The 116,157-nt window shown below is 44.5% G+C and overlaps 1 protein-coding gene across 1 annotated transcript; it reads left to right on the top strand.

Moving 5' to 3' along the window:
* Positions 1 to 21,707: 21,707 nt before the first annotated feature.
* Sppl3 (signal peptide peptidase like 3) lies at positions 21,708 to 104,843 on the top strand. The gene is made up of 11 exons (XM_021631803.2): positions 21,708 to 22,151; positions 61,301 to 61,378; positions 76,477 to 76,565; positions 86,686 to 86,805; positions 87,450 to 87,528; positions 88,517 to 88,629; positions 94,728 to 94,834; positions 95,194 to 95,357; positions 101,145 to 101,344; positions 102,025 to 102,134; positions 103,128 to 104,843. Exons 1-11 carry the CDS (start codon positions 22,129 to 22,131, stop codon positions 103,197 to 103,199), a joined length of 1,155 nt encoding a protein of 384 aa, XP_021487478.1. The 5' UTR covers positions 21,708 to 22,128; the 3' UTR covers positions 103,200 to 104,843.
* The last annotated feature ends 11,314 nt before the right edge of the window (positions 104,844 to 116,157 follow it).

Genomic DNA, 116,157 nt, shown 5'->3' with positions numbered 1-116,157 from the left:
TGGTTTGGTTTGGTTTGGAGTTCTTGTGAGACGGGTCTGTCCATGGAGGCAAGGCTGGCCTTAAGTTAGAAATCTTCCCGTGCCTGACTGGTGAGAGCTAGAACCACAGATACATGCCATCGCACACTAGCACTAGTGATTTGTGTGTGCCTGAGCATGTACAGGTGCGTGTGTGTGAGCGTGTGTGTGGAGCCTCAGGTGTCGTTCCTCAGGAGCCATGTCTGTGTGTGTGTGTGTGTGTGTGTGTGTGTGTATACACTCCTCCAAGTAGCGCCCTTGGAGGCCAGAAGTTGATTTCTGGATGTCTTCCTCTGTTTGCTCTCTGCTTTGTCTGTTGAGACGGGGTCTCTCAGTGAGCCCGGTACTCATCCTTTCAGCTAGGCTGACTGGCCAGGCAGCCCCGTGGGTCCTTCTATCTCTGCTGCCCAGGCACACTGTTCCACAACAGATTTTACGTGGGTCGTGGGGATCTGAGGCAAGGCTACATACAAAACACATGATCTGCTGAGCTGGAGCTGCCTCCTCAGGCCCCCGACTGGTTTTGTTTTTGAGACAGGGTGTCTCCCTGGGACCTGGAAATCACCGACTCTCCAGGCTGGCCAGCCGGCAAGCCCTCAGGGTCCGGCTCCCCAGCGCACCCCCCCCCCCTTCCCCAGCCCTGGCTTTCTCATGTGACTTGTGAATACTGAATCAAATCCTCAAGCTTTGGAGGTGAGGGCTTTACAAACCCAGCCCATCGGTGATGTTTTGGAATAAGGAGAGAGAGAGAGAGAGAGTCCAGGAGCCTCTGAAGAACATTCTAGAAACCAAAGAGCTAGAGAGACAGACACACACTTTCCTACCCCCGTCATCGCAAGTTGATGATTTTGTAAATCCTTCCACAATGTCTCTGTGTAAATGTATCGTGATTGTAATACAGGTAAAATTTTATCTTTCTTTCCTTTTATTCCATAGAATTAATTTGTTTTTGAGGCAATTCCCTACATAGACAGGGCTGGCCATAAACTAACAAAGCTCTTTCTTCCTCTACCTCCTGAGTGCAGGGATTCTAGGTCAGCTACATTTTTTGTTTGTTTGTTTGTTTGTTTGCTTGAAACAGGGTTTGACTATGTAGACCAGGCTGGCCTCGAACTCCCCGAGACCCACCTTCCTCTGCCTCCAGAGAGCTAGGATTAAAGCTGAGTTCCACCACTATCCCGGCACCCAGCTAAAATTTTTTTAAGGGAGCTACTGTGTATGAAATTTAACTTGCAGGATGAATTTCTTCAGTCATTCCACAAACAAATCTCGTCTGTGAGAATCCTAATAAATAGTGAGCCGGGCTCACTGTGTGTGTGCCAGGCGTGTGCCCAAGTATTTGACAGGCATGTGAACAATTCCTTGTTAGAAAACAAGTATGTGAGGCAGCTTCTCTAACGTCGCAGTCTGTGTGGGCTGCCAGAGCACAGTGCCATGGATAGAGAATTTATTTCTCATCATTGTGGAGGTTGAGATGGTCAAGGTCGGGGTGTCAGTGAAGCAAAGCTTGGCTCTGAAGCCTCTTGGCTTGTGAGTCGCACACGCACTCGCATGGCCTCTCCAAGACTCTCCTTAGAACGGTGCTAGGCCAAGGGGCTGGAGAGGTGCCTCAGCTCCTGCACCGGATGCCCTTGCCAAGACCTGGATTCAGGTCTCAGCACCCATGTGGTGGCTCATATCCATTGATAACTCCAGTCCCAGAGAGTGCAGTACCCTCTTCTGATCTCCTTGGGCACCGGGTATGCACATGGTACGCAGTCATACATTCAGGCAGAACATTCATACACTTAAAATCAAATAAAAATACCTTAGGGAATGAAAGAGAACCTGGGCTGTGGTGTCACATGCCTTTAATCCTGGCACGCAGGAGGCAAAGGTAGGTAGATCTCTGGGTGCAAGGCCAGAACAACCAGGGCTACACAGAGAAACACTGTCTTCAAAGACCAAACCAAACCAAAAATCAAAAAAACAAAATAAACAAGAAGAAAAATAATAATTACCCTTGAGTATTTTCTTGAAAACCACAGGCTGGAGCTGGAGAGATGGCTCAGAGGTTAAGAGCACTGGCTGCTCTTCCAGAGGTCCTGAGTTCAATTCCCGGCAACCACGTGGTGGCTCACAACCATCTATAATGGAATCTGGTGCCCTCTTCTGGGGTGCAGATGTACATGCAGGCAGAATGCTGTATACATAATAAATAAATCTTTAAAAAAAAAAGCCGCATCTCTATCAAACATTGGGAGGGGTTAGAACTTCAATATATAAATGGGGGAGCACCTACAGAGGTCATGGTCAGTCCCCAACAGTTCATGTATCCCAGTGATGCTAAATCTGAATAGAGAAAGAGACGAGTAAATTAGTCAGGCGCACCTCCGGGTGTATCTGAGGGGCCTTTTCAAGGACAATTAGATTTATAGAGAGAGGCTTCTGGTCTAAGGAATAATTTAATCCATAAATCCACAGTTTGCATAGATCATTAGGAGACAGTGAAATGTGGAAAATGGGACCTGGTTGGATGGTATTGGTTACTGGGGGCACACCCCTGGACGGCCACCATTTGTGGCTTGGTTTGTCGTCTCTGGGGATTGAGCGTGAGGTATGCTAGGCAGACAAGCATCCCACCGCTGGGCCGCTCGCACTCTAGCCCTTCCTGTCCTCCCCGTGCCTGCAGGCCGCTGTGACTCCAGCTGCTTGGTTCCACCGTACCCTCCCTACAAACCCTCTAAATCCGGGAACCAAAATAAAATATTTTCTTCCAGTTGTTCTGCTTGGATAGCTGGTCTGGGCTGGTCAGGATGGTCAGGGCCTGCCCCCATCTCCCTGGTGGATATAAAGCACTGGGCAACAGATTGCTCAACAAACCCATCACTGCCACTGCAAAGGCTTACCACTGGGGAAGCGAGAAGGATTAAAATGCAGAGGTCAAAGGTCAGCATGGAGGAACAGTAGAGAAACCAGAATGTGGACAGAAGAGTCTGATGTAATCTAAACTCTGTGTGGAGGGGGGTCAGGCAAGGGAACACCATGCCAGCATCATGGCACTTGCTGGTCATCCCACCAGTTCTGAGCAGAGGCAGGAGGATCCCAAGTTCAAAGCCAGCTTAGACATCCACTTGCATGACCTCTCCAGGACTACAAGAGAGGCCATCTCAAACTAGAAGAGTGTAGAGCTGGGAAACTAGGTCAAAGGTAGAGCGCATGCCAGAATATCTGAGGCCACAGACTCCTTCTCCGGTACTGCGAGAATAAATTAAAAACTACATAAAGAAGGTAAACAGAGCAGGTGAGATGCCTCGGCGGCAAAGGTGCTTGCCACCAGACCTGATGACCTGAGCTGGATTTCTGGACCACCATGGTGGAAGGGGAGAGCCGGCTCCTGGAAAAATGTCCTCTGACCTCCAAACATCTGCTGTGGCATACATGTATGTGCACACACACCCAAATAAATAAATAAATAAATAAATAGTAGCCAGGTGTGGTGGCACACGCCTGTAATCCCAGCACTCAGGGAGGCAGAGGCAGGTGGCTCTCTGTGAGTTTGAGGAGAGCCTGGTCTACAAAGCCAGTCCAGGACAGCCAGGACTACACAGAGAGACCCTGTCTTGAAAACCCAAAATAAATAAAGATAGCAAACAAATAGACAAATATCGTTTTGTGTGTATACAGTGTATACCGTGTTAGTATACAGTTGCATACAGTGGCCCGTGTTGACTGACTGCTGCATGTAGTCATCTGTTAATCAGGCTTTCCCATCTTTCTCCCCCTGCTGTAGGCGATCCTTCAGCGAATGTCCTTCCAAGCATGATCCGTCGTTGTTTCTTTAGGATAAGTTCCTAGAGCCATAGAATTTCTGGGTCAGAGTGTTTGCGTGCTTTTTTTAGAGTCCATAAATACACACTCAAACAAGTCCCACGCTCTTCCTAGTGCCCTCTCCTGGTTCCCAAGCAGTTGCTGATGGCTAGATGGGGTTTCTCTGGTCTCTCCGACCTCGGGGGAGCAGGTGACAGCACAGCTGGCTGCATGCCAGCTGACAGAATCAAGCAGGAAGAAGACTTCTGGATAAGTCGGGCTTGGGACTGGAGATTCTTGTTCAGTCACACTCATTTTGTTAATAAAACTTGTGGCAGTGGTTTGAGGATATGGTTCAGCGGGTAGACTGCTTTCCTAGTGTGCCCAAGACTCTGGGTTGGACCCCCGTCCCCTCCCAGCATGACAGAAACCAGGCATGCTGGCATGTGTCTGTAACCCCAGTTCTGGGGACATGGAGTCAGGAGGGCCAGACTGTCCTCAGCTACACAGTGAATTTGAGGCCAAAGACAAGGGCATAGGATTTGAATCTGGGACCTGCACTGGGCCCAACAGACCCAGCCAAGAGAGTGGAATCGTGGGAAGCGAGCGCTGAATCATGTCAAATCATTTTCAGGATATCTGGCCTGGCTCAGATAAACCCTCCTAAGTTTAATCGATCAAAGGAATTTTGCTCTGAGAAGTGCCCTTACTTACTCATTTATTAATTCATGCGAGACTCTGTTCCCAGGCTGGTGAGATGGCTCCGTGAGTAAAGGTCCTGCTGCCGAGCCTGATGACCTAAATCCTAGCCCTTGGACCAACCCGGTGGACGGAGAGAACTTCCTCCTGAAAGTTGTCCCCTGACCTCCACATACAGGCGTGCTGTGGCACATTGCCTTCCTGTCCACTAAATAGGTAATAGGTAATAGGTAATAGGTAATAGGTCAGATAATATGTGAATACAGTATGATGTTCAAAATACATAAAGCCATAGAGGTTTTCTCTCACACAGCCACATGGTTTTGGGACCCCACTCTGCTGAAGGTAAGCAAGCCAAGACGTGTGACATTTTTGTTAGAAAATGTGATCGAAACTGTAAGTTTGACCTTGTTGTTTGTTAGCTGCTAATGTTTTTTTATCCTTATATTTACTTGGTTGTTCTTTTGTTTTGTTTTTTTGAGACAGGGTTTCTCCGTGTAGCCTTGGCTGTCCTGGACTCACTTTCTAGACCAGGCTGGCCTCGAACTCACAGAGATCCGCCTGCCTCTGCCTCCCAGAGTGCTGGGGATTACAGGCGTGCACCTTCCCACCCAGCTTGCATTTGTATGATTTTACATGTATTTCCTTAGTGTGTGCATGTGCCTGCAGGTGCGAGTGTGTGTGTGCCTGTTCTGTGGTCTTGCTTCTAGGATGAACCCATCTGTTCTAGTCAGAGCATTCAGCACCGAAAAGCCTTCTGTTTTCCTGAGTCTGTGTTTCTGTGGCATTTCCACTAGAAGTCTCTTGAGCTGCACAAGAAGCCCAGTTTAGATCGGCCATTTCCCAGTGTAACTCTTAAATATTTGCCAATTTCTACTCCTCCATCTCTTTTAAGGATTAACTGTACTTGACCATTTAATATTTACTTTCTTCCACTTGGAATAATGCACTTGTACCCTTATAATCCAACAGAAAATTGAAGATCTCTAGAGTCAAAAGTATGCCCCAGGCATACGGAATGGCATAGCTTAGTCTACCCTGCTTCGAACATGGCCTGAATGTCTGCATTAGCCTACAGTTGGGCAAAGCCATCAGTCCAGTCAAGGCCTCTCACGTGCTGTCTTAGTTACCTTTCTGTTGCGGAACACCGTGACCAAGGCAACTTACAAAAGCGCCTCATTGTAACTATGGTTGCAGAGGGTTGCAGTACATGATGGCAGAGTGAGGACGAGGCGGCAGGAGCAGCTGAGTGCTCGTACGTAGAACCACACACAGAAACAAGGAGTACCCTGAGAAACCTCCAATAAGGCCACACCTCCCAATCCTTCCCAGACAGTTCCACCAGCAGGGGGCCGAGTACTCAGTGAGCCAGTGAGGCCCGCTCGCATTTGAACCACCGACATGATACTGTGTTGATACTCTAGGCCATTTCCTGAGTGCCAAATGGAAAGGGAAAAGGAGCTCTTCTGAGCAGGCCTGATGGAGAAGGATCAAAGTTCAGATTTCGGAGGACCCAGGGTTGATCCCCAGAACTCATGTGGTAGCTCACAAACATCAATCACTCCAGCTCCAGGAACTAAGAACATATGTGGTGGTGCATGTATATGCACACAGGTCAAACATACATAAAATGAAGCCGATAAATCTAATTTCAAAATTAAAGTGGATGTGACAGTGAATGCCTGTAATCCCAGAAATTAGGGGTTGGAGGCAGGGGATTGCTGTAAGTTCAAGGTCAGTCTGGTCTACAAAGTGAATTCCTGGTCATCTGGACAAAGATTACAAGACTCTCTTTCAAAACAACAACCAAAAATGGCTGTTTTACTATGTAATAACTGACCCAATTGTCGTATAATGATATGTCTATTCCAAAACATGGTTGCTGGGCACAAAGTGGGAACTAAGATAAATCACGTCTGTGTTCTCACAGAGCACTTTATACTGGGAGAAATGGCCATATATACATTAAAACCCTGATTTTTTTTTTCATCTGTCAGATGATAACAAGTGCTCTGGGGAAAAAAAAAAGCGTATAGAAAGTCATATAAGGGAAAGCAGTGACAGGGACAATTCAAACAGTGTGCTCATTGGCAGGGTGGGGGCCAGCTCTGCCAGTAAGAGCTTGCCGTGCAAGCTGAGGATCTGGGCTTGGATCCCCAAAGCCCCAGTCCATAGCTAGGCACGGTGGTGTGCGTGTGTAAGCCTAGCACTGAAGAGCCGTGAACAGGCAGATCTCAGGGGCTAGCTGAGGTGTGGGGAGCTTCAGGCTCAGTGAGCGACCGTAAGGAGTGGGGACTTAGCCTTGTCATTCCAGCACTTGGAGACAGAGGCAGGAGGATCAATGGGAGTTCCAGCACAGCCTGGGCTATATACTAAGACCCTGTTTAAAATACCCCACCTCCCTGCATTTTGACAAGATCCCAGATATCAAGCACAGCCAGGTTTGAGAACTTATGTATTAACCAAAGGGGGAGAAACTATGAAGCAAAGCAAAACCCCGAATCTGCAGTTTCAGGAATGGTCATTTTTAGCTCCTGGCAGGAGACGGTCTTGTGGATCATATTTACTTAGTAATTTGTCATTTTTGTTTTTTTGTTTTGTTTTGTTTTTTTGTTTTGTTTTGTTTTGTTTTGTTTTTTGAGACGTGATTTCTCCGTGTAGCCCTGGCTGTCCTGGCTTTCTGGAGACCAGGCTGTCCTCGAACTCACAGAGATCCACCTGCCTCTGCCTTCCCAGAGTGCTGGGGCTACAGGCATGCGCCACCTTGCCTGGCTTACTCCCAGCTTTTTACAGTTCTGCCCTAATTCCACAAGGCCTCCAAGGTCTCAGGGAGGGGCTGGAGTATACAGATGCAGGAAGGTAAACAGAAGGGTCCTTTGCTTATGCAGCTATGGAGAAGCCAAGCTTCTGCCCTCGCTGTGCTCTGCAAGCCTCGCCAGCTCACTGGGTCCCCAGGGTGAACTTGGGTGAACTTCAGCTTGTGGTGGGGACCTCAGGGATGGATGTTGTTTATTTCCTCCTAGGGAAGGGATTGTTGAAAGAGGATCCATGTTTTGAATCAGAATCCCAGATTTTGCTCCATCTTGTGGAACAGAGCTCTCAGACAGGTCTTCCCTGAGTCTGGCTGCCACTATAGAACTCCAGCCCCAGCAGTGGTGACAAAGACTTAGCTCTGGTTCCAGCCACCCGGCTCTGCTCGGCTTCTGTAATTTTTCTGATCCTAAATGGCCCATTCCCTAAGATCCCAAGTATTCTCCTAACCAATCCCTTTCTGTCAGATTCTGTTACCGGCAGTGGAGCCTGTAGCGGGCTGGGACCCTCACATGGGGATATGGAGCCCTGATAATTTTCTTAAGGATGACACATCTTTCCGTCATGTGTGTCTACATCCCCCTGCCCCTGATCATCCTGCCCCAGAAGGAGGGTATGTTCAGAAGCTACACACAGTACAAGGATTAAAAACAAACAAACACCAGGTCGGGGCTGGGTGGTGGCTCAGTGGTTAGGAGCACGCACTGCTCTCCTGTAGGACGGTTGCCCCTATGTCAGCCAGCTCACACTGCCTGTTTCTCCAGTTCCAGGGGATCTAATGGATGCCCTATTCTGGCCTTAACAGGTTATCTATGCACATGTAAACACACGCACACACAAATAATAAATCTTCAACAGGCCAACCCATTTTCTGTACCCCTCCCTCCTTCAGGAATCTGTTACTTTTTTAAAACCTCACGTGCCCCAGGAAAACAAACAAAAAAACCCCAAAACCCAAAACAAACAACAAAACCCCCAAGCCACGCCCTGCGAGATTTGTACGCAGGATTCTGTCAGCTTCATGGGCATCTTTTGTCCAGGATGTTGTTCTCCTGCCTGAGGACTGTCTCCCTCCAGCCCAGGAAGTCAGGTCAGTGCCTGGAAAGGCCAGCAAGCCCTGTACAGGGATCACACACCCGGGAACCACTGCAGGGAGCCAGCTCAACTTCAGTTCCAGAGAACAAGGGTTATATAGCCCTTGGGGAGTGGATGGGGGCTCCAAGGGCCGGTGTCCATAATTGGTTGGAACTAGGCATTTTGAGGATGCCTGATTTGCACTAAGCAAATCCTATCACATGAACGGGAACACGGTACCTAATCATCATCTAGGCACAGGGAGGGGAGAGCTAGCAGGGAGCTGTGTCAAAGGCCATATATCGACTGTGGTTAGGGGCATCTGTGTCTAAAGACACCCTTCAGACGATGTCAGGCAGAGAGCAGGAGGCCCTGCTGGAAAGAGGGAGTCCTGCACTATAATGCAGAGCTCAGACTGGCTATCTGGATTGGGAGGACTGTAACCTCAAACGGCAGGGTTCCTCCAACACGGGACCAGAGTGTTTGCCTGTATCCAACAACAGCTTTGTCTGGGAATCTCACAGAGTTTCAGGTTTCCAGATTTTCATGAACACAAAAAAATCAGGTCCGACCACACTGAGCACAGCCCCATGTGACTATTGGTCTGGAGCCCAGTGTCAGAGACCCTTTTAGATGGGCCGCAAGTTGTCCAGCTGGCCAGGCCTCCTCTTGCTCCCACGCTGCACCTGGCTCACCCCCTCATCATCTTCATCTCTGTGGGTCTGGCAGGCACTTGATTTTGCATCCCTTTGTTCAGGTGAGTGGAAGGTTCTGGTGCCTTCCTTGGTTCCTTGAGTCTTTTTCATGTGTGCGTGTTTTGCCTATACATGTCTGTGCACCACTCTCATGCCTGGTGCCCATCGGGAGAGAGTTTTGAAGCCCCTGAAAATGAAATTGTTGTCTGTTGTGAGCCATCAGGTGAATTTTATGGTGCTGGTAATCAAACCTTACGAGCAGCTAGTGCTCCTAACTGCTGAGCCATCTCTCCAGCGCCTGTCTCGAGTTTATCTGTCTGTCTGTCTGTCTGTCTGTCTATCTATTTATTTATTTAGACAGGGTTTCTTTGTGTAGCGTTGGCTGTCCTGGACTCTCTTTGTAGACCAGGCTGGCCTCTAATTCACAGTGATCCCCCTGCCTCCTCCTCCCCGAGTGCTGAGATTTCAGGCATGTGCCACCACTTGGTCTGGTTTTTAATGCTTCAGTTGAGAACAGAAAGTGGTGAGATGACCTGTGTGGTCATCTCCTATCTGTGTGAGCTGCGGTGTTCTCTTTAACCTCTATGCACTTTGGTTTCCTTAACTGTGAATGGGCGCGGCTTCAGATTTGGCTCATTTGTGGAGGAGGAGGACTTGAATCCCACATTAAAAAGGTGGGTCCCCATGTGTTTGAGACCAGCCTGGTCTTCACAGTAAGTTCCAGGGCCACTCGTGAGGGGCAGAAACGGTCATGGGATTCTCACCTGAGTGCTCACCGCTCCTCCCGACCAGGTGCCTGCAGTTCTGCCCTAATTACACCCCAGGAGTGGCTTTGGGCGTTAGTGGGGGCTTAGGAGACAGGGGGCGCCATCCACTCCGCTGCTTAAGTTCGCCCGCATTTCCGCCGACCGCCTCGTGGCTCTGTAAGTAAGCCTCCTGAGCTCATTGGCTCCCCAGCGTGAACTTTGCGGACTAGTACCTCGGTTTATTGTTGGAATCACGCGTAGATTTGTTTGTATCTTCTCCAGGGAAGGAATCTTAGCAGCGCCCTGTCTTTAAAACAAACAAACCAACCAACCAGCCAGACATGGTGCTGTGTTTTTAACCTCAGCACCGGGAGGGGAAGAGACTGGAAGCCCTGTAGCTTTCAGGCCACCCAGGCTAGCAAAAACAGCGAACTCCAGGTTCAGGGAGAGATGGAGAGACCCCGTCTCCAAACATAAGGTAGTGGGTGGCAGTAGGTGACGGTGCTCGCCTTACAAGCTTGCTAACCTGAGCCTGACCTTCCCAGAGCCCCGGGAGAGGTGGAAGGACTGCAAAAATTCATTAAGACAAAGGTCTGTACAGCAAGACGCATGGTAGATAGTCATGAAGTTTGCTGAAGACTTAGGGAATTCCGAGAGCTTAAATCTAGAGATTGTCAAGATCCTTGGCTCATAGCAGGGGCTTGGAAAATGGCCTTTTTGTTACACATATCTATTGTGCAAGTGTGGGCGTATGTGCCACAGGGCACGTGTGGACGCTGGAGAACAAGCCGCAGAAGTTGGTTCTCTGTTTCTACCACGTGGGGCTCGGGGGTAGAGGTCAGGCTTACCTGCTTACCCCTCCCCCCAGCTCCGTGACCTAAATTCTTAGGTGTGTTAGGCTTTTATTTGTGTCTGGGTCAGAGCTGAGCACTCCAGCCACAGTGTTCTAAAGAAGGGCCCCACAGCTCATGAACAGCCCAGTCCCCAAATAGCCATGAAGTATGGACTAGATGGATGGGTATGACTCCTTGTGAAACATCCAGCCACACCCTCTGATTTGCATGGGGCCAAAGGGGCTTTGGGGGACAGGAAAGACATGCTGTACAGGTACGTGAACTAGGGATTCAGACAGGTTCAAACCAGCCCCACAGGCTTGGCAGAAGCAAGCAAAAGCCGGGTGGAACAAAGCAAGGAGTCTACAGAGAAGAATCTCAAGAGGACACCTGCCTGAGCCTGAAGGAGGGCTGGGGATGGAGCCTGCAGAATGAAGCTTCAAGAAGCAATCTAGACATTGATGTGGGAGTACACACCTGAAATCTCAGCACTCTTGAGGCTGAGGCAGGAGCATCACTTCCAACTTAAGGTCAACCTGTATCACACAATGAACTCCAAGTCAGCCTGGGCTACCAGTGTGAGACCTTGTCACAAAACAAAACAAAAATGAACAAGCAAACAAAGATGATCTGAGCCCTGTGTGGTGGCTCATGAGTTAGAAGCCATCTTGGTCTACGTAGAGAGTTCCAGGCCAGCCGGGGCTCAACCCTATTCCCCACCGAAACACACCCTCTTACCCAAAAAAAACCAGTAAGGAGCAAGAGCTTCAGGGACTGCAAGGATGTGAGGACAAGCAAGAAACCACTTGGTCAAGATTGACTTCACCTTGGTAGTCAAGTGGCTGGGGTGGTGAGCCAGGCAGCCAGCCGTGCTTACTGGTGGCACAGTGAGATGAACTGGGATGGAGGAGAGAAGGGTCATATCAGTAGCTTTGACTTGGGGACCACTACCCTCAGGCCTTGTCTTGCTGCGGGCATTTCGTGTCACCTGAGAAATCAGATCTGTAGAATGGCTTATTTGTGAGGTTCCTCCTGATACAACTCTGAGAGAGTCTCACCACAAAATGAGGCTGAGTGGGAGGCTGATCTCTAATGCACTTGACAGGGCCCAAAAGCATTGGGGATGTGCTCCTACCTGCCCAGGGAGGCTCATGCTCCTGGGAGTGGGCATCACCTGTGACTCATCATGATCGTGAGGTGAGCCAGCCTCCTGCCCTAGCCCTGGCTCAAAGCCTCCAAGAACAGGCTGTAACTCCAGATGCTCATGGAAGCAGAGGTTTGTAGTCTCTGGGGCAGCCGCCGGCCCTCTCCACCGTGCATGGTGGAGATGGAGGTTTGATTCTGACTCTTTATGTGGGAAAGAGGTATGGTCCTGAGAACATGGCTGATGTTGGTGCTTCCTGGAGGCCTGAGGCAGCATCTAAGACACTTGTCCTGGCAGGTGCCTCCTGGTCAGCAATCCCAGGATAACCTTCACACTGACTTTACCCTTTCCTACCTGAAAACACCTCCAGCTTCTCCATTTGCCTCCACTGGACCCTTCTGATCCTTCCTGGACGGCTGTGTGTTGCAGGATTCAAAACCTGGGCCAGCTGGACGCAGCTGTAATTCCAGCTGTAATCTGGGAGGCAGAGGCAGGCGGATCTCTGAGTTTGAGGCCAGCGTGGTCTACCAAGTGAGTTCCAGGATAGCTAGGGCTACACAGAGAAACCCTGTCTCGAAAAACCAAAACCCAACAACAAACAAACAAACAAACAAACAAAAATACTTGGATAGGTTGCCCACCTCTTATTTGTCTGTCCTTTAGCCACTCTTCTCTCTGTATTTTCGTGTCCTATGATAGAAAAATAGGGAGAAAAATCTAGTGTTACAGGATTGTTAACATTTTCTCTTTTAGTTATTCATGTGTTTATTCTTTATTTAATTAAAATATAACTATAGCTGGGCAAAGTGGGACATGCCTCTAATCCTAGCACTCAGGGAAACAGGCTGGTGGATGGCTGTGAATTTGAGGCCAGCCGGGTCTACATATTAAGTCCAGGACAACCAGGGCTACACAGAGAAACCCTGTCTTGAAAAAACAAGAACAATAACAAAAAAGGATACTGTAAAATATAATTATATATTTCCCCTTTCTTTTCTCCTACCCTGCCCTGTAATCCACTGCCTCCTCTTATTTAACCATTGTTGTTAGATAGACATGTAAATACAACCTGCTGGGTCTCTTTCGGGTTGCCAGCAAGTGTAAGTCCAGAGCTGACCATGTGATATGGAAAACCAATCAGAAGACTCATTCCCTGGGAAGCTCCGATCTCCCTGACTCAGTTATTGTTAACGGCCTGCAGCTCTTCATCTAGAGATGGGGTATCTTTTTTCTTTTTTCTTTTTTTTTTTGAACACATATGTGTGCGGTGTGTGGTGTGTGGTTTCCCAAACCCTGGGATCTATGTGGGTACGGAAGGCCTGTCTGCTGCAAGCATAAGCGCTTTACCGACTGAGCCACCTCCGCAGCCTTGTTATCAAATCCTCACCTTGCAAGTGTTCCACCTAAGCAACACGAGAGGCTTGAAGGAAGCCTCGGACATATGTAACTAATAATTGGGAGCGCTTGGACTAATACCATGATTAAACATTTAGGGAGCATCCCACCAAGTGTTGGGAATTCAGAGTGAATGAAAGTAGATACTGTGAGCCGGTCATGGTGGCACACGCCTGTGATCCCAGCACTCAGGAGGCAGAGGCAGGTGGATCTCTGTGAGTTCCAGGCCAGCCTGGTCTCCAGAGTGAGTCCAGGACAGCTAAGACTACACAGAGAAGAAGAAGAAGAAGAAGAAGAAGAAGAAGAAGAAGAAGAAGAAGAAGAAGAAGAAGAAGAAGAAGAAGAGACACTGGAAAATGGATGAGGCGGGGTAAAGAATACACAGCACCAGGCACAAACAGGATGCTCAGGAAACAGTGGGTCCTCCTCCTCCCTTCCCAGTCATGTCCTGGCTCTGAGCAAAGCTCCAATGTTCGCTGAAGCCTACAGACCTGACTTGCTGAAGTGGGAAGAGTTGCTGAGCCAATCGTCACCGTAGAATGTGCCAACCAAGAACTTTCTCTGGGAAACTTAGGAGACGGCGAGCTCCGGAGGGGGGGAGGGGCAGCCAAGCCCTCTCCCCTAGCCTCTGCGGACATGTCCAGCTGGCATCTAAAAGTGGGACAAGAACGAGTTTGCCTTCCTCAGCCGTGGGTCATTCCTAGATTTCCATAGCGTGTCCTGATCCAGGCTGAAATCTCAGAAACACGGGAGGGTCGTGTCAGCCGTTAAAGCCGGCTTTAAAGTGTTCATGCCCTGTTCAGAGTGGCCACCTCAGGCTTCACAGACTTCGAGGTCTCTAACAGGAAGGGCTGTCATCTGAGGCTGCGAGGCTCCGAACACTTCTAAGAAGTTCTGTCGGGCTCTGGGATAAGTGTAAGTGTTTCCTGTTTTGAGAGTGTGGCTTGAAGGGAAGAGTATTCCCCCAGCAAGTTTAAGGTCTGGGGTTCTGTCCCTGGTACTGCAAAAATAAACAGATACGTAATCAAAGAGCTTCCTGCGCTTGGAAAGAAGCCCAGAAATGGAATGGATGGTAGCAAGGGCAGAGGCTGGGGGAAGGAAGGACGTGGGGAGGGGCTCTGAAGTAACTCAGAGGACACAGCTATAACTTGACTTTAGAGACCTGAGACATGTCCAAGATCATGACAGGAGGAAACAGGAGGGAGACCTGGCTGGAGAGATGACGACACAGGGTTCTGGCTAAGAGCACTGGCTGTTCCCAGCACCCACAGGGTGGCTCACGACTATCCACAACTCCAGTTTCAGGAGATCCGACACCCTCTTTTGGCTCCCTGGGGTACCCAGCATGCACACGGTGCACAGACATACATATGCACACAAAACGCTCATGCACATAAAATGAAAATAATCTCAAAAAACAAAACCACCAAAAAATAAAAACCAAACCAAACCAACAAACAAAAACCTCCCACCTAGTCTGGACATGGTGATGCACACATGTAATCGCAGCACTCAGAAGGCAGATCTAAGCAGATCTCGTTGAGTGTTCAAGGCCAGCCTGGGCTACATAACAAGTTCTGGGATAGCCAGGGCTACTTAGTGAGAAATTGCTTTAAAAAAAAATATTAACAACCTAGAGGCTAGAAGACCAGAGTCGGGGTCCCCATGTTACGTGTCTCACAACTGCCTGTAACTACAATTCCAGGGATATCTGATATCCCCTTCTGGTCTCCACAGGCACCAGACTCACATGCACAGCTCCCGCCCAACCCCCACCCCCGCACGTATACACACAATCACAAGTAATCCTTTGGAAAAATAAATACATGCATCCTGCTGGATGCGAAGTGTCAGGCACTGCCTCATCCCTCAGTTCCTCACTAGCATTATCTCACCACAGACCTGTGAGGTTGGCACCAGCATCTAAGCTTCGTTGAAGAGGGGAGCAGGCACCTCAGAAAGACAGCCATACTTTCCCCATGCCTGACAACTAAGACACAGGACATGATGGTCCCTGGAGCAACTCTGCAGCCTCAACATTCATGTCACCACTAGGTGAAGCATGGTGGGAAAGTAAGAACTGAGGAGTGGGCAAGATTGTCTTTGCCAGAGGGGGTTTCTGCCTGGCTGAGCTGCAGGGAAGTGAAATAAACTGCTGAGTCCTCTGTCCCTACTCTAGAGTGATTACTTGGGTAAATGAAGCATGCCCTCTCTATCTTGCATACTTTCTCAAATGTCTCTGGTGATTGACAGCTTACCTAGCCCTACTCCAGGGCTTTGGAGAGCTCTCACCTCCTCTTGTCCTCAAGGATCTTCCCAAGGAGTCTAGGCTACCATCCAAACTTCTCTGAAGGTGTGGTGGGGATGTGGGGACAAGCATAGAAATGGCATCTGACTGGTTTCAAATACTGACTCTGCCCTGGGCCTCACTGTGTGGCTGTGGACATTGGTTTCATTTTCCAGTGCCTTAGTTTCTGCAGCTGAGAAATGGGAGGCAGCTGTCCAAAGGCTCAGTGAGCTGGGCACAGTGACTGTGATCCCAGCACTGGGAAACTAAAGTGAGGAAACAGTGAGTGTGAAGCCAGCCTGTATTCCACTGGCAGTTCTAGGCCTTTGAGGGCCAGGGCCACGCAGTAAGACCCTGGTACAGGAGTGGGGGCGGGGTGGGAGGAGCTTTTGAGTGAGGTTTCTTCATCCAGTGATGCTTCAAAGAGTAGAAACATTGGAGGATTGAAACTGGAGTCTGTCATTGCAGACCTATGTTCTAAGGAACACAAAAGCACCTGTCAGAAAAGAATGGAACCTGATGAAAAAGCAAATCTACAGAAAGGAATTTAAACATAAAACTTACGGTAAGCAGCCGTGGCACATGCCTTTAATCTTGGCAGCAGCAGGAGGATCTCTGAGGCCAGCCTGGTCTACAGAGTGAGTTCTAGGACAGCCAGGGCTACACAGAGAAACCCTGTCTTGAAAAACCCAAACTAGATAGATAGATGGATGGATGGATGGATAGATCTTTAAATGTTGCATCACTAGAATGTTGCTAAAGCAAAGACCTTTAAAGAAAAAAACAGATTCAACTATACTACTGCTTTATACACCCAAATCAGTAAAGACAGAATATATGAGCATTATTGATCTCCTTCAATTAATGTACTCAGGTAGGGCACCAAATCCCCCCAAAGAATGCAATTCTAACTGAACAAAGGGTGTTTGCAAAAATAAATCAGACACCAGGTCATAAGCACATTTTAAGAACCTTCAGAACATTGAAATCTTACGCAATTTGTTAAATTAGAAAGATTCAACAATAAGATATCTGGGAAAGCCATATGTGTTTGGGAAATTAAACAATATGTTTGCAAAAAGCCAAATAAATGGCACATATGCCCAAACAAACTCTACATGTGAATGTTTGTCGTCATTTTGTTCATCATTTTCAGAGCTCAGAAGCAGCCAAGCTCTCCTTCAGTGAGTGAGTGTGTATGGGATTTTCATGGCGGCCTATCACTCTGTGGCTAAAGTGGGTCTGTTGCCGGCTTGCTCATGCATGCTGTGACCCAGGCACTCAGGACCCTGACATGCATGTAGTACACGGGTCTGTTTTTGCTTTTTAAAACACTTTCATGTGCACATGTGGAAGTCAGAGGCTGTCTCTCTGCAAATGGCTCTCCTCCTCCATCCTGTGAGCTCCAGGGATTGAGCTCAGGACCTCAGGCTGGGTGGCAAGTGCCTTTTCTGCTGAGCCATGTTGCAGGTCTTGCTCTGTTTTTTGACAGGGCCTCGTGTAGCTCAGGCTGGCCACCAGCTTTCTATGTGTGTGAGGATGAGATTAAGCTCCTGATCCTCTTGGCTCCACCTCTCCGATGCTGGGATTATATTGCAGCATTTTATGGGATGATGAGGTCCGATCAAATCCTGGGCTGCCTTCACGCCAGGCAAACACTTACACTCCACCACCCAAGCCACACTCCCTGTCCTAGCCTGGACTGTCTAGAAGAAAATCCAGGTGGAGAGCTGGCGCAGCAGTGACGAACAATTGTTGCTGTTTCAGGTTGAGTTCTCAGCACTGACGTGTAATTTCACAACCATCCTCCTTGAGTGACAGTGGCTCGCAACCTTCCCAGTGCTGTGACCCTTTAACGTATTTCCTCATGTTGTGGTGACCCCCAACCATAAAATTATTTCACTGCTACTTGATAACTGTAACTTTTGAACTGTACTATAAATATCTGATATGCAGGCTATCTGACATGTGATTCCCGGGGAGTGGGGGAGGGCTTGACCCTTAGGTTGAGAACCTCTGTTCTGTGGGTACTGGTACATTCACATTCAAGCAAAACACTCATACACATGAAATGATAAACCTATGAAGACGCCATGATAGGACATGGCGAGGGCTGGACACATACTGTAGCTGGTAGCCATGTTGGCCAGCGTTCCTACAAGCCCTGGGTTAGGTCTCCAATACCATGTGCTCTGGGTGTGCTGGCAAGAAGATCCCAGCAGGAGGGTCGGAAATTCAATCCTGCCTACGACACATGAGACGGGGGAAAAAGCTAAAAGTGAGGGCCTGTCTGAGGGAGTCTCATTGGGTATTGCTCCAATCACAGGACATTCTGGAAAAATAAAACTATGGAAGCAGTAAAAAGATCGCTGGTCCTCAGGGGCTGAGCAGACAGATGAATAGGCACGACTTGGGAAATTTTAAGACAGCACCAGTCTCCATGACTCTGTAATGGCGGACACATACTGTGACGTGCTTGTTCAAGCCTGGAGAACTGACACTACAGAGGGGAATTGTATAGTGTTACTGGTGGATCCATTAGGGAAAGTTTTGTGTCAGAGAGAACTCTGTATGTTCCTATAATTTTTCCTGTAGCTTGAAGCTGTTCTATCTCTATCTTTCTGCGTGTGTGTGTGTGTGTGTGTGTGTGTGTATGTGTGTGTGTATGTGTGTATATATGCATGTATGTATGTATGTATGTTCGCTTGTTTCTCTTTTGGTACTGGGATTGGACTCAGGCCTTGCATGTGTGGAACACATGATCCACTGCAGAGCTGTGCCCTCCACTCTACGTTTAGGACCAGTGAGATGGTTCAGTGGGAAGAAACATGCTGCAAGCTTGAGGACCTGTGTTGGTGCCTGAGTCGGGTCCCCAGGACCCACGTGTGTGGGAGGAGAGAACCAACTTCAGAAAGTTGCAGGTGGGTACACTGAGGAAGATGTCTGGGCTTTGGCACAGATGATGTAAGCAAAAAGAACATAGGCCAATAGGGGCTGACAGGAGGGGCTCTGGGGAAGACCAAGTGTCTCTTGCCTGTCGGTGCAGTGGAAGGGGGAAGAGGGAAGTGGGAGATAGGCTATGAGACCAGGCAGGCCTCAGATCAGCCTGGAACCTTTGACCCTCGCAGAAGCATGTCTAAGCCAGGCCTGGCAATGCTTGCTCCCGGAGTCTTTGCCTGAGGCGGATGATGCGTCCTGGGAGGCTCTCCAAGTCTTCTTTGAACATACTTGGTGGATAAAGCCATCCTATAATTACCATGGGGATAATTAGAGGCACTTTCATGGTCTCTTTCAACAAATATTACACAAGCTATGGCCCACTCATCTTGGGGGTGGGGTTGGAGGAGACCAAAGTACCCCCCTCCTGGGGGCTAGTCAACACCTGAACCCTTGCCAAACACACCTGCCTCCCTGGCCGAGGCTGAGATGTGGAGATTCACCGGGGGCTGCTCCAGCTTGGAACGGAGTGCCGCTGGGACAGGCGCTGAATGTCTTTCCTTGAGTGCTGCGGGGTGGGCAGTGTTCAGCCAGCACGTGGGCCTCTAGTTTAGTCCAGCTTGGCCTTCTTAGAGGACTGCAAGCTTGCAGAGATCCTGATGGTGACCCACAGACGCTTTCTACATCCTGACAGTCTCAGCCTTAGATGCTCAAAGTCACCAGGCTCCGGGCTCTCTTGATCTTAGGGACTCTGCATACAGGGTTTCTGGGGCCTGGACGGCCTCCCAGCCCCACCGAGGGCTATTTGGTTCTTGGCATAGAGTTTGTGTGTCTTCCTGAAACACTTTGGGAGCCTCTGGTTTAGATCTCTAGATCTTCATGGACCCCTTTCCCTCCTTTCTTACACCGTTTCCCCCACTGGATAGCGTACAGTCTTCCCTTTTAGCAAGGCTTTGGCTTGTTTTGTCAGCCACTCCTGTTCCGTTCACCTCACACTAACTAACTTGGCTTAATCTTCTGTGACTCACTGGGAATCAAAGCCTCAGAGAGTTGCCCAGAGGCACCTGCTTGTCATTTCTGTTTCTTTAGCAACGTGTCTGACCTGTTTTGTTCCTAACTCCCTTGAGAAAGAGTTTGGGCACCTCCCACCGCCACTCCTGCTCCTGGCTTCGGGCCTTTCCCATGGGACCTGAAACCTCACTCACTCAGCTTGGAGACTCAGAAGTGACTGTGTCAGGCTTGAGGTCACAGCTGGCTTTCTGTATAAGCACCTTGGAGAATTGTAAGGGTTCCATGAATGTCAAGACTTTGTGTTTTTGTTGTTTCATCTCCCCAGGACACCTGTGGGGGTTGTGGCCGGGCAGGCACTTGAAAGCTGGTATCTTTAGGGTAGAGGAAGATGGTTTTATTGAGACCTTGGATTAAACCCTCCCTGACACCTTTACTTGGTCTCTCTGGTGATGCTCAGGGTGGGGGGACAGCTAGAATTTGGCTGGTCCTAGCACCTGGTGTTGGAGAAAGGAAGGTGGAAAACTTGTGTGTACTTGGCCGCCTTGTGACAGGCTCCCCCTTGGAGAATAGGCAAGGCAGCAGCTATATGGGTAGAGGCCAACTGATCTACTTGAAGATAGACTCGGGTTGTGTCCTTCCCCACAAGCCTGGGTAGCCCTGGGAAATTAGAGCTGCGTTAGAGCCTGGCCTAAGGCTGGGTGAACCACAGAGGATCCATTGCAGGTGGCACGTGTGTGAGCCTTCCTCCCTGTGGAAGGAAGAGATGGGAGTTCTGGGAGCAGCGCTGTGTTGATTGGCCAACCATGGTTCTGAATCATGATCATTTCATTCGCAAGTAACTGAGAGAGAGGCCAAGGCTTCAGAGCCTGGCCTCCAACCACCATCTTAGTGTCTTTGCCCAATAGCCTGTAGCACAAATCATCCATCCCCTGCCTGGTTCCAAGCTCAGCCCAGAAACTCCCATTTCTGGGTCTTGCTCTGTGCCACTCTCCTGCCAAAATGACTTTCCTGTTGTCAGACACTGGTTTTGGGCTGTCTCGATCCTGGGAAAATGTCCTCCAATGCCCCCGGTGTGGGTGGGGGAGCGTTCAGTTCATTGTACCAACCCATCTTTACCTAAGGCTTAGGTTCCTGAGGTTGGTCCCTGCTCTATTATGTTTACATCCTGGGCACCTTTTGTTCTTACCTCCTCTCTTTTCCTTTTGTTTTCTTGCTCAGGCTGACCTTAAACTCTGTACGTCAAATTCCCTGTATCGCTGAGGATGACCTTAATCTATATATCTCCTTTTACCTCACTTCTGTAGTTCTAGGATTAAAGTGTCATGTCATCTAGTTGTGTCGCTGGAAAAATCCTCTGTGTCCCTTCAGCCCCTGATGACCTTTTTACTGTTTTCATACTTATTTATCCAGAATGTCACATGGTCAGAAACACTATGTAGCTTCCTCAAACACGCTCTTTATCTTTAGATATATTCTTTTCACTCTTCTCCCAGTCTTTATTAATTCGATACAGGGCCTCTTCATGAAGTCTTGGCTGGCCTGGAGCTCACTATGTTGACTAGGCTGTCCTTGAACTCATAGATCTGTCTGCCTCTGCTGGGATTAGACCATGACACTAATCCTTTTTTTTTAAACCTTCTGACAGGGTCTCAGGTAGCACTCTACCAACTGAGCTATGCCCATCCACCATATCTAAAGTAGCCTGTTCCCTTCTTTCATTCTCTGTCCTATTATTCTATTAATAGCTTCGCTACTCTGAAATAATCTTCGTGCTTTGGTGGGCTTGAACAACCTATCCCTCTTCCCCGAGAATGTGTATGCAAGGACAAGGGCCCAGGTGAAGGAGCTGACGCCTAGCGGGCATCCAACAAGGACGTGCTGATAGATTCCACAAAGACGAGCATGTATAGTATTTGACTTTGGCACCAGGCGCCGCGAGGGCTATTTGCTGAACCCAAGGAAGGAACTCTGCAAGGCGGGGACCAGAATGCAGCGCTCGGCCCACCACAAGACAGTTGATTGGCAGTTGAGGACCCGGGCCCGCCGACGGTTGATGGAAGGTTGACAGCTGAGTGGCAGTCAACCGACGCGCACCGGGGCCGCTCGGCGGCGAAGGGGCCTAGCAGCCGGCGCCCGCCGCCAACCGTAGCCTCGAGCCTAGCCGAGCGCTCCGCGCATGGGCCGCGCGCGGGGGGCGGGGCGCGCTGGTCACGTGAGCGTGTTTTGGGCACGTGACGCGCGGCCCGGGCTCGCCCCCGCCCGCTCCCTCCTCCCTCGGCGGGTGTGCTCCGAGCGGCCTCGCCTCACCGCCTAGCGCCCCCCTCAGCCGTTGCCGCCGCCGCCGCCGCCGGCCATGTCCCCCGGCCGCCGCCGCCGCCGCCCGAGCGCGGCGCTCCCGCGGCCCGGCGCGCACTGAGCGCGGGCCCGAGCTGCCGTTCGCCCGCCCCGGGCCCTTGTTCTCCGCGCCGCCGCCGCCATGTTGGGTTTGGAGCCGCAGCGGAGCCGTCGCCGCCGCCGCGGCTGACGAGGCCGAGCGCGGAGCCCGGCCCGCGCCGGGGCCCAGGGAGCAGGGCCCGTCGGAGCCCGTCGGAGCCCGTGTGCCCGTCCGCCGCGCGAGCAAGTCGCCGGGCCCCCGGCCGCGCCCTCTGCCGCCGGCCGAGCGAGCCGCGGAGCCCCGAGAGGCAGCGCCATGGCGGAGCAGACCTATTCGTGGTGAGTGCGGGCTTGGGGGGGCCGGGCCGCAGGTGCCCGCGGGGCCGGGGTGCGGGCGGCGAGCGCCCTCCGAGCCCGGGGGAGGGGCGGCCATCCGAGCGGCGCCGCGGAGCCGACCGGCGCGGGTGCTGGCGGGCAGGAGGGACCGGAGAGGGCGGGCAGAGGCGGGCCGGGGCAAAGGTGTACCCCACTCTGGCGAGAACAGGTGGTAAGAGGCACAACTTGCAAGTAGTGAGGGAGGAGCGGCCGCCTCCACGATGGGCAGAGGCCCTGCGTGGAGAGCCCGAGCCTCGTACGGCCAAGGGGAGTCTGTTGGGATGACCACATTCTGGAAAGGAAGTCGTCGGTAGCAGTGGGGCATGGGCAGTCTTTGTAAGGGTTGGTACTCTGCCATAGGAATTCGACGAGTGCCCGTGTTCTGGGGTCGATTCGGCGGAGGGGGTGCAAGTTGAGCCCCTTGACTTTTCAGCAGGTTGAGGGGGCTTAGACACATGCTGGTAGTTTTCAGGGGGTGACAAATGGCGTCCTGTTGAGGGAGTGCCAAGTTTGGGGGAAAGGGAGCTGAGAAGTGCAGAGGTGTGGAGTGTTTGCAGTGGAAGGAGGTTGATTATATTCGGGATGAGTGGAGAGCAAGTAATGGCTTGAGGGTGAGAAAACAGGAGATGGATGGTTGGCTGCAGGTTTGGGTCGGGGAACCAGGTTGCAGTCTAGAGAGGTTGGAGGTTTGGAGGAAGCACTTGTGATTTGGTGCAGACCTGGGAACTTTTCCCTAGAGTAGGGTTGAAGGTCCACTTTTGTAATTGGAAAAGTGAGTTCTTCATTTCTTGACCCTAAACTGCAAAGTTCAAAAATTGCCTTCTGCACCGCCTGCACGAATGGAGTGGGTACCTTTGCAAAGCACGGAGCAAACTGTCATGTGTCCCAAATTATAATGGAACTTAACTATCGTAGACAATAAAATAAATGGGCTATATATGAAAACAAGGAATGGTACATGAGGAACTCATTGTGTTCCAACAGAGGGTTGATGATTGAAGATAATTAATATTGCAGATCTCAGCGATGTATACACAGTCTGAAAAAGAAGATAGCTGAGAAACTGAGGGGAGTAAGTAACTGAAAGAAAAGCTAGGTTTTGGAGGCTACAGTTGTGTTTTAAAAAGACAAACTAATTTGATAGTTTTGAGCAGCAGTGAGGGGCATCTCAGTGGCGGGCATCTCGGTGGCAGGTGGTGTGGAACACAGGAATACAGTTTTCTTTCAGCTGGATTAGGAAGTGAAGGCAACGGTGATGCAGCCGTGGGTGGTGGTAGAGCTAGGGCTAGCCCTGTACCATGAAGACTCCCAGGTGAATCCTCATGGCTGCCTTACTGTTTTGTTTTTAACTGTACTCTAAAAGGATATCGATTTGTTAAAAAAAATAAATAACATAGTGGTCAGGAAATGGGGAAGGAATTAACGTGGTTGTACCTGCTTGCAATCCCAGTTTGTGTTTGGCCAAGGCAACGGAGTGATACCCTGTCTATAAAAATGTGTTACTACTGGGTAGATAGGCCACATACCACTTCTCTGTGGTGCTCATGGGCCCTACTAGTTAGGAGAGACTGCTTTGTGAAGTCTGATCATTTACAAGATGTATTCTCTTGAAATACTTCCTTGGGTCTCAGCTTTATTTGATTGTCAGGGAAGCACCTTGCCATCAGGACAGTCAGCCTCTCCTTGCTGGCTTGTTCTCAAGTGCAGAAAGCCAGTGTCTGGAGAGAGGATGATGATGGTGTGTGTTGCGGGGAGCAACAGGACTGGGAAGCCACATTCCTGTCTCGTTTCCTGGTTCTTCCCAAGTCAGTCAGAGCACAAAAAACTAAGTGCACAGTGCTTAATGTGCAGTCTTCTCGCTTGTCTCTAAGGTGGGTAAATCTTATTTTCAGAGGAGGAAACAGGCTAAAGGAGACACTCTGAATATGTGTCCCATGAGTTCTCTTGCCAACTTTACCCATTCTCACCAAAATACCAATGTGGAGGAGTCATTCTGAAAGTATGTGTATGCTGAATTTTGTTCTTTTTGTCATTGTTCACTTGGCTTATACACAACTTGTGATTTAAGAAAATGTTTGGTTATTTGTATTCTGCATTTAAGATCAGTGTACTATGACCCTGAATATTTGTCTTGAGAATGGAGCCCAGGAGGAATATAGTATTTAAAAATCGGCTTATGTTACAGCCTCTGACATGTAAGTTATATATAAAACAAGATTTCTGTTATTGGTAAATACTGTGATGGGTTCACAAGTTTGTTATGTTATTCTTTTTTTTTTTTGTTGTTGTTCTTTAATATCTTTTTTAATTTAATTTTTTATTATTAGTTACATTTTATTAACTCTGTAACCCAGCTGTATCCCGCTCCCTTATTCCCTCCCAATCCCACCCTCCCTCCCTCATCGCCTCCCTGTATGTTATTCTCTTGACTTAATACGTTTAACTTTTTTGTAATATCATTAAAAAAACATTACACCTTACCAATAAGATCATATGGTTCTGATTTCTTGTACATGTTCATTTCCTAGAAAATTCTATCACCCAAAGATCTAACTCAAGCTCCATCTAGCTGTGAAGCATTTCCTGCCCACTGCTGTCTGCATTACCCCTTCCATTTCTTGTGTAGATACTGAGCCTGCGCACTAAACTTTCAGAGAAGACCATGTAACACTAACTTGCCCTCCTCTAGTGTCTAGTCCCCTGTCTGGCACACAGCTTCTGCCCAGTGCAGTTAATGTGACAGCAGCTTCTCAGTTTATCTTGTATTGCAGGAATGCTGAGTAGGAGGAGAGTTACTGCAGGATTCCTGTGTAGTAGCTTTCCTGATGTCTCATGGAGTTCATAATATGGGATGTCATACTTTGTTTACTTTTCTGAGACAAGATGTCATCCAAGCTGCCCTGGAACACAGGATGACTTCAGGTCGACCTTAAACTCATTGTTTTCCTGATGCTGGATGGCAAACCTGCAGCACTGCTCCCTCTTGGAAGTTTGAAATAAAAGTTGTTAACAGAAGAAATTAAAATAGTTGGTAGGAATGATGCCAGGATCTTCTTTTATTATTTGTTTGGTTGGCCTTTGGGGGGGAGAGGTCAGGGCCACAGGTTTCTCCAAGTTTAAGGCTGGCCTGAGGCTGGCTTTGAACTCCTGATCTTCCTACATCTTTCTCTTCAGTGCTGGGATTGTGGCATATGCTGCCACATTGGTTCACCTAGTGCTGGGGATTAGACTCAGTTTTACTCACTCATGCTATACAAGTAGTTACTGAACACTTCCCAGCCTCCCAAGGAGCCTCATCATGAATTAACTGCAAGGCTCGGTTTCTGTCCTTTTTACTCACACTGAGGAAGTAAAAGAATGTGGTGTAAAAACACAAATTGAAGGTTGAAGGCAAACACTTGCCCAGTGTATACTTATGAGTAGTTGTTTCAGTGTAAGTACTGTAAGAATCCTGAACTTGGCGCTTGAAATCAATGCAATCTTTGTGTAGGATTGCACTTGAACCTGCTAATAGTTGGTTGTGCTTGGCTTACTGTTTCTGTAGGGAGAAGGCCATCTTCCTGAAACATTCAAGTGGGTCTCATTACTAGAGAACTAGCATACTTGTTTATTTTTTATTTTCTATGTGCTCATGCTTTGAGGATTGCAAAGGAAGAGAACTGGGGCTCAAAAGGGTATAAGGCAGGGCTGAGGAGACGGCTCAACAGGTGACACTGACTGCTTCACAAGCCTGGTGACCTGAGCTCTATTACTGGAAGCGACAAATACAGAAGAGAACCAGCTCCATAAAGCTGTCTGTGCCACACTCAGATGCACATATCACACATGTGCACATGTCTCACATACAAACAAAATGAAAAAATGTAAAAGAACTAAGTAAACAGTAAAAGGGCTCCGAGGCAAGACTGTTTGACAGTGACAGTAACAATCTCAGTACTACTTAGGCAGAGAGGCAGGTGATCTGGGCTAGAGACCAGCCTGGTACACAGCCAGTTCCAGGACAGCCAGGGCCACACAGTCAGGGTCAGAGGAAGACCCTGACTGAAGGAAAGAGAAAAAGAAAAGTAAACAACCTTGTAAACATGGGCTTAGGAGTTGGGAGAAGGCATGAGGAGCTTGTGTTTATGGGAGAGATGGTGGGGTTTTGCCAGGCTGTTGTATTTAGAGATGGACTAAGTAAGGCTTCCATAAAGAATCCGAGGACTGCTTAATGATTTAAAAAAATGAGTTTGACGTATGTTTCCACAGTCATTTTGCAGTATCTTGTCATTGAGTTCCTGTATTGGCCTCCTCTTTGGATGACCATTTTTCCTTTGAGTGGCCTTCTAATGATCTAAGTTATATAGTAATCTTATGCTCGTAGGTTTTGGCCCAGTTAGGATAAAATTCTAATTCCCTAATACAGTTCTTTAAGACCTAGTTTTATGTTTTTTTCTGAGAGATGGCAGACAAACAACACAGATTCCTCAAGGGGAGGTTGCTGTGCCCAGGTGAGGTCTTGCCCTGTGGTTGATTTTACTGAAAACGAATGAGAATGCTTCTGCCTATGCTGCTATCTAGACTCAGATGAGATTTTAGAGCTGCGCTGTACTAGTGTGGTAGTCTGTGAAAAGGACACAGGTTTCCAGAACTGCTGGAGTTCAGCTCTGACTTAGGTTATTGTTACATGTCACTGCATTTGTTCTGGTCGTGTTCTGATCGCTACTTTTAGCAGCTGCTAACTTTTTCAGAAATAGTTTAAAATATGGTTGTTAGGGTTATAGACTTTATGAGACTTACTCAAACTTGTTTTACCTATGGGTTAAAGTGGTATGATATCATTTGGGTAATAGAGATTTAAGCTAAAAATTAGTCAAATTTAAAGCCATAAATTTGTTTTCAAATCATTTTTTAATTTTATCATCAAGTCTTTGAGGGGAAAAGAAATTGGAGACATCTTTATGTGATCATTCCCTTTACAGATGGCAGATGACATTGCAGTGATGTATCACACAGCTCTGTATGATTGTAACACCAGTAACATCCATAAATCACTAGCTTTTATTGTGCTTACATGTGTCATCAAACCATCTCATGCAGAATGAAAAGATGTTTTGCTTTGTAGACCAGGCTGGTCTGGAACTCAAAGAAACCTGCCTCTGCCTCCAGAGGGTGGGTTAGAAGCTTGTACTACTACTCTTGGGCTGGATGACTATTTTAAGAGTTAACTGACCAAGTTACTTTAGTTGGGGGGTTTTGACATCTAAACACTTACATGATTTATTTCAATGACAGTAAGCCATGAGTACAATTTGACTTTTAGAGAGTACTGTAATTTATTTTTGAAAATGTTTTTAAAGTCTTTTTTTTTTTTTTGGGTTTGGATGTTTTGTTATTGTTGTTTTGTTTCCAGACAGGGTTTCTCTGTGTAGCCCTGGCTGTCATGGAACTTGCTGTGTAGATCACACTCAGCCCAGCTTCTCTTCTCCAGTGCTGGGATTTTTAAAGGTGTGCATCACCACCATCCACCTATGTTTTTAAAGTTGAAACATTCATTCTTGGAAGTTAAAATATTGGTTTTATGTGATTCTGTAAACGGAGAAGTGTCTAACTTTGAGTTTCTATATCATATCTTCTAATTTTAAGGAGTTAGAAGGAGACTGCCTTAGAATTTTCACCGTGTTGTAAGGGACAGCAAGAAACCAAATTCAATTTTATAGGGGAAAAAAACTATTTAGTTCCTATGACCTTTGGAAAGAATTGTCAACTATCATATTTTAATAATCGCGCTCACTAGGGCTGTATCTTTTGGTATTTCAAGACAGGGTTTCTCTGTGTAGCCTTGGCTGTCTTGGACTTGCTTTGTAGACCAGGCTGTCCTTGAACTCAGAGAGAGCCACCTGCTTCTGCCTCCTGAGCGCTGGGATCAAAGGTGTGCGACACCGTGCTGGCTCTAGGGCTGTATGTTAAAAAAGAAAGTTTCATTTACTGGTGGAGCCTATAAAAAGGTTGTAGCTTTCAAACACTGCATTAGCAGGAGACCTTCAGCAGAGTTTTGATTTTTGTTTACTTTGCTTGTAGGGTTTATTCTAAGTTGTAGAAAAGTAGATAAATTCTTTTTTAAATTTGCGTGTTGCTTGTTGCCCCCCATCATTTAGACTACCTGCTTGTTTTCACTTTGTGAATTACGTTGAGGGTAAGTGATCACGCAGAAGTTGATCATTTCTTAGTGCATTTAAATTTTAAAACCCAAGACCAAATTCTGCTCTTGGATTGGAAATTTTTAATACGAGAGTGATTTTCACATCTGGTTTACTATGAGCTCGCTGTATCTTAGGCCCAGTGTTTGATCAGGAACTGCACCACTGAGCTTTCACACCACCACCACCAGTGTTGCTTAAACAGTGCTTCTGCAGGTCCTCTGCAGCCTGAAGAGGTTCTGTGAGATGCTGTGTGGAAATGCTTCTGAAATTGCTCCATGCTCTCTGAAGGACAGCTGCCTGTTTCCGAAGTTATTTCTTAGATTCTGGTAGGTTCCAGAAAGAGTTCTGTAGTATAGGAGTGCATTTCTTGCTGACAGACTGACCAGCATTGAAACTTCTGTGGTGTCTGTTTTATCAGGGGTGCCAAGTGATGCCTATGTAAAAAGTAGAGTAACCTGAAGCTTGCTGTTGACTTAGATACAGGACCGTGTGCTCAAGTCAGGACCTTTCACAGGTTTCACTGTCCACTACTGCAGTTCACAAGGGAAAGGAAATTACAAGGTTTCATTTATATTCATGTAATACTCAGTTGGGTCCTTTGTGGGGCAAGTGGACTTTCCCTGGATTTCTCTATAATGCACAGGAAACTTTTCCACTCTTCCAACAGCAGGGAAAGGCTTTACCAGTTTCTTATCTGTTTCCTTACCCACAACTTGACAGGCACACCCACTTCCCTCCATCTAGCAGCAAGCCAGACTTCACTTTTGACCTAAATAGGACGTGCCGGGTAAAATTTTGTCCATTGTTTCTTTAGTCTGGCTACATAGACCTTCTGAACATTGTGCCTGGCTTTGTTTTGTTGTGTTCTAGTCTTAATTTGTCCTCAGCATTGTCTAATTTTTACCTTCAAAACTTGATTAAATCTTGGCCTTGTTTTTGTTTAAAGGAAAATATTTTACTGTCATCCACAGCATTTTTACTATGTTCAAAACATTTGTACATTTAAATCCATGCTTATAAAAATCTTAGCCGTCTTAGAATTAATAATAGTAAAGGATAAGTTGTCGTATCTTTGCCCTGGTTAGTGCAGACATACTTAGAAATGCTGCCTGGTACACAAGCCCAGCTAGCCAGTTAGATGAAGACTCAGGGAGTGGTAAGGTCACTAACTGAGCCAGGGCAAAGAATACAAGACCAGACACTTGGAATACTTGAGAGACTCAGAATGAAGCCAGCGAAGTGATGCACACCTTTAACCTCAGTTCTCAGGAGCTAGAGACAGGTGGAGATCTGAGTTCCAGGCCTACTAAGAGAGTCCAGGACAGCCAGGGCTATTACACAGAGAAACCATGTCTTGAAAAAACAAAACAAACAGAAAATTAAAAAAAAACAACAAAAAAGTAGAAAACAAAAGAAAAGAAAAAAGAGAAACTCACAATGAAAAACAGGATGGAGAGGAATCAGAAACCTGTGAGTTAGTGATTAGGAAAGTGAAAGGTATAGGAGTTTAGGAGCAGGACTGAGATGATTTAGGATTCAGAGGGGGTGAAAAAAACAGGAAGTTAGTGAAGTGTGCTGGGAGAGTTCAGAGTGGTTGGGGTAAAGCCACCTTAGGGCTGGGCAGTGAAGGTGTAGAGGCCTCCTAAGACCTACTGAGGGAAGATGAGAGGATAGTTGAGGACCAGCGGGTCAGAAGGTATTTGTTTTTCACTTAAGAGGGATTGTGTGTTTGAAGGCAGGAAGAAGAAATTGATCTTGGAAAGAAAAATGGCTTTGTTTTTGTTTTTGTCTTTTTCCTGTAGTGTAAGCTTAGCGTTTATTTTTTTTTTAATTATTGTAGCTATTATCCAAGAGTTGTGCAGAAAAATTAATGGGGAATGTTCAGCGAGTATCTTTAACCTTTGTCACTTGGTCTTATTTATGCTGCCATTTGGTTGTATTGTATTTAGGTAATCTTTTTTACAATTCATGGAATTTATAAAATTCAACCTCTTTACATCTGACTATGAACAAATATGGCCTTATAATTCCATTTTCTTCCAAGTATTTGTTACTTCAGCTAAATTAACTATTGTTTATCTAGTTACAGGGACTTTGTAGGTGGCCCTTGTCCCCTCTCTAGATATGTAGGTCTCTCCTGTCTGTTCAGGGTTCAGCTGAATGTTGTCCTCTTTAAAATGTTCTAAAATCGCATTTTATTTTACTTATGGGCAAGTGTGTGTGCTGTGTGTGGGCACGTGTACTGTGGACTTTGTGTGAGGGTCAGAGAACAACTTTGGGGAGTTGGTTCTTGCTGCTTACCTTTTCATTTACCTGGCCCTGGAGGTCCACCCCAGGTCAGCCAGTTTTAACCTGATGAGCCCTTGCTAACTCAGAAGTTGTCCTGTTGTTCCAAGACCTTTTGGTGAAACCGATAGCTGTTTACTTGCTATGCCATGTGGTGGGCACCTATAGATTTTTGACTTCGTGTTGAATGTGCTTATTCCACCTTGTGGCAGTAAAACTCTGTAACAGTGTAAGAGCAAAGCTATTATTTTGTGATATAAGACCCTATACATTATAGGTACTCAGAAATTTTTTATTTAAATTTTTTTGGTTTTTGGTCTTTTGTTTTTTGAGACAGAGTTTCTCTATGTAGCCTTGGCTGTCGTAGACTTGCCTTGTAGACCAGGCTGGCTTCGAATTCACTGAGCTCCACCTGCCTCTGCTTCCTAAGTGCTGAGCTCACAGGCATGTGCCACCACACCCAACTGTTTTGTTTTGGGTTTTTCGTTTTGTTTTGTTTGTTTTTCAAGACAGGGTTTCTGAAACTGAGTAGCCCTGGCTGTCCAGGAATACACTTTGTAGAACAAGCTGGCCTCAAACTCAGATCCACCTGCCCCTGTTTCTCTAATGCTAGAGTCTTTAAAGGCATATGCCGCTACTGCTTGGCTGGTGCTCAGATTTTTAAAAAGAATTTTAGAGATATAATTTGCTAGACATTGAAATTTTAGAGTAGAATATTTTCCTCAGAATGTGATGGCAGAGCACTTAGAAAAGAGGAATGAAAGTTACAAGGTCACTGCTGTTTGAAGGAAATGCAGAAGAAAAGTCACTGCTGTTCTCCAGCTGGCTGTTGGTTTATGACAAGTGTCATTTCTTCTGCTGAACTGGCAGCACTGAGCCTGGAAGCTGAGCACTGAGCACCTGGGGGGTACTCCTACAAGGGATCAGAGTGCTTCACTCACCTGCACTTAGCTCCAGTCTCCTTGACCTGGACCCACAGTGCTACCCTACCCTTCTTTCTCCACCTCCTCCTCCCCTTGTTTGTTTGTTTGGCTTGGTCTTGAACTTCTGACCCTCGGGCTTCTCTACACCCAGTGTGATATGAGCTGGCCTTAAAGTCTGTTTTTATTTTATGTGAGTATTTTGCCTATGTGCATGTGAATGTACTACATGAATTTCTGGTGCCTGTGGAGACCGGAAGAAGTTCTCAAGTACTCTGGAGTAGAGAATGGCTGTGAACCACCATATGATGCAGGGAACCTACCCTGGGTGCTCTGCAAAGCAGTGAGTCTTTCTTACTATTAGTGGAACTCTGTAGAACACATACGGATCCAAGACATTGAGAGGTACATAATGAGACCCTGCGTCAGAAACGAAATAAAGTTATTTTCTATGTTTATTTATTGTGTGGTGCGTGCGTGCGTGCGTGTGTGTGTATTTACAGGAACATGACACAGTGCTTGTGGAGGTTAGATAACCTTATAGATTCTGTCTACCGTCTGGGTTTCTAGTACTAAATCTCACTGGTTCACGTGACCTGCTGAGCCACCTCAAAGACTCTGAAATTTTTTAGAGACAGGATTCCTTTCTCTGGGTAGCCTGGTTGTCCTGGACAGATCAGGCTAACCTCAAACTTACAGAGATCCACCTGCCTCTGTCTCCCAGAGTGCTGGGATACAGGTGTGTGCCCTTTCTCTTTTAACTCGCTCTTCTTTAATGTGTGACCATTATTCAGGAAGGGCGATTTGAAGCGATGCTTTGGTGTGGTGTGCGCACTTAACCTCACTATACTTAGCGGTGCTTCAGTCTCAGGCCATAATGAAGTCCCACTGGCTTCTCTCTGTCTTTTACACGGTCGCTTTATTTTAAAGGTTTGCCTCCTCCCACTGTCCTCATTCCTCCAAAAAGAGAACACCCTTTTCCTGTCCCTGTGTCTTGTAAGAATTGTTTTGTTTTGTTTTGATTTTGTTGTTGTTGATGATGATGTTCTCACTGTAGCTCAGGGTAGCCCAGAAATTGCTCTTTAGCCCAGGATGGCCTTAGACTCTGTAATCTTACTGCCTCAGCCTTTCACATGATAGGATTACAAGAATGAGCCACTAAACTAGTCTGCCATTTTCCCCAAAATGGGATCTTCCTGCCTCAGCCTTCCTTGTGCTGAGATTACAGGTCTGTACCACCACACTTTGCTCTTATATTCTCTTTGTTGTATCAAGTCTGAGGACACAAAATTAAATCCTAGATTAGTGAGAAAGAATGAGTTTTATAGACTTGGCTTCTCTGACTCTGTAGCTCTTGAATGTGGGGAAGAAGGGGACGGATGTCACTCCCCTCCCTAAAGGGTAACTATAAGAAAAAATGTGGCTTTTTTCCCCCAAAGGTAAATGGTATGTAACTACAGTTTTACCTGTCCACGTGACAAATACTAAGCTTATTTTAGAGCATATGTCATGTGGAAATTACACTACAGCAGGATATAAGACACTCACATAAGAGCCATTTTTGGAAGATAACCCTGGCCAGCAGTGCTTCTTTCTAGTGTAAGCCCAGGCTCTCTCTTGGCCATGACAGAGCAGTCATGTGTATATACCACAGCTGACAAACTGATTTAAGAAATGAAAGAGTCAGTCAGGTGTGGTGGCACATGCCTTTAATCCCAACAGAGGCAGGTGGATCTCTAAAATTCCAGGCCAGCCTGACCTACAAAGTGACAACCAAGGCTACACCAAAAAACCCTGTCTCAGAAAACCAAAGGGGGGAAAAATGAAAGATTGTCTCTTTGCCTCTGTTGGGGATATATTATTTAAATATTGAACAGAAAGTAATATCAAGAAATGGTAAGCAAAAGAATGATTAGTAGCCAATTTATATTTTACAAGTCATTTTTCATTTGTTAGCTATGTTGAGACCCAGCAATGTATTTGGTTTTGTTAGGAAAGGTTGGGGGCTGGGGAGTAGTTTTGAAGATAGTGTGTTGTTTTAGTCTTAGCTGGCCTTAAATGTGTTGTGTATCTGAGGTGATCTTGGGCTCATGGGTCTTTATTTCTGTATTTCCTGGGATTACAGGTGAGTGCTACCACATTTATGTGATTAGGCGTTGCTTTTGGTGTTTCCTAGGGCTAACTCTTAACTTTGGTGGATTGGTTTGTTTTGAGACAGGATCTTACACTGTAACTCACAGTGGCTGACCTGGAACCCACTGTGCATCCCAGGTAGCCTTGAACTCATGGAGATCTTCTGTCTCAAGACTCTCAAGCGTTGGTATTATAGGTGTGGGCCTTCATGCTCAGCTTTTAGTTTTTATAGACTGTTCTTTGGTATTTTGACCATCTGTTTTTCCAACTTCCCAAGTTCTGTAAAGTATCTTAATGTTTTATTTGGAAGTTTATTATACTTACTATTTAACTTAGTCTTCATGATGGAGTATAGTCTTTCTTTACAACTGTCAAAATTTTTGTTAGACTTTTAAAAAAATTGTATTCACTGCATTAATTACCTACTGTCCTATGCCTTTTGTTTCTGTCCTTGTTTTAATTATTTTTTATTTTTCATTTTTCAAGACGGGGCTTCTCTGTGTAGCTTTGGCTGTCCTGGAACTCACTGTGTAGACCAGGATGGCTTTGAACTCAGAGATTGACCTGCCTCTGCCTTCTGAGTGCTGGGATCAATGTTGAGAGTCACCATATACGCCCACCTTCAGCTATATCACCTTCAGTTTCATATCTGTCTATCTTGGTGATTAGTAGCGGCTCTGCAGTGTTCTTTCTTTCTGTGGTGCTGGAGTTATACCATCTCTGCTTGTACTTAGAAGTGTAACTGACCTAACAATTGGTCTAATTCACTTTTTTTTTTTTTTTAATCTTTTTGTTTTGGTTACTTTAGTGATTAAAGAATCATCAGTAAGCCAGAGATTATCAGTAACTGAGTCTTGATAAAGCTTGGGCTGTATGCTGAACATCAAAGGGTAGAAAGGTTTGCCCTGGCTCCAGGATGCCTGTGGCCTCTGCTGAAGAAGCACAGAGCTGAGGACTGGAACTGGATGAAGGTGGATTTTATCTTTAGGATGGTGTGTACAGGCCTGGGCTCCTCCTGCTTAGATCCCTGACTTTGGGGTTATAGATGGGCACAGCACAGTGCTCTGATTGCTTACTCACATAGTATGTCCTTTTTTTTTTTTTTTTAAGGTTTAAAAAAAATTTTAAGTGGGTGTTTATGTGTGTATATGAATGTATCCTGTGTGTGTAGAGGCCAGAAGAAGGTGTTAGATCCCTGGAGCTGGAGTTATACAGGGTTGTGACTGCCTAACCTGTGGTAGGAATGGAACTCAGGCCCTCTAGTATCTCTCTAGCGCCTCCCTCCCAGTTACTTTTTCTTGTGGTTATCCATCTTTTCCTGCTTGTTTGCATGCCTGAACACTGGGAGTTGTATTTCACTGGATCCTGACTTCTGCCGTGTCCCTGTGATAGTCAGGTGGCACTGTGCTATACATAATTTTCAGTCATGGGCTGGCTTTGTTACAGCTTTTACAGCGTTCCCAGAGGTTGCTGTGCGTGGACAGATTTAGCTCCCACTACGAAGCGTTCCTCGTAGAGATTCTTACAGAGACTTTGGTGTTGGGCTCTATGGTGGTTTCTTTATTCTTAGCTTTCTAGCCCTTGGTGGACTCTTGCAAATCAACTTGAGACTTGAGGGAATCCTGTGGACTGCAGGCTCAGTGCATGCAGCACCTTCCTCTCCAGTCTCCTCGCCCACAAATCTAGATGTCTCCTTTTCCCAAACTCATTTGTCTTCTCAGCTCACTGCGACCTTCAGATTCAGTGTTCTCTTTAACTCTTCCTGCTTCATTTCTGTATTTGTACTTGCTTTTTAAAAAATCAGTGTATAAAAAGATTTTTAATACAACAAAATGGTTTTTTTAATAGTCTAGTCTGTAAAAACTGATACCTTTGTTCTCTCACTCTCTCTCTCTCTTTCTGGTTTTTCAAGACAGGGTTTCTCTGTGTACTTGGCTGTCCTGGAACTCACTTTGTAGACCAAGCTGGCCTCAAACTCAGATCCACCTGCTCTGCCTCCTAAGTGCTGGGACTAAAGGTGTGTGCTACCACTGCCTGGCTACATTTCTTTCTTAAAGTTAACAATATTTTATTACCTTTTTGAAGATTTTTTTTTTACATACTTTCCAGATACTCTTTTTTCTCAACTATGTATTTGAAATTCTTTTTATAATTATTTGTATATTTCACTTCTCTGTTGTAGGTGAGTTGTGTTGGATTACACATACTTGTAGTGTTTGTTTCTGTAGTCAGAGCTTCCTGTGTCCTGACTGGAGAACAGTACTGTGTAGTATCAGGCTTGCATGCTTCTGTAAATGGGCAGCAGGTGTCAAGGCTTGTGCGTTGTCTCACCTCACCACATGTATCCACGTGTAGTAACCATCCATCCTTTGGAGGAAATTGTTGAAATCTGAGCGCATGCTTGGTTGTCATCCTAGCAGGAGTCATTGCAGGCATTTGATGGACAGAGTTAGGTTTGTTACGCTTTTGCAGTATGGAGCACAGCGTCTGCTGTGAGTGAGTGACTGTGCTGTGTCATGGTGTTTGACTCTCCTTTTTGTTACTTAAATCTGAAATGTTCTTGCACGAATTCAAAGCATTTAATACAATGCATTGTTTCTGAGTATACCTGCTTATATGTTGGAGCACACTGTACTGTTAGGTAGTTTGGCCAGCAGTTTAGCATTTGGAAAAGCATGTTACATACATGAATGTCACATACGTGAGTACTCCTCTGGGTACTGTAGTCACAGTTTTGCTACAGTTAGGACATTTTACCTGGATTTGTTTAATTTCCTATTTTGAGATTGAGTTTCAGTTGTAGTCTAGGCTGATCTCAAATTGAATTTATGGCAGTCTCCTTCCACCTCCCACATAACCTGAAAACAATTTTATACAATACTTTAAATAATATTCGCTCATGAACCAAGACTTGGTGTTCATTGAGCCACAAGGGAACAGCAGTGGTCTTTGTTAGCCACTATGGTTTTCAGCCCTGCCATCCCTGATTCTGAATTTATAGACTACTAATAAGGAATCATTTTTTGCACTTATTTGCACATGAGTTCAGTAAAATCATGACACACAACTGCAGCGAATCGGAGACGTGTTTGAGGAAGCTAAGAGCAGTGTGGCCATACATCAGAGCAGTGTATCAGTTGCCACACAGCAGCATAGCTGCTCACAGCCGTCAGTCTCCACTCTGCAGTGCTGATAAAGGTTACTGTAAGCCTTAGTTTCCCCGTTTGTTCTGTCACCAGAAGCAGTTTGATGGCTATGAAGTATGTTCTGTAAGGCTTTAAGGAGACATTCTGCTGGTTTTCAGTGCCTAATTAACAGCATTTGTCTTAGAAGACTGGTTTTATGAGTTGTGCTATTGCTTGTACTCTGTTCTGTTACGAATGCTCCATTCCTTTGGAACATGCCTCCATTATACATCTCACAACTTTCACATTATTAAAAATACCATTGTCAGCCAGGTGTGGTTGTGCACACTTCCTAATTCCAATACTTGAGAGGTTAGAAGTAGGTAGAATTTTGTGAATTTGAGGCTGACCTGGTCTACAAAGTGTGATCCAAGAGATACCCTGTCTCGATAAATAAGTAAATAAGCAAATATAAATAAAGAAAAATTTTAAAAAGTCTTTGTTGCTACTGAAGTTCCTCTCTACTTTTCTGTAAATAATTTTCTTAAAAATTATCATTACTTTTTTTGTCACTTTTTTTTCTCTCGCCAAGTTGTTGCAGAGGGTGAGATTTATTGTACATCTTTTACTGGATAAGCCGCTGCCTTTAAGGACAGAAAAGAGAAAGGTCAGAATTTGCACCAGTTTCAAGTTGCCTACATATTGCAAATACATTTGTGGTCTGAGCTAAGATGGGAATTTAAGGAAATGCTAAAAATTTGGTTCAGTACTCCATTCAAACCCTCTGCTCATCCCCAGACCTTAACTTCATCCTGTACTGCTTACCAGGACTTCTACTTGACAAAGCTTCCAGATTTCAAAGCAGCCTGCTACCCAAATTTAAAGTTGAGGGGACAAGACACAGTATTCTGCTGTTGTATAAAAATGTTGGGTGCTGGCTAAATTCTATCCTTTGTTAGAATTAAATAGCCCTCCCTCATAGTTGCCTAGTCCACAGGTTACCAAATTGTGGACAGTTATTTACTCTTTCCAAAGGGCACTGGGTCACCGGTGTTGACTTCTGTGGTTGCTGTGTAGGGAACAACCAAAGGTAACGTCGTCAGAGAAAGTGCAAGGAGTCATGCAAAGTTTGGCTACGCTTAGTGCCTGTGCTCCCCCATGCTCACAGGCGTACACACTGCCCTTCCGGCTGAGGCTTGGCCAGCCTTGTTTCATTTGAATAGAGCTGAAGAGTTTACAAGTGCTGCTCCACAGTATTGCTCATATTTTTGATTTTTAAGAAAAAATCAGATATATAAGTTATTTTCATGGGCAGAGCCTCATTTTGAAATGTAATTTCATTTATTAACACATTTTTCAGTTTTAATACAGCCTGAGCCTTGTGCCTACAACCTCTTACTTAGTTTGAGGCTTTGTCCATGGCATCAGACAGGCTAGCCGAGGCATTCAAACTTTTCTGGGAGCAAATGGATTATATTACCAGGCACAGGATGTTTCCTGAATGAGTCCTGAGTAAATGAATGGCTGTAGTACCAGCATGCTCATGGAGCTGCAGAAAGACAATCTAGTACTTGAGTACATTTTGATTGGCATTCAGGAAGGTTCCCTTCACTATGGACAGTAGAGGGATTCCACGGAGAAAAGGCGAGAGTGGGGGTCAAAAGTCTTCTGGGTGAATTAGAGCCCTTCTGTCAGACAGATAGACCAAGCATGGGTCATCCCTGGGTCCTCTGGGACTGCTGCTGGTGCCACAGTAAAGCCCTGTGAGGGTACCATGCAGAACCACACACACAGAGTGCTGCAGAAGTAACTAACTCAGCAGTTAAGATCACTGGTCCCAGCTCTCGCATTAAGTGACCCACAACCACCTGTAACTCCAGCTCCATTGGAATTCAGAGAGGTAACCTCTAGATAACAGGACTGATCTCTCTGGGGAGTAGGGACTGAAGACTCAGCACTCTTGGGCTTGCTAAGAGCCTTCTAAATAGGTCTAATTAGATGAATGGAAGACATGTTATATATTCCCTTTCCTCCTTCCTTCCATCCTTCCTTCCTTTACCTATTTTTACTTTGAGTATGGGTGTTTTGCCTGCATGCATGTCTATGCACCACATATGTGGAGTGCCCGTGAAAACCAGAAGAGGCTGTTGTATCCCCTGGGACATGATTTACAGATGACTAGTAGCTGTTATGTGGGTTCTGGGAACTGAACCTGGGTCCTCTGGAAGAGCAGTCAGTACTTTTAACTGCTGAGCCAGCTCTCCAGCCCCCAGTGTTGCATAATTCTGACCAATGAAGTATTGCTTCCTCAGCACCGAATGCTTAAAAGTTGGTCCTGTATCAGCCCTTGACCATCCTGATCTTCCTAGGACAGAAAGTCCTTTCCACTTCGTCCTTCAGACTTTTCCAGGGCTCTCAGAAAACTGTTTAGAGTTGTTATTCACAAGCAAGTGAAGGGATTCCTTGTAGAGCCTGTAACGATTTCTGCCCACAATCTGGCTAAAAACAACAGTGGCCTGCCCTCCCCCCTGGCCCAGGATCACTCTGTTCTTTTGAGCCCTGTATCAAGCTGTGAGTTTTGTAGTCATACCAACTAGTAGCTTCAGTCCTCCCTAATCTGAAAAGAAGTATGATGTGACCTTGTGATTCCAGAGTTGGCTTAAGATTCAAGGCCCCTGCCATGGAGAAATTGTAAGGTCTAGATTGTGAGCCCCTGTCTTCTACCTCATAGAGTTGTAGAACCAACTCTATGAGGATGGTTCTACAGTGTGAACAAAGTGAAGCCATCCAGCGTTGAGACAACAATTCAAGGCCCCTGTGGCCAGTAGTAGCCGAGCTTTCCCTGAGTAAATGACAGCCTGCTGTGTTAGACACATACAGAGTCTCACTAGCTTTTCAGTTCTCAGGGTGAGCGCAGCAGTTCAGAGCAGATGTAAAAAGGTAGGTAGAAGTCGGGTGGAGGAGGTGGTGGTAGAGGTAGTGGCAGTGGTGCACGCCTTTAATCCCAGCACTCAGGAGGCAGAGGCAGGCAGATCTCTGAATTCCAGGGCAGCCAAAGCTGTGGTTACACAGAGAAACCCTGTCTTGAAAAACAAAACAAAAAAGGTAGGCAGAAGCAGGATCATGAGAACAGCCTTGGGTATACATCCCAATTGTGTCCAATGTTTAATATCAGAAAACTTGTCTACCTCTTTGAGCTCAATTTTCTTATTTACGAAGGGGCCTATAAATAGTCCTATTTCTTAGGGGTAGTTTGGAAGGAAAGTAAGGCACTATATTCAAAGTATATAGTATTAGACACCTTATAAAAAATGTTAGCAACCAAAAAAAAAAAATGCTAGCAACCAATTAGTCTTAACCTAAAACCAGAACTTTCTCAGTCTTAGTACTATTAGCATTTGGATTAGAAAGTTCTGTTGCTGTTGTGTGTTGACCTGTGTATCAAAAGATATTCAAAGAGTACAGTTAGGACAAATTTGAAGACTTGAATTGGTGTTACTTTTTTTTTTTCTTTTGGTTTTCCAAGTCAAGGTTTCTCTATGTAGCCTTGGCTGTCCTGCTCTCGCTTTGTAGACCAGGCTGGCCTCAAACTCACAGAGGTCCTCCTCACTCTGCCTGCCAGAGTGCTGGGATTACAGGTGTGTACCACTGTACCCAGCTGTGAATTTGCTTGTGATTGTACAGTCATATGTACTTCACTTCACGTAAAATGATTGTTCCCATGTGCTGAGTAGAGGAGGTTAGTATATAGGTTAAAAGAGGCTGAAGGAAGTAAAAACACAGGGAGGAAACCCAACAAAACAAGTTGTTCCTTTCTTTGGAAGGTGGATGACAGGAAGACAGAGCAGTGGGAAAATAACTGGCTGGTTAGCATTGGATTAACCTTTTTAAAGATTGAAGCCCATTGCAACTGTCCTGTTTGAGAAAACTTGCTCTCCTATCACGTTCTAGGAAAGTCACATAGATCATTTTAGTCTGGTAAGGTGGAACTGCTGTATGAATGACACCATCTTCATTTTCTTCATTCTGGCCTTTTAAGGTCTAATGCTGGAGCTCTGTGCATATATAGGTTTTACTACTAGGTGCAACCCAGAGATATAATGTAGGGAGCCAGTCATAAGCTTATAGATGATGTTTAAAGTAATCTGATAAGGAACCTGATAAGACCATGACCAAGGGAAGAGTGTGCAGGTGGTGGAAAGTAATGTTTACGCAGTTTGCATTTTCTCCTGTGTATTCACTAAGGACCAGGCTTTGAGCAAGTGCAAAGTACAGGTGGACTTGGCACAAGGGAAGTCCCATTACATATTAGAATGTTAATCTTGATTACATATTAGAATGTTAATCTTGATGGCCAGCTAAGGTGGATTGGAAACCCTCTAGATAAGTAAAGCACACATCTGGGTGTATCTGTGGTTGATCTAGATATCATGTACTTTGACCTGATCAATGGAGTACTCCCTTGATGGTGCTAAGAAGTGATAACAGGTAGGAACACAGCCTATGGTGCAGGATGTTACTGGATGTGACTTTGGGGCTGTGTCTTGTCCCTTTTTGTATTTCAATCTGCTCTGCTTCCTGTCTGCCATGAAGTGAACAGGACCATAACTACCATCCATCCTGTATTTCCTAAGCACACAGAGCCTGTTAACTCTGGACTGAGGTCTCTGAAACTGTGAGCCAAAGCAAAACTTCTCTCCTTTGAATTGCTTTCTCAGGTGTTTGGCTACATCTTTTGAGCAATTGCTTGGTACAAGGTGCCCATCTAGGCACTCAGGACGTAAAGGAGCAGGCAGGTATGGCTTTTCATAGAGGAGTCATTTTATGGTGGAGGACATAGCTATTGAAAAAGGTACGCTCAGGAAGTGATGAAGTCAGTGGGGTAGCAGAGACTTTGGTGTCTTATGTGAACTGGCAAAGCCATATAGACTTCATCCTAAAATATGATGGCCTGAGAGGTTATATGTGGGGTCTCACATGACCAGATGACCACTGAGTAGACTAGAATTCAAAGGACACCAGAATGCCAGTGAGGAGGTTGTTGAGGCTTATATCCTCTGTTTTAAACATGTGTTTGCAAGTTGCACATGGCAGTGCACGCCTGTAATCCTAGCACTGGGGTATAGGAGAATCAACAGTGCAAAGTGAGCTTCAGCTGCATAGAGTTCAAGGTCACTCTGGGCTCTGGTGTGAGACCTTGTCTAAAAGTCTTAAAAAACAAATAGTTAGACAAGAACACACCTGTTTATAGAGCCTCAGTTATGAGGGAGGGAGGTGTACATGAAGTTATTCTCAGTAACTGTAGGACTCCTGGTAATCCAGAAACTTGTCTTTGGAGATCATAAAGCCAGAGTTTAATGCCATACATAATAGTCTTGTTTCTTCTGCAGTCGTTGGTACAGTCTGATCTCATTAGCTGGTGCTAGACCCTCTGTGACCATATTTTATTTGAGTTTATATAAATCATCTGTCTTGAACTTAGGAGTTCTTCACCATAAGACCATGAAGTAGAGATAATGTAGTTCATGCAGGCAGCTGGGGTTATTCCCAAGCCTTGGTGTCACCCATTGTACCTGGAGACTTTTGTGGCACGTTACCAGTTTTCTTTCTTGATATCCACTTAAAAAAATTTTTTTTTTAAATATAGGTTTTCTTATGGAGCTCTAGCAGGCCTGAAACTTACTGTGTAGATCACGCTGTCTTGGAACTTAGAGAGATCCACCTTCTGAGTCCTGGTAAAAGTGTATGCCATCATGCCCAGCAACAATTATAAAAATAAAAGTGTGCGTGGGAAGTGATGGATACATGACAAGTGTTGACTCTACAGAAATGGCTGTAACCATCGTGCCTTAGATGGATCTAGCCACTTTCTGTATGTCTATGTATCTATAGTCACACATCGTAGCTATAACTTCATGTTTTGTCTATTGTTTGTTACTTTAAGCTTTCTACAATGTCTTTTTATAATATCTTAGTAGTTTATAACAATTTTCCACCCATTTATTTTTGAAACAATCCTTTGTGTTAAACATTTGTATTATTTCCAGCTTTTTAGTATTATACTATTCCCCAAGGATTAAAAGAACCCTGGTTTGAAGATGACTTTCCGTAGTTAATCACTGCATAAAAGCCTGAAGGCAGAGTTCTTGGTAATCTCAAAACTCACAAACAACTGTGAAATTATAACTTTATAGAATAACTTTTATGTGTGTGTATGTATGCGTGGAGGACAGAGGTCAATGTCACGTGCCTCAGAGCTTATTTTTTGAGACAGTCTCCCACTTAACCTGGGAATCACTGGGATCCACTTGTTCCCACCACTCCTGGTGCTGAGGTTATAGACTCCCGCCACTGCACCTGCCCTTGACATGGGTTCTGCTAAGGATCTGAACTCAACCACTCATGCTTGGATATTGTGCCGTAACAGACAGAGCCATCTCTCAATTTACAAAAATAGCTAATTCTAGGTTTTTCTCTCTCAATAATGTGATAAATCACTTCATTCTTCTAAGTACTCCCACCTTACCTGCCCACCTGCATCTGTTTGCAGCCTCTGTGCCCTTTTCAATATGAGTGGTTCATGCTCTGTTTAAGGCTGTAACTCTGGTACATTCCCATGGGTCTAAGGCATTTGAGTCCATGACACAACCATGCTCATGCGAAAAGGAGTTTACTTGCTTCTCAGACTCCATCACCCATTTCCCCTGAGTAGCAGATTATTCCTCTACAAAGATGCTAAATACTCTTTTTCAAATGCTTCTCTTACCTACCCATTCTTCACTCCCACACCATCTCAGTTCTGCCAAACGTTGTCTGTACTCACTTCCATTCTGTTTCAGCCCACTGTACCAACACAGTTTCTCAAAGTCACCAGTGACCACTGTGCTGCTAAGTGTAATTGGTCAATTCACTCTTCATGTAGTGATACACTTGTTCACAGTTGGCTGTTTTGTTGTGGGGTGCATGATGCCTTTGCCGTTAAGAGCACTGGCTGCTCTTCCATAGGACCCAGGTTCAGTTACCAGTACCCACCTGGGAACTCACAATTGTCTCAAACTCCAGTTCCAGGGAATCCGACACCCTCACACAGGCACACATGAAGGCAAAAGCAGAAATGAGCATTAAAAAGAAGCAGCAGCCTGTGGGGGTCTCTGTTTGGCTTCCAGGATCCCATATTCTGTCAGTTTTCCTGTGCCACTGGCTGCACCTTCTCTGTCTACTATCTTTTCCAGTTCTTCTAATCCCACTGGCTGACATCTCTCCTAAATGCTTTCATTCTTTTCCATTTCATGACCTCATTTACTATCCTGTGCTCACAACTTTCTCATTTGTGTATCTACCCCAGACTTACTGCTAAATACTTCTCTCATATTACTATTCTAGGTGAAATACTTCTGGTCCAATAACCATCTCAAACTTAATCCCCATGAACCCTAGCTCTGGGGAGGCAGAGGCAGGAGGATCTTGGAGTTGGAGGCTGACTTGGTCTACATATAAAATTTGAGGCTAGGGCCACACAATGAGACCCTTTTTCAAAAGCCGAAATCTGAACAGCTAGCAGCCAGTGGTGTTTTTGAGTCACAAGCCTCTGGTTCTGCTTTGCCTCCCACTGCTGAACGTAGAAGAGAAGCTCTTTTTACTTATTTAGCCACTTTGTTTAGAGTTTTTGAAATAAATAGAAATTTTTTAAAAAATCTGCTTAATATTTCTTGGAGTCACAGTAAAAAGTTTTCCTATGGGGAAACATTAAAGTTTTGTCTATAAGAAAAGTTAAAAGGCACTTTAAGTGAAATATGAAAATAGCCAGGTTTTCCCTGCATTTGTGGTTTAGAAGATAAAGCCCTACTGAAATCTGGTAAGATGCTGTTCTCTCCTGAACACTAGGTGGTGCACCTCCACACCCAGTGCAGAGGACAGTTTGTAAAGTCGGTTCTCTTCTTCCTTTACCTTAGTTAAACTCAGCTGGCCCTGGCCAGGCTTGTCCATTAAGTGTTTTACCCACTGAGCCATCTTGCCTGCTCTTCTCCACGTTTTATATCAACGTATAAATGATACTGGATTTAATTGCACCCAACTACTAGAGTATATAATTGAACAAGGGCTAATAAAACTTACTGGCTTCTTTAGCATTCTAAAATAGTTCAGTAGTGGATCATACTGATGTATTTGACAGTATCACTGAATTATTTTAATTATATATAGTATTTTATTAGTATATTTTGAGGCTATCATACGTGTACACAGTATATTTTTATATTATTCACATCTCAATCCTCCATCTCCTTACCCTGCTAACTTTGTACCCTCCCCCACTTTAAAATACTGCTCATTTACCCATGGGCATACTAAAATGTGGTTGACTCATCAGGGGTCACACCTGTAAAGAAAACTGACTGTGCTTCCCCAGGAATTGTGCCTGGCTCATTAGTTAGGAGCAGGGCTCAGGAGCACCTTCCAGTTCCACGCTGGAATATTGATGGGCTTGATTATGTGCAGGTCTTACCCGATCAGCTGTAGCTGCTGTGACTTTGAGTGCTGTGGTCTGTCTCGTTAGAAGGCATTGTCTTAGTTTTGCACTCCCTGTCCCTTGGCTCTTACAGTCTTTCTTCCCCCTTCTGTGATGGTCCCTGAGTCTTCAGGAAAGGTTCTGATACAGATGTCCCATTTGTGGCTCAGAACCTCACTGATACTCTCTGTACTTTGTTCAGTTATAAATTTCTGCGTTAACCACTGTCCCCTGCACAAAGAAACTTCTGATGAGGCTTGAGATCTGTGCTGATGTATGAAAACAGACATAAGAATCTAGAAGGCAGTTTGATATTATGTACGTTTAGCTGAATAATAGGAGGTTCACCTGAGCTGGGCAGTGGTGTTATACTCTTTTATTCCTAGCACTTGGGAGGCAGGGACAGGTGGATATCTGAGTTCGAGGTAAGCCTGGTCTAAAAGCAAGTTCCAGGACAGCCAGGGCTACACAGAGAAACCCTGTCTCAAAAACAAGCAAAAACACGGAGGTTCACTCCTAGGTCTTACAGGCTCCCAACTATGGGGTCTTGGCTAGAATTACAGTATTAGGCATGCATTTTCTTTTCTGGAATGGGCCTTAAATCCAATCAGGAAGCAGTTGGTTACCTGAATAACATTCATTCCGCTATTCCACTCATGGGTAGAACTTTGGTCTTTGGTAATTTTGTTAGAAGAAAGACTACATCAAGGTAATATATAAAGGCAAGGGTTTTTTGTTTTTGTTTTGAGGGGGCATTCTTTCTGTTTTTTGTTTTTGAAACAGGGTTTCTCTATGTAGTGTACCACCTTGCCTGTCATAAATGCAGTTTTAATTCTATTAATATGAAGAAATTTTATAGTTACCAAGTATTATTAGTTCCTAAAGAATGTGAGTAAAACAAAATAGTTAACTGTTGAAATGTTAAAAGTTAGGGCTGGAGAGATGGCTTAGCAGTTATGAGCACAGTCTGCTCTTCCAGAGGTCCCAGGTTCAATTCCCAGTGTACACGTGATTAACAAGTGTTCCAGGGGATCCAACTTCCTCCTCTGGTCTCCATGGGTGTTAGGCACAAGGTAGTACATAGACATACATGCAGATGAAGCACCCATAACATAATATTTTTAAAAGAGTTATTTATTTATTATGTATACAATGGTCTGTCTGCACGTACACCTGCACTCCAGAAGACAGCACTAGATCTCATTATAGATGGTTGTGAGCCAGCATGTGGTTGCTGGGAATTAACTCAGGCCCTCTGGAAGAGCAGCCAGTGCTCTTAACCTTTGAGCCATCTCTCCAGCCCCAAGATAATTTTTTTAGATGTGAAAGTTATTTAAATATTTACATGCTTATTTACTGTGTGATCATTACAGTTGTTGCACATATTGTTGAAGAATAGTTTATAGCCAAGCATAATGCTGCAAACCTTGTATCCCAGCACTTGGAAAGGAGAAGGATCAGGAGATCAAGTTATCCTCAACACAGCAAATTCAAGGCCAGCCCTAGTTGTATGAAAGTCTGTCTGAAAAAGAAAGAAAGAAAAAAAGGAAGCAGTTAGGAGAATTTTTATCTTCAGTGTCTGCTTACTTTCTTTACATGTCACATATGATGAGGTGTGCCAAAAAGCATACTAAAGTATCTGTGAGAACCTAGTCATTTTCTTGATAACACCTTCTGGGTTTAAATGTGAATTTTGGGAAATGGAGCAATCAGTAATAGTTAATGAAAGTTATAAATTTTGCTTCCTTTAATTGTAAATATATAGTTGAGTTACACAAGGGTATGTAAAATATTCCACTTAAAATAATATAACAATTCTAAAATAATACTTGTTACACTAGCTCTAGGCAGGTTTCAGCGAGGAACTTAAGCTAAATAAAGCTCTGTCATTCTATTAATGGTATGACTAGTCTCAGCCACTTGGACTAGCCAAGAAATAGTATCTGCCTGATAAAGCTCTCCACTCTGTTGAAGTTCATTAATTGGAGGTGGACTGAGAGTAGCTCCAGACCTAAACCTACCCCTCAGTTGCCTTAGGACTACTGCTGGGATTAGGTGCTTCCTGTGAGGTGTCTTGACGTTTGTCATCCTGCTCCTGGTACATTAAAAACTAGCTGGTAAAAAATGAGAGTAGACGTTTCAAGTCCACTGTTGCCTCCTTGCCAGGAAACAGAAAAGTCAGTGCTGGTGAATCTTCTCTCCCTGTAGCAGAACCTGCCTGTTGTCTTCCTCAGGAGGTGGGAATGGTCTGGCTCACATTGTGTTCCCATCCCAGTGGTGGTGATGCAAGCAAGATTAGGTTGTTGGGATTTTTCCACACTTCTTTTTCTTTCATTGTTTAGCTGCTTTAAAAAGTTACTCTTTGGCTAGAGGGATGGCTCTGCTCTTACAGAGGACCAGAGTTCCATTCCCAGCACCCATATCAGGTGGCTCACAACTGCCTGTAACTCCAGTCTCAGAGGATCTGATGCCCTCCCTTGAACACCACAGGCAAGTACACTCACTCGCAAGTTCATAACCCCTCCACCATATCTGCATAATTAAAAGTAACAGACATTACATCTAAAAAAATTAATCTCAAGCCAGTGATGATGCCCTTTAAGATGAACAGAGTTCACTTTTCCTGAGGCAATTGAGAAGATACACTAGGGGATTATGGTATTCTGATACAGGAGAACAGGAGACAGTCCTTTGCAGTGTGAAGCTCAACACTAGTATTCATCAGAAACCAGTTCAGGGATAGCCTTAAAAAAAAAAAAATGAGCCTGCTCTATTTTCAAGCCCCCCAAAGCAAGGAATAAATTAGTCCTCTCCTTTCTTGATACTTTCGAAATCAGCACAACATCTTTCTTGCTGCTTTTTATTTTACTTGAATATTCTTATGTTTTATTCTCTGCATAGGGAAGCTGTGGCAGTTGATGTAGGAATTCAGTAACATAAACTTTATTTACTTGTATTTATTAAGCCAAAGTGCTGTTGTATTTCTTGAGGCTCTGAAGAAACTTTTAAAATCATTTGGGATTTAAGGTGTAATAAGAATACCACATACTTCCTTCCTTACTGCCCAAGCTCACCCAGAGTTCACTGTCACAAACAGAGGACCTGAAAGAAGTCTCCACACTTCCCACAAGCTCTTGGCTTTTCTATTCCTGTCCTCTGGCAAACAAAACCACAAATGTGTTCCAAAAGTTTCTGTGGAAGCGGTTTAGAAATTTGGGACATGGTTCTGATAAATGTTCCAAAATGTGGCACTTCTGTTCCATTTTACCAGCTTTATCCATACTATTACAAAAAGAAAAACTTGTTACTCTTTTTGAAAGCTTTGTCACTGTCTTTTTAAGAACTTTTGGTTGTTGCAGATTTTTAAGACTCAGGTTTTTGCTAGAGAGACACTTAGCAGTTAAGAGCTCTTGCAGACCATCTGGGTTTCTCAGCACCCGTGTCAAGCAGCTCACAGCTGCCTGGACCTACAGTTCCAGGGGATCCAGATCCCTCTGCTGGCTCCAGATCCCCACAGGCTCCTGCATACACATTCCAGCACACAAACACTAAATATCCAAACATGTATAGCTCATTGTTCTGTCTAGAGCCTCTGATAAGTGTAGTATAGACCATGACCAGATTCTAGACTTCTGAGACAACTGTTTTAAACTGAAATAGTTGCTGTGTAAGCTAGACACTAAGTTCGTTTTGTTGATAAAAAGCAGCAGCATTCCATTGCTTTTAATACAGCTTTTAATACAGTGTGGGCTGAAGGGATGATTCAGAGCTTAAGAACACCTGATGCTTTTGCAGAGGACCTGGATTTAGTTCCAGCACTCACCTGGTCATTCACAGTCAATTGTAACTCCAGTCCAGGGGAGTTGACATTGTCTAATCTCCACAGGTACCAGACACATACCTGGTGTATGTGTAAGCAAAATACAAAACACATAAAATAAATCTTTAAAAATGTTTCAGCATGTGTCTTAGACAACTTGGCATGCTTAAACAGACATGCCCTCCCTTGTACATGTTTGTAATGAACTTGTGAAATTGGAAATTTATTGATTTCCATGGTGTCCCCACAATTCAGTTATCTAATTTGGAGTACCTATCAAGCTGATACTATCGTAAGTACACACATTACATCACTGACCATGTCATCATCACCCTGCTGTCGTTGAGTGGAGCTGGTGCTGCATTGGAAGGCACAGAGGCACAGGCAGATACAAAGTCAACAGTGTATTCTCAGTACATGACAAGAACAGCGGTAGAGTGATCAGAGTGGCTTAATGGGAAATAATGTCTGGTAAAAAGACTTAAAGGAAGCAATATTCTATGTAGAAGAAATAGCTCTAACATAGAATTGTGTGATATTGATAATAAAATATTCTATCAGATTCACTTGAAGTGTAAATGATTGCATTTGAAATGCAATGTATATGTCTATGTATAGAATGAGTTAATAAAGTTGAGTAGCTTGAATAAAAAAAAAACAAAACATAAAACCTGCCAGAGAGATAGAGAGGTAAGAGTTCAGGGTTTGGATTTTTTTTTTTAACATTTAAAAAGATAATTTATGTGTATGAGTGTTTTTTGTTCACTTTTATAATTTTTATATTTTGAGATTATACTATAATTACATAATTTCCCCCTTTTTCCTTGCTCCCTCCAAAACCTCCCATGTATTTCTTTCTCAGTCTGAGATTTTTTTCACAGCGTAGCAGGTGACCATTGAGGATTTTAAACAGGTGTGGTAGCAGTAGAGATGCAGAGGTGAAGTTGAAGAGGCAAATGGCTGACAGCAGCTTAGGGGCCTTGTGCTAGTTCTAGGAAGGTTGGTTGATAACTTAGGTTAAAGTGCTCATTGTGGATAGAGATGGAAGGAGTTGTATGTTTTAGAGATAGAGGTGAATACTTACAGAAAATTTTACCTGAGTATGAGCAAGGAGAATGCCTTTACCAGCAGGGTCTGCACAGGCCGTAGACTGATTTCCAGTGCTACAGAACAAGCAAAATAACATTGGACTCTTAAAAGTAATTAGAGAAACCGTGAACTGAAAAGAGGGAGGAAACACTTAGTACCCTGGAGATGCCAGGAGAAAGAGCCATCTGAAGTGACTGAGAAGGGAAGAGCATTGAGGTGGGAGTAGCTGGTGTGCACTGTCTGAGTCCAGGAAAACTGTCAAGACGGGCATTGGCAGTCTTGACAAGAACATTCTTAGGAAAGTAGAAATGGGTGGTTCAAGGAGGGAGGAAGCTGACACAAAGAATTTTATCAAATCATGGATATGACAGGTAATTGTACTTTCTAAAGCAGTAGATAGCAAACATGCCTTGTTTCTAAATCTGTAGAAATGCTGCCGGCTGGTTTATGTGTATACACTTGATACCTGTGGACTGAGACTTGCGTTGGTGGAATTGTCATCAGTCACTGTGAGTACTGTGGAATAGAACCTAAGCACAGAAGTTTTTGATGGAAGCTCGGGGGTTGTTAAAAGACTTGAATACTTTGAAGTTGTAATTTAATATATCTCCAGCTAGAAATGGTGTGAAATGATTGTTTATGTGTGAGCTCCATCTGTAGCTTCTGTATCGTCAAGCAGGTTACTCAGAATTAAAAAAAAAAAAAAGTCCTCCTGGCATTTTTTTTCCTATTAAAGATTAATGTTTAGTTGTTCTGTCTTAAGTAATTTGTGCTACAGTTGGCCTCTCCCCAAAAAGTCAGGCGTTAAAGCTTAATCCCCTGTATTAAGTGAGGTCTTTGAGACAGTGACTAAGTAGGGGGGCATTGCCCTTACAGATAGGCTCAGACACCCTTATTCAGGAGTTCCCAAGTTAGCTGAAACAGAGTGAACCGTCATCAGACACAGAACCTACTAACCTTGACCTCAGACTTCACAGCCTCAAGAACTGTAAGAAACAAATTTCTGTTGTTCACAAATTACCAGTTTTAGCAGCCCAGTCTTAAAATACTGTTTTCTTCCTTTTCACTGTTATTGAAAATGACTTCGACAAGAACAGCGCGCGCGCGCACACACACACACACACACACACCCCTGTGCATTCTTAAAGGCCAGAAGAGGACTTCAGATGCCCTGAGCCTGTATTATTTCCTTGAGACAGGGTTTCTCAACCTGGAAGTAGCCTGATGACTAACAAGTTCCAGCAACCCCCCTCTCTCTGCCCTCCCACAGTACTGGTGTTAAAAGTGCACATGAGCATACCTAGCTTTTTCTTTTTTTAAAAAAAGATTTATTTTTATGAGTGTCAGTGTTTTGCCGTATTTGTATTCCATGTGCATGCATTGCCCACAGAGGCCAAAAGAGGGCAGCAGATTCTCTAAAACTGGAGTTACAGATAGTTGTGAGCTGCCATGTTGGTGCTGGGAAACAAACTCAGGTCCTCTGAAAGAGCAGCCAGTGTTCTGAACCTTAACCTTTTAATCCAGCTCCATCGGTTTTTATTTTATTTTATTTTTTTATAAGCATAGATACTGGAATCCAAGCTCAGGTCCTCCTGATTGCACAGAAATTCTTTTACCCATCTTCCATCCATGAACGTGTCGCAGACTTTCACTGTACTTTTTCTCTCTCCTACCTGCGGCGATTTTGTAATGATAGATATACCCTGCCCTTACCTTAAGAGTTTGTAGGTTTGTTTTTTTAAAAAAAAAAAAAAAAAAAAAAAAAAAACTCTGTGGTACCTGTTGTATCATTACTTTTATCAGACAAATAGACCCTTCGAAGATTTGCATATCTTGTCTTTTCTTACTCTGTCTGAATAGCATCAACTTCCTGTGTGTGCTTCAGGCTCATAATTTCAGAAATCAATCTTTCTTCTTAATATCTTTCCCCACTAAGATGGAGTCTGTGTTAGTCTGGAACTGCTGGACTTTCAGGATTCTTCCCACCTCTGGCTGGAAATACCTAGCTTGCCATCGTGGTTTTTTTCAGATGTGCCTTATTTTCTGTCTAAATTCTTGAATATAGTATGTCCCTATAGTCGAATTGTTTCACCCTTAAGGTCCTCAGATGTACAGTTCCAAGTAAGGAAGAAAGTACTAATGGGGGCTAGATAAGTAGATAGCTTGGTGGTTAAGAGCACTTGTTGCTTTTGCAGAGGTCCTGAGTTTAGTTCCCAGCACCCACAGGTGCCTCGCCACCAACTGTAATTCTAGTTCCAAGAGATTTGACAGCTTCAGGCTTCCGTGGGTAGCAAGCACACACATGATGCATTTACATACATACATGCAGGTAAAAGACTCATAAACATTTTTTTAAGTCCTTAGAAAAAGAAAAGGAAAGTGCTAGTTATACTGATAAAAGCTGTGGACCTAATAGCTATTGTCAGAATTCTTAAATATGTGATGACAATTAAGAAAATAAACCAGTAATTGTGATTCAGGCTGTATTCAAAGCAGAAAGCTAAGTTACAGAGACACTTAATGTCACTTGGGAAAAAGTTAGCTAACTAGTCAGGTTAGCCTCTTTGACAAGAGAAAAGTTAATTTATAGAAAAATTGGGATTTTTAGCTTATTTGTTTTGTCTTGTTTTGTTCCTGAGACAGGTTTTCTCTGTGTAGCCTTGGCTGTCCAGGGACTCACTCTGTAGACTAGGCTGGCCTCCAACTCAAGAGATTTACGTGCCTCTGCCTCCTGAGTGCTAGGATTAAAGTCGAACATGACCACCCTGGCTTGTGTTTTTACTTTCTAAACTCAGAGGGGAGGGGAAAAGGGAGATTCTTTTTTAAAGAATATATATGAGAATGCTCTGCATGTACACCTGTTTACCAGAAGAGGGCACCAGATCTCATTATAGATGGTTGTAAACCACATGTGGCCGCTGGGAATTGAACTCAGGACCTCTGGAAGAACAGACAGTGCTCTTAACTACTGAGCCATCTCTCTCTGGCCCCCAAGAGCTCAGGATTTTAGTCTGGTTTTCCCATCTTAGTCTGTTTAAGGAGAAAGGCTTTTAACTTTAAAATGAGCTATAAGATAGCCTGGCAGTGGTGGCACACAGGGGATAGAGACAAGTGGATCTCTGGGTTTGAGGACAGCCAGGGCTACACAGTGAGACTCAAAACGAAGAGTTACAGAAAATCCATCTCTGTCTGTCTATCTATCTACTCTTTCTTTTTCTCTCTCACACTTTTTTAGAATGGTGATTATATACATTGGTAATCTCATAATTTTTCATGTATGCTTAATTTAGTAAAAATTTTACTGAATGATTATATGTAAATATAATCATTATAACTTAAACAGTAATGGGGGTTTTTCTAATAGTAACTGTAGAAAGTCCAGTTAACATTGATTTTAGGTGGAATTGGTCTCTACTTGTTCTAGAACTGAGTTCTCCCATATCTTGAACATAAGTCTCAAAATGAAATTTTTTTTTTAATTGGTTTTTTTTTTGAGACAGGATTTCTCCATGTAGCACTGGCTGTCCTGGAACGCTCTCTGTAGGCCAGGCTGGTCTTGAACTCACAGGGATTCACCTCCCTCTGCCTCCCAACTGCTGGGATTAAAGGTGTGTGCCACCACCACCCAACAAATCCTTTTTTAAAGACAGAGTCTCTATATTGTCCTGGCTGTCCTCCTACCAACAGCAGTCCTTTTTCTCGCCTGTCTCCCAAGTGCTGGGATTAAAGAGGTAAACTACCAAGTCTGCTTTGAAATCAAATCTCACTGGCCTTGATTGCTCCGCCTTAGGTTTCGAGCTTATCTTTGTTAGAGTTTAGGATAAGCTAACGCTGAGGATGTATAAAATGCAATTTAGGGATCTGCTAAGAGAGGAAGAAGAATTTATTGGAGAGATAACAGCAAGTCTCCACTTGAGTCACACCTCTCTTTCTGTGTACTCAACGTTCCTGACAACCCACCAGTTTCCTCTAGAGAAGCCCTTTCCTTTCTGATGTGTTTTGAGGATCCTTTATATGTTTATGCTTTTATTTAAATATTTATTATATTTGAAAATGTATTTAAATTGTGGATATAGCACATGTCATGGTTCATGTGTTGAGGTCAGGGGGCAGTTTGTAAGAGTTGGTCCTCTCCTTTTACCATTTGGCTCGCAGGGATCAAATTCTTAGTTGTCAGACTTGGTGACAGGTGCTTTTACCCAAGTCAAGACTCTGTATCAAGATGCGGGAGAGCTGTTGGGCTGACCAACTCAGCTACCACCCAGGCACAGATCCTGAGCTGAGTTGCCCTTCCCCAACACGCACCCCATCTTTGATCTGCTAGAGCACATGGAGGCCCTGATGTAGACCCAAAGTGTCAGGATCTCTAAGACATAGGGTAACGACAGGGTGTCTGAGCGGAGTCCTGCTGAGGATCCAGTGTTGATAATGTAGCAGAAGCCGGAGGCCTCAACCAGATTGCAAGTACAGACGTGTGGACAAAAGGCTGTACTGTGGGGCACACTGCAGCTTCCACCACCAGATTTGTTTGTTTGTTTTAGGGGGGTAGTGGCAAGGCCAGAGGGCAGATATGAAGGGATAAGGAGATTGAGTGGGATTGGGGTGCATGATGTGAAATTAACAAAAAAACAATGTTTTAAAAGAAAGGAGAGAATAGAGGTTGAAAGGAAGCTTGCAGTCTCTATCATATCGGAGCACTGTTTTCTTTGGTTTTTATCTTTTCCTTTGTTAAGGGGGAGATGTTACAGTGCAGAGATGCAGTGGGTACTTGGGGAACGCTGTGTAGGTGGCTGCCTGCTCAGTAGTCTTGGTGGAAGTTAATCTGTTGCCTTGTAGGGATCTCACCTCAAAATGAATGTAAAGTGTGAGGACAGATGTGCTAATTCTCAGGTTCAGTGATTATACAGGGAAAAATTAAGACATTTCAAAAATTTGTTTATTTTAAAATGCAGCTAATTTGGTCTCAGAAAGAATGATTTGAACATCATTTGTTTCAGCTAATTGAAGATTAATTTTAAATGAACCATTTTTATGCCAGTAAAGAAAAATAAGCTGCCCAATTTTAAAACGTGCTTCAGTTTCAAAGTTGCTAAAATGTGCAGAAAGTGTGTCTTTGTTAATACTACTTTTCCTATGACTGGCTTTTGTCTCCCATTTCTCTCTAGCCAGTTGAAGGGATAATTATTACATGTCATTGAGAACTATGTGGTTAAATGCAAACAAACTAAGCAAAAATAATGTACCAAAGTACCAGCCTTGTTAGCACTGGGTATGTTCCTAACTAGTCTTCTCTTGTAAAGCTGAATTAATAGATTCCATTAAAATATTACAGCATGTATTATAAACCTTGTCTTCAGCCCTCCCACCCTGATGCTTCGAGTCCTGTCAAACTAGGATCTTTGCTATTTCTAATAGAAATTTTTACTGGGTTAATAGTAGATTGTCTTTTAATTTTAAAAATAAGTATTCACACACACCCATTGCTTAGATTCATACAATGGTGACACTTTATCAAACTGTACTTTGAAAGGACACCTGTTCCTGCAGGTAGGTAGTGACTGTATCTGTTGTCGGCCTCAGAAAACCAGTGGTTCTACTTAGATCTCTGCAAGACACGGACACTTCCTTGTGCATCGGAGCAGTGTGTGCACTCCATCACTGTCTGCATTTGTATATCTGCCGCAGACTTCAGTATTAACAGTGTCCTTCAGTTGACCTCAAACTCACCTGACTCCAAGGCTGACCTGACCCTCCATTCTCACTCTGGTTCCCAACCACTAGCAAACAGTAGTGTTCCTGCCATTTCTAAAGTTTTGTTCTTTGGACATCTTACACACACTGCTGGTTTCATGGAGGACTCACTTGGGTGGCTTGTACTCTTCTGGTCTTAGGAGATCTAAGATGCTCTGATCATAATAGGAGCCCTGAAACTGATTTTTGTTAGGATGGCCTCTCATGTGTCTTCTTCAGTAGGTCTCTGTTCATGTTGTCTCTTCTTCGCATGAGGAGAGCCTGAACATCCTTACGTGTCTGCCCAGGGCGCCAAGACAACAAAAAATGGCAGTTTGCCTGAGCTTTGAATTAATGTAAGCACAGGGAGCCATCTTTTGGATGGAACAGAGGAAAGCCTAGATTCCAGGGGAAGAAAATTAGACTCTGCCTCTTGATGAGAGGGTTGGGGCCCAGGTGTGTGGGAGAGCAGAAGGCATTGTTAGTGGCCAACTTTGGAGACAATCGTGTATACATAAGGTGTATAGAATGGCACAAATGTCTATTTGTATCTGTGATGAATGTTAACCTTTCTCCATTTTTGAAATGTGAATTAGCTTGAAATCCCTAAGAAATAGAACATGATGGTTACATAGCTTCCTTTTGCAAACAGCAGCTTCACGTAAAATAGTTCTGTTGCAAGGCGATTGCCAGAGTTAAAACTATGTTGAGGATTCCCAAGTGGCTGTAGTATTTGTAGAACAAATAATTGCTTCAGGTGGCTTCTAGGTTGTGAGCAATGATGAACCTCTCATTTTCCTGGTCAGTGCTTTCTCCTGCTCTTTAAATAGATGGGGCTTGTAGACAAAACTTCAGATTCTGTGATACAGTTTCAGATTCCGATTCTTTTGTTCTGGCCTGGGCTCAGAAGTAGCTTTGAACCTCTGATCTCACGTGCTCCTAGGATTGTAGGTTTCCGTGTCTTTCCTGATTTAGGTAGTACAAGCTATGGAACCCAGAGCCTTGTGTGCTAGTCAGGCACTCCTTCTCTGTCAGATTTCCATTTAACTAATTATTATTATGATGTATGAGTCTAAGTGTGGACATGCTCCTATCACTTTATAGGTGTGGAGGTCTAGGAGTCTATGCCTAGGTCTAGGCCTGTAGGAGTCCATTCTCTCCTTCCACCATGTGAGTAAAGGGGTTCAAGCAGCTGGTGCCTTTATCTGCTGAGCCATCCTAATGGCCCTAGCACTGATTTTTTTTTTTTAAACCTGATTTTGGAGTAGTATCTTAATTGACTGTGAGCTTCCTTCCTGCCTTTGTTTGTGGGTGGGGATTGGGAGAGTTAGGGTTTCTTCTGTGTAGCCCTGGCTGTCCTGGAAGTAGCTCTGTAGACCAGGCTGCCTCGTACTCAGATCTGCCTGCCTCTGCCTCCTTAGTGTCGTGCCTTCGTTTTTGATAATCACTTTCACAGACATTTACAGTAGTGCCTTCTTACCGGGATTTTCTTTTTCTGTGATTTGTTTTTCCACCAGAAAAAGTGTGGTAAATGTAGTATAGTAAGATTCAAGTGAGACCGTATTTATGTAACTTCTAATGTACTATAATTGTCCTACTTAAGCTATTTTAGTATCTTATTTGTCTTGTGTATAAACTAAACTATTGTAGGTACGCCTATTACAAAGAATCATGGTGTGCTATATACACAGATAGGCTCAGTACTACCTGCAATTCTGGGCATCCACTTTCCTTCTCAAATGTCACATGAGCAGGATTATATTGGTTGTCATTTTTTCAGCCTGCCTTCTTTTAAGTTAGTGTAGTGTATTTAAGATTATATGGCATCTGTCATTAATTTGTTTCTTTTTATTAGATGTCATTTATTAAAAGATCTACAGAATGTTTTCCATAATTGTTTTGATAGATATTTAGATTGTTTCCAGCTTGGGGCAGTTCTGAATAAAACTATCATTAATATTTATGTTTCGGATTTAATGGGAACATTTTAAAAAATATTTTATTTGATTTTTATTTTATGTGCATTAGTGTGAAGATGTCAGATTCCTTGGAATTGGCATTACAGTTAGTTGTGAGCTACCATGTGGGTGCAGGGAATTGAACCCAGGTCCTTTGGAAGGACAGACAGTGCTCTTAACCACTGAGCCATTTCTCCAGCTGCGGGAACATATTTTTTAATGTTATGTGTGTAGGTGTGTGCATATGTGTGAGCATGGCACTCATGCATGAGCACATGTGGAAAGCAAAGGGCAAGTTGACAAGTGTCAACTCTAAGAACACTTAGAGCTGGTCAGGCTGACCACTGACCGTCTGTCACTACCTCCCTGGTGCTGGATTACAAGTGTGTGCCACCAGACTTGACAAGTGTATTTTGTAACTTTTGTTGTTGTATTTTTAGTTAGTTGAATATGGGTGTCTCCTTGTGGCTATGTGCACAGTACAGTTGCCTGGGGAGGCCAGGAGATGATGTTGAATCTCTGGGGCTGTGTCATGGCTGTCAGCCACCTGCTGTGGGTGCTCTTAACCACTAGGCCATTTATCCAGCCATATTGGATTTTAAGTGAGTTCTAGGGATCAAAGGTGGTGGTCATCATTCTTTCAAGGTGAGCACTTTTCCCACTGAGCAATCTCCATAGCCCTAGGACTTACGATTTGATTTGAGTCACATGGCAAGGCTTTAAAGCTATATGAAACAGCCAAACTTAATATGGCTGTGTCACACTGCAGTCCCACGGCAGCATGGAAAATCTCAAGTTCTGCTTCATCAGTCCTGGGCGATTTGCTCTTTCTGTTTTTAACTTGACCTATTCTAAACATGGAGTAGTATTTCCATGTTTACAGTTTTTGTTTTGTTTGTTTGTTTGTTTGGTTGGTTGGTTGGTTTGATTTGGTTTTTGTTGTTGTTTGTTTTATTTGTTTTTTGTGTGGTTTCTTGTGTGGCCCTGGGCTGCTGTCTTGGAAATCATTCTGTAGACTAGCCTGGCCTCACACTCACAGAGATCCACTTGCCTCTGCCTCCGGAGTGTTAGGATTAAAGTATTGTGCTACCACTGCCTGGCTAAGAGTTTTAATGTTCATTTTGTTTGTTAGATACGAATGATGGTTCAGTATCTCCATGTACTCACTTGTCACTGCTTTCTCTTCTTCAAGAAGGGTATATGTTGCTTGTTTTTATATAGAGGTGGAAGACACACACTTTGCTTACCAGTCTTTATCTAATGGGGACATTGTAACATTTTATCCCAGACTAACTTTTTATTTTTCTTTCTTCCTTGTGGTGCTGGGGACTAATTCCGGACCCTCACTCTTGTTAGGCAAGAGACCTACCACCAAGCTATATCCGCTACCTTAGACGACGGTGCCATTTGATTATGATACTGCTTACTGGTCCTGGCTAAGTTTGGGAGATACCCAGAATTGAGATGGAAGTTGTGCTGGTTACAGCATGGCCTCTGGATCTGGAGCTCGTGAGCTAAACTGTTGGACTAATGCTGGTCCTTCTCCCAGGTTTCTGGCCTTGGGCAACGGACCTAACTCCTCTACCTGAGCATCACTTCTGGAGTTCAGGTTCCCCCTCGAATGGATTTCCCCGAGATGAAATGCGCAAGATATAAATGGCTTGTATGGTGTCTCCCGCATAAGAAGAGACCCAAATGGTGTTTGTTGTTGCTGCTGTCATGGCAGCAGTTTGATTTCTGCCTCATGGGTCTTACTGCTAGGACTTTGTTTTTGTTGCTCAGATACTTTTCAAGAATTTTTCCCCCTTTTAAAATATTTTCTTTATGTTTATTGTATTTGGGAGGCCATAGAGCATGGTGTTTGTCGTTAGCAAAGCACCTGTGCAGCCGTGTAAGACGCTAACCAGGACCGGTGTTACCTGCTCTTTGAGGAAGGATGCCATTTTACCTGTAAGAGTATGATGGACAGGGGCTGCAGAGATGGCTCAGCGGCTGAGAGCACTGTCTGCTCTTCAGAAGACCCGGGTTCAAGTCCCAGCACCCACATGGCAGCTCACAACTGTCTGTAATGCCCATTCCAATAGATCTGACACCTTCACACCAATGTACATAAAATAAAGTTTAAAAAATATTAAAAGAATGTGGTGGACAGACTAGAGTTAGGCAGACTTCAGTATTGTCAGTTCTTCAAAGCAAAATAAGCTTTGTTAATGGCTTAAAGTTTGAGGTTTCAAATAGAAATTAGAGATTTGGGAAATTTTTTTATATGCCATAAGCTCCAGGAATGATAATTAACAGATAGGAATCTTCAAATATTGTAAAAGGAAAACTGGAAACTTCTGGAAGAAGTGTATGAATTTAGTGCACCAGCAGCTTACATATTGCTTGCATCATGTTACAAAGCCTTACATGGATAAAAAGATCACCAGAGTACAGAATAGGCCATTGGGCTCAGATGTAATATATCCTTGTCATTATTGTTACTGTAGTGGTGGCTTGTGCCTGCAGTCCCAGTAGCCTCACAGAGACTGAACCAACAACCAGGGAGCCTGCATGGAACAGACCTATGCATGCTGTATGTGTTTCAGTGTGTAGCTTGGTCTTTTTGTGGCACTCCTAACAGTGGGAGCAGGGGCTGGCTCTGGCTCTGGCTGCTTTTGATATCCATGTGAGGCCTGCCCTATTCTGAAGGGAAATAGAAGAAGAGTGGATTAGGAGGGGAGAGGGGAGGAGAAACTGCATTTGGGGTGTAATATATGAGAGAAGAATAAATAAAATAAATAAAAATAAAGATACTTGTTTTGCCCAGGACTGGGTAGTGCGAATTGTGAGTTCCTGGAGAAGATTTTGAGTAGTTGAGTGCGGTAGCTAAGACACTGTCAGTGGGACTTGTTGGAGATGGAGGGTATGGACAGTCAGGTATAAAGTTACAAAAAAAAAAAAAGTTGCAAAATAGTAACTAGTTTTAGGTCCTTCTTACCACATGCAGATAAGATAATCAGTAGACATTAGGAAACAAGAAAAGGAATCAAAGAGAGATGTGAGCTTTACTTCTGATTGCTAAGTCAGGCCAGCAAAGTACTATTGAGTATTCATTTTAAACTCATTGAAGCATAAGCATTGAGAGGTTTTTCCATTGGAATAGGTTTAAGTTGGTAGTAGATGTTACAAACATATAAAATATGATTTTATAATATGTATCAGATGGAGTGATGCATTTACACTGTTATCTTTTAACATCCTAAGAAGTTAGCTAACAAACATGTCTTGTGCTAACATACATCCCTTTTCTTAAAGACAGGGACTTTGAGCACCTTGAGCACCTGCTGCATGAGAGTTAATGTTTGTCCTTTTATTTCTCTAGGGCCTATTCCCTGGTGGATTCGAGTCAAGTGTCGACATTTCTGATATCCATTCTTCTTATAGTCTATGGAAGTTTCAGGTAAGACATTCTTCATGGGGTTGTATTCAGTTGCAGATAGAGGGAGCATTGCTCTGTGGAGAGAAATGGTTTTGTCAGGACTCGAGTTCAAATGGGTAATTCTAATATTTGTTCTTTGGTTGAGTGGTGCTAAACATATCTTGGTTTTGCTTATGACTTTAGCATATTAATGCAAACGTGTAAAAACTAATTGCTTAAAACTATGTGTACAGACAGTGAGTCACTGAAGAGCAGAACTTATTGGGAAGGCTGTGCTACCAGTGATTCTGGTATCACAGGGATCAAAAATTTAAATAGACAATTCAAAATCAAATTTAAATACATGATAAATGCAAAATGAATGATAAACAGTAAATATAAATATAATGTTTTTTTTCTCTAACTCTGTTGAGGTTTTTTTTTTTTTTTTTTTTTTTTTTAAGAAAATCCCAAACATTTTATTTTACCAATAAAGGCTCAGGAGCCAGATCATGGAGTTTAAACCTGCTGGCTCACAGAGGCAGAGAAAGCACCCAGCTGACCTTCCTTTTCAGCTCAGGTCTGGATGGAAAAAAAAACAAAAACAAAAAAAACCACAAAATGCTCACTAGCTTAACTGACAGCCCAGAAGGAAAAGGCCAAAAATCCCAACGCCAAAGGCTTGCTAGTTCAAAGCCCAAAAAGTCAGGGAGCCGAGGAGCTGAAGCCTAAGCTAATGCCAGAGCTTGAGCTAAAAGCCTTTTCTATTTCTCCATGCTCTCTTAAGTGCCCCTCAACTCAAAGTCCCTCCTACTCTAATCCCTGTCAGCTGGCTTCTTGCTCTGCCTCTTGACCTAGGCTTAACTTTATTAGATGCAGAATACAGAGAGTTAGTGAACTACAGGTGTATGCTAGGGCTGGGTGAACAACACCATAATCACCTATTCACAGTAAAAAGTTCTTGGATTAAAGGTGTGTGGGCTCAATCACACCAAACAAGAAACAGAGTTTTACAGTTCACAATTTTGGGGTTCACAATGGAATCAAACATCCTGCAACATAACTCTAAATCAAAGTGTAGTCATAGGCCTTTAATAGACAGAGAAGGATCAAGTAAACCAAAATACAACTGTGCTCAAGAAGCTAGAGAACATCTCCTGTTTTAAAGGACTTCTTCACGAAAGCATTTTTACAGAAATTAATTTTTCCTTACTACAAAAGGAAAGCCATACAAATTGCTAATAAGAGACTTTTTTGACCCTCAGAAACCATTCCGTGTGACTCACCCTGTTACCAGAGTTGAGTGTAGTAACATTACCAAGTCTTTTCTCTGTTGCCCTTGGGAATGCTGAGCCTGGATCCTGATGAAGACATACTCATTCTAGCATGCAGCTGAATAACTAGAAAGAAAACACAAAGGAGCCAAACAGGTGCCCCCTTTCAGACTATCTGCAGTTGAAGGAACTACAGGGGTGGTGTAATTCAGATCAGTATGTGGCTGACACACACACTGAAAATGAATGCTGCAGGCTGGAAGGATGGCTCAGCAGCCGAGAGCACACTCTGCTCTTTCATAGGACACTTGTTTGTTTCCTAGCACCCATTGTAAATTCAGCTCTGCTGGGTCCAATACCCTTTTCTGGTCTCTGAGGGCACCAGCACACATGTCAAACACTCACAAAGGCACAGTACACACACAGTGTATATAGAAATAAAAGTGAAGGCTGCTTGGGAAATTTTAAGTTAAGAAAGAACTTGAAACAGCATGAATGATAAATAGGTCAGCAAAAAGATTTTGAACTATTTAATATATCTGGATTTTCATAAGTACTTTGTAAAATCATAAACTTATAGTCCTTTACTCCAATCACTGTAGAAAAATATATACCATAATATATACACTTAATTTTGGGGGGGGCACAGTGTCACATACCTCTAATCCCAGCACTTGGGGAGGCTAAGGCAGGCAGATCTCTGTGAGTTAAAGGCCAGTTTGGTCTACAGAGTGAGTCCAGGACTGTACACAGAGAAGCCCTGTCTTGAAACAAACAAACAAACAAAAAGATGCTAGACACTGTAAGTCATTTTTTGGTTTTTCAAGACACAGTTTCTGTTCAGCCTTAACTGTCTTGGAACTTACTCTGTAGCTTAGGCTGGCCTGGAACTCATAGAGACCCGACTGCCTCTGCCTCACAGAAAAGCCTTAGGTTCTTTCGTTGGGTTGTGGCTGTTTTGTTTGGTTGTTGTTTATCAGCACAAGCTAGAGTCCCCCAGGGAAAGAAGGAATTTATGTTAGAAGAATCCTCTATCAGATTGAGCAAATTTGTGGGGGCATATTCCTGATTGATGACTGATGTCAGAGGGTGCAGCCTTCTAGGGCAGTGCTTCCCCTGGGTAGGTGGTCTAGGCGGTCTTAGGCTGTATAAGAAAACAAGTTAAGCAAGCCAGTAAGCAGTATTCCTCTGTGGTTCTGATTCAGTTCCTGGCGTCAGAGCTCCTGCCCTGACTTCTCTCAGTGGTGAGCTGTGATCAGATGAGTAAACCAATAAACCCTTTCTTCACTTAGTTGCTTTTGGTTGTGGTGTTGTTTTTCCAACACAGTTGGAAAATAGGACACAGTTTTTATTTATTTGTGGAATTATTCTGAGACATTCTGTACATAACACTAGGGGTTGTCCTGGAACTATGTAGATCATGCTGGCTTCAGATTCATGGAGACCCTCCTGCTTCTGCTTCCTGAGTGCTGGAGTTAAACACATGTGTCACTGTGGCCAACTTAGGACACAGTTCTTAACCACTTCTAAGAAGCCAGGGCAATTAGCACCTTACCAAAGTGGTCAGTACTTTCTATTTCTACCCCTAATATTTTATCTTTTACATTTTTAAAAGACTTGTAATTTCAAACAAACAAACAAACAAAAGCCATTTTTAGTTACAACTCACATCACATTCATTAGTGGAAATTACCTTTTGTATCACACACAGACACACACATGTACTCACATACAAGTAAGTTGTATACATTTAGAAAGTTAGGGTCCTTTACATAGTGATTCTTGTCACATATAACCCAATTGTTTTCTGTAGTCATCATATTAGGGTTTAGTAATTTAATAATTCTTTGTGTTACATATACTGTTTTTGTTGGACGTGTAAGTTGTTAACTTTTTATGTATTTTTTTTTTTCCTTTGGTTGGTTGAACTCCGTTGTTAAGATGGACATTTAGGGCCAATAAAATTGCTCAGCAGGTGAAGGTTCTTGTTGTACCAGCCTGGAATTCCAGGTCAGATCTCAGGAACCCATGTGAAAATGGAAGAAAAGGACCAACTGTGCAGAGTTGTCCTCTGACCTCCACACTTACCATGGTGCATATGCATGTATGTTCTCTCTCCCCCTCTGAAATAAACGTCTTTTAAAGATAAACATTTAAAAGTTGGAATAGGTAACTAGAGAGTATGAACTATCTCTCCCTACTACATGCTGCAGTAGTATTTTTAGGAAATTGCACCAGTTTATTATTGAGCAGATTTTAACATTGTACTAAAGAGAGTGATAATGTACCATATAGGTGGAAAGGGTCTTTTGGACCTTCTGGTTTACATTGAGGAGACTGGAGCCCAGCAGGTTACCAGCACTCACACGGCTGTATAGCTAGCTCATTGCTAACGGAGTTTAAGCAGCTGGTCCCTGTATATAATACCTTTACACTTGAATACGTTTTCTGTAGAAAGGAAATCATGGTGCCTTTGGTTATACTTTTTTTAAGTTGAACTGACTGAGTAAGCATTTCTTCCTCTTCTGTTTTCTGGGTAAAATGCTATTTCTTTAAATATGTAATAGAACTCAACTTTGAAACTATCTGCATGTAGGCTTTTCTGTATACAGAGGTTTTCTTGCTCTGGCTTGGCTGAAGTCCTTTCTTTAAAAAAAAAATTTTTTTTTTTTTGAGAGGGGCTGAAGAGAGAGCCCAGCCAGTTAAGAGCACTGGCTGCTCTTCCAGAGGTCCCAGGTTCAATTTCCACTACCATCTATAATGGAATCTGATGCCCACCTCTGTCATGCCAGTGTACATGCAGACAGAACACTCATGCACTATAAGATATATACATGCATGCATGCATACATACATACATACTTTCCTAATTTATGAAAAATATATAATGTAAAGCATACCATTAAAACTCTTTAAGTGCACAGGACAGTGACAGACTTAAGCACGTGCTGTTTGCCATCATTCTGTTACAGCTATGTTATTACTAGAGTATGGGGTGGTGTCACTGATACTGATACTGATTGCATTTCTCTGAATGGTGGTGAAACTTCTGTGATCTCTCTTGTGTGTAGCCATCTGTTTTCTTTGGTGAAGCACTTTCTCAGGAGTGCTCAATGACAGACAGAGGTTAGAGCTGTCTCCTACCCTCTGGCTTGCCTTTTCATTTTTTTAGTGTTGACTCTTAGTACAAGCATAATTTTGTTAAAGTCCACCTTCTGCCATGTTTATAAATCATGCTTTTATTGTTGTATCAAAGAATTTACCTATTTACTGAGATGTTGTAGTAAACTAAAAAATAAAATAAAGAGTATTGAGCTATGTTTATTTAGTCCTGAGGTTATTATCTTCTATTTAATTAACCCGCTATCACAAATAGTAAGACAGACACCTGTTAGATTTATAATTGCCTATTTACTTTGGGCTGGGCAGATATTTCCCCTACAGTGGCTCAGTATCACCATCCATCTCCCAGCCCCCATCCAGTGCATCCACCTTACTCCTCCTCATCTGGTCTACCTTCCATCCATAATCCTATGGTACTTGCTTATATCCTTCATATGGGCCTTTTCATGCCATTATTGGAATCCTTGCTCTTGGCCCCCACATGTTTCACACACACACACACACACACACACACACACACACCCCAACCCATTGTGGCATCGTTTTTTGTTTTGTTTTGTTTTCCACACTAACCCATCTTGGTGTCCTCCCTCCTCCTCTCTTCCCATCCTTTGAGTCTCCTGACCTTTCCATGCCCGGGAACCTTAGGCACGCCTACCCCATTCTACCCTGCCCAGGTATAGTTCATTTAATCAACCAGTCAAGTATGTCTTAGGTAGGTTTACAAAACAAGGATAACTGTAACCAGATCTTGAGGGCCAGTAACACACATCAGACCAACCTTCAACACTGAGACAAAGATGAAAACATTTAATAGTTTTAGTGTGGTTCTTTCATTTAAGATATGGTATGTTTTTCAGTTCGTCTTCATACCATCTTCAAAAACTCTTGACTGTCACCGTGAGACTAACTATATTCCTGTTTCTGTTCCAGTCGTCTACATGTTTCTTCTTTGTGGGTGAGCATGATCGTGTATGTGTGTCTAGTGTGTTTGCCTGTTTGAGCACACATGTCTATGGTTATGGTAGCCTCAGGTTTTGTTGTTGTTGTTTGTTAGTTTTTAGGTGCCATCTACCTTTTTTTTTTTTTTTTTTTTTTTTTTTTTGGAGTTACGATCTCTCAGTGGCCTGGAACTCTCTGATTAGGCTAGGCCAACATACACACACAGGTTCTGAGGACCTTAAGTACTTGGGGCATCATACTTGCAAGGCAGGCACTTTATCAGCTGAGCTGTGTCCTCAGCCTTTACTTGTCTCTTCTTTGCCTGTAGGGTGTCTTGATTACTGTAGCCTTCTTAGGAAGTTGAGTTTGAATAGTTTAAATCTTACGTTTTTGTTTTTTTCAAATGTATCTGGGTTACTCTGGATCCTTTACATTTCCATGTAAATTCCAGATTCAGCAGGTCAGTTCTTCTCCCCCCCCCCCAAAAAAAAAAAAAAAGCCTGTGTGGATTTGATAGGCATTATGGCTCTGTGCATCAGTTAAGGGAAAACTGTGGGGCTTTTTGTTTGTTTTTAATCCAGGGTGTTCTTATTATATGTTGTGTGTGTGAATGTGTTGCCTGCTAGTGTGTATATGCACTACTCATGTGCCTGGGAGGTCAGAAGAGAGTGGATCTCTGGAACTGGAGTGACAGATGGCTGTGGGCTGCCATGTAGGTGCTGGGAATTGAACTCTGGTTCTGTGCAAGAGCAACAAGTGCTTTTAACTTCTGGGATCTCTCTCCAGCCCATTTTGTTTCTTTTAGAGAGGGTCTCACTATGCTGTGCCCTGAGCCTGGAACTTCCTATGTAGGCTAGACTGTTCTCAGACGCACAGAGCTCCACCTTCCTGATGCATAACAACTACTACTCTCTTTCTCTAGCCTGTTCTGACATCCAGCCATGGGATCTTACCATGTGACCTGTCATTGACAGCTTACATCTGTGTCATAACCTGTCTGTGTATTTCATTCCTTTTTATGACTAAATAGTTTCTCTGGCTGTCTGGGCTGCTGCTGTTTTAGCTGTTTTGAATAATGGTGCAGTAAATACTTATGTACAGGTTCTGATGTGAGCGTATGTTTTCATTTCTCGTGAATAGCAGGAATATTAGATGGTAGGGTAAATCTTTGATTTAACATTTTAAGAAATGCCACTGTTTTCAAGGTGTCTGTTCCACTTGATGTTCTCACCAGCACTGAATACAATTCTTCACATTCTCACCGACAGTTCTCTTTTGAGTGTTTTCTTTTATTTTTACTATATGATAATTATACACCATAAGCTTCTACTACGTGATTTCCATATCTGTGCGTCATTATTTTCTCCACAGTCACACACTGTCTTATTTCCCCTCCTTTGGCTTCATCCTTCTTCACAATTAATCCTTGTCTGCTTTTTTGTTTTTCTTCTTTATGTTATTATTGTTCAGTCTAGACTCAACATGTAAAAGGAAATGTGATTTTTGTCTTTCTCTGCCAGGTTAACTGTGCTAAACATGATGTATTACACTTCTACCTATTTTCCTGCAATGGTGTAATTTCGTTTTCTTTATGGCTAAATAAAACATATGTATATATACCACATTTTTAAAAATCCATTCATGTAGCCAGGCAGTTGTTGTGCACACCTTTAAATCCATTACTTGGGAGGCAGAGGCAAGTAGATCCTCCAAAAATGCATTTATGCATTGAGGAACATGTAAGAAGATTCATGACTGGCCTGTTGCCACGTAGTAAGCAGTGGTGTAGAGGTGTGGCTCTTTTGTGTGCTGACATGGATTCCTTCGGGTCTGTAACGGGGAGTGGCATCGCAGGATCAAATCACAGTTACAGTCTTCATTTGTGGAGAATTTGCACCCTGATTTTTATGGTATTTGAGCTAATTTACATTTCCACCAGCTGGGTGCACATGTTTCTCTTTTCCTCCTTTATCCTCACAAATGTTTGGGCTTATGTGTGCTGTGTGAGTGTCATGTATGTCTGCATGAAAAGGAACCTCAGCATCATGTTAGTTGCCTGTCTTTGTCATTCTGTTACTCTAGTGGTGTCTCAGACTACTGGCTTTGACTTGTGTTTCCTTAATGACTTGCAGGGTCCAGCATCTTTTCATTTGTTTATTTCTCATCTGTAGATTCTTTGGTGAGATGTCTGTTAAGACACACACACACACATACCCCGTGCACACACACAGAGACACCTGGCTCTGGTGTCAAGTCCAGGGCCATGAGTGTGCTATATTTATTCTGAGCCCCTCTCTCCCCATTTTTATCTTCCTAGTGTTAAATTTAAGACTTCTTTACATACTGTGAAGATACCTTTACCAGAGAAGTGCTTGCAAACTTTTTTTTTCCTTTGTGTCTCTGGGTCTGTCTTTTCACTTTTTGTACATTTGTATATTTCCTGATAGACTAACCTTTGAAAAAATCTCTATATACCAGTGGTTCTCAACCTGTGGGATGGTTTTGGAGAAAACCTCTCTCTATCTAAAAATATTTACATTACTACAGTTGTGAAGTAGCAATGTAATAATTTTATGGTTGGGGATCACCATGACATGAGGAACTGTATTATTGAGAACCACTGTCTATACCTTCTTAAAATTTCTGTGTAAATATCTTACCAAGTCTGATGTTAGAATACCCATCCAAAATATTTTTATTTCAGTTTTGGAGACTTATTTTAAATACATATATATCGAAGTCAAGCTGCAGTGACAGACTTAGATATGAGACCCAGAAAGAAAAAAGAAAAAAGAAATGTGTGCATGTGGTGTGTGCGCGTATGAGTGCATCATTTCATAGTTCTCTTCCCTGAGGCCTTCAAAAGTGACCCATGGTACCCTTCCGTGTAAACATTTGTGGAACTATTTCAGCCAGAATTGAGGGTAAACAGCCAACAGCAGCAGGGGCTGTGGTCCACATGGCAGAGTATGTTACCCCAGAGTATAGCCTAAGGTTGTTACGCCATCTGGCTGTTGATTGTTGGTTATTCCTGATTACTGAACTCTTAAACACAGTGGCTATCCAAGCATGTGCTGTTACCAACTCAATACAGACCTCATTGTCTAAACTGCTCACAGCACATCCTGTCAGACCTAACATTTCTCCTTGTCCTACAGCGCATTGTGGGTTTTTTGTTTTCATTTTTGGTTTTTTTGAGACAGAGTTTCTCTGTGTAACCTTGGCTGTCCTGGACTCACTCTGTAGACCAGCCTGGCCTCAAACACACAGAGATCCACCTACCTGCCTCTGCCTCCTGGGTGCTGGGATTAAAGGTGTGTGCCACTGCACCTGGTTTACAGTGTAGTTTTTTTCAAACTATTTTGTATGTATGTGGTGCCTGTATATGTGTATGGATGTATGTGCGTGTGGGTGTACATAACTGCATTCCTCAGGAGCATGCCACTTTGAGACAGCATCCCTCGCTGAACCTGGCACTGGTTGAGGTAGATAACCGGCCAGTGAGCTCTAGGGGCCTGCTTCTGCAGTCCAGGACTGGTTAATTCAAATACCATTCTACTCGTTTCTCATGAATTTTTACCTTAGAGTAAGAACAAATCCTAAATAAAGCCTTACTAAGACATTCAGAGCATGTTAAGTTACTTCTTGCTATAGCATCATGATAGATTCCTGTCAGATGTATATCAGTGTGACCACATTGTGTTTGACACTACTTAGTCGGCCTTTGGATTGGCCAGCTCAGGATTAAGCCATTAGCATTATGTGAAAGGTTGCTGACTTCATACCTGTCTGCAGTAAAGCAGCATATATGGAGCTTGATCAAACTGATGAGGAGAAACTGCAGTACTGGTTGTTAATGAGAAATTTGTGTGCTATGAAAGCTATCGTTAGCACACTAGTACATGGGAATCTGTGAAGTGCTTTGTTAGTCCTACTTTAAAGAGAAGGAAGTGGACTGAGAAGATGGCTCGGTGGGTAAGGACACTTACTGTAAAAATAGAAGGAGCTGAGTTCACATCTCTAGCAGACAAGTAAAAAAAGTGGTGGTGGGTGCCTGTAACCCAACTTGGGGCAAGAAACAGTCAGATCCAGCCAGCTTAGCCCAAAAAACCTGGTTCAGTAATAGACTCTGTCTCAAAATCTCAGCTGGATGCCAGATGTCTTCCTCTGGACTCCACAAATGCTTACATTGGGGTAGCGCCTATTTTTTAAACTTTCTTTTATTTTTTTAATTTTGTTATTTAATTTTTTTTTTTTTTTTTTAGGTTCCTTAAGCCTATACCTCCCTTCCACCAACCCATATCCCACCTAATACCTTCCAACGCTACGTAGGATACGTTCCAACACTAGGTAGGAGAGAAAGAAGGTTAGTGGGGAGAAGGGACAGAGTTCTCTTTAACTACTTCTGGCTGATTATCTCTTGAGTTACTTTTTCTGGTTTAGGAAGCAGGTAAAGGTCAGGTAGGTGACAGGAGATGATGACTCAGCAGCTCTTAGCTGGTTTGCTGGGCTGCCTAACAGGGAGCCGCAGACTGGCTACCTAGACAGCAGAGAGCTTTCCTTTAGTTCTAGAAGCTCAAGTCCAAGGTCTAAGATGTCAGCAGGGTAGGCTTTCATCCCGACACCCCTTCCTGGCTTCTGGATTTGACCTTCACCTATAGATGTTGCTTTTGCATGTCCTTTCCCAGCTGCACAGAAGTCTGTCTCCCTTTCCCTTGCCCATGTCTGCTTGTCTCCTTAGATGCCATTTTAAGCTCGGTGTGGTAGTGCACACCTTCAGGTCAACACCAGCTTGCACTGGTTTAAGCCAAAAGCAGCCCAGTGAGAGCCTGTCTAAGTAGGGTAGGAAAAGCATTCCATTTCTTATAATACCTCTTGTAAAACTGTCTGCAAATCCAGTTACATGTTCAGGTTCTGTAGTTAACACTTCAGATAGGAATCTTGTAGGTATGCCATTCAGTCCAACAGAGAAAGTGATCTCATTACTGTCTAAACCACAACACACTGAATGATTTTTAAAAGAGCTCACATTAATATTGGTGGGACAAAATGATGACTAATTACCTGTAGATTTGTAGTACCTCTGCTTATGGGGTTACTCTGAAAATTAAAAAAAAAAAAAAAAAGGTGGGCTGTAGAGTTGTAGCTCAGTGGTAGAGCATTGGTATAGCACTTCTGAAGTCTTGGGTTCCATTCCCCAATTGAAGAAAGCAAAGAAAGTCATCTTGACTGTACCACATCCAGCCCAGCACCTGACCAGTGGGTGCAGTTAAGGTTAACTGGAGGTGGAGGTTGGGGGTCAGAAGTTCAGGACCATGTTTGGTTATGGAGTAAGTTCAACCCTGTCTCACACTGTCCTTGCCCCCCCCCCAAAAAAAAACCACCAACCACCAACCCAGTTTTCTACTGTTATCTGTCTTTGCTACTTTGTGGGTTCGCCTTTATCTTGCCCTTCCCGCCCCCACCCCCAGTTTCACCCCGTCACTAGATAGGATAGAGAAGAGAGAGACAGAGATCCCTGAATCTGATTTCTTTCTTCTTGTTTCCTCTTTGAGCACAACTACTAACGAACTGCAGCCAACACCCCTGAACAACCAAGAACCACCCACCCTGCTTCTCAGGGCTGTATCATTTATATACCTCTGAAAAGTTCCCAGAATTCCAGATGTCACACAGTTGCAGAGACAATCTGAGGCTGGCAAAACCACGTCTCTGCTAGAGCACGAGGCAAATCATAGTCCCCTGCTACAAAGCAGCCCTATATCCCATACCTGGGATTAAAAATGAAAACATATTCTACTAATATTTCTATATATTTTTAAAGAAACAAAAATTCCAGAATTCTCACTACAGTCACTATTTTGGCTCTCAGTATTTCCAACCAAGTAATGAGAAGACCATCCTCTTTTCTTACATGCATCCATGGTGGGTCACTTGGTCAAGGACAGGATTTCTTCGCTGTGTTGCCCAGGCTGTCCTCAAATTTGCCATTCTCCTGTGTCTTTCTCTTGAATGCTGCCTGTGTGCATCAGTAATTAGATCTAATTACTTGACCTACTGCTATTTCTATTCAGTTATAATTGATACAGAGTAGAAATGAAAACATTGGGGTTTTTTGTTGTGGTGGTGTTTTTTTTGTTTTGTTTTGTTTTGTTTTGTTTTTTTAAGACAAGATCTCACCCTATAACCTGGGCTGGTTCAAACTTTTGATCAAAACTTCCAGTTCTCTTGCCTCAGCTTCCCAACTGCTGGGATTTTGGGCGAGTGCCGCCAAGTCTAATTTCTTCTGTTGGTCAGTTTCTATTTTCTTAATGTTTATATATTTGTGTGTGAGTGTTTATATATTTGTTTGTGGCAGTGTGCCCCAGGAGGCATGTGGAGGACAACTTTGTGGAGTTGTTGTCCATATTTGTGTGGACCAAACTCAGATAATCAGGCTTGCACAGCAAGCTGTTGACCTGCTAAGCTGTCTTAGGGCCCACCTTGCTCTTTTAAACCTTGATTTCAGTCACCTGAATGTGCTCTTTGTTAAGCAGATAGCCAGGGTACAATTTGAATGAAGTGTATGTAGTATCATTCGGTGTAGTGCCATCACAGGTTGTCACAGAGCAGTAATAAGACTGTGGTGGCAGGACAGGGCTGGGGTGATAAAGACAGAACAGACCATTCAGGGCCAGCTAAGCACAGGGCTGTCTGTAGACTTAGTGAGTTACCAAGTAAGTCCATAATTGAGCATTCCTGGTGCTCTAAGACAGAAGTCTTCTGCAAAGGTGGTATTTAAACAGCTCAAGTGTGGTGTCAGCTGTGGAGTACACTAAGCTGTTAGAGTAGAGCTGGAAGATGTAACACTTCCCAGCTTGAACAAGTGTATACAGCTCTCCACTTTGCTTATGTTGATTTGTTTAGTTGCGTAGTGGTAATCTCTAATGATCAGTCAAGGCTTGGTTGTTTTGTTGTTGTTTTCTTTTTAAAACAAGATTGAGGCAAATATTGCCTCAGACGCTCAGAGTAGTTACATTGGACTGTCCAGCATCAGGAGGCAGAGGCAGATGGATCTCTGTATATTCAAGGCCATGGTCTATACAGAGAAACCCTGGGGGAGCGGGGATGATCCATCTTCATAGCACCTCAGGTGCTGCCTTTGGCACCATCTCTACAGCAGTGCTGTCAGCAAGATGAAGTGTGCTTGCTTTGCTTGGTCGGTTTATTTAAAGGTATTCTTAAAAGGTGTGTGTGTGTGTCCGTCCAGTGGCATCCAGAAAAAAGCATCCGATCCCTTGGAGTTATAGTTACCTGGTGGTTCCCAGCCACTGCAGCACACACTAGAAACCAAACTCAGGTACTCTGCACAAACTTTTACTGCTGAGTCAGCTCTCTGCGCCCACCCTCACCCCCCCCCCCTTTTTTTTTCTTGTTCTTCCAGTCAGGATTTCTCTGCTCCTGGCTGTTCAAGAACCTGCTCTGTAGACCAGGCTGGCCTCAAACTCAGAGATCTGCCTGCCTCTGCCTCCTGAGCGCTGGGATTACAGGAGTGCACTGCTACCCCTGGCTAAAGGTAGAGTTTTTACTACCCCTCAGCTAATAATAAATTGGCTGGCCAGCACTGACCTCTGCACCCAGGCTTATTTTTTCCATCTTCTGGGAGAGGCTGTCCATGCTTTGGGTAAGACCAAAAATACAGCTGGCAGCTTTCCAGCCCATAGTGTCATATGTGCCAGCAGGAGGAGTAGAAGCTGGCCCCAGGGCAGAGATGTGAATAAAGATTCTTGTAAAGTCACCCAGCTGTCACCAGGGCCAGAGAGGCAGCGTGGACGTAACAAATGCACTTACTGTTTTTATGTTCGTAAGTGGAGCTGAAAACTCAGATTAATGCATGCTTTCCCAGCACACACCCACGGGGAAGGGGAGGTCTTTGTTTTCCTTTGGCTGCAGACATGTCCTCATGCACTGCATGTCCAGTTTAGACCTCCTGTGCCCTCATGATCAACTCTGTCATGAGCCCTATGGAACGCTGAAAGTACAGAGGACTGAAAATTACCACATGTGTCATGGCAGAAGAAATTAGTTTTAAAATTTGTGTGCAGGTTTTTTTTTTTTTAATGTTTTGTTGTTTTATAGATCTAGTCAGAATCTAGAAGTAGCAATTTGTCTGGCAACCAGTCACTGTAACAGTTCCTCTAGGACCAGCTGACATGGGGCAGTTAAGTTAGTCTTTTATTTCCTGCTGAGCATCTTCTGGTAGGTCTAAAAGTAAATAGAAGACCCCGGATGTATACAAGCAGGTGACTGTTAGTTAGAATTAGAAAGCTGAATAGTCTAGGCTGTTATTATTATTATTATTATTATTATTATTATTATTACTACTACTATTATTGCTATTCTCCTGGCTCATGTGTATGTGTATACACAACTTGCACGAACCAGTTCTCTCATTCCACCACATGGTTTCCAGGAATTAAGGCAAACTCACCTGCTAAATCATCTCACTGGGGCTCCTAAATGCTTATTCATATAATAAAAGAGTTCCAAATTCCGTGAAACAAAAACTGGTAGACAGAAAGGAAAACAAAACCTACAAATACAGCTGAATATAACAGTGTCCCTCATTCAATAATGCAACAATACAGGCAGGAAGAAAATGAACAGCAACAGAGTGGCTTTGACTAATGTTCTTGTGTGTTTGTGTTGATTGTGCACATGCATGTATAGTCTAGAGGACTGATGTCTCAGTCTGCCCTCCACTGAACCTTGAGATCATCAGTTGGACCTGATTGGCTGACCAATAAGCTTCCGGATTGCCCAGTTCCATGACACACATTGCCTTTCCCCCAGCACTGGATTACAGATGTGTGCCACCATACCCAGCTTTTGACATGGGCTCTAGGGATCCAAACTCATGATTGCACAGCAATCTTGACTGAGTAATTCCAATGAACCCCATTGAAGTAGTGCTCTTCATCAGTGTAATCTAGCTGTCATTTGTGAAACGCCTCCACAGCAAAACCTGTCTTTATTTAACATACATTAAGATATTTGCCAATGATGGACATATCAGAAGATATGAGACAAGTTGGAATATATAACACATGATCTGTACTCTATATTAGCTCAGGCTAACATAGCAAAATACATTGTAGCTTAGATGGCTTAGACAACAGAAATCTATTTTCTCAGAGTTGTGGAGGCTGGAACTCCAAAATCAGATGCCTGGTTGGGTTGTTTGCTGGACTGACTGACTCAACTCAGGTCAGCACATCAGTGTATGCAGCCCCCAGTCTCCCAACACTGGACTCCTACCTGACTTGATTCTTAACCGCTCTCTGCAAGCTCTTGCCAGTCACATGGTTGGCAGGCATTTTCTTTCCTCATGTGAGTGGCTGGCCTCCCTCCATCCCTCCCTCCAGGAGGTCACCTCTCCCTGCTATTTATTTATTTTTAATAGTGTTGTTTGAAGCACAGATGTTTTCACCTGCTTTGGGCTGTTGTTTTTAGGGGGTCCTCATTGTACCTTCTCTAAAAGCTGCTGTGTGGGTATAAAAGTCCCAAAATGTGCTTGCTATTTATCCAGCATTTTTCTTTCCAGATTTTTAACCATAAGAAGGTAATTAAGAGATTGTGGAAGGTTGAACTACACTGGAGTCAGGGAAGCTCTTGCACTAACACTGGAGGGTCATGGGCTGTTTTCAGTCTAACAGTTCATTCTTTCCCTCCTAGTAACAACATTTAGAATACTGTCATGACTGGCCTTGCTGTGTTGTCTCTTAAGCAAAACTGAAACTGACTGTTAATTCTTTCCCACAGGTCTCTTAATATGGACTTTGAAAACCAAGATAAGGAGAAAGACAGCAGCAGCTCTTCTGGCTCTTTCAATGGCAACAGCACCAATAACAGTAAGGCGTGTTACATTAGTCATTTCCTCATGTGTGCTCCCAACCCCTATGTTCTCACCTCAGCTGACCTCTCTGTGCTTCCAGTTCCTCGTGTAATGGCTTTATGTTTGATATAACAGTAAGATCTAATCCGTATGCTGCCATCTGTTGAGTTTTTATGTTCTAAATCTGAACTTACTGACTGCGTACAAGAGGCTTGAGCCTGATGCTAACTGCTGAGGTAGCTCCCTAAAGATTGGCGGGGGGGGGGGGGGTGTCTACCCCTGTGACTTCATTAGCTGTTCTGTGAGGTTAGTGGTCCTGTACTTGGGACAGTTTGATTCAGTAGCTTTAAGAGAGAGCACATTTAAGTGCTTGGAGGACTCAGCTTTTGGAGTGTCTCTTGATTTGAAGTTCTTAAAATAGAGGTGAATTTATAAACAAGTTTGCATTTATCCATACAATGGAATATTATTTTATATTTCATAATGAAGTGCTGGGGGCCAGGGAGATGGCCTAGTCAGCAAAGTGCTTACATTGCAAGCATGAGTTCCAGAGCTCAGATCCCCAGCACCCATGTAATAACCTAGGCATAGTGGTTTGTGCCTGCCGTGCCAGTGCTGGAGGTCAGGGATGAAAGCCCCTCTCTCGGGTTTGCTAGCCAGGAGTCTGGCCTCCAACTTGAGTGGGAGACCCTGCCTCAAAAATAAGTTGGAAAACAACAGAGAAGACACCCATAATAAACTTGTGATATGCACATACATGTACTTCACATGCAAACATGTATACTGTATACACACTCTGTTCATAAAATGAAGTGCTGATATGTGCTGTGATGCAAATGAAGCTTGCAGTGTGCCAGAGAAAGGAGCCTAGCACAGTTACTTCCTGTGTGAGTCCTTTAGATGAAATCCCCCAAACAGCAAATGTGTGGACAAAAAGTGGATTATTGGTTGCCTTGGGTCTAGAGAGAAGTAGAAAGATTAACTGCAAATGGAGTGGTCTTACTGGGGTGGTTTTTAAAAAACAAAACAAAAAACCCAATAGCAAGAAAACTAGATTGTGGTTATTTCAGAGATTGTTAAGTTTACCAAAAAAATTGATTGAATTTTGTATCTAAAATGGGTAAATTTTTATGATGTGTGAATTTTACATTATTAGAGTTACAGAAAATAGAGTGCTTGTTATGGAAAGAAGGAAAGTAGGAGAGTCTGGGGTAGATCTGAGCGATAGGTTCATTCGCTGCATGTGTGAAATACTGGGTATGATTTGAGGCACCACCAGAAACAGAGAAGGCTCATGAGGATAGTACTTTCCGTTTCCTCAACGTTTTACTACATATTTTAAAAAACAAAATGAACCAAAGCTGTTTCCTCCCAGTTGTTTAGGTGCTAAGGGTTTGAACCCCACCCAGCACCTCAGAAAGAGACAAAAATAAGCTCTGGAGACCAAGTCATTTCACTACCCAGGGAAGAGAGAACAAAGAGAGTCGACCACAGTAGTAGAGACCTCAGCCTGCTAGGAGAGGGGAGTATATGATTCAGACAAGAGAGTGAGCATGACACATGGGCCAGGTTCACCAGCTGTTAAATGAGGTCTGTGTCTTGAGAAACAGCTATGGCGGAGGACCATGGCTGTTCAGTTGGAAAGAGATCATTAATGCCATTTCCTTTTTTTAGTTCCTATAATACTTCATAACCAAATTGCACTTGCCTAGTTCTTCGAAGTGGGAAACAAGCATGACAAAGACAGTAAAATAGAATGATTTAAATAGAATGAATCTTGAGCAGCCTGAGATGGCCTTTAATCCCAGCATTGAGAAGCAGGGGCAGGCAGATCTCTGAGTTTGAGGCTAGCCTGGTCTACAGAGTGAGTTGGCACTGCATAGACTCTGCCTTTAAAAACTCTTATCATAAGTGATGAAATCTTTTGAGTGAAATGAAGTCTGTACCAGTAACTAACTAGGAATCAAATTAAACCCAGTGTAAAATTTGACTTTCAGATTGATGCATTACATAGCAGTTATCACCTGTTACTAATTCAAGCCAGATCACTCACACCCTTGTAACTTTATTTCTAAAGTCCTGTATTGTGCATTGTATTTATTTGCAAATGGTGCAACTAAAACAGGTTATGATCTCTGGCACACTGTGTTACAAAATAGAAGAGAAATATGCAGTGTGTCTGTAAAATACACTTGAACATACAGTGGAAGGAAGTGCATGCTAATTCAGTTTTATTTCCTGTCATGTGTCAGAGTCAGAGGAGAATCACACATTGTGTCATTTGTGTTGTTTTCTTAAGTCTGCCTCCTTGTCAAACTCTGCACCCTTCCCAGCATGCCAAGCAGGATTGACAGGTTACAATAAGGTGTACTTTCTAGACTACATCTCTTGGATGTAGTCTAGAAAAATGCTGAGAAAGAAAATGAACATTCACTTAAAGAGCACCTCATATTTCCAGCTTGAAAGGACAGTGTGGGAGGGAGGCGACATGTTCTCTTTCTCTGTCTCTCTCTCTTTTTTGTTTGTTTGTTTGTTGTTTTGAGATAGGGTTTCTCTGTGTATCTCTAGCTGTCCTAGAACTCCCAGGCTGGCCTTGAACTCATACATCCTCCTGCTTCTGCCTCCGGTGTGCTGGGATTAAAGGTGTACACCACCGCCCCTGGTCAGGTCACATTTTCAAAAATTGTAGAATTAATGTGCAGAAAGCTCAGTTGGGAGCACAAGGTGACTGTGTGGGTACTAAAGAGACTGGGGTCCTCAGTGACCCACAGGGCACAGGAGCTGAAGGAAAGCTCTCAGAAAAGGAAGGTGTGCTTAGTGCCAAGATGTTGGCAAGAGGGTTTTGGACCAATAAAAGGAGAAAGTAATCAGGTGGAGATTTGTAAAAGATCATAGTTGCCTACTTCCAAAATACTCAGGTCAAGGAATTTGTGGGAAACAAACATGAAAGTAGGAAAAGTGGAGGTGTGGGCCACTGCCCTAAGTGGAAGCCAGAGCAAGGGGTTCTAGGTTGGCAGCCTTGGCTGTTGGGAACTGCTGAGTTGTCCCTGACTATAAAAGGAGCTGGATGTGTTAGATGGTGACACAGGCTTATTAGATAGGCCATGTGACCCACACCAAAACATCACAATGGTAACAGTAACTCGGCTCTTCCTGTGAGGATCCTTGGCTACCTGGCCAAAGACTCAGGAGTTATCACCTCAGATGATGGAAATGTTCTACTTGTTAGCTAAAGGGTAGAACAGCCTCCTTGAAAGTGTAGCACTCGGTTCATTACAAATCAGGAAAGCAAACTGAACTGCATGGAATAGCACTACACAGCTACCAGGATAGCTCAAGATGCAGATGAAACCCTAGCCACACCTAGTGCTCACATAGACCAATCTTCTTGTACATTTTGGAAGAGTGTGCATTGACAGCCATTGTGGACAGGCTTTTGGCATTATCTACTGAGGTCTTCCACTCTCAGACCCAGCAGTGTAGCTCTAGGATGCTTGCTGTTGGGCACACACAGGTGAACGGATGTATATGAGAACATGACAATATTAAAATTAAAAGGGTGAGGCAGGAACCCTGAGGAAGATAATAAATGGACTTGCACCTGTGTCTGAGTCAGCCAGATTAACCAGATAAAAGCAGTGAAATGGTTCTGGGAGAAACAACAAAGCAGATCTGCCCATGACTAAGGATCATGGCGCCTGCCGCCCTTTCCCCTAGTACTGCCTAGGAGCTCTGGGCAGTTAGGCCTTTCCCCATATTCCCTGCCTGCTGCATCTGCTTATGGTGGACTATGGTGTAGGAAGGGCAGCTGTTCAGAAATCCGTTGTCTCTTGGAGGACAGGGAGCATAGCTGTGGTGACCACCCCAGGAGCACAAGAGCTGCCATGGTTGGGATTGGAGGGAACATAACACAGAGATAGTTATAACCTCATACTTGGAACACTAAGAAAGGAAAATTGCAGTTTTGAGGCCAGCCCGGGCTATAGAGCAGCTTCCAGGCCAGCCTCTACCACAAAGTGATATTCTGTCTCAAATAGTATTAATGATATTAATGGGCTGGAGTTGACTCCTACTTAAGAGCACTGGATACTCCACCAGAGGGCCCAGGTTTGGTTCTGGGCATCCACATGGTGGGTCACCACCATCTGCCATAGATCCTCTTAACTGTAGAGGATCTGATGCCTCCTTCTGGCCTTCAAGAGCACTGCATGCATGTGTTGGAGAGACAGAAATGCAGGCAAAACACACACACACAATAAAATATCAAAGAAATACAAAGTAGAATTATTTGTAATAGCCAAAAATTTAGAAAAAAACCTAAATGTCAGTCGTAAAGTGGAAAAACTTTTAACATGTTATTACGGTGAACTCATAGAATAGAGTAGAATGAAATATTCTTATAGTGTTGAACAAAAGAAGCCAGACACTATAAGAATATTTTATTCTACTCTACATTCTCTAATGTATGTAAAACCAGGCACAGTAAGCAGTGTCTTAGGATACTTGTGTGAGAAACATCCAGATTAAAGTTTGGAGGCTTGTGCCTGTAAACCCAGCACTTGGATAGCTGAGGAAAGAGGATCTCCAGCTGGAAGCCAGCCTGGGCTTACATAGTAAGACCCTGTCTTTAAAAAAAAAAAAAAGTCAAAATTCATATCTGATCATCCAAGTGTAGTCTTTTTGTTTTGTTTGTTTTTCAAGACAGGGTTTCTCTGTTTAGCCTTGGCTGTCCTAGACTATCTTGTAGAGCAGGCAGGTCTCACAGAGATCCACCTGCCTTTGCCTCCCAAGCACTGGGATTAAAGGTGTGTGCCACCACAGCCAGCCTCCAAGAGTAGTTCTAATTCCTGTGTCTGCCCCAAGAGGCATGTAGAGATTCATCACACACACACACACACACTCCTTTCTTCATTTATTTATTTATTTGGACATTGTCTCACTGTTTAGCCTTGCTACGCAGACTAGTCTGGCACTTGTAGAGAGCCATCTGCCTTTGTTCTCCTCAGCATTGGGAGTAAAGGTGTGTGACATCATACCCAGCCCAGTCCTGCATTTAATTAGATAAACAAAAACATCCACATAAATGCCATTGCCTGATTTTAGTCCTTGCAGTTTCCAGGGACTGACCTGATGGTGAGGAAATGAAGAAAAGACAAACATAGAAAGGAAATCTGGGGTAGGGTAGACTGAGGTCTCTGAGGGAGAAACTGCAGCCCAACCCTGAAGCTTGTCAAATTTATTATATAAATGAGTGGAACCGAGAGGCAGAGTTGTTGCGTACAGATGAATAGGAACAAGGAGGTGGGGTTGATGGCACACAGCTGGATCAGAGAGGTGGGTATAGCTGATCTCAGTAGGAGTGGTCTATGAGAGAGCAGTCTCCCCATCCAAAGAACTCCTTCAGGGAGAACACAGCTCATGGACTTCCAAAGAAGGCCTTGCCTTTTCTCTGCTCCTCACACTGGACATCTTGAAGCCTTGAAATAAGATAATTGGTGGATATACACATCTAATTGCCCCATTTAGACTGGAAAGCCCATAAAAACTAGAAATTTCTCATAACCCCTCCCTTTAGTCTGCCATTGTCTGTACCTTAATGAAAAGGTACAAAGCCCGTAGTGTAATTTACAGTGATGTTCTCAGTGTCTGTTCCATAACCAAGTGTGTATTTTGCTTGTGGCTACATTCTCTGATAATGATGTGTGCTGGGCATGGTGGTTCACTTCAGAGGTAGAGACAAGAAGGTAAGGAGCTAGCCTGGGCTGCACAAGTCAGGGTTCCAAAACAAGCCAAAAAATAAAAATCACGTTATTGTACATCATTTTAAATTCTATGAGCATACCTTTTTCTTAAGTTGACTGTGAAAGGCCATGTAAGCCTTTTTGATTATGGTTATGTTTAAATGTCTTGCGCTATTTTATGTGCTTTTAAACCATTGGAGTTTGGCCAGAATGTACAGTTGGTGAGCCCTTACCCTGTAGAACCATCATCTCTGGTGCCCAGAGGTGCAGTGGCAGCAACTAAAAGAGTTTCACTTGCCCAGTTACATCTTCTCTTGCCTTAAAATCAGTGATTTCAGAAGAGAAACCGTGTGTTCTAGTAGCCTCAGATTGCTGTTTGTATTCATTTGTATTTTAGTTAACATGCCAAGATAAAACTTAGACGTGTTATAATACATCTTATATGTAGTTTTGCTAATGTAATCTCTGTTTTAACTGGCATCTTAGTTTTTTGTTCATATTTTGGTTTTGGGAGACAAGTTTTTGTACAGATCAGGATGACCTCAGAGTCACTATATAGCCAAGTATGATCTTGCTAACACTTGCCTCAATTCACTGGGGTCATAGACAGGCGAGCTTACTGTGTTTATCTGTAGACTAGAGCATGCTTTGTTTTACAGGAGTGGAAATGTGGGCATGGTTAGTTTCTAGGTTTAAAATATGCTTTTGTTTTTTTAATCTAATATCAAAGTCATTTCTTTTCAAAAATATGTTTTCTTTTGTGAAGTCTGCACTTTTCTCTAACTTTGTGAACCACAGAGGATTACCTGTGTTTGAAATGACTCAGGGAACCTGGTTTCACAGAGCTCTGCTTCAGATGCTCATTCCAGATCTTGTGTGGCATGCTGAGTGTGTGGCTGGAGCTGAAAGCAGACCATTTCCTGTGTTGCATCTGTTTGTCACTACCTTGGTTACTTTTCCCAGGCAAAGTTGTACATTACTGGGTAAATTAGTTGACCTATTTACCTAACCACCAAGAAGCAGGTTTGTTTTGGAGAAGTGGTTACTGTTTTATTTTCCCTAAAACCCTAGGTAACTCTTGGGATAGGCAAATTTAGATTCTTAGGAGAAGAGCCTTTTGATTTTTTTCACTTCTATTTTGTTTGAAGACAGGCTCAGGGTATAGCTCAGAGCTTGAGCCACAGTTTCCCTACCCACACTCCTCAGGTATTGGGATTATAGGCTTTGTCACTGTGCCTGTTTCTGCTTGTTTGTTCTTTTAAAGATGTATTACTTTCTTTTTGCTCAGTGCGTGTGCATAGATATGGGAGTCTCTCTTCTTCCACCATGGGGGTAGCCATGGGGGTAGAATTCAAGACATCGGGCTTGGCCCAACAGCGAACTCTGTTGCCCATCCCCAGGCCTAGTTGTAAGAGCAGGGTGCGTGTGTGTTTAGCATTTATTTATTTTAAAAATTATGGGCACAAGAGTGCAGATGTTCACAGAGGCCAGAAGAGGGTATCAGACCCCCTAGAGCTATCCATACAAGTAGTTGAGCTACCTGGTATGGTAACTGGGAACTGAACTCAGGTCCTTTGCAAGAACCATGTGTGTGTGTGCTCTTCACCACTGAGAGATCGCCCCAGCCTTCATTCCCAGCCCCTTATGCCTGGGTTTGCTCTTGATTGGGTAGTTTGCTTGTAGCCTTAACGCAGACTTTCGCTTTCAACATTCTGTTATAATAGATTATGTGACAGTTTTCATATGACATCTTAGCAGGATAAATTAAGTAGACAGCACGCAAAACACAGGGCGGGCGCTTGTGGCTGGGTCCCTTTCGTCCACCGATAGTCAGATTTTGGCAGTCTCTTCTCTGCAACTACTCTTCTCACAGTTCTTAGCTCCCAGTACAAAATTAATGTTCCTGTGTAGACTTTTAGCTATACCTACCCTAAAAGTTTCACTTGAATTATCTAAGCAGTGCAGTGTTCAACAGTCTCTCCAGAGTTGGCAGGATGGGTCAACAGGCAAAGACACTTGCCAGGCCTGACGACTTGAGTTCAGGTCCTGGGACCTGAGAGAGAAACAATTCCCACAAGTTATCCTATTTGTTTGCCATTGCACACACACATGCAAACATAAAAAATAAATAGTAAATGAGTAATTGTAATTCCAAACACTGAAAAACTTTTTAGGTGATTCCATTGGGCAGCTAAGAACTGAGAATACTGAGCTACATCATCCTCTATCCAGGACTTTTTCTCTATTAATCTCTATTAATCTCCTATTCTGGTGCCTTAAAATTTCACAGATACCGTCATCCTCCCCTCATCCACCCTCCCCCAAATAAATGAATGAATGAATGAATAAAAAGCTGGGGAGTAGTGATGTGCGCCTTTAATCTCAGGAGGCAGAGGCAGGTGGAATGTCTGAATTTGAGATCAGCTTGCTCTGCAGAGTGAATTCCTGACAGCCAAGGCTACACCCAAAAAAAAAAAAAAAAAAAAAAAGGATGTCTCAAAAACAAACAAACAAAAATTCACAGACAGTAAGTTTCCTGCTTGGCCATCATTTCTCACCCTCCTTACTAGAATGACTACAATCCTATTGAATCCACTGACGGAAGTTGTGTTTATTGCTGTTCTTTATGTCTGTATGAGTGTCTTTGTGTCTGAGTGTGCTTGTGAGTGCAGGTGCCCTCAGGCCAGGATGAGGGTATTGAATCCCCTGGAGCTGGAATTACAGGTGGCTGTGGGTGCCGACTGAGCTTCCTGATGTGGGTACTGGGAATCAAACAAGTCCTCTTAACCAATGAGCCACCGCTCTAGCAACAAGAATTTTTTTAGGATTTTATATGTATAAAGGTGTTTGCGTACCTGTATGTGTGTGTGTGTGTGTGTGTGTATATATATATATATATATATATATATATATATATATATATATATATATATAATATATACCACAGGTATGCTCTTGTCCAAGGAAGCCAGAAAGAGGATGGTTTATTTTTAATTCCTATATGTAAGCGTGTATGCATATGAGCTGGAGGACACCTCAGTGTCACTGCCAGCTTTGCCATTACCTTTTAGGACAAAGTCTAGATGATCTGGTGTGCATCAGTTAGGCTCTACTGACTGGTTAGCTAGCCCCAGACCCTCCTGTCTCCTGCTCACTTGCTGCAGCATCACAGGGCAACACCATGCCCCGTCCTTTCTACATGGGTTTGGGGAATTAAACTCAGGTACTGGGGCCTTCAAAACCAATGTCTTACCAGCTGATCTATCCCCCAGCTCCAGGAAATGATTCTTTGTTTTGTTTGTTTGGTTTTGGGGGTTGTTTGTTGTTGTTGTGTTTTGTTTGTTTGGTTGGTTGGTTGGTTGGTTGGTTGGTTTTTTTATTTTTCGAGACAGGGTTTTTCTGTGTAGCCTTGGTTGTCCTGGACTCATTTTGAATACCAAGCTGGCCTTGAACTCAAAGAGATCCACATGCTTTTGCTTCCCAAGTGCTGGGATTGGAGGTGTGCCCCACCACGCCCAGCTAACTACTCTGAATTTTTATGATCTTAATATTCTTTTCCTTGAGGGTTTTGTTTGTATCTGGATTTTGAGTCAGGGCTTGTGGGGGCCATTCTTTGTCTAGGTTGTGTTACAGAAGGTGAAGTGGTTTTGGTCACTATAAGTAGTGAAGGTACCCAAGGACAGGAAGGTGCGAGCCTGGAACCCACACATCACATAGTAATCCCAAGAACTATGTTTGTTTCATGGGTTACTCTATAAAATGCGTAGGCATATTGTGGCAAGGCTGTATGACAAGAATGGCAGCTGTAGAATGTGGAATTTGGATAAAGATTGAAGTCGTGGCAGGTCTAGAAACTGGTGCCCAATTCCAGTCCACCGGTCTTAAATATTTCAAACAGCTGGAAATCTCAGCAGTTAAGAACACTGGCTGTTCTTCCAGAGCACCTGAGTTTGATTGTCAGCACCCACATGATGCTAACAACTGTCTGTAGGTCCAGTTCCAGGGGGAAACGGGGCCCTCTTCTGACCCATGTGGCTACTGTGTGCGTTGGTGCACAGACAGAAAAGTCTCCATACACATAAAATAACATTTTAAAAATGCATTTCAGTGCTTGATTCCTCTTGGGTAGAATGAATTTTGTCTGGCCACATACTGAGGCATTTTTTTTGATGCCCTGTTACTTCCTGTTAAGGTCTTAAAAATCCTCAAGCTATGAAAACAGCATAAATCAACTCTTACAGTGTCTGACCTCCTCTTTTAAGCCTGGAAAAGATTCTGTCAGCTCATCGTGTAATACTCTGTTCAATAATGAATGAAGGGGGGGGTGCGCACAAACATCTTGTCTGTTGTGAAGTTAATGGTTAACAGTTAGTGTGTCCTGTTTTTCCTCTTCAGGTATCCAAACAATTGACTCCACCCAAGCTCTGTTCCTTCCAATTGGAGCATCCGTCTCTCTCCTAGTGATGTTCTTCTTCTTTGACTCAGTTCAAGTAGTTTTCACAATATGTACAGCAGGTAATTTAGCTTCAAATTTACTAAAAGGAATAAAAATATCTTTTAATTATTGTTAAAAGTTTATAATGTATCTACCATGTTATATAAGTTGTACCTTCTGTATTCTGTTATCACAGTCTGCAAGAAAGGCAGGGACCCAGAATCCTCAGCAGCTTTAACCACACCAAATGGTTTGAGTTCTTCCTGGCTGATAATCCAAAGGTCTTGACAGGCACAGTGGCCATGAGCATACTCTACTACTGTGTCTGCAGATAGAAAAATTGATAGCTATCAAAGTGACTAGCTGCCAGGATTCCATGATAAAAGTACAGGGGAAATTAACAAAAGCTAAATGACTGTAGGGGGTTCATCCTCTGCCTGCTGCTTATTCTTTCTTCCTGAGTTAAGGGAAGATGAGAAAAATACATTTTGCCCCTCTACTGCAAACCAAATTTTAGTTTTTACTTAAAAAAAAAATGGTTATGCAATAGTGAAAGACTTTCTGGGCACACAGCTGAATGCCACACATGCACAAGGTCCCTGGGTCCCAGCTCCAGCACAAGCAGAGAAATGGGGAAAGGTTTTAGGTACCTTTTCCATTTGTTAAGAAATTTTTCCTATAATGGATAAAGAAAAAAAAATTAATGAAACTTTTTTTCCCCTAGTTCTTGCAACAATAGCTTTTGCTTTTCTTCTTCTCCCGATGTGCCAGTATTTAACAAGACCCTGCTCACCTCAGAACAAGTAAGTGCTTAGAACCTTCTCCCTAAGTTACCAGAGGGACAGGTACTGGCAGGAGTGTACAAACAGCCAGAGACTGGGGAACGAGCTGTTTGGCTGCTCTTTTTAAACTGCAAGATAATGTCCCCTTTTGCACTTCATGGTACCGAAAATAGAGACATCCTCAGAAGTGGGGATCTTTATAATTTGCTCCCCGCCTAGCTAGATTAGGAAGGACAAGCAGTTTTGTAGATGCAGTGAGAATAGAAGAATAGTGGCTGAGTTCAAACTCTTCATTGCTCTTCTGGTGACCTGCATCATTCACACCTCCACCCCCGGGAGCCATTGCTCTAAGGAAACCAAATGGTGTGTTGATGGAGGTGATGCTGGGGAACTAATCAGTTGTGGCAGCTGGCTTTCCAGAAATTAGTGATAGCCAAGTAGATTTCCTCATGTTACAAATATTATTTCATCATTGTTAACTGAATGGGATCAGTTCCTTTTCTTTATTTTTTTCTTAAGAATGGGATTTTCCTTATATTTAGCTCTCCCAGAGACTGATTTTATTATTAAACTTTCAGACACTCTTGTTGATAATTTAGTTTTGGGTAGTTTTTTTGTTTGTTTTGTTGTTCTGGTTTGTTTGTTTGGGGTTTTTTTAGTTGGGGGGGGAAGGTGCTCTGTTGGGCTCAGTGGTTCAGCAGGTGAAAGCTTGATCCTGGAAATCCACAGCGCAAGGACAGACCTCACAAGGTTATCGCCTGACCTCCACCTATTTATATACATACAGTATTAATAAATAAAGTAATAAATAAGTAAAAATTAACTGCATTACCAAATGGGAACTGAAAAGTAATTCCTAAGTCTTTTATAGAGGGCTCCAGCGAGTCTTGGACCTTTCAGCTTCCCGTGTAATTAGGGATTGCTGACTGCTCTGATCATGAAGAAACACGGGAGCATTTGGTCACTGAGTGCCATGTGCTCCTCAGCCCAACTAACGCGTATTTTCCAGGATTTCCTTCGGTTGCTGTGGGCGGTTTACTGCTGCTGAGTTACTGTCATTCTCTCTGTCTGTCATGCTCGTCCTCATCTGGGTCCTCACTGGCCACTGGCTTCTTATGGATGGTGAGTGACATGATAGGTGGTAATTGTTTCTCGAATGCTTTCATGGGTCACAGTCTCAACTGCGGGCCGTGGACCTGTGTGAATGTGTGAATTGAAAAACAACGGTGAAAGGTAAAGGCTACTGGACACACCCTGACCAGAAGTTAACTTAGAATCAAACACACAGTGAACCTACAGCTCTAGCAGTGTGCGCCCGTGTTGCAGCACCATGGTCCTTCACCAAAAGCCGTGGTCCTGAACACGTGGCCCCGCCTAGACACCTCTGCTCACACTGATGAGTATTGCGAGTTAGAGTTGCAGTGTTTTTACTACAATACAAAGGCTTCTCTCTCAAAGAGACACAGTGGTATATTAGAAAACAGAAGCTCTTACTGTTCCCTACTGTCATTTCTCACCGTATAAGTATCAAATTAGCATAGCTTTGGGTTGAGTTATATTAGAATATTTGACTTTTACAATTGCTGTTTGAGACGGGCATTGTGGCACGTTTGTTTGCTTGCTTGCTTGCTTGCTTGCTTGCTTGCTTGTTTGCTTGCTTGCTTTTTCCAAGACAGGTAGCCTGGCTATTCAGGAACTCATTCTGTAGACCAGACTGACACAGCACTTCAGAGGCAGGAGGATGTATGTGAGTTCAGGTCAACCTGGTCTAAAAGCAAATTCTAGGTGTCAGGCCACACAGTGAGACCCTCTTATAAACAAATAAACACAAAATTGCTCTTTTGAGTTGCTGGGTTTTTTTTTTTAATAATTGATTAATTTTGGCTTTGAATTAGGATAGAATTTCCAACATTTTCTAAAATGGTTCTAACCATCCGTTTATGGCATTTTATTTTGCATATTTATGCAAAGCAGCATTTTTGGCATGGGCAGCTATCAACTCTGAGAAAGGGTGAAGGTGTCTTTTTAGACAGTTATTCATTCAGCCAAAATTTATTTATGTCAGAATTGCCTAACACAATATTAGTATGCAGATTTCTTTTGTCTCTAATAGTAAAATTATATGTCTTTTAAGTTTATAATTTATTATCAGTGACTATTTGCTTCATATGCCAATTTTATATGCCTATTATCCAGGGTCACATAAAAATTTGTTGAGCAGAAGGAAGCTGCCAGCAAGAAAGATGTAAGCCTATTGAAGACTGAGTCATCATAGACACTCAGGCTTAGGCCATTCCTGCCCCTACACCAGCGGTGGCCTCTCCTGCCCCAGCCCTGTCCTGGCTCTGTCATCTGCCACTGGGCTTTCCTAGGCAGCATCTGACTTCTTCCACTTGGCAAATGTTTTCCAGTCACCCAGCCATAACCTCTCACTAGATCTTCCTCTAGAAGACTATTCTGTTACCAGTTATATTGCTCATTCATAATTATTTCCCCCATTTTTGCTTATATCAGTTTTCATGTACATATTTCTTTATATAAGTGGAAATAAATATCATGTGATATATAAAAACATATTCGGGCTAGAGTGACAGTGGTTAGGAGCACTTCCTGCAGAGGCCCTGAGTTTAGTTCTCAACACCCACACTGGTGACTCACAGCCACCCTTCTGCTTCTGCAAGCATCTGCACACCCATGGCCCATATCCACATACCCAGTGATAACCTGCAGTGTGTTCTTTCGTGTAGCCATAAGCATATGCCTATATCATCATACAAACAAACATCGAGCCCTTTTAAATAGTTCCAGAGCATTCTGAAGTGCTGTGTTATTTAACTGTTGCTGTATCCTTAGATTGTCTTTTTAAATAACTGAGATCAACTTGGTCAGTCTCAGTTTGATATAGGTGTCAGGTCACTTTGATCTGCCCTGAGCAAATGCTCTTCTGAGCTACATCACCAGCATGCGTGACATTCTAAAGATGAATTTCCAGACATGACGATCTCACAGTAAAAGTTTTCTGTGTTAACTTGTGTATGTTTATGTGTGTGTGACTGACCTACACGTGTGCCTTAAAACACCCTGCATAGTTAAAGTCAAAGAAGAATATATGTCCTGATTTCATGTAATTAGAAAACATGTAACTTTGCTCATGGTCAAAACAGATAGAAACTCTATCAGGATGATTGTTAAGTTATGTTTTCTCTGATTCAGAACAGGTATCACTTTATTGCACCCCAGAAGTGTTAATCAAAAGAATATGTGCTGCAATACAGTCCGGAGGAGGAAGTGTTAAACCTTGGAGGACTGCCTTTTCTCAGAAGTGACTGACAATTAGATCTAGAGTTTGTCACATAAGCCATGTTGATTACTAAAAAGCAGTGAGAAGCTGAATGAGGAGACAAGCTAGAGAGCAGATTGCTTACAGATTATATTTGAATGGCATGAAAGTTGCTCGGGTTGTAAACGAGATTTTTAAACAAAATGTGCAAATAGAAGACATAGGGGGTTTTTACTGTAAAGAAGTTGCACATGGAATTCTTGTGCTCTGGGAGGAGGATGACTGTTAGGCTGAGGGTATAGTCTCCAGTTCCCACTTGCACAGGCCAAAGGGGCATTCACTCTAGGAGCTGTCTGCCTTCAAGGCTGCAGTGGGTACAAAACTGGCTGTAAAAGATGAACCTTCCATCATGGTGACCGCAGTCACGATGCACTTCCGTCATGAACTCCACGTTCCGTGACAGTGGTCACAGTCACAGTGCGCTTCTGTCTTGAAATCCACCTAATAATTAGTTGATGTTCAGTGAGGCGCTCCTAAGAGTCTAGTGCACTGTGCTGCATTTTCAGTCATTGTTGCAGTTTCCTTATTTACCTAGAGGAGGAGGTGCTGTGGCAGTCCAGGCAAGCAGTGACTTGTGCAGGGCAGGATTTTTATGTGCATAACTAGAAGATAGGAACTACTTTACAGGAAAAATGAATTGGAGTAGAGTAAATCTGAGAAACTTGTTGCACCTCCAAGTAAATCTGTTACTTTAGTCCACGTAGTACTTAAGTCATCCTGTGTTTATTAGAGAAATATCACTAAATGAGGTGGAAACGGCTTAAATTAGAAATGAGATTTCACCTCATATTTTAAAAAAAATATATGTGATTCTCACCATATGATCCCCTCCACCATATTTTAATAGAATAAAAAGAGTTCCTGGCTGGTGTGGTGTCGCACACCTAAAATTCCTGCACTTGGGAGACCAAGGCAGGTGTATCTCTGAGTTCCAGGACAGCCAGGGACTACACAGAGAAACCCCATCTCAATAAAAAACAAGATAAAAACAGAAGCTCTTTACCAGCTTCCAGCATCATAATCCTTAAATATCTTGTTTCCACACTGAGAAAGTTTCATTTGGCGGCTGTTTTACTTTGTTGTTTTGTTTTTAATTGTATGTGTGTACTGTGGCATGTGTGTGGTGTTCAGAGAACAACCCTTAGGAGTCAGTTCTTTCCTCCGTGGGTTTGGGAGAACACAGTCAGGTGAGGCCTGCATGGCTAGCGCTTTTCCCTACTGAGCCATCTCTCTGGTCCTGGTGTTTTTGAGGATTTCATACATGTATGTAATACAGTATGGTCATATTAGCTCCCCGTCTGGACAACCCTTGGAAAGTTCTTTACAACTTTTCCTGACCCCAAACCTCTCCACCCCCTCCAAACTTTATGTCTGTGTTTTTGTTGTTTTCTTTTCCATGATCTCACTTTGTAGCCCAGGCTGACCTTAAACTTACCATCATCCTGCTTCACCCTACTGAGTGCTGATAATACAAATCTATACCATCCCTCCTAGGAATGTATTTTCTACATAAAACTTTTTAATGTATAGAAAAATTCTTGGTGTGTGTGATGGTGCATGCTTTTAATCCTGGTAGAGAGAGGCAGGCAGGTCTCTGAGTTCAAGGCCAGCAAGTTCCAGATTGACCAGAGCTGCAAAGTGAGACTCCGATTCAAAAAGAGGGAATGTGAGAGAGATGTCTGAGCAGTTAAGAGTATTTGCTGCTCTTCCAGAGGACCTGAAACACTCACAATCATCTATAATAGCTCACCTCCAGGAAGCCCAACACACCCTTGTGGCCTCCACGGGCATTCACACTCATGTATGCATGCTTGCACACATACATACACAAGGTCGAGAGAAAGAAATATCATTAAAACATGCTGGAGGACATTTAAACAGTAATATCTGGACAGTGGTAATCTGTAGGTAGGTAGGTAGGTAGGTAGGTAGATAGATAGATAGATAGATAGATAGATAGATAGATAGATAGATAGATAGATAGAATGAATTATAAGCAATATAATTAATTGCTTTTGGGGAGAAGTTTGTGAAATAGAGTTTCTCTGTGTGGCCCTGCCTGTCCTGGAACTCTCCTTATAGACCAGACTGGCTTCGCAGTCACAGAGATCCGTCTGCCTCTGCCTGTAGAGCGCTGGGATTTAAGGTATGTGCCATCACTATCCAGCTTAATTAATTGCTTTTATACTGCAAGAATTGGAAAGGGAAGAGGGAAGATCTGCTCTCATTGTGAGACAAGGCCTTGCTATGGAGTATAAGTTGGCCTCAAACTCAAGCTCTCCTGCCTCGGCCTTCCTTAGGATTGATTATAGGTGTGTGCTGCCACGTACTCTCTATGGTTCTTTGGAGCAGCTTGACTTAAGGAGAACTTAACTTCTCCACTTACAACCTCCTTTTGCCCAGGACATTTTTATGCACTCTAGGTCATAGGTGTATAAAAGAGGCATACAAACGCTGATGAGAGATAATAAATGTGTTCCAGGCATAGCGGCACACACCTTTAATCTCACCACTCAGGAAGCAAGCGAATCTCTGTGAGTTAGAGGCTAGGTTGGTCTACATAGAGTTTCAAACAGAAACATGCACAGTAATAAACAGGTTACTTCTTTACTTTCACCAAAACAAACAACAAAAATCTCTTGGCTGAATATTTCATGTAAGACGGGTAGAGTATCCTCAGTGTTTTTCAGGGTTGATCAGTGTCTTGAGTTTATGCTCATCGGTGCCAAGAATGCCCTTGCACAGAACCATAGTACAAAATAGCAGAAGGTGTTTGCTGCTGGACCAGAAACTGTTAGAGATTATGCCCTGATTATGTCACAGTTCAGTTATCAGTTACTTGTGAAGCTCCATTCAAGTACTCAAACAGTAGCTTTTAAAATTAAATAATCTAGTAATTTAATGTGTGTTTATACACTAGGAATGATGGTAGGAAAACCGTGTGTTTCTGTAATGTAGCCTGTGAGAGCAGAAAAATTCATGTGCAATAAAAATGCTGTGGTCCCCAGTGCACAATGCCCTGGGTTTCAGGCAGCGTTCATGGGCACTGTTGCACGGCGTGACAAGATGAGCAGCACACGCGTACATGTGCCATAAGCAAGGCCTCTGCACGGTGCTGTGTGGAGCACCTCCTAGTTTTCACATTGGACTTTGTAAAGTATTTTTTTGACAGTTATATGTTTAGAAACCCTTACTAGTGGCTAAATTTTTGTTAAACACAGTTTGAGAAACTGGCTTTAAGTTGACCTTTGTGTAAATTAAGTCAGAAAACTGGGAGGAAGGCAGAGGGTTGTTGGCAAATACTATGTTAAGATTAAAGTTGCAGATAACTCTATTGATGAATTAATGGGGAAATGCAATGGAAAGAACAGTGAATTACTGGAATGCTGTCTGGAGGAAGGGGAGGTGACTTGTATGTAATAAACTGGGTTTTTTGTTGTTTTTTGTTTTTAAGACAGGCTCTCACTATGTAGACTAGGCTGGCCTTGAACTCAGAGATCTGCCCTCCCGAGTGCCAGAGTGAAGGCCCGTGTCACTATGACCAGCTAAACTGGCTTCTTAACAAGGGTAATATACTCTACCCATAGGAACAGAATGTCAAGAAAGGGGAATGAGGTGGTCTTATCTGGCCTGTAGCTAAGTAGCTCAAGATGATCCAGATTTTGGGTCTCCAAGTAGCCCCATTTTGAGTAGTAGCATGAGATAACCTACCTCAAACCCCAGCAGGTCCAGGTGGGCTGCTGCAGTATGGATAATTGTCTGAAACTAGAGCTCAAAGCACCTGAGTTTTGAGAGGACCTCAGATTCTGTAGGGTTATGTGGTCAAGAGAAGAGACCGACCATCCACAGTGACTGATCCCCGTGCTTACCCTACCCCCAGCTCTGGCCATGGGTCTCTGTGTCGCCATGATCGCCTTCGTCCGCCTGCCAAGCCTCAAGGTATCCTGCCTGCTTCTCTCAGGGCTTCTCATCTACGATGTCTTCTGGGTGAGTGTCCGCTTCCCTAGACCCGGATCTCCTTTGGGTTTAATCGGCATTGAATGCTGTCTAAATACCCATCTCTGGTGACTCCTCCTGCTCGGGGGCTGCAGGTGTTAGTCATAAACAGGCATTCCAGGGCACCTTGTTGTTGGTGGCCGCTGTAGTGCAGTAGGTAGTGTGTGTGACAGGGTGGAGCCGGCAGGCAGCAGGCTGGTGAGGGTTCTTGCATAGGAGCAGTCCATGCCGCTGGAACGGGAACATCAGTGGGTGTGGAGACATGCAGCCAAGGAGCACACAGGGCAGGGAAGGCTGCTGGCTAATGGGCACCTTTCGGTCCTGACACCATCCTCTGTTCATCTTGGCAGGTGTTTTTCTCAGCCTACATCTTTAATAGCAACGTCATGGTGAAAGTGGCCACACAGCCAGCTGACAATCCCCTTGATGTTCTGTCCCGGAAGCTTCACCTAGGACCCAATGTGGGGCGTGATGTTCCTCGCCTGTCTTTGCCTGGAAAATTGGTCTTCCCAAGGTAGGACTGGCCTGTGGGTCCCCACCCTACAATGATGAGTATACTGCCTTCTTGTCTGTCTGCTGTAATCAGCATTCTGGTCCTAAACAGGAAAGGGCCATCATCCACAGATCTGTGTAGATGAGGGAGAGTATTAGCTTTATAATTAGCATGTAATGTCATAGGTTCATCATGCCATCCTCACGTGTGTATATCATGGATTTGCTTTTATCTCTTTTTCCTTAGTCCCCTTCTACTTTCACATACTTTATGCATATTAATCTAGATGCCCTTTTTCTTTCTGCAACACGTACGCACCCCACATTTCTTTCTCTACTGATGAGCATGTGGAATGAATCCATATCTTAACTGCTGTGACTAGTGTGGCAATAAACATGGCATGCTCACATATTTTATGTACATCTGCCAGGGAGTGGTATGGCCAGATCATATGGTAGTTTTGCTCTTAGCTGTTTGAGGTGGACCTCCATACTGATTTTCATAGTGGCTGGCCTAATTTACATTTCCACCAATGGTGTGTATGTCCTTTATGCCTGCCATACTCCCTGGCGGTTCCCTCTCGGTCCCTCCGTCTCTGTCTCCATCTTCTCTCTCAGAGTCTCAAAATGTAACTCTGGCTAGCCGAGAACACAGGGATCTGCCACCCGAGTGCTAGGGGTGAAGATGTGGTCCACCACGCCTGGCCTGTTTCCTTCACCACCACCACCCCAGATAGGGTTTCTCTGTGTAGCCTTGGCTGTCCTGGACTAGCTTTTTACACCAGGCTGGCCTCGAACTCACAGAGATCCACCTGCCTCTGCCTCCCTGAGACTGGGACTAAAGGTGTGCGCCACCACACCTAGTTCTGTTTGTCAACTCTTGATATTACCTGGGCTGTTGAAGTTATTACAGAAAATCCTGCCTATGTCTGTATGTGGAAACATTTTCCCTTTCACATTTTTAAAGTTTCAGGTCTTAGGGATTCCTTTTGTTTTTCAAATATATTTTACTTGTGTGAGTATTGTTCGGCATGTATCAATGTGCACATGTCTGCCTGGTGCCCTTAGAGGCCAGAAGAGGGCATCAGATGCCTTGAAACAGGACAGATGGTTGTGAGCTTCCATGTGGGTGCTGGAGCTAGAGCCTGGCTCCTCTACAAGAGCAGCCAGTGTTCTTAACCACTGAGCCATCTAACCTGTTAATTCATTTTGAACTAGTTTTTATGTATAACAGATAAGGGAGTGTCGTAGGGTTTTTATGGCTGTGAAGAGACACCATGACCACGGCATCTCTTTCAAAGAGTTACAAACATTAATTGGGGCTGGCTTACAGGTTCAAAGGTTTAGTCCATTGTAACCATGGCAGGAAGCGTGGTGGCACCCAGGCAGACATGGTGCCGGAGAAGTAGCTGAGACTTCTACCTCAGGATCTGCAGGCAGCAGGAAGAGACAGTCACACTGGGCCTGGCTGGAGTATCTGAGACCTCAAAGCCCACCCCCCAGTGACAAACATCCTCTAGGAAGGCCACACATCCTAATAGTGCCACTCCCCATGAGCAATCATTCAAACACGAGAGTCTATGGGGGCCATTTCTAGTCAAGTCACCACAGGGGCATCCAGCTTCCCCAGACCATTTGTAGAAAAAGCTGTGTTTTCTCCAATGTTTGTTTTTGGCACCTTTGTCAAAAATCAGGTCTGTATAGAGGGTTGGGGTACAACCTCTATCAGCAGTGGATTCTTATGCAGCATGACTAGGGCCCTGGATTCCATTCCCAGCACCATAAAGAGAGTGCAGTATATGAGTTTGTTTCTGCAGAGTCCACTGATGTGTGTGCTTGTGGCTCTAATGCAGTTTGAGATTAGGTAATGTCCAGTATTACTGGTAGTACTTAGAACTGCTTTGACTCTTTAGGGCCTTTTGTGCTTTCATGTGTGTTTAGTACTGTCTTTTCCATTTCCGCAAAGAATGTTAGTAGAGTTTTGGTGGTGATCATTGAATCTGTAGATGATTTTTAAGTGCTATAACATTCTGACAGTGTTAACCCATGAGTTTGGAAGGTTTTTCCATTTCCTAACGTCTTCATCATAGAGGTCTTTTCACCCCCCTGGTTGAGTTCATTTTTAGATAGAAGTCTTGCTTTTGTTTGTGGTAATGGGATTGCATCTAAGGTTTCACTAGGCCAGCACTTTTTTTTTTTTTGCCGGGATTTTTTTTTTCCTCAATGTAATTATTGATCTATAGAAAAGTTACTGCTGGCCAAGCCAGCCTGCTCTGCATAGTAAGATGGGGAGGAGTAACATCATTTTTTTTTTTCCTTGTCTTACTGCTCTAAGAATTTAAGCACCATATTTCCCCGAAACAAAAACTAGTAAAGAGTAGACATGTGAGCCGAACCATCTCAGATCTTTGGGATAAAGCCAACCAAGCTATGGTCCACAGTCTGTAACAGGCTGCTGAGTTCAGTTCATGGATTTTATTGATCAGTCTTCTAAGCAGGAGAGCTGCTTAGTAGTTTCATGAAGTCCTTCTCTGGTTTTGGTGTTAAGGAAAGTAATACTGGTTTGGTGTGACGAGTTTGGCAGTGTCCTTTCTTGACTGTGTGGAGTAGTTTGACAGTGCAGATGGTCTCGGCAGTCTGGCAGTCATCAGTCTGTGTGATCCTGGCCCTTCCTTACTGCTAACTTGAATCTCATTGCTCACTCTACATCTGTTATTAACAGCTTTGGTTTAATTTTATTCATTTCACCTTTTGAAAGGTGAACATTTTCCAGTTTGGGGAATATAAGATTTCAGAGAACCCATTTTAAGATTCCCCCTTTTCTCTAGCTGATTAGTTTGGGTCTGCTAGGTTAGTTTACTTGTACTGAGGCTTTGGAAACACTGACAGCTATGTCTGTCTCTGCTGTGTTTAGAGCTCTGCAGTGTTATTTTCTTCTCCTCAGTGACCACTGACACTCACACTGGTGCTCAGTCTTCATGCACTGGGTAGTGCATTCGTCACCCTCTTGTCCGGTGACAGAACACCCACAGAACCTGTGGGAGGACAGCGTCATCTCGTCCCTCCTGGCAGGGGAGGTGTGTGTGGTGCCTGGACCTGGATCTTTGATAGTGGAAGTTTGGGGCAGGGCCCGTTCGAGGATCAGGAAACAGTCCCTCAGTACACCACTGTTACTGTCGCCCCAGAAGGGACCCCTTCCTCCCATTAGGCCTCACCTCCAAATGGCTTCACAACCTTGAAAAACAGAGCCACCAGCTGGGGGCAGGTATTCAAACACATAAGCCTATGGGGCATTTCTTATTCAAACCAGGACACTGGCTCTATAGTCTTTCTTGCTTATTCATCTCTGGTTCTATTCCCATATGACCTGATAAGAGACATGAAAGTATCTCAGGGTTCTTTAAGACTTGCTTTATCACTTAAAATGTAATATGGTTGTATTTTTCTTAAAGTGTCACAGGCTGAAAAGAATGTGTATTCCAGAGCTGTGGAATATTCTATAGACATGTATGTTTTGGTCTACATTACCTACATTTAGATCAGTAGCTCTTGACCTATGGGTCGCAACCCCTTGGGGCTCATTGAACAACCCTTTCATCAAGGGTCACTGAAGGCATCATTATTTACATTATGACTCATAACAGTATCAAAATTATAGTTATGACGTAGCAATGAAAATGATTTTATGGTTGGGGGTCACCACAACATGAACTGAATTAAAGGGCTGAAGCATTAGGCAAGGTGAGAACCACTGTTTTAGGATAAACTCCCCAATTTGTTCCAGTTAAGAGGAGTCTCTAGTGTTTTGGAGAATGAGGAAGCAAGCGGCCCTGGGCCCTGCCAGAAGGAGGGAGGGAGCTCAGCATGTCCATATCTTGGCAGCAGCGGGAAGGAGGAGCTGCAGAAATACAGTGCTCCTCTAGGATATTCGTTGTCCTCACCAAGGGCCATGACTGCCACACCCTGCACCCTCATCACCTGAACCACCTAAATTACCTAAATTCAGCACATCTGAAAGCAGACTCATGCAAACTACCTCATACAGTGGTCCCCAGACTGATTTGTGACTGACTGTTCCTTGTTTTCAAGCCTTCAGAGTAGCTAGTCCTAAGCCCTCAGATAGGGGTGTGGCAGGGTAAAGCATGCCTCCACCGCAGTCCTGTCACCCAGGGGGAAGCACTGGGATGCCAAGATTCTGAGTACCTTGTTTTCACCAAGCCACTTGGCTGACCTTATAGACAAGACCCTGGTGTCTCCTCTCTTCCTGAGAGTCAGGGCAGGGTCATTGTACTCACTGCTTACAGCTTTTCTGTTCTGTGCTTTTTGGCTGCCCTGGCATCGCAGGTGATTTCTGATGCTGCTCCTTTCTTGTCCTGACTCTTCTCATTCAGCATCACAGAGACATTGTCTAAGCTGCCATCCTTCTCAGCTTGACACAGGTGCTACTTAATAATCCCACATAGCAGAGCGGGCTGTAGCTTTTACAGTTGGCTGAAATTAACAGAATTTGCTTTTTTTTTTTCTGAGACACTTGTAAAAATATGTTCTCAAAGTAACAGTCTCAGTGAAGCAGTCTTGGCAAAGCCAGCGTACCACTTCAGTCTTCTGTCTGATGTAGAAGATACTCAAAGTAATAGAATTGACACTGTAAAGAACTTCCTAATAGATTTAAGTCACAAGTGGAATTTAGCCAAAGGAATGCTGCTTCCCAAATACTAGAAGGTAAGCTGGGTATACAGGCCTGCTGGAGATAATTTAGGATGCTGAGGTGTAATTGTTTGTTCACCAGGACTCACCAGCTTTTAGGCTCCATTCCCATAACCCTGACTTAGACCCAACAATGAGGCCCTAATCCTACAGCACAAGACATGCCTTTAAGGAGCAGTGCCGGGTGGGCACAGGATCACAATCATTCAAGTCCTCTGTGCTCTTACCAAAAAAAGCATAGTCAGGAGGGCAGGGCAACCCTGGGTAACAACTGTTGAGAAACAACACTGGTGTGCCTAGTGGTTCTGGCAGTATGGGCTGTCTTTGCTATGTTCATCACCTATTTGCCTCAGTGACCAGACTGGCAGTCTCCTGTCTTTATAAACTGTTCAAATGTAAGTTGGGCCCAGGAACCAAAAGAAATTTAAGGATGACAGCCTATGTAGAATGCGCAAACCTTCGAAGTAAGTTAGTAACATCTGTTCATGACCAGCTTCTCTTTGGATGTTAACCATAAGGTGCTTTTTCTTACTTTCCTGAGTGTGGGGAGTGATTTTCTCCTTGGGAGATTATGTTACTGCAACATGGTGATAGGGCTCGTTTGTACATTGAGGAATGATGGTGACACTCCTTCCATAAGAGGTACCTATGTGTGGGTCAGCCCAGCAAATACTCAGTGCTCCCCAAAAAGCCTTGGAGATTGCTAAGGCCAATGCTCTGGTCTTTGCATTTTCAGAGGCTAGTGTTGAGCCTGCCATAGTGGCTCATGCCAGTAATCCCAACATTCAGGAGGCTATGGAAGAATCTTAAGATTGAGACCAGACTGGGTCCAATAGCAAGACTCTGTCTCAAAAAAACAAACAGGGCAGTGGTGGTGGCACAATCCCCGAATTTGGGAGACAGAGCCAAGTAGATCTTTATCAGTTCAAAGTGGCCTGGTCTATACAGTGAGTTCCAGGGCAGGCAGGGCTACAGTGAAACCTTGTCTCAAACCCAAAAAAAGAAGTGGAAATCCTTTATGTCTTGAAAAGCTGACAAACTTGAAACAGAAGGCTTAGAGATTGTAGAGTGCAGTGTCCTAACATGTGATGTTGTGTTTCAGCTCCACTGGCAGTCACTTCTCTATGTTGGGCATTGGGGACATTGTGATGCCCGGCCTCCTGCTATGCTTTGTCCTTCGCTATGACAACTACAAGAAACAAGCCAGTGGTGACTCCTGTGGGGCCCCTGGTCCGGCTAATATCTCTGGGCGCATGCAGAAGGTCTCCTACTTCCACTGCACCCTCATCGGGTACTTTGTAGGTAAGAGAAACTGTGGGGAAGCAGCCGCTCCCTTGCGTTCTCCCTCGGGTGCCTGCACCCATGTCTTCCAGCTGCTGACCAGAAAAGCAGTAACTGATGGCTGTCTATACAGCCAAAAGAATCTTTGAGTTGATGTGTGCTCCATATGTTGGAGTGCCTATATCCTAGAAAACATGAGAAAAAAACGGAGCCAGTTCTCCATCCAGTACATACCACATGCTAAGAGTCTAGGCACTGGGCAAACTGTCCTGTTTGTTTGTTTTTACTTCCATTAGCTCCAGTGCCTACATCACCTCAGAATATTCCAGGCTAGTGTGTCTCCAACCAACTCAGAATCCACAAACAGGAAGACACATCTGTACTAGGGTAGACATAGGAACAACATGACTCCCCTCCTTCCTGGTGCACACACTCCTGTCAGTGTACAGGCCCTGGGGGGTCAGGCTAGGGTACCACCAGTAAGGAGGTAAGAGGCAAGAGGCTCAGGCACCGCTGTGCGGCCTTGTGAAGTGTTTCAGGTCTTCATCACAGCTCGGGAGCCAGTCGTGGGGTTTCAGGGTTGCCTCGCTGGTCTCCATTTCCTTGACAGGTCTACTTGTTAACTACGTCATGGCCAGGTGACAAGGGGGATGTGTCCTCTCCTGGCCGTTCAGAGCCACTCACCAATGTCTCTCTCCTAGGTCTGCTCACTGCGACTGTGGCATCTCGCATCCACCGAGCTGCCCAGCCCGCTCTCCTCTACTTGGTGCCATTTACCTTATTGCCACTCCTCACTATGGCCTACCTAAAGGTGAGAGCAGTAGGCACAAGCCAGGAGGCGCTGACTTGCACCCTGTTTTAAGTGGACTTTGGGTTGTCATGACCTCATCACAGGTCACTGAGGGTTGAACTGAAACCATGAGAGTTAATGCTGTTGAGACTTGTGTACTATGGCCACCACATCACTAAACGACATGAGAATTTAGAGTTCAGGGCCACCCTGGGCAACCTGGCAATCCTATATAGAAGCAAAAATTAGAAAAGGGCTGGACCTGAAGCTTAGTAAAGGCCCTGGATACAGTCTCCATCACCCAAATGCCATCACCCAAATGCCAAACAAAAGACAGTGGAGCCCTAGTGCTACCTGATGGCTTTTTAATAGTGTTGTTTGAAATAAGTATTTAATATTGGGGCTGGAAACAAAGCTCAGAGGTTCAAGTTCTTGCCTCCCAGTACCCTGTGGCAGCTCACAGTTCTCTGTAACTCTAGTTCCAGAGGATCCAACAACTTCTTGAGAATTCTGTGAGCACCAGGCATGCACATGCTGTACTATACATGCAGGCAAAACACACACACACAGTCTAAATAAATGACTACTATTAAGGTAATATCCCTGATTTACAGTAACTTTCTTTTAAAGATTTTTGTTGTTTTTGAGACAGGGTCTCAATGTAATGTAGCCCTGGTTAGTCTGTAAGTGGCTCTGTAGTCCAGATTGACATATTCTCAGAGATCCCCCTGCCCCTGCCTCCTAAGTGTTTGTACCACCGTGCACAACCCTAACGATTTGTGTGTGTGCCTGTGTCAGTCCAAAGACTGACTTCTTACTGACCAAGTTTTTAGCCTCTTTTTTTACAGACAGAGGTTCATGAACAGGCCAGAGCTAGGACTTCCCTCAGGGCTCAGGGTCCACAGAGACAGGCTTCTCTGTACCTAAAGCCTGGGCATCAGCAGTTCTGATATGAAGAAGGACTGGTGCCCCTTGTTTGCACCTAGAACTCAGCAGGGTCCTTTTTGTTCCCAGGGTGACTTACGAAGGATGTGGTCTGAGCCATTCCACTCCAAGTCCAGCAGCTCCCGATTCCTGGAAGTATGATGAATCACGTGGGAAGTGACCGGATTTGCTCTCCTCGCCCTGTCTCTCACCGCGTGGTTTTGTTTCCTCTAAAAGCTGGCCTGGTACGCGGAGGCAGGCCTGTCCACGGAACTGCAGTGTGACAGAGTTTGCGTGTGAGGGGAGCGTCCATGGAGGGTGCTGAAGCCCTGCAGAGCCCTTCTCTTCCCCGCCCTGGGAGAGTGGACCCTTCCAGAAGGGACAGGCCCTCCCGCTGCTCTTTGCTTGTGTTTTTACGGACCTGCATCCGACTGTTACCTTGCGGGGAGATGAAGAGCTGACTTATTTAAAACTACAAAAAGCAAGGAGTTGTTTTAGAACTTTGAACACTAAAAGGATGAAAAAATTTAGCAAACCGAAGTTTCTTCAGCGAACCCTCCAAAACTTTGGGACCCGTTTCCTATGGGGGACTTCAGAGACCTAGGACAGGAGTTCTGTCCATCTTTTTTTCTTTTCTTTTGGATTTATTAAATATTTTCTGTGGTGTGAAGTGACTTATTAAATCCACAGACATTGAATGACTTCTTACAACATACACATAAGAATTTGTTGTAATGACTGTGTCCAACCGTGTTGGCAGTGAGCAAGGACATGGTTTTATACATACGTACATATATACATATATATATATATATACACACACACACACACACGCGTGCACATAGATATCTATGAGTAAGCAGCGACTAAACCTGCTAAGATCATGCCGTGTAGCAGACGGGGGCTTGCTGTCATTTGAGCATGTAGAGCAGTTCACTGTGGCTTCCTCGCATAAGCTGCGTCTCCCTCACGAGTCTCCTGCAGTTGGAAGCTGTGGACACGTGGAGCTGATAGACTCGTGGGCTGTGGGGACTCCTCCTTCTTTTGATCAGTGTAGCAAATTAGGGATGAAAAGTTTGAACTTTTTGACCCTTTTCTTTTTACAGGCTCCCCCCTCACAGTTTTTAGTAGTCGCCTCTTGAACCAGTGCATGTATTATAGCAGCCAGGCGTCCTGTGCTTTCTGGATCATAGTAATGTACTACCTGTAAATACATTTTTCTATTTTATATTTTTTTGTATTTTTTTTTGACATTTTGTTTCATTGGTGCGCTGTATTTTCCATGCCCTCACTCCCTTAAAAACAAAAAGGAAGAAGCAACACAACCCTGTCCTTGCTGTTGTGATTAGTCTTGGTTTACCTGTGGTGACAGCTGGGCTTCGGGGACAAATGGCAACTGCCTCTCTGCAAATGGAGCTCAAGTCCTCGAGCCGGAGACAGAGCAGGCTGCTGCTGTAGGACTTCAGAGCTGACCCTGCGCTGACTGTGGTCTCCGCGGAGCTGGCGTGGGCAGTGGCTAGTGTCTGCTCACCTTTGACTAAGCTCCTCTCAGACTGGCAAGCTGCTGCCTGTGTGGGTCAGCCGTGGGGTCTGTTCCTCCCTGGGGTCGTGGCCGCCATGGCCTGCATGTGCGGCCAGTTGGTGTGCTGTCGCCCTGAGGCCTGCAGTCATCCTGGCAGCTCTCGCAGCTGAGTCCGTCTAGTCACAGCAAGGTGCCATCATGGTGTTGGTTCCTCTGTCCTCTTCAAATTCTCTGAAGGGTTTGAAGGTTTGATTTTTGTCTCTAATAAATGACTCCTTTTTCTAGCTTTTGTCCTGACTTCACTCTTGGTGGTTGGTGCAGAACAGAGCTCCCATTTACCTCACTGTGCCAGATACTGCTTGGAAAAGTGTTCCCAGAGTTGTCACCTACAACTCTGGCTCTGTTGTGATTCACAGTGTAGCAGCTCCCATTGTGTACAGCATTCCAACTACATGTGGCATTGGCAAAGGCTGAGAAGAGGCTCCTGTGCTCACTGCTGAGTGGAGCCCCTTCAGCCATGGGTGGGGTGGACAAGGACAACATGCTCAGCCCCAGGGATGCTGGGTGGGTGGGTGGGCTCTGTGGTGATCTTAGGGGCCAGGAATGTCTGGTAGTTGTCTCAGTCCAGACAAGGGAATGGGACTTGGTAGGAGTTTGTGGAAAAGAAATCCTGCACTCCACTTTGACTTAGCTCACAGCTACAGGCCACGTGTCTTCAAATCTCTTGAAGCGCTCCCCAAAAGCCTCTATAGATGCTAGAATGTCTTCCAGTTCTGGAAGGCCTCCGAGGGAAGTAGGGTCCTGGGAGGGCACAGTTCCCTCCCTGCAATTGCCATGCCCTTGCCTTGTTCTTCCTGGACAGAGTGGAAGGTTTCCTTTTTTCTCAGATGCCTGTTAAACAGGCAGGGTCTTCAAAGAACCTGCGTGTTCGTGGCTGAGCTGACACTGCATCTCACCAAGCATGGTGTGTGCCGTGCAGACTACCATGATCTGGGCTGTCCGCTGAGTATGCCCACCACATAGCCTCCTGTGTGGGGACCTGGATGCAGCCTCCACTAGCCAGGTGAGTTGCTGGACCCCCAAGAGAAAAGGGTGATGGGCAGAGGATTTGGTCATGTTGATAGTGTTAAAAATAGAATCTGGCGAGTTGTAGAGCTCTGTCCTTAAAGTTCCCCAGATCCAGCCCTGAGTGGGGTCACTGCTGTTGGTGAAACCTCATTTTTATCGGAGCCAGGAAATAACATGGTGTCTTATGGGGGGGGTGCTTTCTCTGCATGTCCTAAGAGCACCACGTGCATGTCTGATGCCATGAAGGCCAGAAGGAGGTGTCATGGTCTCTGGAACTGGAGTCGTAGATGGTTGTGAACTATCAGATAAATGTCAGGAACCAAAATGTGGGGCTGGAGAGATGGCTCAGCAGTTAAGGGCACTGAGTGCTCTTCCAGAGGACCCAGTTTCGAATCCCAGCACCCACATGGCAGCTCACAACTGTCTTAATTCCAAGAGCTGACAGTCTCACATAGACATGCAGTCAGGTAAAACACCAATGCCTGGTATCCACAAAGGGCATTGGATTACCCTGGCACTGGAATTTGGGATAGTTACAAGCTGCTATGTGGGTACTAAATATCAAACCCAGCTTCTGTGCAAGAACAAATGCTCTTAGCCACTGAGCCATCTCTGCAGCTACGTGAAGGAGTTTTGAGCGTAAGTGAAGTAACGGCTGTCAGCCCTGTTTCCACAGGATCCAGCTGCATGCCGCGCTCAGTCTCCTAGGCGCACGGCTCCACCTCACCAGTTGCCCGTTTCTGGCAGTGAGACCTCTCGGGGAACGATTGGTCCCTAATGCCAGGAGAGAAACACAGTCATCTGAAACCTGTAATCTGGGAATAATGGCTACACAATCTAGCTGCTACCCGGAGAGAGTAGAAACCAGGACTTGCCTGGGTTTGCATTCATTCTCCATTCGTTCCCCTCCCCCTGCTCCACCCCTGAGAATCCAAGGTCTTTTCCGCCCTTGCAGGACCTTCCGTCGGGTGTAGTACTTAGGCTCATAGGCACTGGGTGTTCCCACAAACCAAACTGAACATCCTAGAGCCCTCTTGCTGTCAAGTCGGGGTAGGGGCTGCCCTTGACCACTGGGTGTGGTAGCCAGCACCATGACACACAAGGGAGGTGGTCACACAGCGGCTCCAGAGAGGGCCCATGTATCACTGTTGCTAGTAAAACATCCCCAGGTGCATGTGGTAGAACTAGACCTGGCAGCTAAGAGTGCTGAAGAACGTGGAGAAGCCACGACCCCTGTTAGATGAAACACCTGAGTGACCAGGGAGAGAACACTGCAGCAGCTCACCACCCCACGGCCTTTAACCACGACAGGGCTCAGAGTCCCCTGCCAAGAGGGTGTGGAGGCCCCTTGTGTGGCACTTAAAGCCGGTCACACCTGTATGCTGTTGCTTTAGGTATTTTGAGTCATAGTAACAGTAGCAGCCTACATAAGAACATCACAAGATGAAAAGAATCCTAGCATGGAAGCTTGGAACGGTAGTCTGTGCCTATAATCCCCAGCACTCGGAGGCAGAGGCAGCTGGGTCGACATAGCAAGTTTCAGGCCAGCAGAGGCTACATAGTGAGACCCTGACTCAAAAGAGAGAGAGTGTGTGTGTGTGAGTGTGTGTGTGTGCGCGTGCATGTAGAAAACAGTTTGGAAGGAAAGGTGATGAGCGTGGGTGCACTTTGGACAGAAAGATCACAGACTTTAGGCCAGTTCAAACTAGAGAGCAAGACTCCATCTCAAACAGAAGACAGTAGAGCCGGCCTGGTCCTGCCCAGTTGGCCACTTCCCTGGTTGGTCAACCTTGTGAAGTTGGGTGCTGGTTCTCAGGCAGCAGAGGCACCAAGGGTCCCCATCCATGAGCTTTTCTTGAGTCCCCCAGGGAGACCAAAAGCCAGGAGGGAGGCTGCTGGACAGGACTGGAAAGAGGCTGAGACACAGGCCAGGGAAGTCTGCCAAACAGTGGGCAGGGGTCCGTGCCCCATCAGGAATGAAAGAAGTGGGCATCCACAGGACAAAGAGCAGGATGGCTGCCTGCCAGGATGCCAGACCCTGAGTGCCAGCTCCTCTGCCTCACCCTGGCACCATGACCACGTGGGATGCACAAAGCGTGGCTCAGGACCACACAGCTAGAAAGTGGGCTTGGAACTGGGTCTCTGCCCAAGACCCAGGGTGGGAGGGAGGAGCTCTCAAACAAATGATAGCCTCTAGGCGGCAGTAACAGCTCCCCCAGAGTCCTCGGCAGTAGTTGCTATTAGTATCACAGAGGACGGGCTACACCACCAAGATCACAACTGGTGGTTAGACTCTGTGTCCCTGGCCGTCATACCACCCACCAAACTTCAGAGAAGGGGTTAAACATCCCCACGTGCTGCCCACCTGGCACCAGGCACACAGCGCACGCCTGTAATCCCAGCACTTAGGGAGGCAGAGGCAGACCGGCTCTGTGAGTTTGAGGCCAGCCTGGTCTACAGAGCGAGTTCTTGGTGTGACTGTAGGACAGCCAGAGCTACACACAAAGAAACCTTATCTCAAGAAAAGAAAAGGAAAGAAGGACCTCACATTGTGTGAGATCCGATCATGTCTCTAAAACACTCAAGAGTCAAGCAGCCTAGGGAGAAACTGTCAAATATCAGCTGTTGCCATCATAGAAGGATTCCTTCCTATTTTTTTCTTTTTTTTCTTTTCTTTTTTTTTTTTTTTGGAGACAGGGTTTCTCTGTGTAGCCTTGGCTGTCCTAGACTCGCTTTGTAGACCAGGCTGGCCTCGAACTTAAGCGATCTCTGTCTGCCTCTGCCTCCTGCTCCTGAGTGCTGGGACTAAAGATGTGTGCCACACCTGGCTACAGAGGGATTAATTTTAAGTCTTGACTTAAACCAAGTTAAATGCTAATGTGTACATGTGTGTGTTTGTATTCATGTATATGCATGTGTGTGTGTACATACCTGTGCAAGTGTGCATGCGCGTGTCTGTGCTTCAGCATGTGGAGATCAGGGGACAACATTGATGAGGAGCATTGTGCTCCTGTCCTCCCCTTGCTGAGCCATAGTCTCTGGCTTCTGTGGCGTATGCTGGCCTCGCTGGCCCATGAGCTTCGGACAGTTGTGGCTCTGCCTCCCACCTCGACACAGAAGTGCTGGGGTTAAGGTGTGCATTGTCATATCTAGCTGTTTTGTGGGTTGCAGGGGTTGAACTTGGGTCAGCAGGCTTGAACAGCTGGTGTTTTTACCCGCTGAGCCATCGCCTAGGCCTAAGTGCCCACCTGTAAAGGAGAACCCTTGGCAGAATTTCTGTGACATGTTAGAATCAGTGGGATACAGTACTAAATTATATACACGTGATCAGAAGCTGACATCGGTACTCAAAGGACAAGTACGCATGTCTCTTGTTTATGTATGTGTACCACTGTGTGGGGACCAGACGGGGGCGCTGTTTTATTTTCTGAAGCAGATATCCACACGTTGTACAGGCTGCCGTCCTGGACATAACTGGTCCTCCAGTCTCCCACCCCTGAGTAGCTCAGACAGCAGGCATGGGCTCTCATACCTAGCAGCATTCAAGACTTTTTAAGCTGCTATTGCAACTGCATTCAAAGGAAGATACACTCACAATAAGTGAACAAGTACAAACTGTCAGGGAAAATATAACAGGTGAGGCTGGAGAGATGGCTTAGAAACACTGGCTGCTTTTACAGAAGACCCAGGTTTGAGTCCCAGCTCATCCTTAAATTCAGGCGCAGGGGACTGCTGTCCTCTTCTGGCCTCTGTAGGCACTGCATGCAAATCCTGTACAGACAAGCTCTCATGCAAAACACACAGTAAATAAATAAATCTGAGCCGGGCATAGTGGCACATGCCTTTAATCCCAGCCCTTGGGAGGCAGAGGCAGCCAGATCTTTGAATTCCAGGTGAGCCTTGTCTACATAGTGAGTTCCAGAACAGTCAGAACCACATGACCAGTCCTGGTGTTTGAGTGGCTCCAGGGCCCAGCAAGAGGCCCTTCCAAAGCCTGCACACTAGAGAATGTGGCTCAATTTCCACTTCCCGCTCACTCTAGAGGCAGGGTGGTCTGTACAGTGGATTCTAGGCAGCCATTGTCTGAAGTTGTTTTTAGTTTCATGTATATATAAACAAACAGAAACCAAGAACCTCTAAAACCCACCGGCGCTCAGGAGGGTGCAGAACCTTCATTTAGACTCTGCAGTGGGCCCGACACTACGTGGCCACAGCCCCCGCTGACTGCCTGAATTATCCAGTGAGCAGCAGGCAGAGGCCTCCCAGGTGTCCAAGGGGCTGTGACTCCTTCCCACTGCTCCTGTGGCCGGCTGGAACTGCCCACCGCCTTCCTTCATCCGGACCCCGCCCTTCCCCCAGTGCCTCAGCCCTGAAGCCCGGCGACTTCACTCAGAGTCTCTCCTGCTGGGTTTGCTGCTATTTCACCACCACAGCAGTGACTTTAGGAAAAGTCAAGAAGCCTAGCAAGGCCCAGGTAGATGAAGAAAAAAAAAAATCACCTCATACTTGGGAAACAGGAGGATCACTGATGGCTCAAGGCCAGCCTGGACTATAGGGTGAGACCCTATATATGTGTGTGTGTGTGTGTTTAAGTGTGTCTGTGTGTGTAAGATACCATACGTGACTGATGTTGGGGTTGATCTGGAGCTAGGGTGTATTCAAATGTTAATTGCTTGCCCCCAAGATCCTTACTGTCCTATGAGCAAAAACCTTGCTCCCAGATTTTCCCTGATTGGCTAATAAAATTGCCTACAGTCTGGGCTGGGCAGGAGAGAAGGAGGTGGAACAGAGGTTCAAGGGCTATTGGGGGTCGCAGGAGAACCAGAAGGAGGAGGGGGGAGAAAGGAGAAGGACGCCATGGGCTGACCAAGAGACATGGCCTACAGCAGCCTGCACTTAGGACTGGCATGGTGGAGCAGAAGCAGCCCAAATGGAGCATGTTCGAGTACTTACAGGGATAACTGCCACTGCATTAATAACCGTCATTAATTAATATTAATTTGTTTTATGTATCCCTTAATAATTATATGAATCAAGTTTAAATATTAATTTAACAACAGACCAGTATATAAATAGAATATATTAGCCAGGCAGTGCTGGTGCATGCCCTTAATCTCAGCACTCGGAAGACAGAGGCCCCTCGCCAAGTTGGAAGCCAGCATGGCCCACAGAGTGAGCTTCATGATAGCCAGAGAAACCCTGTCTCGAAAAACAAAACAAATATATATAATAGAATAAATATATATAAACAAATTATATAATCTATGTACATATGTATATATTCATATGTGATATATATATATATATATACACACACACATGATAAAGGGGAAACAGAAAACCACATCTCAGTACTTCATAAAAATAGAAAACCTCGAGAGCAGCAGGAGGGCTGAGCAGATGGCTTGGAACCTGAGCTGGGATCCTAGCAGCTGTAGAAAGCCAAGCCCGGCGTGCACCTGGACCCCAGCCCTGGACGGCCACCAAGACAGGACCACTGGGGCTTCCTAGCTCCGGGTTCACCGACAGACCCTGTCTCAAGGAAATCAGTCAGACAATCTATCAGTCTCTAAATTAGAATGGAACAAATGCATTTTGTTTGTTTGTTTGTTTGTGACAGGGTCTTACTATGTGATACGGGCTGGCTTCCAACTCACAGAGATAGCTAGCTGCCTCTCCGCCTCTGGAGTGCTGGGGTCACAGGCGTGCGCCACTGGTTTAGAATCAAAGGCCTCAGTATAATACTGAGCCTTGAAACGCTGCAGGGAAATGCTTTGATGTGCCTAAGTGGGAGGCCCTCCTGTCTCAGAGAGGCAAAACAAGACCTGAAGGGTGCCGCTGGGTGCCATGGCCCACGCCTGTGAGGCAGGGGCAGTCTGAGTGAGTTCCAGAATAGCCAGGGCTACACAGAGAAACCCTGTCTCAAAAAATAAAACAAATAAAAAGAATTGAAGGATGCTGGTACATCAAATTACAAAGCTTTTGCACAACAAAGGAAGCATTTAGCAGCATAGAGGCAGCTACAGGAGACACTCTAGTCATCCAGAAGAGGATTAACCACCCATGCCTGCAGCAAACTCAGAAAACCAACACCAGAACACTAAGTAATCTCATCAGTAAGTGCTCAGATGGACTGAGCAGGCACTTCTCAAAAACAAATGGGGACTGCAGAGATAGCTCAGTGGTTGAGAACATTGGCTCTTCCCAGCACCCACATTTGTGGCTCACAACCACCTGTAACTCCAGCGCCTAGGGATTCCCACGCCCTCTTCTGGCCTCCTCGGGTACTGCACACAGGTGCAGGCGCTCGCACACATACATAGTATAACCAAGAAGCAAAGACACATCTCTAAAAAGAAATGTGCGAATAAATCCGTAATTACATGAAAAGACACATGCCCTCAGCCACTGGGGAACCGCAGACACTGCACTGAGTCTCACCTCACCCCGGTCAGAACAGCCCATACCAAGAGAATCCACAACAGCTGGGCAAGCCGTGTTGTCCCAGTCACTCGGGAGACTGAGGCAGGACAGCACCCTCAATGCGTGCTTCAGAGTGAATCCAGGGCTGGGCTGGGGAGGCGGCTCAGCCCACAGTGCTTGCCTGGCAAGCGTGAGGACGCCGAAGCTTGGTGGAGCTGGTGGCTGGGTGGGCCGGGAGGACCCCCAGGGTTCGCAGGCTGGCCAGCCCTAATCGGCAGTAAGCCCAGGCTCCGGGGAGAGACCTGACTGAGAAAAGCAGCGTGGACATCTCAGGAATGTCCCCTGAGCTGACCTCCAGCCTACACCACACGCAAACACACCCACAGCTCAGTGGTGGAGTGCTTGCCTCCAAGGAACAAAGTCCTGGTTCAACGCTCAATAAAAAAATAAAAATAAAAAAAGCTGGTGTGGCCCTCCTTGGCATGAAGCTGCAGGATGGAGACGCAGCGGCAACAGCAGCGCCTCGCTGGGCAGGTTTACCGCAACACTGGTCACTGCGGAAACGTGTGACATCAGCCTCGATGCCCATCAGCACACAAAGGGGACACGAAAATGTGCTGCTCCTACCAGGGCGTTTTGCTCAGACATGAAGTGTGAAATCACAGCAGGACAGTGGTGGCGCACACCTGTAATCCCAGCACTCAGGAGGCAGAGGCAGGTGGATCTCTGCGTGTGAGGCCAGCCTGGTCTACACAGCAAGTTCCAGGGCAGCCAGGGCTACAAAGCGAGTCCAGGACAGCCAAGTCTGTGCGTTTGAGGCCAGCCTGAGCTACACAGAGTTTTAGGACATCCAGGGCCATGTGTAGAGATAACCTTTCTCAAAAGCAAAAAAAAAAAAAAAAAAAAAAAAAGAAATGAAACCAAGACAAGATAGCATGACCTACGATGTAAAGTTCACAATGCCCGCTATCCAATTTAAAAGACCAGTGGGTATGCACGGGAGCTGTAGACCATGGCTCTGAGGAAATGAAGGCCTGCTGGGAACAGGCCCAGAGATGATTTGGATGTTCACAGTCAAGCCGTGTGTTAGAGGGCCGGTAATATATTTCATATTTAAGGCAAAGCAGACCGTGAGCATGATGAGGGCGGAACACTGTGGGCAGACGATGCAGCGGGTAAGGGCCGGTGAGGACCTGTGTCCATCTGAGACAGACTCCAGAGAGTTGTCCTTTGTTCTCTGCATGTGCGCACACACACTGACACACCACATACATGCACATGTACAAACACAACACACACATATAGGTGTGTACGCATACACACCCAACTGTTCATGCACATAGACAGACACAAATACATACACACATATATGCACACACACACATTCACATACATACACACATAAAACATACATGAGTCTATACAAACATGCATACACATTAATACACATACATAACCTATACAAACACACACATGCTAACATATGCACACACATACATACACTCTCTAAATAAATAAATTATAGGGCTGGAGGGATGGCTCAGAGGTTAAGAGCATTGGCTGCTCTTCCAGAGGTCCTGAGTTCAATTCCCAGCACCCACATGGTGGCTCACAGCCATCTATAATGAGATCTGGTGCCCTCTTCTGGCTTGTAGGCACACATGCAGGCAAAACGCTGTATAAATAATAAATTATACATATATAATAATCAACTATATATAAATAATAAGCAATATATTGTTTATATAATATATAATAATATATAAATAAATAAATGTTTAAATCAATAAATTATAACCTAAAACCTGCTAGATGAAATTAACAGCATATTGGACGTTGTGGAAGAAAATATTGTGAGAGACAAGAAGACAGAGCAATAGAAATCACCCAAGATGAGGCTCACAGAAGAGAAAGACTGGAGGAAAACCAAACAGCAGGAAACAGGCAGCAAGATGACTAAAGCCAGTGAACAACACAGGTCTAACTCAAGATGGGAGACAAGCACAGGGCAGGAAACTAAACGTACAGGCCAGCCCAGCCCTGAAGAAACTGAGGCAGCAGGGGCGATAGAACACCCTTTAATCCCCGCACTCGGGAAGTAGAGGCAGGGGGATCTCTCTGAGTTCCAGGCCTGCCAGGGTTCTGTTACACAGAGAAACCTGGTAGGAAACCAAACCAAAAAGAAAAATAAAACAGAAATTAAGCCGGGTGTGGTGGTCCACACCTGTGATCCCAGTGCTCAGGGAGGCAGAGGAAGGGGATCTCTGTGAGTTCAAGGCCAGGCTGGTATACAAAGGGAGTCCAGGACAGCCAAGGCTACACAGAGAAACCCTGTCTCGAAAAAAAAAAAAAAAGAAAAAGAAAAGAAACAAACTGAGGAGGAAGATCATGAGTTTGGGGCAGGCTAGGCTGCATAGAGAGACTCTCAAGGGGCTGGAGAGATGGCTCAGTGGTTAAGAGCACTGTCTGCTCTTCCAATGGTCATGAGTTCAATTCCCAGCAACCACATGGTGGCTCACAACCATCTATAATGTGAACTGATTCCTTCTTCTGGCAGATGTAAATGCAGATAGAACACTCATATACATAAAAAAATAAAGAAATCTTTAAAAAAAAAAAAAAGAAAAAAAGAAAAGCTAGGGGAGTAAAGTAGTTTACTCTAAGTACAGGCAATAAGAGTTGAATGTGCCTATGAAGAACTTAGAAATAATAAAAAACAAAAAAAAAACAAAAAAAAAAAAAAAAAGAGAGACTCTCAAAATGAAACAACTGGGTCAAAGGTCTCAGGTCTCACCATCTAAAGCAGCTATGAGTCCATCTGCAGGTCCATCCAGGGCCCAATTTTTCCCTATCTGTGGAGTGTGAAGTTAAACAGGTGAACTGTCCACAGCTGTAGCGGCAGGTCAGGCCCGAGACCTGAAGGAAGAGGACAGGGTGGAGAAAGGAGACCCAGTTCCCAGCGACTCAGGAATTCAGCTTCAAGGACTCTCGGTAGCTAGATCCGGTACTAGGCCAATCCTCCAGCCCCTCAGCCCCACCCGTGAAACATCCATCTTCCTGAGCATTCGGCGTCTGCAGCTGAGAGGTTCCGTCAGCCTTTCCTGCCTGGAGAGTTTTAGACAAAATCCGAGAGCTTTTGCTCTTTCGGCTCCTTTCTATTCAACACATAGTGGAGTTTCTGCTGGTGGGAAAGCCCCGAGAACTCTGTGGGTCACCCATACCACACACAGCACGCCACCGCAGCCTCCAGGTGCTCCAGAGCTCCAGAGCCCCATGTGAAAAATAAATAACAGTCTATTTCGAAAGCAACTTGAGTCAGCATCAGTCCAGCCGCCGTCGAGAGGAAACACTAGGCCTGGAAAGCTTGAAATCGGATGTAAAACGCAGAGATGAGTGGACAGCTTTGAATTTTTTTTTTTGAGAAGCAAAACTGTTGATCCTTTTCCTCTACCTTCCAAGTGTTGAAATTACAGCCACTCTCCACCACAATGAGCTTTTTGAGACAGGGTTTCTCTGTGTAGCCCTGGCTGTCCTGGAACTCACTCTAGACCAGGCTAGCCTTGAACTCACAGAGACCTGCCTGCCTCTGCCTCCCAAGGGCTGGGACTAAAGGCCTGTGCCACCAATGAGCATTCTTTTGTGACACGGGATGGAACCCAGAGCTCCTTGCATGCCGGGCAAACGCTCTACCTAATGAGTTCCACCCTCATCCCTCAAGACACTCTTCAGTGATTCAGTGAGTGCTGTGAGCAACCTTATCACAAGTTCAAGGCCATCCTTAGCCACACAGTATGAGGCCAATCTGGGATACAGGAGATCCTGTCTGCAAAACAATAAAACCACAAGGGAAGTTGGGGTCACACATCCCCACGCACAACCACAGAAAGAAAAGGAATAGAGCTGGGCCATAGTGACTTGCTCATACCTGTGAGCCCTGCCCTTGGAAAACTGAAACAGGAGGCTAACCATGAGTTCAAAACCAGCCTGGGTGAGAACGAGACCTGACTCAAACCCAGTATAAACCCTGATGGTTATAACTCAAGGCCTTTTCCATTTTATTTTAATTATGTCTATGTGAGAAATGGAGGGAGGGAGAGGGAAGAAGAG

Source organism: Meriones unguiculatus, chromosome 4 (assembly GCF_030254825.1).
Source record: "Meriones unguiculatus strain TT.TT164.6M chromosome 4, Bangor_MerUng_6.1, whole genome shotgun sequence".
In the NCBI taxonomy this organism is placed as follows: domain Eukaryota; kingdom Metazoa; phylum Chordata; class Mammalia; order Rodentia; family Muridae; genus Meriones; species Meriones unguiculatus.
This window is presented reverse-complemented; position numbering and strand designations above follow the sequence as displayed.

What these genes read in the sequence shown, in the direction of transcription:
- Sppl3 (XM_021631803.2), top strand. Translation starts at nt 22,129, where the DNA reads ATGGCGGAGCAGACCTATTCGTG. An exon ending in CCCTGCTCACCTCAGAACAA is followed by an intron (nt 87,529 to 88,516) that starts GTAAGTGCTTAG and finishes CGTATTTTCCAG; the next exon opens with GATTTCCTTCGGTTGCTGTG. An exon ending in GGAAAATTGGTCTTCCCAAG is followed by an intron (nt 95,358 to 101,144) that starts GTAGGACTGGCC and finishes GTTGTGTTTCAG; the next exon opens with CTCCACTGGCAGTCACTTCT.